Genomic DNA, 135,903 nt, shown 5'->3' on the forward strand with positions numbered 1-135,903 from the left:
ATAAGTAAAATAAATCTTTTTTAAAAAAGGAAAAGAAAGTGACAGAAACAAAATTTTTTAAAAAGACATTTTTTATATTATGTCCTCATATAAGAAAATTTTGTTAAACCAAATAAAATATGGTCATTCCCATACCTTTGCATATCTTTGTAGCACCTTTGCTAATAAATGATCTCTGACTTTGTCTCTGCTATTTTTTTTAAAGATTTTATTTATTTATTTAGAAAGTAGAGTTACCAGACAGTGAGAGGGAGAGAGAGAAAGCAAACTGTCTTCCATTCACTTGTTCACTCCCCAAATGGCCGCAACAGACAGCACTGGGCCAATCTGAAATCAGGAGCTGGGAACTTCTTCCGTGTCTCCCACTTGGGTGCAGGGACCCAAGCACTTAGGCCATCTTCTGCTGCTTTCCCAGGGCATAGCAGAGAGCTGCATTGGAAGAGAAGCAGTCGGGACTAGAACGGGCATCCACATGGGATGCCAGCACCGCACGCAGAGTATTAACCTACTACGCCGCAGTGCCAGTCCCAATCCTAGTTTTTTTATATGATGGGGAAAGTTACTGGAGATACAGCTTTGCCCTGAGAACCACAGCCTAATACATTTTCATTAAGATGTCCTTTCCAAAAAGTGAGCCAGAGTATTTGGTGTCTCTCATTTCAGCCAGGAAAGTGAAGCATTTGCAATTGTACTCTTGGCATGAACACAAAATCATGAATGTGAATGTTGTTACAAAAGAAGTGTGAAGAGAGATTGCCAGATTTGCACCTATCATCATTACTTGATTCGGCCAAGACACTGCTGAGAAAGACGAGATCATTTTTATCTTCACCCTGTTGATTTAGCAGAAATTTTTTCACATATTTTCCTAATTTCCTTTGGACTAAAACTTAATAATATGAGGAGTGAGAAAGGAGAAAAAATTTTCTTGGAAAAGCAAACCGAAATGGGGCAGATGAGGCTTGGACAGGTTGAGCTGGCAACTGATCTCCTCTCCTCTCCTCTCCTCTCCTCTCCTCTCCTCTCTTCTCCCCACCCCTCCCCTCCCCTCCCCTCTCCTCTCCGTCTCTCTTTTTTTTTTTTTTTTTTTTTTTGGACAGGCAGAGTGGACAGTGAGAGAGAGAGACAGAGAGAAAGGTCTTCCTTTGCCGTTGGTTCACCCTCCAATGACTGCCACGGCCGGCGCGCTGCGGCCGGCGCACCGCGCTGATCCGAAGGCAGGAGCCAGGTGCTTCTCCTGGTCTCCCATGGGGTGCAGGGCCCAAGTACTTGGGCCATCCTCCACTGCACTCCCTGGCCACAGCAGAGAGCTGGCCTGGAAGAGGGGCAACTGGGACAGAATCCGGCGCCCCGACCGGGACTAGAACCTGGTGTGCCGGCGCCTCAAGGCAGAGGATTAGCCTAGTGAGCCGAGGTGCCGGCCTCTCTCTCTTATATTGATACCAGGTGACTCCACTGGGAGATGCAGGCAGCTATACTAAATACCTACTCCCATGGTTTCTTTTAAGTTGGACTTTGAGAGGATCCGATGGATAGTACCAAATGACAGACTGAGTTGAACATTCTTCTCTGTCACTAGCCAGATATTTGGTCAAGGCCTTGCCTTCCCCCTTGCAGTTCCCACTGTTTAAATCTAGCATGACTCCAGAGCATTTGTTTTCAGACATAAAGGACAGCACTGAGAAGTGTGTTCTATTCTTAAAAAAAAAGGTAGAAGTGTTATGTCTGTATTTTAAATAGCCTGCTGATAGTTATATCTTTTTTGTTGCATTTAATTTAGAGCTGTAAAATAATTTGAAGCCCTGACACCCCTAGAAGAACACAGTAAGTCTGGACCTACTAGGTTTACATTGTAGAAGGAAGTAACAAGATCTATTATGTTCTATTTTTTTGGCCAGTGTCGGGAGCACTAAACTAATTTATCAATACCTTATGGTAAATGTGTCCTCAGAAGAAGCACAAAAATTTTCCTCTTTTACTAACCTTTTTAGATCACTGAGTCTTACCTAGCTAGAGATAGCCGGTAATGAAAAGTGCCACACTTCATCTCCAGAGAAGTCTCAACTATTATTGCTAATGGTTGCCAGTTAATTAACCCTCTGTGGCAAAGAGTTGCTATACAACAGTGGAGAGAGCAAGACTTCGTGAGGAATTTCCTATCTGCTGTCTAGAAGAGCTCAAAAATGTATTTACTGTAACGAAGTCAGTGAGCAGTCCTTTTTTTTTTTTTTTTTTTTTTAATTTGACAGGCAGAGTTAAGACAGTGAGACAGACAGAGAGAAAGGTCTTCCTTCCGATGGTTCACCCCCCAAATGGCCGCTACTGCCCGTGCGCTTTGCCAATCCAAAGTCAGGAGCCAGGTACTTTCTCCTGGTCTCCCATGCAGGTGCAGGGGCCCAAGCACTTGGGCCATCCTCCACTGCCTTCCTGGGCCACAGCTGGACTGGAAATGGGGCAACTGGGACTAGAACCCAGCGCCCATATGGGATGCCGGCGCCACAGGCAGAGGATTAACCAATTGAGCCAGGGCGCCAGCCCAAGTGAGCAGTCCTTTGAGCATTCCTGGCAAGTGAGTCCTTTTGCTCCTAGGAATTTTAAGAATTGTTGGAATAGAAATTACATGAAATTTTTTCCCTTTATATAAATTAAAAAATAAAATTATAAAAATGTTGGTGCTTTCTATTCAATAAAATATTGAATATCATATTTTCTAAAACAAAAGAAGGAAGAAAGGAAAATTTGAAGTTCCTTTTTACTTTAATAAATTACATAGGTTGAGATTACTAACAGAACCCTTTCATGTACTTTTATTTTTAAGATTTATTTATTTATTTGAAAGTCAGTATTACACACAGAGAGGAGAGGCAGAGAGAGGTCTTCCATCCAGTGGTTCATTCCCCAATTGGCCGCAACAGCCAGAGCTGCGCCATTCCAAAGCCAGTAGCCAGGAACTTCCAGGTCTCTTACGTGGGTGCAGGAGCCCAAGGACTTGGGTCATCTTCTACTGCTTTCCCAGGCCATAGCATAGAGTTAGATTGGAAGAGAAGCATCCGGACTAGAACTGGTGCCCATATGGGATACCGGTGCTTCAGGCCAGGGCGTTAACCCACTGCACCACAGCACTGGCCCCTTTCATATACATTTTTAACACAAATTTGCCACTTAACATTAATGCCTCCTAAAGTTTAACATTTTGCTTAGCACCAATTTTACCACTAAAACAGTAAAAGCAGTAGCATTTGCTAGTCTTAGTGTTGAATATTTTTATTTTAAAGAGAAAACTATGGGCCAGCATCATGATGTAGCAGGTGAAGCCATTACCTGCATGCATGTCCCCGCTGTTCCTCTTTCAATCCAGTTCTTTGCTAATGGCCTGGGAAGGGCAGCAGAAGATAGCCCAAGTGTTTGTGCCCCTGCCACATGGGAGACCCTAGCTTCGGCCTGGGTCAGCACTGGCTGTTGCAGCCATCTGGGGAGTGAACCAATTGGTAAAGGATCTCTTTATCTTTCTCTCTCTCTGTAAAGCTGACTTGATTGATAAGTAGATAGATAGATTTTCAAAAAGAAAGAGAAAACTAGCTAGGAAACCATTTCTGCTCAAAGGCTAGATACACCTTGCCCAGACTTGACAGATTTACCTTTAAATTGTTTTTAACCAGGCTGCAAATGGTTTTCTCAGAGTCTTTGAACACTAACCAGAGATTTCGTGTAAACTATTCCTACCATATGTATAACTAAATGGAAACGAATGTAGTGTATTGCCTGGTTCCATTTTTCTGCCAGCATTGAAATCACTTTTTATTTATATTTTGATCTTTATATATACTATCACCACTCTCAGGAGAAGCTGACAGGATCTTGAAGTTCTTTACCTATACCACCAGTCAGATTCCATCTTTTCCTTTTCTATCCCCTACCCCCAACCAGGCCCCACAATGCACATTTACATGTCTCTTGTTAGTCTCTTAGCTCTTTGAAGATATCTCCGTTTATGTTACAACTTTGGTTTTTTTGAATATTTATTTTGTTTATTTGAAAGGCCGAGTTACAGAGAGAGAGAGAGAGATCTTCCATCTGCTGGCTCACTCCCCAAATGGCTGCAACTGCCAGGACCGAGTCAGGCTGAAGCCAGGAGCCAGGAATTTCATCCAGGCTTCCCATATGGGTGCAGGGGCCCAAAGACTTGGGCCATCTTCTGTTGCTTTCCCAGGCACATTACCAGGGAGCTGGATTGGAAGTGGAGCAACCAGGACTTGAACTGGCGCCCATATAGGATGCTGGTGTAGCAGGCAGTGGCTTGACCTGCTACGCCACAATGCCAGCCCCTTTATTACTTTATTTGAGAAGCTGAGAGACAGAAAGACAGCTCCCATCCAGTAGTTCATTATCCAAATGCCTGCCTGGCCAGTGCTAGTCCAGGCCAAAGCAGGTATCCCATGTGGTTGGTAGCTATCTAACCGCTTGAGCCTCACCTGCTGCCTCCCAGGGTGCACATTAGCAGGAAGCCAGAATCAGGAGTGGAGCTGAGACTTAAACCAAGGAACACCAGTGTAAGACGTGAGCATTCAACTGCTGCCTTTCTGCTAAGCCAAACCCACGCTTATCCCAACATCTTAAATGAGAAAAATCATTATTATCTCAATTTATGCAGAAAAAAACATTTGACATGGTTCAGTCCTTTTTAATGTCTTAACTTAATAAGGAAATTTTTACAAAAACTTATAGAAAAAAATTAATGGTTATTAATTTACTTTTAAATTTTGTATTCATTTTAATTTTCTGTTTGAAAGAGAAACAGGCAGATAAAAATCTTCCATCCACTGGTTTACTCCTCAAATGTCCACAACAGCCAGGGCTAGGCCAGGATGAAACCACGAGCCTAGTTTCAGTTGAAGTATCACATATGGGTGGCAAAGACCCAAGTATCTGAGCCACCCTTTATTACCTCCTAGGTTTTGCATCAGCAGGAAGCTGGATCAGAAGTACAGAGCCAGGACTTGAACACAGGCAATCTGATAAGAGATGTGGGCATCCCAAGCAACAACTTAACTGCTGCACCAAATACCTGCCCCTAAAGAAAATCTCTTGATGAATTCCGTTTAACTTCATGAACAGGCAGAAAGAGAGGTATAACATATTACTACTTACGTGAAATATAAATGGACGCCTGTAGAAGGAGCCGCTAACGTTTATTACAGAAGATTCCTAGTAATCTTCAGTGAAGCTGCTTGGACTAATTGGAGGTCTTCATGGGGCAAGCTCCATGTTACTGTATTTTTCCTCTCTTTTTCTTTTTTTAAATTACTTTATTTGAAAGAGAGAGTTCTGCATCCACTAATTTACTCCCCAAATGCAATGGCAACAAGGTCTGGGCCAGATTGAAGTCAGGAGTCAGGAATTCCATCTAGATCTGCCACATGGACAGGAACCCAAGCATAATAGTTGAAAGTTTGGTATATACTAGTCATTGTCCTAAATGCTTCTTCTATATTTCTCATTAAATCCCACAGCAACAATATAATATACCATTATTATTCCTTTTTACAAATGGGAGATTCATTACAAGGATTTTACAGAGGTTATATATAACATGTTTGAGGTCATAAACTAGATCTCAAAAATGAGTTTTTCTACTCCAAAAAACTGTTCTTTGCTAGTATACACTCCTGGCACCTAAATCTTTATAGCACATATCTTAAAATTTTCATTTGTATATATGCCAACAATGTTAGTACTTATGAAAGATTAACAGGACTTAAAGTGATCCTCACCACCCCCAAACCAAGTCTCTTTTGGATTGATTTGTGAATATCTTTCCAGACATATTTTTCTGTTGACTTATTTTACATATATTTGTACAAACAGATACATATGCTATTGTTAGGGACTTTTTTATTTTTATATTTTAAAGATTTATTTATTTATTTGAAAGGCAGAGTTTCAGAGTGGCAGAGGGAGAGAGAGAGGGAAAGGGAGAGAAAAAGAAAGAGTTGGGGACTTTTTAAAAACTACAAATATATTTATAGAAAGAGAACCTGACTATCTTAAAGCCACAGATTACTGCCTCAAATTAATCTCCTTCTGTGATAATATGTATACTTTCACATAGTATATTGGTCAAGACTTTTATATAAAACTGAATTCAAATTTGCTTAAGCAAAACAGGATACATACAGGCTCATATAACTGAAAAGTCTTGAGCTTCATCTGATTTGAGACCCTGTCAGAATTCATCTTGTCAGATAATGTTCCATACCAGGAATCACTCCTATCCTCTTCACTGTTTTCCTGTTATTGACTTAATTTTCAGACTTTTCCCCATTTGTTGCAAAAATGGAACCAGCAGGGGCATCCCATATGGCACTGGTTTGGTCCCAGTTGCTCCACTCTTAATCCAGCTACCTCTTGCTGGCCAGGAAAAAGCAGAAGATGGCCCAAATGTTTGAGTCCCTTTCACCCACATGGGAGATCCTGATAAAGCTCCTGGCTTCAGCCTAGCCCAGCACTGGCCATTGCAGCTATCTTGGGAGTGACCCAGCAAACAGAAGATATCTCTCTCTATGTCTCCCCGTCCTCTGTAACTCTGCCTTTCAAATAAATAAATAAATCTTAAAAAAAAAAAAAGAAAGAAAGAAAGAAAGAGATGAAACCAGCAGACCAGGACTACATTCTACTGTCTGAGCCATCCTTCTGAATAGAACTTCCTAATTAGCTCTAGAAGCCTTGAGGTAGTTTGGAACTGGTATAGCAGCAGCTTACTTGTATCAGGCGTCCACTTTTTTTTCTTACTTTCTGCTATACCATCTTTAAAATGTTGACTTCGTATTCTAGCTTATCATCTCATGGTCCCAGTGTAATGTAGCTTGTCTAGAAATCGTATCCTTCTTCAAAGCAAGAAAATGCGGACAAAAGGGAACACTGGCATTTTCTGCCCTGTTCATCAGGTAGGCAACAGTTTTTGTAGAAACCTGCCTAACAAATGTCTGCTTATATACCAGCATCCAGAGTTGTGTCATATGTGGCCTCTCAGTTGTAATATAGCTAAAAAGATGAGTATTTAGCTCATTTAGCTTTTCTGTCCTATACCCATTATGTCCCATCATCCTGTATATAGAACACCTGTACAGACTTAAACTGAGCAATAAATACAGCACTTATGGTAACTTTGGAATAAATATTATGTTGTTGAAATATTTGCCGAATTGAAAACTTGGGACGTAATAGGTTAAAAAGTCAATAAGAGAAAAAAGGGTTGGGAGTATTTGTTGGGCTAGCCATTCTGTGATGTGCCCCTTGCCTGTTTTAGACCATGTACCTATCCTGGAGCCAGTCGTGATACTCAGAGGAATAACATCACCTGATTGGGTAGGCTTGGATCTCGTGCCCCTCCTTGGAGTTAGGAGATTAAAGTCAAGCCTAACCAAACTATTTGGTTTGAGAACAAAAAAAAGAATGATCCCTAAGACTCAGGGAATTCTGGTCAGACAAAAACACTGTATGGTATTTTTTATTGTCTCTTTTTAAAGCTCAAAATCCTGGATGAAGGGAAGCTTAGATGCCAAGTATCTGTTAATAGCATTGAAAAGTCTATTATCAGCCCTTTAGTCCTTTTGTTCATCTCTTAAAAGGTTTAGGGCTCATTTTGTTCAGTTTGTTTTCAGCTAATTGTATCAGAAGTAGATAGAATATTTTCACTAACGTGGAAGTAGTCCTGTCTGTTGTCAGGGACCATTTCTTATATTTAATAGACTCAAAAAGATGCTGGAGATCATTCAGTTCAAACTTATTTTATAGGTAGGTGTTTCTTTACTGTCACCTCAGAGTGCTTCCTATAGGATACTGTGCATTGTACATACTCAGTGTTGCTGACTGTTCATTACAGTTTCTTTGCTGTCAGCTCTACAAGTCTAAAATTTATATATAGTTAGGTGAAGACTAACAGGAGTTTCTGCTCATGGTGCTTGCACAGCCTCGCCGACTGAACTGTGGCAATCATCACTCTGTAGTTAGACTGTGATGACTGTGGCATATCATTTAGGGCCTCTCACCCTAGTCCAGAGCTCATCCATGCTGCTTCATTGCACTGACAAGTAATCATAGTCATTAACAAAGCACACTCTTTATAACCTCTCCTGTCCTCATGACTCAGCACTAGCACCCACTCACTCCCACATTGCTAAGTGACTTACAAACATGCAGAGCAAACAGAAAGTGGACTGGTGTAATTAAAGAAGGAAAATTAACGTGTGTGAATGTTGAGAATTGGCAAAAATTTACTTCTAAATGAGACATTTAGGGTATATTTCTAATCATTTTTTTCATATTCAAACTGATCCATTTGCACTTCTAAGAAATAGAACCTTCTTGGCCGGCACCGTGGCTCACTAGGCTAATCCTCCGCCTGTGGTGCCGGCACACCGGGTTCTAGTGCCGGATGGGGCACCGGGTACTAGTCCCTGTTGCTCCTCTTCCAGTCCAGCTCTCTGCTGTGGCCCAGGAGGGCAGCAGAGGATGGCCCAAGTGCTTGGGTCCTTGCACCTGCATGGGAAACCGGGAGGAATGTACCCAGCTCCTGGCTTCGGATAGGTGCAGCGTAGGCCGTAGTAGCCATTAGGGGAGTGAACCAACGGAAGGAAGACCTTTCTGTCTCTCTCTCTCTCTCTTAAAAAAAAAAAAAAAAGAAAAGAAAAGAAAGAAATAGAACCTTCTTGTCTGTTGCTGATATCCTGGGCCCAACTCGTTTTAACCATAATGATTCAAGGGAAAAGGGGGAAACTAGAAATCCAGCAGCTCTAGCACGCTTCTTTCCTGTGGAGCCAGTTTTAGGAACTAAATAATTAGTGGTTGTCCTTTTTTTTTTTTTTTTTAAGATTTTATTTATTTATTTGAGGGGTAGAGTTACAGACAGTGAGAGGAAGAGACAGAGAGAAAGGTCTTCCATCTGCTGGTTCACTCCCCAGAAGGCTGCAATGGCCTGAGTTGCTCTGATCAGGAGGCAGGAGCTTCTTCCAGCTCTCACTCATGGGTGCTGGGACCCAAGCACTTGGACCATCTTCCACTGCTTTCCCAGGCCACAGCAGAGAGCTGGATTGGAAGAGGGGCAGCCAGGACTAGAACCAGCGCCCATATGGGATGCCGGCGTCGCAGGTGGAGGATTAACCTGTTGTGCCATGGATCCGGCCCCATGTGGTTGTCTTTCTGAAGAAGTAATGGCATGAATGAACTGACTCACTCTCTGTGCCTTTTTTTTTTTTTTTTTAAGATTTATTTATTTATTTATTTGAAAGTTAGAAGAAGAAGAAGAAGCAGAGAGAGAGGTCTTCCATCCACTGGTTCAATCTCTAAGTGGCCACAACAACTGGAGTTGCGCCTATCCAAACCCAGGAGCCTGGAGTTACTTCTGGGTCTCCCATGCAGGTACAGGGGCCCAAGGATTTGGGCCATCTGCTGCTGCTTTCCCAGGCCATAGCAGAGAGCTGGATCGGAAGTGGAGCAGCTGGGTCTTGAGCCGGTGCCCATATGGGATGCCAGCACTACAGGCAGCAGCTTCACCAGTTCCTCCACAGCACCAACCCCTGTGCCTCTTTTTAACACAGAGAAAAAGAAAGCATAGATTCTGGCTGAAATTACACTTAACCTTATCTTTAGTGTATTTTTTGGGATGTACTTCTGTAAACAAAGTTGAAATTTGGTGGGAGTGCAGCACATTTAAAATTTCAAGTAGCCAGGGCCAGCTCTGTGGCATAGCAGGTAAAGCCATCACCTGCAGTGCCGGCATCTCACATGGATACCAGTTCAAGTCCCAGCTGCTCCACTTCCGATCCAGCTCTCTGCTATGGCCTGGGAAATCAGTAGAAGATGGCCCAAGTCCTTGGGCCCCTGCACCTGTGTGGAAGACCCGGAATAAGCTCCTGGCTCCTGGCTTTGGATTGGCACAGCTCTGCCCATTGCGGCCAACTGGGGAGTCAACCAGCGGGTGGAAGACCTCTCTCTCTCTCTCTCTCTGTATAACTCTGACTTTCAAATAAGTAAATAAATCTTTAAAAAAAATTTCAAGTAGCCTTAACATCAACTCATTTGAATTTTCTCAAGTGCCCTTTCCCATGCCCAGTCATCCACAAGTGTTATAAATTTTGCTTTTTCATTTGTTCTCTATCCTCTAGTGGCATTACTCAACAAAGGGTCTGGCATATGGTGGATGTTAATAATTAGCAATGATTTTTAGTAGGTAAGGATATCTGTACTGGTACAGTCTAGTAGATGAGAAAGTCCACCCTCAAGTGATGTGTCCAAGTCTAATAATGGCAGAGTTAAGAATTTTAACACATATCTTACAGTACTCCAGTATTCACTTCTCCAAGCTATAACATACCTCTACCACAAATATGAAGGGTAGATTCACTTTGAGAATGGAAAAGAGAATTGCTTTTAGTGAGATATTTTGGCCAATTCACTAAGAACTGTCTAGAATTTGGCTGCCAATCTTCACAGGCCAGTAAAAAAAGAAGACTCCTATTCACAGTCAAATCAGAAATCTTTTCACGAGTATCATTATTCACTTTACAAAAAAAAAAAATCTTGGAGAAAACATATGTAAATTAAAACTGCTTGCCTTGGGCTGGCACAGTGGCGTAGCAGGGTAAATCCACCACCTGCAGTTTCGGCATCCCATATGGGCGCCAGTTCGAGTCCCGGCTGCCCCACTTCTAATCCAGCTCTCTGCTATGGCCTGGGAAAGCAGTAGAAGATGGCCCAAGTCCTTGGACCCCTGCACCTATGTGAGATACCCAGAAGAAGCTCCTGGCTCCTGGCTTTGGGTTGCACAACTTTGGCTGTTGTGGCCAATTGGGGAGTGAACCAGTGGATGGAAGACCGTTCTCTCTCTGCCTCTCCTTCTCTCTCTGTGTAACTCTGACTTTCAAATGAATAAATAAAAATCTTAATTAAAAAAAAAAAAAAAAACTGCTTGCCTGTCACTCTTCCCATTCCCCCTTTTCTTGCCACATTTAGTTTCAGAAGTACTATAGACTTAGTGTTACTAAACCAGAAACACTTCTCTATCCACCCAGGAGATAGTAAGTTGGTCTACAAATATGTGAATAGCAATTATATATGGATTCTGTGCACATTATGTTTTGTTACCTATAGTACTCTGTTAAGTCACATGCTATTTTAGATTAAAATAAACTTAACAGATCATCTAGTCCAACGTCTTCATTTTATTCTTAAAGATACTGAGTGAGGTTCAGACAAGTTGATTTATATAGTTAGTGACAAGACAGAACTAGAACCCCCATCTAATCTATTACTCTTTCATTTGAAAGAAAGCTTCTGTATGGTAAATACCTCCTAATGATTCTGAGGCACCTTCTTCTTGTTCTTGTTGGATTTGCCTTTGCTGCCTTTTGTTGGGAGGAGGCTTTGTCTGTAGAAGATTGTAAATTCTTTGGTATTAGTAGTTGTCATAGCAGGATTCTGAGGCTGTGATCAAGATACAAGGAGACTTTAGTGTTCTACTTCTCTTATTTTTGATGTAGAAAGCTTGGCCAGCATATTTATACTGCTGATCGTGTTGGTTTTGGGGGCTTCCAGTGCCCAAAATAGCAGGAGCTTTCTGTTAGGTTTTGAATTTTCATCTATCAACAACCCTGAAAATACAAGACAGGATTGCCACCAGAAATACAAGAGCACTAGAGAAAGTCTGTGGAAATATATAATTAAAAAATGGTTATTGGGGCCGGTGCTATGGCACAGCAGTTTAAAGCCATGGCCTGCAGCACCAGCATCCCATATAGGCACTGGTATGCTTCCTGGCTGCTCCATTTCCGATGCAGCTTCCTACTAACACGCCTGGGAAAAACAATGAAGAATGACCCTGGTGCTTGAGTCACTGCTCCCAAGTGGGAGACCTGGAAGAAGCTCCTGCCTTCCGCCTGACCTAGTCCCAGCCTTTTTGGCCATTTCAAGAGTGAACCAGTAGATGGAAAATCTCTCTGTCTCCTTCTTTCTCTATAACTCTGCCTTTCACATAAATACATCTTTTTTTAAAAAATAGTTATTTAGGGGCCAGGGTTGTTTTTTTTTTAAGATTTATTTTATTTATTTGAAAAACAAACTTATAGATAAAGGTAGAGCCAGAGAAAGAGAGGTCTTCCATTCTGCTGGTTCACTCCCTCAAATGACCGCAGCAGTCAGAGCTAAGCTGATCTGAAGTCAGGAGCTCCCTCTGGGTCTCCCACGTGGGTGCAGGGGCCCAAGGAGTTGGGCCGTCTTCTGCTTTCCCAGGCCACAGCAGAGAGCTGGACCAGAAGAGCAGCCAGGATTTGAACCAGTGCCCATATAGGATGCCAGCACTGCAGGCTGGGCCTTTAACCCACTGCTTGGAACACTGGCATCCAACATTGGAGTACCATTTGGAGTCTCGGCTACTCTGCTTCCTATGTAGCTTCTTTCTCATTAACCTGGGAAGCAGCAGATGATGGCTAAAGCACTTGAGTTCCTGCCACCTACCAGGAAGACCCAGATGGAATCCCTGCCTCCTGGCTTCAGCCTGGTCCAGTCCTGGCTGTTGTAGCTATTTGAAGTAAATGGGGGATTTAAAAAATATTTTGGTACAAAAAAAATGAAGGATCATCAAAACTGTGTATGATGGAAAAACTGCATAGGTTTTTCTCAAAAAGATTGATTTATTTGAAAGGCAGAGTGAAGAGGGAGAGGCAAAGAGTTATCTTCCAATAGCAGATTCAGTTCCCAAGTGCCTACAACAGCCAAGAGCCCAGAATTCTTTCTCAGTCTCCCACACGGGTAGCTGGGGCCCAAGGATTTGGACTTGCTGTCCCCTGCTGCCTTCTCAAGCACATTAAAAGGAAGCTAAATCAGAAGCAGAGCACCCAGGATCCAAACCAGGTACTCTGATAAGTGATTCAGGTGTCCCAAGCAGCAGCTGAACCTGTTGTGTCACAGCGCCCACTGCCTATGCATAGATTTCAAAATGTTTTTGCACCAAAATAAACATCTTATAAAAATGTACTTATTTGAAAGGCAGAGAGAGAGGGAGAGACAGAGAAAGGTGTCTTCCATCTACTCATTCACTCCCCAAATGTCCACATAACCAAGTCTGGGCTAGGCCCAAGCCAGGAGCTAGGAACTCCATCCAGGTCTCCCATATGGGTGGCAGGGGCCCAAGTTAAGGACCAGATATCAGGGCCAGATAAGGATGATACCACCATATTCACTAACATTTTGAAAACTCACTTGAGGTTTCTCCACAAACCTAGACTCATTATATAATCATAACATAGCAATTTGGGAATTAAACAAAATAGGAAGCCCCAGAGAACTATGAAGTTGGTTCTAGTCTGAGAATATTTATTTTATTTTTATTTTTTGAGTCTGCTCTCATTGGATCTTTTGTTTGTTTTTAAGATCTATTTATTTGAAGGGCAGTGTTTCAGAGAGGCAAATGCAGAGAGAGAGAGAGAAGTCTTTCATCTGCTGGTTTACTTCCTAGATGGACTTGGGCCATCTTCTACTGCTTTCCCAGGTCATAGCAGAGAGCTGGATCGGAAGTGAAATAGCTGGGACTCCAACTAGCACCTATGTGGGATGCCAGCGTTTTGTAACTTTTTTCTGAAAAAGAAGATACAAATAATATTTAACATTAACAGGAAGTGATCCAATTCAGATAAAATGTAGTTTATGCAGGGACCCACCTCACTTTCCAATGTGAAAGTCAATAACTCTAAAGTTAGGTGATGTTCTTTAAGCCCAAGTTTTAACTTTGTTGTTATTGGAACTGATTTTTCATAGATTTTAGCCTACCTAATGTATCTGTTTTAGGGGTAACAGGTGGAAGCCAGTTCTGAAAAGCTTTAGGAAAATATTTACCTTAAGATTAGTTTCTTTTTTTTTAAAGATTTATTTATTTATTTGAAAGTCAGATTTACACAGAGGAGAGGCAGAGAGGCAGAGAGAGAGAGAGAGAGAGAGAGGGAGGGAGAGAGGGAGAGGTAGGTCTTCCATTTGATGGTTCACTCCCAAGATGGCCACAACGGTCGGAGCTGTGCCAACCTGAAGCCAGGAGCCAGGACCTTATTCCAGGTCTCCCACACGGGTGCAGGGATCCAAGGACTTGGGCCATCTTTTACTGCTTTCCCAGGCCAAAGCAGAAAGCAGGATCGGAAGAGGAGCAGCCGGGACTAGAACCAATGCCCATGTGGGATGCCAGCACTTCAGGCCAGGGCGTTAACCCGCTGCACCACACACCACAGCGCCAACCCCAAGATTAGTTTCTCTTAAAAAATACAATCTAATGAATATTGTACCTAGAGTAATTTGGCCACACATTTAGAACTGTTGAGACTTGGAGGAAAACTCCACTGCCAAAGGTCGTCTTATTTTTATTTTTAATTGTGTATTTATTTAAAAGTGAGAGAGCTCCCATCTACTGGTTCACTCCCCAAATGCCTAAAGCAGCCAGGGCTGGGCCAAGCAAAAGCCAGGAACTAGAACCAGTCCAAGTCTGCCATGTGGATGAGAAGAAATCAACTACTTGAGCCATCATCTGCTGCCTTCCAGGATGGGCGCTAGAAAAAGCTAGAACTGGAGGCAGAGTTAAGACTCAAACCTCGGCACTCTTGGTATGAGTTGCAGGAGTCCCAACCCAGTTTAACTACGAGGCCAAACGCCCACCTCAAAGATTATAGTAAGCCATAAGAAGAAAGAGAATGTGTCACCTTCCTTTAATTCTTCCTTTCTTCTATTAAGAATTTACTTGAAGGAGAGACATAGCAATGATTCTATTCACCTTTCTTATCTCCTGACATTTCCTATAATGACATAGAAGCTTTATAAATTCTATGGCTTATTGGGTCATCCAAGCTATCTCCCTGCCTCAGAGCAAAGGGGTCACACATGGCCATGTGGATCTGCCTGCTACTTATGGAAGATAATTACTGAATGAAAAATCAGTGATAAAGGCAGTTCAGATAGAACCAACAGAAACAATAGCATATTTTCTTACATTTTTATACATTCTTGAGTGTCCCATAGCTCCTATAAACTAGTATTTTGATAATACTGCCAGTATTATAGTAATATCGGCAGTGGTGACATTGCCATAGAGTATATTTACGTGCCTACTTGGCACAGTTCACACACTTAATCTTGCATGTGGCCAAGGCTTTAAATCTTTTTTCCCCATGCCAGTGTTTTGGCACTGCAGGTTAAGCTGCCACCTATAATGCCACCTCCCATATGGGGGCTAATTCAAGTCCTGGCTGCTCTACTTTCGATCCAGCTCCCTACTAATGTGCCTGGACAAGCCATGGAGGATGGCACAAGAGCTTGGGCCCCTGCACCCACATGGGAGACTGGGATGAATTTCCTGGCTTTGACCTGGCCTAGCTGTTTCAGCCATGTGGGGAGTAAGTCAGTGGATGGAAGATCTCTCTCCCTGTCTCTGTAACTCCACCTTTCAAATAAATAAAATAAATCTTTAAAAAAAATCTTTTTTTCCCCAACCATAGACATGTTTGACCTTCCCTTATCAAGCAAAGTGTTTAAGATACAAGAGTAACAGGAGCACCATGTTTACAAGGGTTGGTTTCTATTTTTTATGGGCTCTTTTGTGCTCTGACCTACAGTGAGTGATTATGCAGTATAAAATATGCTACTGGAAGTCAATGACAGTGGTTACTTTTGAAGTCTGATTAAAGAGGGGAAAACTTGTTCCGTTTGTGTTTAGACTTATGTGTACACGTTGTCTTTTAAGCTGGGTGCTTACCTAGTTATATATCGGCTGCATTCCATGTGTACTTATGTAAAGACTCACTTAAATATTTGAATTTTTTTATTCTTTCACAGCCATCTCTTCCTGTACTCTATACCCTGTCTAGCCAGGCTACACATGAAGCTGTTCATCTCCTTTGCAGGATGTTGGTCTTTGATCCAGTAAGTAGTGTTTGTTTTTATATTTTGTTAATGAACTTAAAATACAAGTTTTTAAAAGAAACACCTGGTTTTGAATAGATTGGCAATGTAAATATCAACTTTTCAGAAGATAAACTTCAATCCCCAGATTCATGTTTATCAGGTTCACTCACCACATAAAAGTTTATTAACACAAGAAGAGAGATAAGAACTCTACCATTCTTATTTATTTCGGTATTTGTGAAAGGAGTTTGAAATGAAGTTAAAGCAGTAGAAAAAAAAATAAGATTATTTGAAAAAAATCTGCCATTTCTGTTGCATAAGGAAATGTTTGCTCTGGGTTGTTGAGATGGTGGCTTTTTGAAATGCCCTTTCTGGACTTGACTCTTCTGGGAAATACCACAAACTACGCAAGTTCTGCTCTTTATTTATTCATTGCTCCAAAGAATATTTTTTTAGTTACATCTGTGCCAATAACTGTAATCAAACAAGACTCAAAAATGGAAGCTTTTAGACTTGAATTGAGTTCCCAGCTCCTGGCTTTGGCCCAACCCTTTTTGTCATGGCCATTGTGGGTATTTGGGAGTGAACCAATAGGTAGAACTTCTCTTTCTCTCTATGTACGTCTCTGCTCTGCCTTTCAAATAGCAACAACAAAAAATGAAGCATTTGGAAAAGTTTTCTTGACAAGAATATAAGGAAGTCACCATTTGCAAACTACAAAAGGTATCCAAAGAATTCAAAAACCACAAAATTATCAAAGTTAAATTTACATTGTTCTATTTGTGATGAAAAAAAAAGGGGGCAACTTTCTTTGTTTTGTTAAGATTGATTTATTTATTTGAAAGAGTTCCAGATAAAGGAGGACAGAGAGATCTCCCATCCATGGTTGATTCCCCAAATGACTGTAACAGTCAGGGCTGTACCAGCCACAGCCAGGAGCCAAGCTTCTTCCAGGTCTCCCATGTGGGTCCATGGGCCTAAGTACCTGGACCATCTTCTGCTGCCTTCCCAGACCCACTATCAGGGAGCTCGATCAGAAGTGAAACGCTGGGACTTGAAATGGCGCCCATGTGGGATGCTGGCATCATTGGTGGCAGCCTAACCTGCTACACCACAATGCCAACCCCCAAAAAAGGCAAATTTCTTACGTGACTACCACATCCATAAGAGTCAGAACTGTTTAAAGATATCACCATAAAAAAGATTAGGAATAAAAAAAGTTCTTTTCTGGGGTTCAGGTTTGTAAGAAATAGTAAGTTTTACGCCGGCGCCGCGGCTCACTAGGCTAATCCTCCGCCTTGCGGCGCCGGCACACCGGGTTCTAGTCCCGGTTGGGGCGCCGGATTCTGTCCCGGTTGCCCCTCTTCCAGGCCAGCCCTCTGCTGTGGCCAGGGAGTGCAGTGGAGGATGGCCCAGGTGCTTGGGCCCTGCACCCCATGGGAGACCAGGAAAAGCACCCGGCTCCTGGCTCCTGCCATCGGATCAGCGCGGTGTGCCGGCCGCAGCGCGCCGGCCGCGGCGGCCATTGGAGGGTGAACCAACGGCAAAAAGGAAGACCTTTCTCTCTGTCTCTCTCTCTCTCACTGTCCACTCTGCCTATCAAAAAAAAAAAAAAAAAAGAAATAGTAAGTTTTATTACTTGGGTGCACAGAACCAGTCAGGGTTACCAAGTTATTTTTGTGACATCTCATTGTGCAGACTGGATTTTTAAAACTTTGACATTTATTTTTGTGTTTTTACTTGTGGTATATGAAGTGTTAAGCAACATTGGAAGCAAGACATGGTGGCAGTTCTTGCTTTCACAGTCTCTCCTTGTGATCAGGTTCCTGCCAATGAGCACAGCTGTAGTCACATAAAGTCACATAACTTCTGATTACGTATCATTGGTTTGATATTTTTTTTGCAAGTTTATGGACATAGCTCATAGAAGATGTTAATATCTAACATCTTGGGTCTGGCACTGTGGCATAGCAGGTAAAGTCACCACCTGTAGTGGCAGCATCCCATATGAGCACTGGTTTCAGTCCCAGCTGCTCCACTATGGCCTGGGAAAGCACTAGAAGATGGCCCAAGTCCTTGGGCCCCTGCACCCGAGTGGAAGACCCAGAATAATCTACTGGCTCCTGGCTTTAGATCAGCCCAGTTCGGCCATTGTGGCCAACTGGGGAGTGAACCAGCAGATGGAAGACTTCTCTCTCTCTCTGCCTCTCCTTCTCTCTTTGTGTAACTCTGGATTTTAAATAAATAAATAAATGTTTACAAAAAAATGTAACATCTTTTGTATGGTTAACAAAACTAGAGCCATAGGAAACTTAAGCTTCAGAGGTAATTTCTCTCTGCCTCTAGAGGACTTTATAAAGGTCCTAGGGTTAACATTTACTTTTTTTTTTTTTTTTAAAGATTAATTTATTGGGGTTGGTGTTGTGGTGTAGCGAGTAAATCTACTGCCTGTGATGCTGGCATCCCATATGGGTGCAGGCTCATGTCCCAACTACTCCACTTCTGATGCAGATCCCTGCTAATGGCCTGACAAAGCAGTGGAAGATGGCTCAGGTACTTGGGCCCCCGAACCCACCCTGTGGCCTAACCCCAGCCATTGTTCCCATCTGGGGAGTGTACCAAAGGATGGAAGATGTCTTTCTGTCTCTCTGTCTCTCCCTCTTCTCTCTGTAACTCTGCCTTTCAAGTAAGTAAATAAATCTTTGAAAAAATAGCAAGGCTAAATAGGTGCAGGCTGCGTAGCACAGGTTAAGCTGCTGTTTGAGATCCCATATCAGGAAAAAGGAGTTACAAGAGAGAGGGAGAGACAGAGAGAGAATGAGAGGCCCTCTATCTACTGGTTTATTCCCCAAGTAGCCGCATCTGCCAGGAGAGACTGGAACTCCAAGTGGGTGGCAGGGGCCCAAGCATTTGAGTCATCAGTCATCTACCACTGCTTTTCCCAGGCCATCAGCAGTACATTGGATCAGAAGTGGAGTAGCCAGACATGAACCACTGCCCATATGGGATGTCACAGGTGGCAGCTTTATTTGCAATGGCAGAATGCCAGCCCCTCAGGGAAAATTTTTTCTTTTTTAAAGTTTATGTATTTGGCCCTGCGCTGTGGCGTAGCAGATGAAGCCGCCACCTACAGTGCCAGCATCTCATATGGGCACCTGTTTGAGTCCTGGCTGCTCCACTTCCAACCCAGCCCTCTGCTATGGCCTAGGAAAGCAGTGGAAGATGGCCCAAGTCCTTGGGCTAGTGCACCCACGTGGAAGACCCTCAAGAAGCTCCTGGCTTCTGATGAGCACAGCTCTGGCCATTCCAGCAATTTAGGGAGTGAACCAGCAGATGGAAGACCTTTCTCTCTCTGCCTCTGCCTCTCTGTAAATCTGCCTTTCTTTTTTTTTTTTTTTTTTAAGATTTATTAATTTATTTGAAAGTCAGAGTTACACAGAGAGAGGAGAGGTAGGGAGAGAGATATTCCATCTTGATGGTTCACTCCCCAATTGGCCGCAATGGTCGGAACTTTGCCAATCCGAAGCCAGGAGCCAGGAATTTCTTCCGGGTCTCCCATGTGAAGGCAGGGTCCCAAGGACTAGGGCCATCTTCTACTGCCTTCCCAGGCCCTAGCAGAGAGCTGGATCAGAAATGGAGCAGCTGGGACTAGAACCAGCGCCCACTTGGGATTCTGCCACTTCAGGCCAGGGCGTTAACCCGCTGCTGCATAGCACGGGCCCCTTAAATCTGCTTTTCAAATAAATAAATAGATCTTTTAAAAAAAAAAGTTAATGTATTTATTTGAGAGGCAGAGCCACAGAGAGAGAGAGGGAGAGACAGAAAGGTCTACCATCAGCTGGTTCACTCCCCAAATGGCTGCAACAACCAGAGCTGAGCCAGTCCCAGGCCAAGAGCCAGGAGCTTCTTCCATGTCTCCCAGGTGGGTGCAGGGGACCAAGTACTTGGGCCATCCTCCACTACTTTCCCAGGCCATAGTAGAGAGCTGTATCAGAAGTGGAGCAGCCAGGACTCGAACCAGCACCCTTTTGGGATGTCAGCACTGCAGGCAGCAGCCTTACTCTCTACGCCACAGTGCCAGTCCCCAAGATTATTGTCTTAACTCACAGTCAAAGTTTTTTGAAATCTTTGGGTTTACCACTTCAGCAAGAAAAAATTTCTAAAATGCCAATATATTTAATCCTTGACAAAGAGTATTATTTTCAAGTCTTTGAAATTTTTTGTCTTCAATATACTGAAAGCAAATTGGAACAGATTTGATGTTAAGAAATCTCATAATATGGTATATTGACTCCCTACAGAAGTATACAAAGTACATCAGTTTGTTTACCTAGAAATATTTCATATTTGTAAAATGGAAAGTTTTATCAACTTTTATTCAAGACTAAGGGAGCCAATTCTGATAAAGCAACAGAGCACAGGATAGAAAAAGGTGTCCGTATCTATTACAAATGTTGAACAGTTAAAGAAACAAGATATTCACAATGTGTAATTAAGATATATAATATGCAATTAAGTGCCATTAGGTCTTTTAGAACACCATTATTAACCATCTGAGTAATTTTGTGATTTCTTTCTCAATTTAGCAAGAGAGTCCTTCCTGTCAGTGATATCACATTTTGTAAAATAACAGCCTCCTTTCTTTGGCCTTGTGAGGTCCTAAAGAGGTGTTAATTTGTTTAGAGACATGGAGGTTGATCATTGCCTGCCAGGAATCTGGTTTACTTTTTGTTCAAAGGTTTCTCTTTGGTAAAACACTTTGGTACACATAGAACACATAGAGCATAATATCCATAGTCAGGGAAAACACTAAAATCTTTTCAACCCTACATTCTCAAATTTCAGGAAATACCAATCTGCAGACAAAAGAAGCTAACACAGGAAGCAGACTCCAGCTGCTGGTGCCAGCTGACTGGGACCCAGTGTCTGACATCTGCCACCTGATAGAAATGACTTAATGGTCAGATGATAAAGCGCAGATTTAATCACCATTGCCAATAGTGTGAGCAGCTGGCAGCATGTTCAGTCACAGATTTGGCCAAGGACCAAATTTAATGTACAGAAAAGCTAGAGAACTGAGTCCCACAGGTGTGACCAAAGAAGCCAAGGAAAGGGGAGCTGACCACCAGAGGGGTTCAGGACCAGGTCTGCTGCTCTGTTAGTATACTTGTTTCTTTGGGTTTAAATGGGGGAACTTTATCCCAGTGATTTCCTATCTCTCCAGGAAGACTTGGACTTTTTAAAGGAAAAAAACTTTGCTTGCTGTTAGTGCAAGGGAGTCAGGCTTAGAAGGGCTGGGTCACCAAACATATTACCCACAACCTAACAAATAGGTAATGGCAGTAAAGGAAAAAAAACAAGGTCACCAAGCTTACCCTTGTAGGTTCATGGTGGATAACCAACAGCTTTGTTTTATCTTATCCTGAAAGGTCATGATATAAGCATGGTAGGAACTCAATTTTAGTAGAAATACACATGTAAGTGCTTTATGGTGGTATATGCTAACAGTAGTTTGTCATCCTAAGCTACATGCCCCCTCTATTTCTATGTTCACTTTTAAATTCAGTTATCCTTCTTTGCCTATGATATACTATAAATTAAGTGTAAACTATGTAAAGCAATTTCTGTGTCTTGTGAAATATCTTGTGTGGACAGTCATATTTATCTGTAGTGTTGATGTGCTGGTCTCTAAATTTGATTTCAGTCTAAAAGAATATCCGCTAAGGATGCCTTAGCCCACCCCTACTTAGATGAAGGGCGACTACGATACCACACGTGTATGTGTAAATGTTGCTTTTCCACCTCCACTGGAAGAGTTTATACCAGTGACTTTGAGCCCATCACCAATCCCAAATTTGATGACACTTTTGAGAAGAACCTCAGTTCTGTCAGACAGGTTAAAGGTGAGTGTCTTTTTTGGCCTTTGGCCAAGCAAGATGACTGGTAACATTTTCTGTTATGTGCCTGTGAAGAGCTGAGAGCTGGATGCTGACCAGAGTTCCTCTGTATGTTTATTTTATTACCTTACTAACAACTGTGTGTCCAGGCAGATCTGTCAGGAAAGCTATGTGTGTTGTGCAAATGTTGATTTAATGTTGCATGGAGGAGAGGGTCAGGCAGAAGAATGACTGTTTTGTTCTTATTTTCAAAGTGGTAGTGAGTGTAACTCAAAATATATTTAATATGTATTCATTCTGTCATTTCATTAACTGAAATACTTGCCTTCTTTTTTAAAAGGATTAAAACCCACTGAGGGAATTATTCTTTGAATGATGCCTAGAGAAAGGAAATTCTGATAGTTTATTCATAAAATTTCATGGCATGATAGATAATCTGTTGAGATGGATGGAGTAGGTATAATGACATCCAAAATTCTGAATGTTTAAAATGTGTCTCTTCCAGGGCATTTAGAAGAGAGGGTAGCTCCCAAAGTAAACAACCCAAAACTATATACCTAAATACCAACTGAAATTTTTAAGTGATCTTGAAAAAGGTGATAATTACCAGCAGTTTAGAAGAGTTCACCCATTACACCAATCCTATGGAGTCTGAAATTTCTAGACTATTTTACTCTTTACATTGATGGGGTTCCAGTCTGTGTAATGCCACCCTTTAGGGTTTTGTCTGTATTTAGCAACAGCTGTCATTTTTGTTTCAGAAAAGTTCAGTTGTGCTCTGCTTGATAGCTGACCTGTGTCTTTGATGTAACTAAACCAATAGGAAATGCCATTCAGATGCTAAAGTTAGCTGAGAATCCACTGCTCCCAGGCCTGCAAATTAGCATGGATTAAATGATGTTTGTTTTCTCCACAGAAATTATCCACCAGTTTATTTTGGAACAGCAGAAAGGAAACAGAGTGCCTCTCTGCATCAACCCTCAGTCTGCTGCTTTTAAGAGCTTTATTAGGTAACTATATGTATGTATTTCTGACATTCTTATTAGAAGTTAAAAGATGTTGTGATTTTGTTACTCAGCATATTCCCGTTTTTATGTAGATTGGATAACATAGATAAAAGCTCTGACAGAAGCCATTATGAGCTTTGGCTATAGTCAAAGGTATATTTAAAATAGAAGCGTCAGTTTGCACGTTGATGCCAGTCCACGGTGGTTGCTGTGGCAGTTTTTCCCCAGGTGCGCATTGTGCTGCCTGATGATGAGCATGTGCATGGGGTCTTGCTGCAGCCACAGTGTGGCCACCACCTGCCTGGGGATTAACATGGTCATCTTGGTTCCCACTGCTGTTCCCACCCTAGTAATAATAACTGCAAGCAAGAAAATGCCTTTTTTAAAGGTGAGCTCCTCACCTGGCTTATTTAGAGGAGAAGCCAACAGGCTTATAGCAGAGCTATGAACCTGTTTGCATCCTAGCAAGCTTCCTTCTGTTTGTCCCTTTGTCCTGCCTTCCCTTGGTCTCTATATTAATCAGGGTGCAGTCAAGACAGAAACTGCTCCAGTAATATGAATGGGGAAAATTAAGTTACAAGAATCATTAACAAGATGGCTAGCTACTGAAAGGCATAAAAAGAGGATTCTGAAGTAGCAGATGCAGAAAGGAGCTACTTCTGTAGACTGAGGGCAAGTGAATGAGGAGGAAAGAAGATGCCCTCCACCAGGGAGTTCTTTGGAGGGAGTCTGTCTGCTACAGGAATGCACAGCAGGAGGGCAAGGAAGGAATGTCCCAGAAGGTGTGGGCAGAGGCCTGCTAGGTCGCAAAGAAAGTTGCCAGACAGTTTGGTAGACCAAACCTGGCCTTGCACATCAAGACAAAAAGAGAACGCCAGAATCAGAGGGAAGCTGCCTCCTGCTGTGTGTTCAGCCTTGCAGTGCCCTTCCAGCGCCATCTGTTGCCAAAGGCTAACATTAAGCCCCGTGGTAAGAGGGAGCCGAGAACAGTTTCTGGCTCCAGTGTCACAAACAGGACAAAGGGTGGATTTGGATCTGAGAAGCCACATAGTCTCCTTTTTTCCCCACCTGCCTTTCTCCCTCTCCCTGTCTTCTCTTTCCTTTTCATACATGATATTGAAGTGGTCTGAATTTGTTGAACCAAAGTAAAGAATTTTTGTTTAAAAATTGTGAAATGAAGTGACTTTCATTTCCTCCATGTATTTTTTTCTGTAGAAGCAAGGAATTAACTTCTATTTTTAACTTCTCTGTGATTTTAAATTACTTTGTTTTACTATTTTACTCTAAAACCAGAGACCCAGTCAGCCAAGTACAAATCATTTGTTATCCTTGGCTCTGGGGAACTCAAGTGGTTACCACCACCCCTACCACCCCTTCTCAGGTTTATAATCTAATTAGCAACCTGAGAGAATCATATAAAGTAACTAAAACAGATCTATGGATAACAAATGTTAAAGGATTATACCTCCTAGTCCATTACTGTTTGGTAAAAGATTGTTTATGACACACCTACAAAATAGGACTCCCCTGAAAGTCACCATATTTTGAGAGGCCACTTTTAAGTGGATAATTTTTGCATCCTTTAAGGTTATTTTCCTGATTTATAATAGATATTATTTAGAATAGCTACTACTAACATTATGCAATAGGCACCATGGAAAAATGCTTTACATATATTATCACAGCTATTCATCACAATATCCTGTGAGGCAGATAGCATTATCCTTTTCCAAACATAAAAAGATCAAGGAACTTGCTCAGTGCTCAACTTTAAATTATATGTTGTCTTCAGGCCCACGTCTTAGCCACCGTGCCATATCACCTCACTATAGGTAATGGACTCAAATGGACAATTTGCAGCAAATTTAACATTAAAGAAGTTAAAGAGACAAAAATAAAAATCCAGGAATGGGCTTAAAGTTTTTTAAAGGAAGAGAGGAAAAGACAGGCAGCATGGGGTTGCCCTGTTGCCTGCTGGAGTGTTACAGCTGATTTCACCATCTGTCCCTTTTTTCCAGTTCCACTGTTGCTCAGCCGTCTGAGATGCCCCCATCTCCTCTGGTGTGGGAGTGACCGTGGACGATAGTGTACTACTGAAGATGTGATGTAGCTTTCCACTGGAGTCTGGGATTTGCAATTCTGGAGGTTAATCATGCTTGTACTGTAATTTTACTAATGAAGTTTTAAATTAACAACCACTACTTGTATGATATGAATAATATTTAGAAATGTTACTAGACTTTTAATCTTGTAAAGTGGTTGTGCTTTTAGAAGAGAAATATTTTACCCAGAGTTGCACATGTTTTATGAATTTAGTGCAGCTGTTATGGCTCACCTCAGAACAAAAGAGAATGAACCAAATTTGGGAGTTTGGGGTTTTGTGTTTTTGTTTTGTTTTGTTTTGTTTTTCTCTTTTTAAAATGAAGTGAGATTGTTCACACACACAAACACACACACACACACACAAACACACAAAGGACAGTCATACTTTTTGATATTTGAGCCATTCCTAAAGATTTGGGGTTTTCTAAAACTAAAGAATCTAGAAACCTTGCCTGCGACCAATCATGGAGCCACAGGAGCTGATTGTGGCTGCACCTGGGGGGGAGGGTTGGGAGGAGGGGCATGCCACCGAATGATCAAGCCCTATGATTAGCTTCTCGTTAGAGCCGTGATGGTGATGTGTGCTGTCTAAAATCCAATGTTGTGGGTAGAGAGAATGAGTTTGTGACTAGGAGAGACTAAACTTTTGTTTTCCTTACCCAGTATAAATATATATATATATATTTAATCTATTTTTATTAGAAGTTTTTCTGCTCTTTCTTACATAAAAAACCCCAAGCATGCATCTTTCATGTGTGTAAATAATTCATTTCTGGGCTAATTTCAAAAGAATCCCAACATTGCTGTATAGAGAGAGAACTAGCTTGCACATTTTAGGTCTGTGAAATTTTGTGAGACTTTTCCTGCACTGGACAGTGAAAAATAATAAATAAAAGACAAAAACAAATTTTAAAAAATTTTAAAGCCACAAAAAAGGCACATAGGGGATTATGTCAAATGTGTTTGTGTCCTTAAGCAAAGCTGTGGGAGTCTTGAAATGTCACAGTAGTAAATAACTTATTACTTTTTGACAAAGTCTTTTTCCTGTTGGAACACTGAATTCTTGTGTGCATATGTATATATGAATACAAATCGAAGGCCTCTACCTCCTGGAGCTATACAACTTGGCTTGTTTACCTCCACATGCTGATGATGACTATTTTTTTTTTTTAAGTTCAATGTGGAGACTTGAAACTTGAATGTCCCTTCCAACTTTTATATTAAAAATAAAAAGACAAGAAAATTGAAGATCGTTTTTCACCTGTACAAGGAGTACTAATGGATCGTCTTAAAATTGGTCTAGGAAAAAACCTTGGTGTGTGTTATGGACAATTAACTGTTAAAGTTATTGTAAGTTATCTGTATTTAGCAGAGTATTTTCATCTTGAGTGATCTGAGCTGAATTTGAAGACTATTAATAAGTTATGTTTGGAAGTTTTAACTTCAATGAAGTAATTATTTGCTGTGAAAGAAACAAACATTGAATTACTAAACAAAGATGGTGCAATATCTTTGTTTTTTTTTATGAGGCTCCTGAGAATCAACCCAACTGAAGCATTTCAATTCACTTGAATGAGAAACGTGTTTAGTATCAAAAGAGCCCGAGAAGACACTGGTGTGAAAGGTACAATCTCAGAGGTTGGTCAGTTCCCGTGGCACACTTTCTGGTCACTTTGTACAATGTAGATTTGAAGTACAGTGGTGAAAACATTAAATGTGACATTTGAAAAAATGTGTCTTCTGTTTTATTTCAGTTTCTTTGCTTTGTTTATGCTTCTGTAAAGTACTTTGCTAAGTCTTGAGACATTTCCTACTTATATTTCCACTTGGGTTTCTGAGGAAATTAGAAATTTTCTAAAATTTCCCTGGAAGCTGAAGTGCCAAAAACATGTTGAAAACTTAGTTAACCAATATCAGAAACACTGTGACTAAGTCTGGAATGGCATGAACTTCTCCCCCATCCTCTCTTTTTTTTTTTTTTTTTTTTTTTGACAGGCAGAGTGGACAGTGAGAGAGAGAGACAGAGAGAAAGGTCTTCCTTTCTTCCTTTTGCCGTTGGTTCACCCTCCAATGGCCGCCACAGCCGGCGTGCTGCGGCGCTGCGGCCGGCGCACCACGCTGATCCGATGGCAGGAGCCAGGTACTTATCCTGGTCTCCCATGGGGTGCAGGGCCCAAGCACTCGGGCCATCCTCCACTGCCCTCCCGGGCCACAGCAGAGAGCTGGCCTGGAAGAGGGGCAACCGGGACAGAATCCGGTGCCCCGACCGGGACTAGAACCCGGTGTGCCGGCGCCGCAAGGCAGAGGATTAGCCTAGTGAGCCACGGCGCCGGCCTCCCCCATCCTCTCTTAATTTAGCAAAATGAATAGATGTTATTTTTCCTGATCTGGGAAACTCGACTGTTAAATACAAATGTGTGTCTTAGTTTACTCATTTAACAAACTTTTTTTTTAAGTTTCATCTGCTTTGTTTTGTTTTTAGGATTTTTTTAGGATTTTTATGTATTTACTTGAAAGCCAGAGTTATAGAGAGGCAGAGGCAGAGAGAGAGAGAGAAGTCTTCTATTTGCCAGTTCATTCCCCAAATGGCCACAACAGGCAAAGCTGAGCCGATCCAAGGCCAGGAGCTTCTTCCGGGTCTTCCCACACAGGTGCATGGGTGATGGTCCTTGGGCCATCTTCCACTGCTTTCCCAGACCACAGCAGGGAGCTGGATCAGAAGTGGAGCAGCTGGGACTCGAACCAGTGCCCATATGGGATGCTGGTACTGCAGGCAGTACCAACAGGCTTTACCTGCTATACCACAGCACCGACCCTATAAACCTTTGAATACTTACTAAGTGCAGGAAGCTATGCTACTATCAATGAATGCTTAAGTAAGAAAACCAGTTTTCCTCATTTAGGAAAAAAACATTTTGAACTGCACATATAACACGTTCTTTTTTAAAAGATTTTATTTATTTATTTGAAAGGCAGAGTCACAGAGAAGCAGAGAGAAAGAGAGGTCTTCCATCCACTGGTTCACTCTCCAAGTGGCAGCAACAGCTGGAGCTGTGCCAATCCAGAGCCAGAAGCTTCCTCCAGGTCTCCCACATTGGTGGAGGGGCCCGAGGACTTGGGCCATCCTCTACTGCTTTCCCAGGCCATGGCAGGGAGCTGGATCAAAAATGGAGCAGCCAGGACTAGAACTGGCGCCCATATTTGATGCCAGCACGGCAGGCAGCAGCTTTACCTGCTACACCACAGTGCCAGCCTTGACATACAACACTTTGAAACTGAAGTTCCTCACACATCAATAGAAGAGAAAATATATTGACCTGTTCCCACTGGAATCTGTCTAGTAAACCAAGGAATTTATGTGTTATTTATTTAAAATAGTTGGGAATTGCAAATATGTAGAATTTCTAAAGGCAATAAAGTATGGACAGGTAAGTTAGGGCTGTCAGCTACAGTCTCTTTGCTGTTTAAATAGAAGCCCAGGGGTGGGTGTTTGGCCTAGTAGTTAAGACACTGGTAATAGCTGGCGCCGTGGCTCACTAGGCTAATCCCCCGCCTGCGGCGCTGGCACCCCAGGTTCTAGTCCCAGTTGGGGTGCCGGATTCTGTCCCAGTTGCCTCTCTTCCAGTCCAGCTCTCTGCTGTGGCCAGGGAGTGCAGTGGAGGATGGCCCAAGTCCTTGGGCCCTGCACCCACGTGGGAGACCAGGAGAAGCACCTGGCTCCTGGCTTCAGATCAGTGTGATGCGCTGGCCGCAGAGGCCATTGTGGGGTGAAATAACAGAAAAGGAAGACCTTTCTCTCTGTCTCTCTCTCTCTCACTGTCCACTCTGCCTGTCAAAAAAAAAAAAAAAAAAAAAGACACTGGTAATAGTTCAAGAGATTAGGTCCTGCCACCCGCATGGGACACTTGGATTGAGTTCCTGGCTTTCAGCTTTAGCCTGGCCCAGCTGTGGCCATTGAAGGCAATGAATGCAAAATTTGCATGAGTTTTGAAATTAAGACAACTTGAGAGATGTTTTCAGAAAACAAATTTAGTTTACTATCAACAGAGCTTCACCAGAGGAAGTTCTGAAATGGAATTTTCTAAAAGCAGGTATCTACTGCAAGTATGGTGACCAAAGAACGTGGTGGACATGGAGGGAGACTAGGCAGAGACTGCATGAAACAATAATGTCTGCGGGTGGGCGAGGTGATAGGTTACAGCAGCATCTGGTAAACTGAGGACAGCAGAAGACTCCAGCAGCTACTATGGGGCAAATAGTTGGGTTTGGGGGTTTTCTGTTTTCTGGTTTTTTGTTTTTTGGGTTTTTGTTTGTTTGTTTGTTTTCGTTTTGTTTTGTTTTGTTTTTTTGACAGGTAGAGTTAGAGAGAGAGACAGAAAGTTCTTCCTTGCATTGGTTCACTCCCCAAATGGCCGCTATGGTCAGCACTGCACTGATCTGAAGCCAGGAGCCAGGTGCCTCTTCCTGGTCTTCCATGCAGGTGCAGGGGCCCAAGCACTTGGGCCATCCTCCACTGCCCTCCCGGGCCACAGCAGAGAGCTGGACTGGAAGAGGGGCAACTGGGACAGAACCCGGAGCCCATATAGGATGCGGCACCGCAGGCAGAGGATTAACCAAGTGAGCCACAGCGCCTGCTCCCGGGTTTTTTTTGTTTGTTTGTTTGTTTTTTAAGGCTTATTTATTTTATTTATTTGAAAGGCAGAGTTATACAGAGAAAGAAAGAGATCTTCTATCTCTTGGTTCACTCCCCAAATGGCCACAAGGGCCAGGGCTATGCCAAGTTGAAGCCAGGAGCCTGGAACTCTATCCAGATCTCCCACGTAGGTTCAGGAGCCCGAGGACTTGAGCCATCTTCTGCTGCTTTCCCAGATGCATTAACAAGGAGCTGGATAGGAAATGGAGCAACCAGGACTCTAACCTATACCCATGCTGGATGCCAATATTTCAGGCAGCGGCATAACCTGCTGTGCCACAATGCCAACCTCAACAGATGGTTTTTTGTTTTTTTTTTTTTTTAAGAGAATCAATTTTACGATGTTTTCCTCCATCTCCATTCTAACCCTCAGAGTTTTCCTTTTCACCCTCCTCTTCATAGTTAACCATTCTCCTACTTGAAAAAGAAAGACCAACACATGCCCAGTGTTGTGGTGCAGCAGGGTTAAACTGCCACTTGCCACATGGGCATCCCATATTGGAGAGCCAGAGTCCCAGCTGCTCTGTTTACAATACAACTTCCTGCTAATGTGCCTGGGAAGGCAGCAGAAAATGGCCCAAATACTTGGGCCCCTGCCACCCATGTGAGAAACCAGGGTGGAGTTCTGGCATCTGGCTTCAGCCTGACCCAGATCTGGCTATTGGGTGCTTTTGGGAAGTGAACCAGTAGATGGAAGTCAGTCTCTCAGTCTCTCTGCCTTTCAAATAAATGTCTTTTTTTTTTTTTTAAATTGATAGTGTTAGGTAGTACAGTAGTTCCATGTTCCTGGGAATAAAAGGATAATGTGAAGCGGTTTTTGTCTATTAAAGACCTTACCTTGGGGCCAAGTCTTGTGGCATAGCAGATAAAGCCACTGCCTGCAATACCAGGATCCCATATGGATGCCTGTTCAGGTCTCTGCTGCTCTACTTCCTGTCCTGTTCCCTGCTAATGGCCTTGGAAAAGATGATCCAAGTGCTTGAGCCCCTGACATGTGGGAGACCTGGAAGAAGCTCCGGGCTCCTGGCTTCAGCCTGGCCCAGCCCTGGCCCTGGGAAGTGAACCAACAGATGGGCAATAACTCTCTCTGTGTGTGTCTCTTCTCTCTACCTTTCAAATAAAGAAGTCTCTTCTTAAAAAACAAACAAACAAAAAAACCTCTTTCATCTCACTACATCAATCCTGAGAGAGAACCCCTTGAAAGCAAAGTAGAAAGAGCATTAGAAAGAGATACTGAGACTGGCAGTATTTATTTCAAAGTCATAAAACATGCCTGACTTAAAATTGAGAAGTGTGATATTTTTCATAGAAACATGTATAAAATGAAGGCAGACTTTTCCAACAGAAGATAAATATGTTTTGGCGGCGTTTTTTTTTTTTTTTTTTTTTTTTTTTTTTGCCAACGAGGACTTTCTAGTTTAATCTGGTAGATATTTTTCATAATTTTAATTAGCCTGAATCTGCCCCTACCAGATTCTGGCAAATATAATTTGAAGCAAAAGATAAAAATATTCAAAAAATATTGTGCAAGTATTGGCAAGTATGTGGAAAATTGGAACCCTTGTACACTGCTGATGGGGATGTAAAATGGTGCAGCTGCCATGGAAAATAGGCTGCTAGTTCCTCAAAAGGATAAAGAATTTTTTCTAGCAGCTCCATTTCTAGGTATATACATAAAAGAACAATTGAAAGTAACTCTCAGATATTTTATACCATTGTTCATAGAATTATTCCCAAAGGCTAAAAGATGGAAACAACTGAAATGTCCATCAAGGGATAAATGAATAAATAAAATGTAGTGTAGGCATCCAGTGTAATATTCAGGCTTAAAAAGAAGGAAATTGTGATACAGTATGGATGGACTTTTTTAAAGTTTTTTTTTTTTTTTTAATTGAAAGAGTTAGAGATCTTCCATCCACTTATTATCTCCCCAAGATGGCTGCAACAGCCAGAACTGGATTGGGCCAAAGCCAGGAGCCTGGAGCTCTTTCTGGGTCTCCCATGTGGGTGGCAGAGGCCTAAGTGCCTGGGCCATCTTCCACTGTGTTTCTAGGCACATTAGCAAGGAGCTGGATTAGAAGTGGAGCAGCTGTGACTCAAAACTGGTGTTCCTGGGGGAGACCAGCATCCAGGTAGCAGCCTAACCTGCTATACCACAACACCAGCCCCCAGATGCCTTTGAAGACATTATGCTAACTGAAATAAGCCAGACACAAGAGAACAAGCGTTCTAGATTCTACTTACATGTGGTACCTAGAATAGATTCACAGAGACAGAAAGAATGATAGTTGCCTGGGGTTACAGCAGAGAGTGAGTTACTTAATGGGTTTAGAATGTCAGTGTTGGAGTTGATGAAAAGGTTCTGGAGATGGATAGTGGAGACTGTTGGACGACAGCATTGTACGTATTTAATGCCCCTGAACTGTACATTTAAAATGGTCCATTTTAGGTGATGTATATTTTATCATAATGTTGGAAGTAGAGTTGTGCTGCAGAAATGGAAAGATGTTTAACCATTAGGCAATCCATTTATTTATTTTCAGTCTGTCTTTTCTAAGTAATAAAAGCATTTCAAGGTCATAAAAATCCACTTGATAAATATAGGGTTTTACTTCTGGACTGTAAATTTTTTTAAATACCTGTTCATAACCTCATATCCTTTGCCCATTTCTCTTCTTTTTTTTTTTTTCTTTCTAGATTTATGTATTTATTTGAGAGGCAGAGTTGCAGACAGAGAGGGGGAGATAGAGGTCCTCCATCTACTTGTTCATTTTCCAAATGGCCATAATGGCTGGAGCTGGGTCGATCTGAAGCCAGAAGCCTCTTCTGTGTCTCCCACATGGATGCAGGAGCCCAGGTACTTGGGCCATCATCCTCCACTGCCCTCTCAGGCCATTAGCAGGGAGCTGGATCAGAAGTGGAGAAGCCAGGACTCCCAACTGGTGCCCATATGCGATGCCGGTGCCACAGGCAGGGGCTTAACTGCTATGCCACAGTGCCAAGCCCTGGAGTATAAACTCTGTTGTTCCACATGTCTGCTTTATGTCAGCACCAAACTCTCTTGATTACCATAGCTTTGTAGCAAGTTCCAAAACTGGGAAGTGTGAGTTCTCTGACTTTATTCTTTTTCAAGATTATTTTGCCTATTCTGGGTCCCTTGCATATTTCCATATGAACTTTAGGGAATATCTCTCCATTTATTCAGTCTTTCATTCAGCAGTGTTTTGTGCTTTTCAGTGTACAAGTTGTGTACTCCTTTGTTAAGTTTATTCCTAAGTATTATTTTTGATGGATGTTTCATATTCATTGGTAACATAAAATTGTTTGTTTTAGTATTGGATATTATAGCCTAAATGTTGGTGAACTTCTTTATCAGTTCGCATATTTTTAAATAATTCCTAAAGATTTTTCAAAGATGTATTTATTTACTTGAAAGGCAGAGTTAACAGAGAGGCAGAGACAGGCAGAGAGAGGTCTTCCATCCCCTGGTTCACTCCCCAGATGACCGAAGTGCTGGAGCTGCACTGATCCAAGCCAGAAGCCAGGAGCTTCTTCCAGGTCTCCCACGGGGATGCAGGGGCCCAAGGACTTGGGCCATCTTCTACTGCTTTCCCAGGCCGTAGCAGAGAGTGGGATTGGAAGTAGAGCAGCTGGGACTCGAACCAGCGTCCATATGGGATGCCAGCACTGCAGGCGGTGGCTTTACCCACTACGCCACGGAGCCAGCCCTCCTAAGATGTTACAATAAAGTTTGAAGTCCCCTGGAAGAAACATAATCTAAAAATTTTATATAGAGAGTTTTTGTTTTTCCTCAGGAGGATAAGAATAGTAATACTTGGGGCCCACGCTGTGGCATAGCAGGTAAAGCTGCTGCCCGTAGCGCCAGCATCCCATGTGGGTCGGTTTGGGTTCCGGCTGCTCCACTTCCAGTCCAGCCCTCTGCTATGACCTGAGAAGACAGTGGAGGATGGCTCAGGTCCTTGGGCCACTGGATCCAGGTGGGAGACCTGGAAGAAGCTCCTGGCTCCTGGCTCCAGATTGGCACAGCTCCAGCTGTTGCGGCAAATTGGGGAGTAGACCAGCAGATGGAAGATCTCTCTCTCTCTCTCTCGTCTCTCCCTCTCTATGTAATTCTGACTTTCAAATGAATAAATAAATCTCTTTAAGAAAAAAGAGAATAATAGTACTTAAAAGTTCCATTTCTGCCAGCGCTGTGGCTCAATAGGCTAATCCTCGGCCTTGCGGCGCCGGCACACCGGGTTCTAGTCCCGGTTGGGGTGCCGGATTCTGTCCCGGTTGCCCCTCATCAGGCCAGCTCTCTGCTGTGGCCAGGGAGTGCAGTGGAGGATGGCCCAGGTGCTAGGGCCCTGCACCCCATGGGAGACCAAGAGAAGCACCTGGCTCCTGCCATCGGATCAGCGCGGTGCGCCGGCCACAGCATGCCAGCCGCGGCGGCCATTGGAGGGTGAACCAATGGCAAAGGAAGACCTTTCTCTCTGTCTCTCTCACTGTCCACTCTGCCTGTCAAAATTTAAAAAAAAATATGTAAATTCCATTTCTGCTTAAAAAGCATCAGTAAAACCATTTAATAAGCAAAAATTTTTTGAGAGGCAGCCTTTGCTATCTCTGCCCTGCCTTTTGAAAAGTAGAGAGATGGTGGACCAGCACTGTGGCGCAGCAGGTTAATGCCCTGGCCTGAAGCACCAGCATCCCATATGGGCACCGGTTCTAGTCCCGGCTGCTCCACTTCTTATCCAGCTCTCTGCTATGGTCTGGGAAGGCAGTAGAAGATGGCCCAAGTGCTTAGGCCCCTGCACCCACGTGGAAGACGCTGGAGAAGCTCCTGGCTCCTGGCTTTGGATAAGTCAGTTCCAGCTGTTGCAGCCATCTGGGGAGTGAACCAGCAGATGGAAGACCTCTCTGTGTCTCCCTCTCACTGTCTGTAGCTCTACCTCTCAAATAAAGAAAATATTTTTAAAAAGCATTTACCTTACAAAACTAAATTCCATTATCTTACTAATTATCTAAGAAATCCAACCGTTAATATATTACTTCATATTGCCTACATTCTCACATTCCTAAAATTTCATTTATAGATTTTTTTTTTAACCCAGTTCAGGATCCAGTCAAGGATTGCATCTTGCATTTGGTGTGTCCTTTTAGCACCTATTAATATATGAGAGTACCTCTGCCTTTTTTCATTGACATTTATGCATGTACAAAGCCCTTTGTTACATACAAAGTTCCACAGAGATTGGTATTTGTCTGTTTTTCATGTTTAGGTTCGAGCTCAGTTTTTTGGAAAAACTGTTACAGAGGTGATGTCATACACTTCCCACGCCATCAAGTCAGGAGTCTCATTTTGGTGATAGTAAGATGCTCATTTGGTCCAGTCTGTGAGTGCCAGTGCTCACTGTTGGCAAGATCCCTTGTGCCCTTCTTAACAAGTAATCTGTGGAGAAATATTGTACGACAACAACGTAGTCCTCAAAAATGGCATCCAGTTGCCATCTGTTGAGCACCATATCTGTCAGTGGTTGGGAAATGGTGATTTCCTCATTCTGTCATTCCTTGTACAGTTTTTTCTTTTCCCAAATAGACTCAGCCATATGAGGATCTTCAAAACTACACATAGAAACTGTGTTATAAAATTATTCATGGATTTCAAAAATTTTTTTGCACCAGGATAAGCTTACCTTTTAATTCCATTTTCCACAGACTTTTTAAAATGTCCTAGTATAGGGAAGGTTGCTCACCAGAATTTCTCTGGGTGAAGCACACCTCGAATGGAAGTTCTAAAACTGCCCTGGCGTCTGCTCATGGACCTCTGTCATCTCTCTCTCTTCCCAGGCCTACAGATAGGCTCGTCTGCATTCCCAGACCCCCCACTGCTAAGATGTGGGTACGTGACCAGGTTCTCTAAATGAATGTGACTGAAAGGGTTTGTACCACTTCCAGATTGGGGTCTCTCCCCTTCTTAGTGACAATCCAGGACCAGGGGACCTGGCCCACCTTGACAATGCCTTAGAGCAGGTGTCAAATTATGACAGCCACAGGTCAAATTAGGGCTCCTCTTTGGTAAAGTTCATGGAACAAGGCCATCTTTAATGTACATATTTATTATAGCTGTTTCCACTCAACAAATGGCAGAGTTGAACAGCTGGGACAGACTGACACACAAACCTAAAATATCTGTTGGCTGTTTATAGAAAAACCTTACCAATCCTTGCTTCAGTATAATAGTGGACACCCTACAAATGATCAATGTTAATGCATCCATTAAATGAGTCGCTTCACTGCTACCACCTATACCTTATGTTACATTGATTTATTTGTAATAAGTGTAACCAAGCATATCTACCTTAAAAATATCTGGTCCTGATACCTCCATATCGTCACCCCCTTTTTTTTAAATTATAAACTCGCGGAAACACATGATCTGTTATCCAAATGTCAGTATTTTTCAGCCTTCTCTCTCCAGCCCACCTTACCCACCAGCCAGATGAATGCTCCTAAAACACTGCTGTGACCCCAGTGCTCAGGAACTTCCACTGTCTGCCTGTCACCCTGATGTCAAGTCTCTGGGCTTCTCAGTTTCCCACACCCCACAATCTGAGCCCTCTTCTCCAGGTCACACTGCCTAGCCAGCAGGACTGAGGCCAGCAGCCAAGGCAGCACTCACTGCAGGCACAAAAGGCACTGAAAACTCAATAATCAAGATCAATCTCTTCTTCATGTGTACTTTTAAATCTCAACTAATGCCATGCAAAGCATTAAGTCTTCAGAAGTAACCTCCCACTCTGCCCATCCACCCAGGTTTGCTGTTTTACATCTGTGACACCTGCCTCATTGAGACACTTGAACTCCAAGAAAGATCCTGCTGATCGCTCATAGCCCTCACTGTGCCTCGTGCACGCACTGAACCTTGGCTTGTGTTGGGTGTCCAGTGCTTTGGCTTTGAGGTGTGACGCCATCTGCTAAGGAGCCACAAGATGGTTTCAGGGTCTAATCATTTTCCATAGCAGCAGAACCTCTTGAAATTCAGTATATCAACAGTGTGCCTACACCTGGTATATTTTTCTTAAGATTTATTTATTTGAAAGAGTTGCACAGAGGAGAGATAGAGGTCTTCCATCTGTTGGTTCACTCCCCAATTGGCTGCAATGGCCGGAGCTGCGCCAATCCGAAGCCAAGAGCTTCCTCCAGGTCTCCAATGTGGGTGCAGGGGCCCAAGGACCTGGGCCATCTTCCACTGCTTTCCCAGGCCACAGCAGAGAGCTGGACTGGAAGTAGAGCAGCCGGGACTTGAACTGGTGCCCATATGGGATTCCAGCACTGCAGGCAGCGGCTTTACCTGCTACACCACAGCACCAGCCCCACACCTGGTATTTTTTCAGTTAAACCAGGTGACTGCGAGGAGCAGGGGAAACTGACTTATATATAGCTCACTCAGAAATGAGCCCAGCTTTGTGTTAAATGAAGATTTATGTGGTCTACTGGAAGACAGGTCCAGAGACAAGTACTAAGATCAGTGTTGCTCAGAGTGGAAAGGAATAGGGACCCTGAGTGCCACAGAGGTTTAGAGTGGTATGCAGTGCCACCAGAGGCCACTGGAAGGAGGCCTTGAACTGGGCCTTAAAATACTTAGGGGAGGATGTGGAGGAGGGTGTGAGAAAGGTGTGTGCAGAAAAGTGAAGCCAAAGCAGAGCTTTGTAGTTAACTGCCCAAGAGGAAACTGGCCATTGTGGGGCCACGTACCACATCCGGCCACCTCCACCCCCTTCCAGCTGGGGTTAAAATGCTCCCGCTCATTCCCTTTCCACCACCCTGGGGACTGCTACTGGTAGGTGGTGTTGTCATAGCACGAGTGATTTTCAGAAGGCACTAAACACTGTCTGTTTTTATCAGGACGGGGAAGATGTGCTTTGGCGACCACCTGTTTCACCATCCTTCTTCCTCAGCTGACCTCTGCCGGAGCCATTCTCTCAGACCTACTGACCCCAACACCTTAAGAGCTGTGATTCTGCCACCAAAGGAATTCCAAAGAGAAGACAGCTGCCGGGCAGAATTTTTGTTGGCTGGTGAGGCCTTCTGGTGACAGTGCTTGGCCTTCTTTATCTGGATGACAAACTTGGCTGGGTGAAATGGTTTTTGAGCAGTTACATGGACAACTGTGCTTAACCCAGTTGAGGAGCCACACTCCCTTTCCCCAGCAAGCAGAATCTACACTCCATGTATTTGAAAGGGTCCTCCCAGGTCCTTTAAGCCCTCCTGGGTTTGGGATGAGGGCACACGGTTGACAGGCCCTATCCTGAATACAGTGTTCCTGCTGCCCAGGCCTGGGAGCTGCTTCCTCGGGAGGTGTGAGGCCGTAGTTGCTGAGGGTCCTCCCCAGCTCTCCTTGCTCTTCAAGTGAGTGCTCTGCAGAGGGAGAGAAAGGTGAGCCAGAGGCCAGAGAGGAACAACTTACCTTCAGAGGTTTAGTTTGTCCACAAACCAGTCTCACCCACCATGTGACCTGTGGTTCCCCAGGCATCGGTCTTGTTTTTCTGGAAAAAGCAGCAGCTAATTCTGAATCAGGAAAACGCTCTCCTCTGAGCACAGCGCCTGGCCTGGAGCGGGGAGAGGGTGACACTGATGTCCTTCCTGCCCTCTGGGTGCCAGCCCTGGGGTCCTGACGGTCAGAGGACAGCAGCGTGTCCTCACAGTGCCCAGCTGCCCGCACTGCCCGCCTGCTCTACCCATCCTCTCCGGGTACACAACCCCTCCACCCCTCAGCCGTCACCTTCACAGAGAGACACCTGGCTCTCCCCGGGACTCGGCTTCCCTCTGGTTCAGGCTGTCACCTTCTCCCACGTCTCAAGTCAGGAGCACCAGCCTGGCTGCCCCCAAGGCCATGTCCCCACCATTGACCCTCCGCTCTCTGAGGTTTAAGGCATGTGTCATCACCTTCGTCCTGCTGACTCCTCTTTTCCAAATAAGGTTATCTGAAAGGCAGAGTGACTCAGAGATAGCTTCCACCTGCTCACAACAGCCAGGGTTGGGCCAGGTCGAAACCAGGAACTAAGAATTCCATCCGGTCTCCCAGGTGGGCGGCAGGGACCTGAGTACTTGAGCCATCACCTGCTGCCTCCAACGGTGCACAATACCAGGATGATGGATAGGAGACAGAGGCGTCTCAAACACTCTGAAATAGGATACGGCCATCGCAAGTGGCAGCTTAACCTGCCGTGCCCTTAGACCCAGCCCAGTCGGTCACTCCCCTTTTAAGTCAGCCTTCTGCCCACCCAGTAGCCACCACCATCCTAGATGGGTTTGGGCTTCCAAACTCCTCCATTTCAAGTTCCTCCATTTCAGCCACACTCCCCCCATGGGCAGAACCTCCTAGAGACACACCAGGAATTCAGACATGGCGCCCCCTGTCCTAATCTCCCAGCTACCCACTGCAAACATTGCCTCAGCACAGCCTCCAGTCCCTCCACTTGTCCACTTTCTCCCAGTCGCCAACCACACTGGCCTCACAGGTCTCGCCATCCAGCTTGAATCGCATGCTTCATCGCTCAACCCCTCTCAGTCACCTCTGTCCTGAATCCAACTCTGCAGACAGAAACCGCCGGGGAGAGCGTGGCCTCCAGACAGTGCCACCCAGCCACACCGCCCTAGACTCAGGGTGCCCACTGATGGGGGTGGGGGTCACAGACCACCTCCAGCCTGGCCTAATTCTACCTTCCCTCTACCTCCTTGGGGGGCCTTGAGTCAGTCTTCATGCTGTCTGCCCCAGCCCCCAAACTTCAAACAGCATCCAAACAAGTTCTTCTCTCATCGGAAGGGTCAGTACGGCTCCCTCCAGCCACGGCCCCATCTCAAGAGGGTCGCAGGTGGGCACCATTCCAGGTTGCCCCAAAGCGGCTGGCCCGCCTTCCTGTGACGTCAGTCCCGTCTACCGCCACCTCGGGCCCCTCCTCCCATGACCCCTGAGGTTGGCGCACCTCTAGGATCTCTTCCAAACCCTCTCCTCTCAAAACGTCATCTCCTACCAAACCGGACGTGTCACAATCTGTGTCTCCATCCAACTGCGGAGTAGCCGCCTCCACTCACGTGCTGCAAGAGAGTGCCCCAAACTCACTCTGCGTCCTCTCTCCTGGGCAAATGGCAGGGTCCAGGCCAGGCCCGGGCTCCGCATAAAGACCATTGCTTGCTGAATGCATAAATGAATACTTGAGTCTCCCTCAGCCTCCGCAACCATTCACCACATCCTATCGATCACAGTCCCTTCTGGGGCTTTAACAGCGGTTGGCTACCGCCCGATCCCTCCCAGGCAGCCCGCAGTGACCGTCTGCCCTGCTCCGTGACACCCCCACTGACGTGGGGGCCCCGCTTCCATGAGCTCCGGGGGCCAGTACACGGTAAGCGCTGGCAAGTGCTGCACAACCAGAGCGCGGAAACTGAGAAGCGGCCGCCACAAGGCGCCCACCCGTACTCCAGCATCCGGGCTCTGAACCACCTGTGCCCGCGCGCCGACCGACGTGGCGCGCCTAGAGCCCCGCCCCTGCTCGCGCGGCTTTCGCGGTGACCAATGGCAACCGTTCGTCGGGCACGCGCTCCACATGCTAGACTCACTCGAGCCAATGGACTTGTCCTGAGAGGAGTCCCGCCCCCAGCAGTGCACCGCCTCAGTTCTCTGCCCGCCAATGGGAGACGCCTGTGGCGCCCTCAAGGGGGCGGGGCGGCAGCTGAGGCGCTGGGTCCTGGGACGGTGCGCCGGCGCGGTCCTGCTTCCCGTCTCGACGTGGGCTGGAGAGCGCGGGGTCGGCGCCTACCCGCCCAACCGACGGACGATGCGGTCTCCGACGGTCAGACGCTTCCTCGAGTGCCTTATGGGCCTCTACTTCCTCACCCACATCCCCATCACCCTGTTCCTGGACCTGCAGATGGTGCTGCCGGAGGAACTGTACGCGGTCGAGGTGAGGGGCGCCCGGTGGGTCGCGGCGCGCGGGTTGCGGAGTTGGAGGCCGCCGGCGCCCCGCAGCTTCTCCCCGCTCTCCGTCCGCCTCGGCCCTCGCGCCGTCTCGGTTTCTGCCGGTACCCCGGGCCCCGCTTTGCCCAGCTTCAACTCACTGTGTTCCTTAGACGTTTAAGGCTCCCGCGAGTCCAACTCTGGTCAGCTGGCGGGGTTTGCGGCAAGGGCCTGGAGTCGCGTGCGGGGCGTGTTTGCAGTTGCGGTCTGTGGGAGGGCTTCCCGGTCCCCGAGTGCCCGCGGCGAGGCCCCCGGCTCCGTGCGCCAGGCGGGTCGGGGCCCCCGGCTCCACCGGGCCCGGAGGAGAAGCGAAGGCGGGAGGCCGCCTGTCCTGGGTCCTGGAGCGCTTTCTGACCGCGCACTGGGCTTGGGCGCGCGTGTGCCCCACGTCAGAGCTGCCGTTGCGTTTCTGTGTTTTCTGTCTCTGGAGCCTGTCTCCTTCGTGGACGCCCCGTCCTGTCGGGCGAGGCTGACCTGCCCACCTGGAGACTGGAGTTGGCCGCTGTTTTTCCTGTCAGGCGGAGGCCAGCGCGCTCCCGTGGTGTGTGCAGACTCGCGTGGGCCTTGCGTTTCCTGGGAGCGGACTGTGTGGCTTTCATGAGCTTCTCCAGGGCCCTCGCCCTCCAGAGGTTGAGAACCGTACCTCAACAGGATACCCTGTTCCCGTAGATCTCCATGTGGCTTGCTTCTAGAACCAAGCATGACTGGGAGGACCTTTGACCTTGCTCCCCATGGGAGAGGCTCAGACAGTGGCAAGAGCCTTGGACTGCAGCCTGGGCTTCTTGGTTCTCCCAGAACCGGCCGGGTGGGAAAGTCGGGGTTCTGGGGCCTCACCTGTCCCGAGACTCAGATCGGGTTATAAGTCACACATACACCAGTCTCCTAGTTTATTCCTATTGCTGCTGTAACAAATGATCGCATAGTGACTTAACCTGTTCCTTAAATTTTACTCAGAAGGCACAGAGAGAAAGAAATCTATTTGGTTCCCTTCCCCAGCGCCTTTAACAGCCAGGGCTAGCTGGACCATGCCCAAGCCAGGAGCTCAGAACTCCACCCAGGTTGCCGACGTGGGCTTGAGCCACTACCTGCCTCCCAGGTGTGCATTGGCAGGAGGCGGCCGGATCAGCAGCGCAGTCGCTGGGACACGAACCCCGCACTCACGTGGGATGCAGGTGTGCCACGTGGCAACTTTGACAGCTGCCTACCTGCACCAGCCCCTCCCATTTATTTTACAGTTCTGAAGTGTTCCGAGTTGGAAATGATTCTCCCGGGGTGTCGACAGAGTGGTCCCTTCCCAGGGCTCTCCAGAACCCGCTGGTCTCTCCCAGCTTCGCGTGGCCGCATCACTGCAGTGCTCACCAAGTGCCATGTTGTCTCCCTAGGCCCCACTTTCCCAGGGACACCAGGGTAACCGAGGAAAATCTCCCCATTTCAAGGTCCTTACTCTGATCTGCAAAGTCCCAGGTTCCAGGATTATATTGTGAACACCTTTGGGGGCAGTTATACATCCCTCCACACAGGATCAAGTAGGATGTAAAAAAGTTTATGGAAAATGGAATTAAAAGTAAGCTTATACTGGCACAAAAAAACTGAAGTCGATACATACAAAGGATCTCCAAAAAATTCATGAAAAACTTATGAAGAAAAAAAAGTGTGGATTTCTTTCTCCCCTCTGGTACATCCTTCCCAAAAGTCTCCCTTGCTCCCAATATGCGATAAAAATGTGTTCAGTACTGTGATGTCCCTATCTGTATATTTCGTGAAAATTTTCTCAGCTTTTTTACCACACTACAGCAGAAGGCTAAGGGCCATTGTAGGCAGCCTCTGGCAGAAACTGTGTGGTGATGTTGGAGTCATTAGCCCAGGGCACCCTGGGTTGGGAGGCCTGTGCATCTATTTGCTCTTATTGCTTTGGGATAGCAATCATTATTTTGTTGCTTCTTTGTGAGGAAAATAATACAAAATAATAAAAGCCTTAAGTTATCCTCAGATTCTCTTTGAAAAATGCCAGATTTTAACATCTGCTGTTTTTCTACCTAAATAAAAGGAATTTTCCTAGAGAACTTTTTAAAAAAAAAAAAAATTTGCTTATTTATTTGAAAGGCAGAGTTACCGAGAGGCAGAGGTAGAGCAATCTTCCTGGCTCATTCCCCAAATGGCTACAACTGCCGGAGCCGTATGGGATGCCGGCACCACAGGCGGAGGCTTAGCCCACCACACCACAGCACCGGCCCTGCTGATAAGTAATGACCAGTGCGAGTCAAGATTTTAATAAGACTAGACTTGAACATCTCCAGATGTGTGTCGGTCACATTCAGTTAAGTAATCTGCGCTCGCCACTTATCTGAAGAGCATAGGGTAACTCATGGCGGCTCACCTTCCGAGACGGAGCTGCTGTGATTGGTCACTGGCACAGCGAGATTGAAGGCCTTGCCCATTCTGCAGGTGGCCTTGGCCTTCACTTCCACCCAACGTCAGTCCAGAGCTCCTTCAGGTGGCTGGATCCTAATTAACTATGAGAGCTGGCAGATGAGAATCTTTTTAAGTTTTGCTACTTTCAACCTGCAGCCCTTGGACACTGACGTGCTGTACGGGCCTGTACAGGCTGTGAGCAGGGGATGTGCAAGACTGTAGATAAATGGAATAAAGTGGGTTCATCAGCTTCTTAAATGCTGTAAACCTACAATATTTTCTTACAGTGTTACTATTTTTTTAAAAAAGACTTACTTGAAAGGCAGAGTCAGATCTTCTGTTTGCTGGTTCACTCCCCAAATGGCCACAAGGGCTGGGCCAGGCCAAAGCCAGGAGTCAGGAACTCCATCCAGGTCTCCCATCTATGTGGCATGGGTCCATGCGCTTTCCCAGGCGCATTAGCAGGGAGCTGGATTGGAAGTGGAGCAGCCTGGAGTGAAACTGGTGCTCTGATATTGGATGTTGGTATTGTAGGCAGTGGCTTAACCTGCTATACCACAGCACCGGCCCCCAGCCTTATTTTTTTTTAGATTTAGAAAGTAAAAATCTGAATAAAACTTTTAGCCTGGGGGCCCGTGTTGTGGTGTAGTAGCTTAAGCTGCTACCTACAGCACTGGCATCCCACATGGGTTCCAGTTCATGTCCCAGCTGCTCCACTTCTGATCCAGCTCCCTGCTTAATGTGTCTGGGAAAACAGTGGAGGATGGCCCAAGTCCTTAGGCCCTTGCACCCATGTGGGGCCCCTGCACCCAGGAAGAAGTTTCTGGCTCCTGGCTTTGGTCTGGCCCAGCCCTGGCCATTTGAGGAGTGAACCAGCAAGTGGGAGATCTCTCTCTCTGCCTTTCAAATAAACCACGCCCCAAAAAAAGTCCAGCGCTGCAGTGTAGTAGATAAAGCCACCGCCTGCAAGTACCAGCATCCTACATGGGCACGGGTTCAAGTCCTGGCTGCTCCACTTCCGATCCAGCTCTCTGCTACAGCCTGGGAAAGCAGTAGGAGATGGCCCAAGTCCTTGGGCCCCTGCACCCCCATGGGAGACCTGGAAGAAGCTCGTGGCTCCTGGCTTTGGATTGGCCCAGCTTCGGCCGTTGCGGCCATTTGGGGAGTGAACCAGAAGGTGGAAGATCTGTGTGTCTGTCTCTCTGCCTCTGCCTCTCAAATAAATAAAAATCTTAAAAAAAAAAAAAATCTTTTACAAATGACCAGGAGGCACACGCTTAGCCTTTCAGTGCTTTCTTCTCCCTTACTGTCCTGAAAAGTACCAGGAACTCAAACTTAAAAAGCACAAACCAGAGATCATGTAGTCAGTACACTGGTTAGCCAGCCAGAGGCTTTCTGAAGTCAATATTAGGCTAACAGAATGTTTGTTTCTGGATATTTGCTTAAAACATACTTGTAGAATGAGGCCTCTGTTTCACAATAGCGAAATTTATCTTTTGATTAAAAATTAACAGGAAAAATATCCTTGGGTTTTCTTTTCCATTTTAAGATAAATTCTTACCTTGGAGTTGCCCTTTTTTTAGATTTTATTTACTTGAAAGGCAGAGCTACAGAGAGATCTTCCACCTGCTGCTTCATTCCCCAGATGGCTACAACGGCCAGGGCTGGGCCAGACTGAAGCCAGGAGCCAAAAGCTTCATCTGGGTCTCCCACTTGGGTGCAGGGGCCCAAACACTTGAGCTGTCTTCTGCTGCTTTCCCAGGCACATTAGCAGGGAGCTGGACTGGAAGTGGAGCAGCCAGGTCTCAAATCAGTGCCCATATGGGATGCCAGCTTTGCAGGTGATGGCTTTACCCACTACACTACACTTCCTTGGCTTTGAAAGCCTGTGTGTCATAGGGACCACACCACCTCTAGATAGTCCATGCAGAGCAAAGATCCTAGGCCTCGGGGTCCTGTAGAAGCCCAGGGTAGACAGCGTCAGAGTCTGGTCCATGCTGCCCATGGCAGTGTCAGTCTGGACCTGCGTCTCTGTGTCTGACACAGTGGTTATAAGTGCAGCACCCAAGCTAGACCCGAGACTGCTCATTCTGAAACCTCGCCGGAGCCCAGGAACCCCCTAGTCTGGGGCAGTTTGTTCCTCCACAAATCTGCTACTGGATTCCTGAGAAAAAAAGTTACACCGAGGGAGTTATAAATAACAAGGGACTTTTCTGTGGTATTAGAGTTTCCACGGGGCCAGCACTGTGGCATAGCGGGTAAAGCCACCGCCTGCAGTGCTGGCATTCCATATGGGCGCTAGTTCGAGGCCCGGCTGCTCCACTTCCGATCCAGCTCTCTGCTGTGGCCTGGAAAAGCAGTGGAGGATGGCCCAAGTCCTTGGGCCCCTGCACCCTCATGGGAGACCCGGAGGAAGCTCCTGGCTTTTGATCACCACAACTGCAGCCATTGCAGCCAATTGGGGAGTGAAGCAGCGGCTGGAAGACCTCTGCCTCTGTAACTCTGCCTTTCAAATGATAAATAAGTCTTGAAGTATCCAAAACTCCGTCTCCACAGAAGTTAGGTTTGCCTCCTCTTCTACCTCTGCCGGCCCCGAGAAACAAGGCAGTTCATTTCTGTGTTTTGTGGAAATCTTTGGAGTCTGGTGCTCAGTGACTGTTGAGAATGGGAAACTGCCAGGGTGGGTCTCACGTCGGTCCTGTCTCTGCAGAGAAGGATGTCGTTGGCAGAAAGGTCCGTGTGTGCACTTGGCGAAAACCCCAAGAGCTGTAGAGCTGCTGCTGGCTGCCAGCGGGCAGCGCACCTGGGAGAGCACACGGAAGGGGCAGGAGAGATGCGAAGGTGCCCTTAGAGCCAGCAAGTGTATTCAGTGACCGCCCGGGCTGCAGCACGGACGCCAGCAGGCCGCAGGGGGCAGAGTGGTCAACCGCCCGGAGGCTGGGCACCCCGGGCCTACCCAGGCCTGGTGGCTCTAACTCAACACGCTTTCTTTTTCAGTTCAGAAATCTGCTGCAGTGGTATGCTGGGGAGTTCAGGGACCCTCTGGTACAGGATCCCCCGGAGTGGTTTCAGTCCTTCGTGTTCTGCGAGCTTGTGTTTCAGCTGCCGTTCTTTCCCATTGCAGCGTACGCCTTCTTCAAAGGTTGGTGATGGTGGGGAAATCCCATTCTTGCTCAGAAATTGGGTCTTAGACATGTGGTAAAATGTCTCCAGAGTGGGGTGGTCCCTGTAGTTTGTGTGAAAGTCCCATCGGATCTTATGGCAACAGGATCGTCAGTTACCCAGAAATCTCCAATGAAACCAGAAGCCACTTGAAGCTTCTGTGCCTCAGCTCCCCTGCCATTGATGGATCATTGGCTTTTTTTTTTTTTTTTTAAGATTTATTTATTTATTTGAAAGAGTTGGGGGGGGGGGGGTCTTCCATCTGATGGTTCACTCCCCAGTTGGCCACAACAGCCAGAGCTGCGCCAATCCGAAGCCAGGAGCCAGGAGCTTCTTCCGGGTCTCCCACGTGGGTGCAGGGGCCCAAGGACTTGGGCCATTTTCTACTTCTGTCCCAGGCCATAGCAGAGAGCTGGATCGGAAGTGGAGCAGCCAGGTCTCGAATAGACACCCATATGGGATGCCGGCGCTTCAGGCCAGGGTGTTAATGCACTGTGCCACAGTGCCGCCCCCCCCCTTTTTTTTTTAAGATTTATTTCATTGGCTTTTATTTTCCTGTATTGGATGGCATCATGCCAACTTACAAGCAACAGCATCAAGCTAACCCCTGAAAGGCTCAACTTTTTATGTCACAGTGCTCCTTAGAGGGCTCTCAAAGGTAGGCGGTCACACCCTGTCCTTGGTACCTGGGCTTGCCCCGCTGACCTCTTTCCTGCTTCAGCCCCCCAGCCCTCCCGCCTGTGCAGAATCACTCAGCAGATGCCCTTGTGCAGGAACACCCTTCCCTTGCAGCTCTGACCAAGCAGCTTTAACTGGGATGCTGGCTTGCTGCCCTAGTTTTTCTGACTCCCAGCCCTGGTCCTAGACAGTCAGTGAGCAGGGCCCCGCTGTCACCAGACTTTACATGCTGGGCAGAACACCTGCCACGTGTTCTGTGTTGCCACTTGGAGAGGGAGGCGGGTGAGCACAGGGTGGGGTGGCGGATGTCGTGTGCACCCTTGCACGACCCACCCCTGACCTTTGTCCCCTCTGCCTCCTAGGAAGCTGCAGGTGGATCCGCACGCCTGCAATCATCTACTCGGTTCACACCATGACAACTGTGATCCCCATTCTCTCCACGCTCCTGTTTGAGGACTTCAGCGTCGGGGGTGGCTTCCGAGCACAGGGACCCGAGACTCTCCCTGAAAGACTGATCCTCGTCTCTGTCTACGCCCCCTACTTGCTCATCCCTCTCATACTGCTGCTTTTCATGTTGCGGAACCCCTACTACAGGTCTGAGGAGAAGAGAAAGAAGCGATGAGGGAGACCGTCACTGGCCCAGGGCGGGGCAGTGCCTTGCAGACTCAATGCAGGAGAAACAGCACCCACGTCTTCAGCGTGTGAAACCTACCAGACGACAAGGCACAAGCCCAAGATGGTGACGGCGCCGTCAAACCTCACCTTCCAAAGGCGCTGGGAGGGGCAGATGGGTGTGGGCTGGGTTATAGGGCAGTGGTGCTGAGAACCTCACCGTGTGCCTAGGTCCCACACACGGGAGACATCTGAGACATGGCTGCTGGGCGCGCCCCTGAGTCACGTGACCACAGCAGATCTGCTTGGCTGGCATGGTTCTCTAGTCTGTCGCCACTGCAGAATGAAGGCTGGGAGGTTTCGGGCAATTTTCAAATTTGAAATCTGGTAACCACCTCTAATAGTCATTGGAAGCTCTGTGTGGGTTCTTGCCTCTTCCCCTGGGGGTAGCACAAGAAAGTGTGCTAGAAGTTTAAGCTCCGTTTCCTGCAGGCTAGCCCTGGTGTCTTCTGGTCAGAAACGGGTTACACAGCAGGTGCTGCTGCTCACCTGCCGCATCCTGGGGGGAGTTTTCCAAAGGCACCTTCTTAGCCTTCTTGTTTCCAGAGACAACCTGAGCTGGCTCCCTTGATTCTCAAGTCTGATCCAAAGCATCTGGCTAGCGGACGGCATCAGCCCAGCCTGCTCTAGGTACGGCACGCTTTCCTGTGCGCTGCTCAGTGTCCTGTTCACTGTTCTCAAAGCCAGCCCTAAAAACTGGTGGTGGACACCAGGCCCCACCGCCCCTCTTTCCTGCCCAGTTGGTCCGCGAATCCCACTGGTGATGGAACTCATCTGATGGCGTGTGTGTCTGCTCCAAATAAAGGTGGTTGCTGCCCACTGCCTGGTCTGTTTGGGGGCTTGGGGCTGCTTCAGAGATGCCAGGTAAAGAGGTAGGTCAAACCATTTGAAAATAATTTATTGCTTTTCTTTCCAAAGCTGTATGAGTTTAGTTCAGACTGAGTGGCAGAGGTGAGAACCGGTGCTCGGCGGCAGGGGCCGGGCACGGACCTTTAGAAACCAGCTCCCCGCACACTGCCTTCTGGGACACTGTCTCCCAGGGCCTGGTACAGGTTTTTTGGGGGGTTGGGGGGCTTTTTTCTTGCCTTCCTCCTATAAAAATTAAGTTTTCAGTTCATTTCTGAAAAATAAATTGGTCAATAAACTCATTTTGCTCAGCTTCTACTTTACACAAAGCTTCGTATTCAACTCGATACCTGAAAAACAAAAGTGTTAGAAGCCCTGAGAAAGGACGCGGTAACCAGACTGACTCTACAGACCGACACAGAGCCTGCAGCAAGCTCAGAGTGAAGAAGCTCACGAGAGGGGAAGCCCCCAGGCCACCTGCAGCCCTGGGAGAGCCGGCACCGCCCCGAGCCGTGGCCGCCCGCGGGCCCCTGCTCCCTGAACTACAAGAGGCTGTTGTGTGCTAAGCTTCCTCTTGAGTGGAATTTTCAGGATGGCAAGTGAGCGGCGTGGAGGCGGAGCAGAGCGGGGCGGGGCGGGGGCCGCTCACCTTTCCAGCTGCATCTTCTTCTCCGCGATGAGCGCCTGCAGCTGCTGCTGCTGGGCCTCTCGCTGCTTCGCTATGGACTTGAGCAAGTTCCGAGCACCAATGGCCTAGGAGAAACGGCGGGGAGCGGGGCAGGCCCTGTGAGGGGAGCAGTGAAACCCCACAGCCTTGGGGTGAGGCCGAAGCGGTCTGGGAGTCTACTTCTCAAGCCTTCCTCTAGGATAAAACCACCTTCTCGGCACTAACGAGAGGACTGAAGGAAATAATGACAGAGCACACTGACGTGGAATTCCAGCGGGTTAGCTGGACCAGAAGACATCATTCAAGTCCTAGTTAATAGGAGCCATCCCCCTCAGCGGGAGGGGGGTGGGGGGCAGAGGCTGGGTGCGCAGGGTCCCAGGTGGAGACAGAAGACATGCTCGTCTTACCTTCATCTTCTCGCTTTCTGCTTCCTTTGCAAGTTGGTCAACGAGTTCAATTAAACCACCAACTATTTTCTGGAACTGGCCAATCTCTTGAAGAAAGAACAGAACATGAGCTGTTTTCTCAGCATGACCACTGCCCCTTGGCACTCCCTTGGAGCAGTGAGCGGCATGGCTAACTGTCCCTTCTAGTGTGTGTCACTACAGCCTGGTGCTTGCTGGCCTAGGACACACTCACCCCGAGTCCCCTCCCTGCTGTCGCAGCAGGCCTCTAGCCTGCCTGCCTGCAAGCAAGTACCAGCACAGGACTGCCTCCGGACGGGAGCAGCGCCTCTGGTCTAGCCATGGGTAGGTAGGGCACTGGATGTCAGAGACTTGAGAGGGAATTAAGAGCCCACCACGTTTAGGTGCCGACTCTCCAGTTAATTTCTCCATGACTCTGGTGTGATGGAATCCCGTTAAGGGAGGACCAAGGCCATGCGGAGTGGACAGCCTGCACACAGCAGTGACAGAAGACTGGCAATAGAACCCCAGCTACCTGATGCCAGTCAAGCCTAGGGCGTGCCCTGCTCTAGCTCAGTGCGACTCTAGCCACTGGCGGGCTGGGCTGCTTGGACAGATTCCTGGAGACCTCCAGTCAAACATCAGTCTGCTGAGCCGCATCTGAAGACTCCAGGAACAATCTCTAACTCCAAAAATGGAGAGCCTACCAATGAGAGCAATATTTCTTCCAGGAAATGAAACTCGAGGACAAAATTATATTTCCTTCCCTCAAGCCATGATTCTGCTCGATAAAAGTTCTAGGAGCACAAACTCAAGACAGTGTATCTAGAAACACCTCCTGGGCCAGTGTTGGGGCACAGTGGGGTAAGCCATCGCCTGCAATGCTGACATCCCACATCAGAGTGCCAGTGCAAACCCCAGCTGCTCCACCTCCCTGCAAATGTGCATGGGCTCCTCCCACCCACGTGCGAGACCCAGAAGGCTCCTAGCTTTAACCTGAGTCTTGTGACCATTTAGGGAGTGGTGGAATACCTCTTTCTCTAGCTCTGTCTCTTGCTGTTGCTCTGCCTTTCAAATACATTGTTTTTAAAAAATAAATGGGCTGGTGTGTGGCATAGTAGGTTAAGCCGCCACCTGTGACACCAGCATACCATGTGGGCATGGGTTCAAGACCAGGCTGCTACATTTCTGATCCAGCTCCCTGCTAATGTGCCTGGGAAAGCAACAGAAGATGGCCCAAGTGCTTGGGCCCCTACACTCACATGGGAGACCCAGAAGAGGCTCTGGGCTCCTGGCTTCAGGCTGGCCCAGCCTCAACTATTGTGGCCATCTGGGGAGTAAACCAGAAAATGAACTCTGTAACTATGCCTTTTTTTTTTTTTTTTTTAAACATTTGTTTATTTGAAAGAGTTACACAGAGAGAGAAGGAGAGGCAGAGAGAGAGAGAGAGTTCTTCCATCCACTGGTTTATTCCTCAGTTGGCCACAATGGCTAGAGCTGTGCCAATCCAAAGGCAGGAGCCAGGAACTTCTTCCAGGTCTCCCATGTGGGTGTAGGGGCAGGGAGCTGGATTGGAAGTGCAGCAGCCAGGACTCGAACTGCCGCCCATACAGGATGCTGGCACTGCAGGCAGTGGCTTTACCCACTATACCATAGCACTGGCCGCAATGCCTTTCAAATAAATAAGGGGGCCAACACTGTGGCACAGCAGATTAAGTAGCCACCTGCAATACCAGGATCCCTTGTGGGCACCAGTTCAAGCCCTGGCTGCTGCAAGTCATATCCAGCTCCCTGCTAATACCCAGGGGAAGCAGCAGAACTGCTGTGTGGGCCCCTGTACCCACAGAGGAAACCTGGATGGAGTTCCAAGCTCCTGGCTTTTTTTGGCCTGGCCATTTGGGGATTAAACCAGTTTCTCAACTTTCAGATATATAATAAAATCATTTAAGAGAAGAAAAAAAGCCCTCCACTCATCCCCATTTGCTTTGAGGGACACTCGGGACTAATGACTGCAAAATAGCAGGAAGACAAAGTGTGGTACATGGGAATTCAGAGGCCAGACCTAACCCCCAGCAGGGCCAGGCCGCAGCTGGGCTGGGATGGCACTGTGCCCTCCAGTGCTACTCACTGTCCACAAAGTCCTTGCACTCTTCCTTGAGCTCTATGGTCTGCTGGGTGACCTCTGGGTCCAACACTCGCAGCTTGTTCAGCTCATCAAAGTGCAGCCCTGCTTCCCCCAGGATGTCCTTGGCCATAGCTGCAAAGAAACCAGTCCCAGTCCCCAGTCAACGTTCCAGCCCCCCCTTGCCCCCAAATACCAGTGCCGTAAACCCCAATATTCCAAAGGCTCACCTTTCCCTCAGCCACCCATTGAGCCTCACCTGTTTCCCTTCCAGAGTCCCTAGAGAAGTTCTGCTTTGAAGGGGTGACAGTGACAGTCAGGAGGAGGTGTGTCACAGGAGCAAGGGTCAGGAAAGAATAAAGTCCAGGTGCTTGTCACAGGCATCGTTCACTCAACACATTTCTTGAGTGCCTACCACGTGCCCACACTGCTAGATGCTGGGGGTACAGAGCTGAATGCAACATGGCGCCTGCCCTGGAGGACACACGGTCTAGCTGGAGAAAGACACACACGGAAACTGAACAATCATACTGGGTTAAGTGCTTTACAAACACCACCGAAGAGCTGCAGGAGGCCAGGGCGGTCAAGAGCGGCTCTGCTATTAGGAGCCATGGCCATGTTGACATGTCCTCAGCTGTGTACCCAGAGATAAAGCATCCCACAGGGGCATCAGTTCAAGACCCGGCTGCTCCACTTCCGATCCAGCTCTCTGCTATAGCCTGGGAAAGCAGTGGAAGATGGCCCAAGTCTTTGGACCCCTGCACCCACATGGGAGACCCAGAAAGAGGTTCCTGGCTCCAGATGGGCGCAGCTCTGGCTGTTGCAGTCAATTAGAGAGTGAACCAGTGGATGGAAGACCTCTCTCTCTGCCTCTGAATTCAACTGTAGGTTAAGGTTGAGGTGGGCATTGTGGCAGAGTGAACTAAGCTGTTGCCCGCAATGCCACATCCCATATCAGAATACTGGTTCAGGTCCTGGCTGCTTCACTTCCAATTCAGCTCCCTGCTAATGAGCCTAGGAAGGCAGCAGCAGATGGCCCAAGTGCTTGGGCACCTGCCACCCAAGTGGGAGACCTGGATGGAGCTCTGGGCTCCTGGCTTTGGCTTGGACCAGCCCTAGGCATTATGGCCTTTGGGGGAGTGAACCAGTGAATAAAAGATAAATTTCAAATAAGTAAATCTCTTCCAAAAACATATTAGGGTCAAAAAGTTAAGAACCCAGGAGACAAATCTGACCAAAATGTATGCTAAAGGATACCATATACTTGCCTGAATTGGGAACCAAAGTCGGACTAATCTCTTTCTAGCAGGAAACACAAAAAGGAGTGAACGAAGTGTCAGCATAGAACATACCAAGGGAGGAGGCCACGGCGAGGTGCTCCGAGCGAAGAAAGCAGCACAGACTCACCGAAAGAGGCCTACGCTGCCTGGAGGGGCGGAAAGTGGAGGGAGCTGCAAGGGGGGCTAGAAGCAGGCCAGGAAGCTCCCTGGGCCAAGCCAGAGTTTGGATTATTTTATAGGCAACAGAGAATCAACAAGATGCACTCTCCCTTCCCCAGCCCCCCTGCATTCCTGGCCCAAGATGCCTCGATTCTGGGAAGGAAACTGCAAACTCACCTTCACTCTGGCTTTCAAAACACAAAACCAAAACAACATTTACAGTTGCAAAGGGGAGGCAATGCTGATCACATCTAGCTAATTCCAAAACCCGGGTCATCCAGAGGCTACCCACAACTGGCCCTGCGCCAGCCCCAGCCCTCTCTCCCTCAGCCTCCCGTTTCCCCTCCCACCTGCCTTAGCTCCCTCCTGAGTGGGGTGATTCTGGGAGTGAGCACCCCAAGGTGTGCCATGGGAGGAGCAATGGTCGGGAAAGAACAGGTCTCACTGGGGCCAGAACTTCTGAATTCCAGAAGGAACAGCAATCTGATACCTAAGCATCAAAAATTGTAAGGAGCAATGCAGTCCAATGCAGCGGGCCAGCCACGGCTGCCTGCACGACCCTGGCCTCGCGAATCCACTGAAACCTTGTATTTGTTTTTATTCAAAAGCCAAGAGATAAATGGAGAGAGAGCTTCCATCTGCTCTGGTACTCCCCAAATGCCTACAACCACCAGGGCTGGGCCAGACCCAAGCCAGAAGCCTGGATCCCAGTCCAAGTCTCCCACACGGGGTGGCAGGGACTCCGATACGTGAGCCGTCACCTCTGCCTCCCAGGGTGCACATCGGCAGAAACCTCGGTCGGAAGCAGAGTGGCTGAGTCCAGAACCAGGTGCTAGATGCGCGATGCAGGCGTCCCAAGTGGTGGCCTGGCCACCACACCGACGCCTGCCCGTTTTTAAACACTTCAGAGTTTCCTTAACAGCAGACTTCTGTAGACCATCTGTCATCCAGCCTGCTCTGTCGCACTTACACACAGAGTGTGACAGCCAGCAGGCGATTCATCAGACCAGCTGCTGCGAGAGCTTCAAGTGGCGGGAAGGAGCAAACACGCCTCAGCTCCTGTCCCCTGCGCCGACAGCAACTCTACAGCGCCTGCTCTGGGGCAGGGCAGTGAAGGAAACGTCTCTGGACTGCAAACCAAGGACCCCGCACCCTGGTAACGGGGTGAGCAGACGCTGGGCTGGGTGTGCAGCTGCAGCAGAGGAGGAGCGCGGAATTCAGAGGGCCCTGTAGGCGAAGGCCTTCGGAAAAAGTCACAGCGAGACCTACAGGACGCCCAAAACTCCGCTGAGAGCAGTGGGCAAGGAGGTAGCTCAAGCAGCGGAAAAGCTCAGGGGCCGGCGCTGTGGCGCAGCAGGTTAGAGACCCGGCCTCAGCGCCAGCATCCCACGTGGGTGCCCATGTGAGTCCCGGCTGCTCCACTTCCGATCCAGCTCTCTGCTATGGCCTGAGAGAGCAGCGGGAGATGGCCCAAGTCCTTGGGCCCCTGCACCCAAGTGGGGGACCCAGTGGAAGCTCCTGGCTTCAGCCTGGCCCAGCTCTGGCCATTGCAGACATTTGGGGAGTGACCAGAGGTGGAAGATCTGTCTCTACCCCTCTAGCTCTTTCAAATAAATAAATATTAAAAAGGAAAAGTTTATGTACGAGTCCTGAGACAAAAGAAATCTGATGCATTCCAAGGACTGAAGGCCAGTGTGGCTGACAGGTGAACAAGACGGAGAGTGGGACAGGGAGACCACTCGGGGAGCTGGCACTGAACTGCAATAATGTCTTTTTTTTTTTTTAACCTGTCAACATATGTTTTATTTATTTATTTGAAAGGCAGAGTTACAGAAAGACAAAGGCAGAGAGAGAGAGAGAGAGAGAGAGAGAGGTCTTCCATCTGCTGGTTCACTCTACAAATGGCCACAACGGCCGGAGCTGGGCCAATCCGAAGCCAAGAGCTTCTTCCGGGTCTCCCACATGGGTGCAGGAGCCCAAAGACTTGGGCCATCTTTTACTGCTTTCCCAGGCCACAGCAGGGAGCTAGATCAGAAGTGGAACAGCCAGGTCTTGAACTGGCGCCCTTATGGATGCCGGCTCTGCAGGCGGCGGCTTACCCGCTATGCCACAGCACCAGCCCCACAATAACGTCTTAACAGTAAGGAGCAGCCAGCAGATTCTCAGCAGAGTGACACAATCATTGGGAAAGACCACTCTGGGGGCCAGCATTGTGACACACTGGGTGATGTCAGCATCCCTTATCAGTGCCAGTTCAAGTCCCAGCTGCTCCTCTTCCGATCCAGCTCCCTGCTAATGGGCCTAGGAAAGCCCCTGCATCCACATGGGAGACCAGGATGGAGTCCCAGGCTCCTAGCTTTGGCCTGGCCCAGCCCCACTGTTGCAATCATTTGGGGGGTGATCCAGCATAGCAAAGATTCTCTAACTCTACCTTTCAAACAAACAAATCTTTTTTTTAAAATAATCACTCTGGGGGCTAGCACTGTGGCACAGTAGGCTAAGCCGCTGCCTGCAGTGCCAGCATCCCTTTTGGGCGCCGGTTTGAGTCCTGGCTGCTCCACTTCTGATCCAGCTCTCTGCTATGGCCTGGGAAAGCAGTGGAAGATGGCCCAAGTGCTTGGGCCCCTGCACCCGTGTGGGAGACCTGGAAGAAGCTCCTGGCTCCGGATCGGCGCAGCTCCGGCCGTTGCAGTCATCTGGGGAGTGAACCAGCAGATGGAAGACCCCTCTCTCTGTTTGTAACTCTACCTCTCAAATAAATCTTAAAAATAAATAAAAAACCACTCTGCCTCAGAAGACCAGGAAGGCGAGCACACCTACTGTGTTCATCACTGCAACCCTAGCACCCAGCACGGTGCCTGCACAGTCGGCACTCCGTGGACATCTGTGGGATGACCAGTGGCTGTGCAAGCAGCCGGAGGCCACTACAGCAGCCCAGCACCTGGAGGCCGGCGTTCTGGGTTGAGATGTTTCTGTAAGTCGATTTGCTAGGACTTAGAGGGGCTTGACTGGAGGAGGGGATGAGTGAAGCGGTCGGGCATGAATCCCTTGCACCTGGGAGGGGTAGCTGAATGAGTCACCTGAGACGGGAGAAGGGTTGAAGGAGAGGCTTCCCAGCTGCCCATCAGATTCCATCCCAATTCCCACTACACGCGGCGGAGCGCCGGGGTGAGGGCGGAAACGCCTCACCACGATCCATGCTTGGCATCAGGCACAGGCCCCGTTCCTGGGGTTGGAGGAAGCACGAGGCTGAGTCCGGAGGGCCTGACACTGTCTTTACTGCGCAAACCCGTTGGATTTACACGAGTCCCCGCTTCCTAAGACCACGCTCAAGCTCCAGGCCCAACCTGAGTGTGAAACGCTCGCGAAGGGACGGGCGGAATTCCTAAGTTTCTTTCAGCCTGGAACAGCCTTTCCTCAACAGCGGGTCTGTCCAGTTCCTCTAGACCCAGCTGCCCCCGACCCGAGGTCACGACCTACCTGCCCACCCGTAGCGGTGGTGCGCTGCGGCCCAGGCTGATGTTGACAGGCAGCTCCTCTCGGCGGTGGGCAGCAGTCAGTGCCTGGCCGGCTCGCCTCTCCTCAGCCGCTGCCACGGCTACAAAACCTGTTTATCCACAACGTCACTTCCGGACACCGGAAGCACTCACACCCGTTCATCCTACAGGGCCTGCTGGGAAACAGAGGCCCGAAGGGAAGGATGACTGCCTACAAGATCCAGAGGCCTTTGCGCCTGCAGGGCTACCGGAAGTGGCTATGCTCTTGCCCGGAAGATCCTCCGGGAATTTCCGCCTCCCCTCCCTGTTAGAGTGCTGTGCATGCCGGGCTTTGTAGTCTCAGGCTTATGGCCCGCTGCTCCGGGAGGAGTCGACCGGCGCAGGATGTGAGCTCACAGCTCGGGATTGCTGGCGGGCAGGCAGCCACAGGTCAGAGACGGCACGGAGTTCGCTCGCCCCCCAGCTGAGAGGAGAGGAGCCCCCGGCGACGGTGAGAGTCGGGCCTCGGCTGGAGCAAAGACTGCCCGCCGGGTCCTGGGAAGCAGGGGTGGGACGGCGCAGCGGAGATGCAGAGCTGGTCTCGGTTCCTTGGTAGTGAGGGGGGCGGGCTGGGCAAGAGCCTACGCTGGCCACGGGAGAGGCTGGCCGTGGCCGAATTTCTCCAGGACCTTGCAGCCTAAGCCTCACACCTAGGATTTCTGCTGGGTCCACCCTCTATAGCCAAGATCAGCTCACGGCTTCCCCAACACCCACCCGCCCCCGGCCCCCCGTGCGTGACGGGTTTCTAGATCCTTCTTCCTTTGGGATCCAACCGCGGTCCACCGCTTTGGTTGTCTGCCTTTTGTTCGCAGAGTGGGAAATGGATCCGCCCCTAGCCCCAGGCATCCCCAAATACCCACAAAGTCCGGAAGGAAGAGTATTGAGTGGAAACTTCATTGTCGCTGGAATTACTTTCTGGGGCGGCACCTGCCGCAGGATTCCTGGAACTCATTGGTCTGAATGGAATCTGAGCTGACGTCAGCCAGGAACAGTTGCTTTGCAGGAAAGGAATAGATTAGCTGTGGATTTGTCTTCCTCTCCTGGCAAACCGCAGGCTTTCAGTACCTTTGCTTTGGGAGAAAATGCATGTGTTTTCTTTGACCTTGTTAAAAACTTTTCCTGGGTGGACTGATTGGTTTGGAGTCGGTGGGAGGTTAGGTCATCCGCTGTCCCAGTGGAGGTCTCGGCAGACTCCTGTTGAGGGCTTTTCTCATCCACACCGCATGCCTGCACAGTTCATCACTTCACAGGACACCCACTCTGGCCCTTTTGGGACATTCTTCCCAGGGACCTGCCTAAATCTTTTCAGGGACAATTTCAATCTGACGAACTGCCATGGACTTCAAAAGGTTCGTGGGAAGTCAAATTAAGAAAAATTTATTTTGGTGGAGAAAACATCTTGAAATCCATGTATAAAAGTGCAGGCCAGTGTGCAGAAAGACCGCGTGCGGAGTGGAGCGGCACAACTGGGGACACCAGTGCCATTTGTGGGCTGCACTTGGCGAGGCACACCGTCAGCTCCCGCGTGTGAGCATGGAGGGAGAGGATTCTGCCTTTTCTCTGCCTCTGTTCCCCCTGTGCTCCAAGTCTTCACCACTTTATGCCTGCACTACTGCTTCCTCTGGTCCTCCCACGGCCTCTGCACCCTTACAATCCATTCTCTACACCGCACCCAGAAGTATGGTTGCGATTATCTCACTCACCTGCTTAGAACCCTCCAGTGGATTCCTGCACTGCACTGCACTTGAAATAAAGCCCCAGCTCTTGGGCACCAGCTAGTACCCGCCTGCCTGCCTGCCACGGAACCAGAGTCAGTGCCAACTCCTATTTTCCTTTTTAAGTTCGTTAACATGAGGATGCTTAATTGAACTCCTTGAAAGCAAAGACTGTATTTTTCATTGTTCCCTACTGTTTCACAGGGTTGGCAGTCAGTAGTTTCACTGCTAAATGAATTAAATAATATACATTAAATGCCTAGAATAGTGCGTGGCACATGAAAACGCGCCTTAAGAGTCAGCTATGACATTCTCTTTAGATGAATTTTAGCGCTTCTCTAGGAAGCCAGAAGCATAATGTGGACTTGCAGTCGCGAGGGTGACTGGGTGGCTCCCTCCGCTCCTCCCGCCTGAGAGCTCCTGTTAGTGCTTTAATTTATACATCATGGCTGGCACCGCAGCTCACTAGGCTAATCCTCCACCTAGCGGCGCCGGCATACCGGGTTCTAGTCCCGGTCGGGGTGCCGGATTCTTTCCCGGTTGCCCCTCTTCCAGGCCAGCTCTCTGCTGTGGCCCGGGAGGGCAGTGGAGGATGGCCCAGGTGCTTGGGCCCTGCACCCCATGGGAGACCAGGAGAAGCACCTGGCTCCTGCCTTTGGATCAGCGCGGTGCACCGGCCGCAGCGCACCAGCCGTGGCGGCCATTGGAGGGTGAACCAACAGCAAAGGAAGACCTTTCTCTTTGTCTCTCTCACTATCCACTCTGTCAAAAAAAAAAAAAAAAAAAGAATTTATACATCATTTAATTGCTTTCAGATCTGTCATCTGATGTTCTGGTTCTGCCTCCTCATTCTTGGTGGAAAGCTTGAGAGGACGAGATAGGGCTGGGCTCCCACTTAGGAAAAAGAAGTGAAAATAGACGTCCTGTATTTGTTCTGCCCTGGCCAGTGGTGACAATTTCAGGAACTTGGAGCATTGCCAAGAAAAGGGACGGTCAGGAAATCCAAGTGGAACCTAGGTGACACTGCCGAAGACCCTGGCTAGGTCCCCCAGTCTGACTCACTCCATTGTCTCCTGAAGCTGCTTTTACTTTCCTTTCAAAACTCCAGGTGACGCTAAAGCAAGCACGGGCCCAGGACGCTCCTGCACCTGGTATCTCTAGAAAGGAAGTCCACCCTGTCCCTGTGGCTCCTGGGAAAGTCCTAGTTTGGCTGATGCCCAGCAGGTTTGGCTGGAAGTCTGGGTTCCTAGTTACCCTAAGAGAATAAATGGAATTCTGACTGGTAGATGCCCAGCAGGGGCTGTTCCTCAGGCCTAGGGCTGGCTTGTCTTCTTGCCACCTGAGGTGAGCTGATTCCAGGGAGCCTGGCAGGATGAGGCGGGCAGGGCTCTGGGAGCCTGTGCTTGTCTCTGGGGCGGTGAACAGCAGCAGGAAAGTCCAAATGTCGCCTCAGCAGCTGGGCTTGTTCCGGAGACGATGAGTGTGGCCAGGGCCCCTGCGGTTGCCCCTCCTGGTCCAAGGCCTCTATTCTGACTTCCATCTTCTCTCCCACTCACAGGGCTGAGCATGAGGTTCTGGCCTCCACGGGCCACTCACCTGTGACCACTTCCACCACGGCGGAGCCTTCCAAGCCTACCTCCTGCCGTGTGGTGATCTACCTGCAGCGGGAGATGTCGGGGGATACCTGTCTGTGCCCAGCCTCGGGGGCCAAGCCCAAGTTAAGCGGCTTCAAAGGAGGCGGGCTGGGCAACAAGTACGTGCAGCTCAATGTGGGTGGCTCCCTGTACTACACCACGGTGCGGGCTCTCACCCGGCACGACACCATGCTCAAGGCCATGTTCAGTGGGCGCATGGAGGTGCTGACGGACAAAGAAGGTGAGGCCCAAGGGCAGGGAGGGTGGGGAGGGGAGGACGGTTCTAGGGAAACAGCTCCGGGGTAGGGCTAGATCCCGAAGCCCGGCAGGTCCAGAACTACACTGCTTTCCTCTTCACCTGCAGTGCTCAGCAGAGCTTCCGAATTCTTTGAAATCATTACCTCTCATACTGGATAGTCACGGTTCCCACAGACAAGATCCGTACTTTTAAAATATTTAACTAGGACTAGATTTTCACGAGCCATCGCCAGTCTTGGGCTGTGGGCAGAAGGCAAGCAAGGAGCAATGGCTTCTGTGTTGCCAGTAGAGGCCCGAGGGCTCCCAAGAGCCTGCAGGCGTCTGTGCTGGCCCCCGTGCCAGTTCTTGGGTCCAGTGAGGGAGGGTGAAGAGCACTGTGGACCTGAGCACCCTGAGCTGCGGGCCGCTAGCTCGTCAGGCAGCCTTTGCCGGCTTCTGGGGTTCCGAGAGGTAGGAAGTAATCCTGTGGGGCCCATCTGAATCCCTAGGCTGGATCCTCATAGATCGATGTGGAAAGCACTTTGGCACCATTTTGAATTACCTCCGAGATGACACCATCACCCTCCCTCAAAACCGGCAAGAAATCAAGGAATTGATGGCTGAAGCAAAATATTACCTCATCCAGGGGCTGGTGAACATGTGCCAGACCGCCCTGCAGGTACGTGGCAGGGCTGGAGGCAGCTGCTGAGCCAGGCACTGCCCCTCCTTCAGGGATCTCAGGGTCCAGCTCCTGGGTGGAGGTAGCAGAGGAGGCACTGCCCAGGCCCAGCGACCTGGCGCCCAGCGCCTCACCTTAGCAGTACAGAGAGGCCTCGTTTGTTGATGTGCCCAGCCACCTGGGTTTTAGGCCTTCCAGAAAGGGGGTCTGCTTACTGCCCAGCAGTTCCTGTCTCCAGGGCCCTCATGATCTCAGTCAGATGCCTCCTCGCCCAGCCAAGGATGCCATGGCAGAGGGGCTCCAGGGTTACTTGGCTCAGACTGGCAAGCATAAATCCCAAGAGTTCTGTGCTCTGTATGCCACTCACGCAGGACAAGAAGGACTCCTACCAGCCTGTGTGTAACATTCCCATCATCACCTCCCTGAAGGAGGAGGAGCGGCTCATCGAGTCCTCCACCAAGGTACTGGGGCCCCCGGAGGGCTACGGGCAGGGACCCCAGGCCCCCGGCCAGGCCTGACTCCCTGCTCCCTCACAGCCCGTGGTGAAGCTGCTGTACAACAGAAGCAACAACAAATACTCCTACACCAGGTAGGCTGGCCGTCCCTGGGGCAGCGCTGCGGGAGCCGCTAAGAGGGCCAGGGGATGGCACTGACGGTGTGGCTCTGGGCCTCAGAACTGGTTCAAGTAAGGGGGGCAAGAATAGGGAGCGGAAGGGAAACTGGGACAGGGCCTGCTGGGCTGTGGGCAGTGGAACGTGAGCGCCACTGCAGCACGTCGTGCCCCACAGCGCGCCAGGCTGTCGGACGGAGCGGGAGGGGCCCCTAGGCCGCCCGCAGCCTCTCAGCCTCACACCAGGCTGCTCCGCCTTTTTCCCGTGTCCTTTTAGCAAGCAAGTGGCTGCAGGCTCAGAGTCCCACCGCTCCTAAGTACTCCCTGTGGACAGACACATGCCACTGCCGCCCCCACCAAGAAAAGCATGTCACTGACCCGGGCTTGAGGACAGGAGACGCCCTCCCTCATTCTCTGCTCAGCTCCTCCTCCTCCTCACAGGCCCCCAAACCCAGAGTGCACCTGTGCTCCCTTTCCTTCCTGCTCCCTGGGACCTAGCCTGGGCGTCATTTCAGCATGACAGGGAGGGAGGAGAGGGCCCATCTTGCCCAGCCCCCTCCCGTGGGCAGAACCTCACTCCCAGGCCTGCTGGCCCTCCCGGGTTCTTTCAGCAACTCTGACGACCACCTGCTGAAAAACATCGAGCTGTTTGACAAGCTCTCGCTGCGCTTCAACGGCCGCGTGCTCTTCCTCAAGGACGTCATCGGGGACGAGATCTGCTGCTGGTCCTTCTACGGCCAGGGCCGCAAGCTGGCGGAGGTGTGCTGCACCTCCATCGTCTACGCCACGGAGAAGAAGCAGACCAAGGTACGCGGCCTCCCTCTGCACGGGGTGGGGCAAGACACGGTCAGCTGTGGCCGGGGATGGAGGGCCGCTTGGACCTAACCAGTGCCACCAGCCTAGCCTGTCACTGCAAGGAACAAAAGGCTCATGCATTTGGCTCTTTCCCTGCGACACTGTGATGGTGCCAGGCAAGGACAGAGCGCGAACAAGGAGTCTGGGGGATGGAGTGGGAACCGTTGGTTCCTGACAGCGGAGAGGCAGAGGGCATTGATGAGCACACCGTGCAGCCTCAGTAAGTTCTAGGCCCGCCCTCCACGCACACTAGCCTTCAGCCGTGGATTAAGGTGGGCCAGGGAAGGGCGAACAGAGTCCATCTCCTCCACTTCCTGCAGAGGGAGCCCTGCCTTGCTCCTGAGACGCTACCTGTCTTGTAAGGGTTAGGAGGCCTTACGGAGCCAGCACGAAGCCAATGCCTCCGTCTTCTTATCCCCAGGTGGAATTCCCAGAGGCCCGGATCTACGAGGAGACACTCAACGTCCTACTCTATGAGAGCCCCCGCGTCCCTGACAACTCCTTGTTGGAGGCCACAAGCCGGAGCCGCAGCCAGGCTTCCCCGAGTGAAGATGAGGAGACCTTTGAACTGCGGGACCGCGTGCGCCGCATCCACGTCAAGCGCTATAGCACTTACGACGACCGGCAGCTTGGCCACCAGTCTGCCCACCGTGACTGACAAGGCCCATGGGGAGGCCCTGCCTTCCCTTCTGGGGAACCCCACCCCCTCTGCCACCCCACACTGCTGCTGGCTGGATCTCTGCTCTGGCGCCATGTCAGGCCTTGCCTGGGAGGTCAGAGAGCCTGGACCAGGAGTCGGGGAACCCCATTCCTTTGCCCCGCCTCCCTGTCCCTGCTCCTGCCCAATAGGGAGCCACTTCTGCTCGGGAGGACGCACTGGCTCCCCCCCTCCCAGGAACAGTCCCCTCAGCGCTTTGCTGAGCGCCCCTTTCCTCTGCTAGGACCCCTGGGGAGGGGGGTCGGGGGCGGGCAGCTTCTGGTGCTCTGGAGGCCTGGGTTTATTTTTTTAGCGAAGGTGGGATCTTCCTTTTTCCTAAGGCATTTAAGCAGGCTTGATGAGTTTGGTTTTTAAGACTTCGTTTAGGAAATGACGGTTTTAAACTAGCAACGAGGGACTGGACCTTTGCTCCCTTCCAGGGTGCCAAGACCCTGGGTAAGACAGAACCCATGGCCCTTCCTGATGCTGTCGGGATCGGTTTCTCTGAAGCACTTTGTACTGTTATTCAGGAGATTTATATTCTGCCCTGACCCACGTCTTCTTCTGACCCTAACCCCCTCTTCCCTGCAGAATCAACCTGGGGGAGGGGAGACAAAGCAATAAAGCCAACTGACAAGCTCTGGCTTGGCCAGCCTGGCCCAAAGAGCACGCTGGAGGGAAGGATGCGTAACTGGGACCACTGGTCCTCACAGCAGCCCTGAGAGGAAAGACATTTTTACCTCCCACTGACTCGTAGGCTCAGAAGTGATTGCTTTTTGTGAGGTGCCTTCAGCTCCACGGCATGCTGTCCTCACACAGTAGAGCCAAGCGCTGTGACAGGCTAGGACCAACTCAGGGCCAGAAGCACAAGCCACAGCAATCCCATGGGCCCAGCAACCCCTGTGTAGAGGTATCAGGTGCTTGGTGATCCACCTGCTCCTCCATGACCCATGCTATTGGTTTGTGTCCCAGCTGAGGGTGGTAGTTCTGCTCAGGGGTGAGTCCCAGGACACAAGATGAGGGAAGCAACCCAAGCTCCCTGAATGCCTTCATTCCTCCTTTGGTAATTTAACCAGAGATGCCAAGCACTGGCCAGAGCGTGAGCTCTTCAAGACTTTGGTTCCCACCCCCTTCTGTTTGGCTTGGCCCTTGGGAAACAGCTTATCTAAATTCCTCTACAAAGGAATGCTGTCGGGAGGGAGCTGCCAGCCTAACAGCAGCACAGCCGTGTACAGTACCCGCTCTCCTGGGCACCAGCACAGGCTCTCAAGGTCGTCCCTCTTGACTACTCTGACACAGTGAGGTGGCTGCTCACGGCTGACTCCATGGAACCTACGGGCAAGTGCCGGGCCCAAGTTGGACACTCCCAAGGACCTGAAATGACACGATGGGACGGGGAAATGTGACTGATGAGGCATTTCATATGTTAGACACAGTCTTGAATGTAAAATAGCTCTAAGAGTCCTCAGGTCATGCACCGTGAGGATCAGTGACTAGTGCTTCTAGCCCTCACTGGAGTAGTAAGACACATCCATTTCTTTGTCCCAATTCAGGCTCTGGCTCTGTGGCTTTCCCACAGGCACAGGAATGCTGCTGCAGGAGGCCTCTGGCCTGTTTTCTCAGCTGCCCTTTAATACTGAAGTTCCCAGCTCCCCACAGAGGTGTTCTCATGCTTATCCTGTGACCTCCCCAACCCCCACAGCCTCTACTTCCGCTGCCGCTCATCCTCAGCCCTCTCGCTGGTGACCAGGAAAACACTAGTCGGGAAGGGCACTTGTCTTCTCCCTCTGGAAACGTTTGGTCTTAAGGAAAACAGCTAGCACTGGGCTCAGTGGAGTGAGCTTAGCTTCTTTAATCAGGATTTACGGTTTGAGGATCTTGGGGAATTTTCTTCAAGTTTCCCAACCCCGTTCAGGAAGCAGCCCTTGGTTGTGTGCATTTCCAACCGCAAGCAGCCCAGGGGGAAGCTGACAACAGCATGGATGTAGGTCTAACCCTGTCAGTTTCTGAGAAACTGGAAGTCTGCTATGAACACAGACAGTACCAGGTTTTACTGCATGTGCCGTGTGACCCAGGTCTGCCTGAAGGATGGTGCAGTGCCGGCAGGAGAGAATTTCCTCTTTGCCACATAGCTGTGATACCTTCTTGCTCAGCGTAAAGTGATGGAAGCAAACACTAATTTCTAATAAAACTGTTGCACTGGAGTGGTACTGAGTGTTGTTTTTACAGTGCGGAGAGTCTGACCAGCTTGCTGTGGGCTTAGTGCTTGTATGTCTGCTCAGGATGGGACCAAGTGTTATTCCAGCTGGTCCAGAGCGCCCCCCCTTACTCTTGCCCTGCAACCCAGGCTCCCCCTGGTGGAGGATTGAGGACAACACTAGCAAGGGCTAGAACCGATTTAATATAATTCAAGATTAAAAGTATCTTTAACAATCATTGCAGAGGACTTCTAAGAATCAGGGCAAAATGCAGCACAACTCCCTGGGGAAGCTTGGGAAGTAGCTTGGCTTAGTTACCGTCCATGCCTACAGCTGCTCCTTGGCTGAATCCCCACATTTATGGCCTGGAGGCTGGACAGACACTGCTGGCTTTCCTCACTATCTCAGGCCCAGCGAGGCTGAGATGCCAGCGGGTAGTCAGTGTTAAGAGCCGACCATTCCAGCCCTGATGCTGGCCAGCCTCTCTGTACTTGCCAGAAGGTGAAGAACAGAGTCCAGGTCCGTGCTCAGCGCCCTCGCACCAGCTGAGGGGTACAGTGCCCCTGGAGATGACCAGCCAGCCTCTGAAGGAGACATAACCTAGCAGAGGGCACAGCTCCCTGGAAGGGCAGCATGGAAAGTACTCAAGGGCCCCCACTGCGAGAGGGAGCCTGAGGCCCCTGGGGACAGAAACGGCGAGGGTGGCCAAGCGTGCACTGGTTTATTGACCAAACCTCACGTTCCAGACAACTTGTTGACCGGCCAGGAGACTCCTCCAGGCCTCTGGCAGCTGAACACAGTTCCTTGGTGGACAAGTTTACTGGAACACAGTGTAGGCAGGGTTTATAAATAGAAGGCCAGCCTTGGAGGGGTCCTACACGGGTCTTCCGAAGAAAACGATTGCATCCCCCAAAAGAACCTCACGATCAAATGGTGCAAAAGATGAAGAGACTCAGTGTGGCCTACAACAGGGAGAGAGTTCTGCAGCAACTGTGGGATGAGGGCTGTTCCTCTTTGGGGCCGAGCTGGGCTCTCAGGGCCTCAGCTGGCCTACCAGTGAAGGCCTGAGGGTGGTGTCTTCTCGTCTTTATTGCTTTCCAGGGAGAAGGGTGGGATCCGGACATCAAAGTGGGAGCCATCAGGTCTCTCAAAGCGGAACGTGCCCCTGTGGTCAGAGAAGCAGGTTGAGGGGAATCAGAGTTGAGGCCCTCCTGAGCCCCACACACTGAGCTCCACAGCCACAGCATGAGGTGGGCTGTGCTCTCCTGTCTAACTCACGGGAGGCTGGCTGATCCAGAGATCCAGGAGCCTTCCTTGGCCCCACACAAAAAGCACAGCTGTCCAGATTCTGGCCCTTCCAGGCACACTGCTCAAAGCCACCCAACTGCATCTTCAGGTTCAGTAGTGAAACACCGGGCTTCAGCAACTTAGTGTAGCATCAAACCACTGGACTTCAGCCCACACATCTTAAAAAACTGGCACATAGGCAGTCCACACAATAGTGAACGGCAGACAGGGCTCCATCTCGGGACTGAACCTGGCCAGCATTAACTGCAAACTGAGGTCGCTCCTCAGACCTGAAGCTGTGACTGGACTGCAAGAGCCCCTGCCCCAGCACAGGCTCACTCACCACATGTGCCCACTAGAAGCTTGCAGGGAGACGTGGCTGCTGTACTGGAATGCGGGCTGCTCCTTGGATAACACTGGTTCCTGTGAGGGTGCAGGCAAATGGGTTAGGCCACACCCAGGGACATGCTCCTGACTGCCAGTTCATCAGGATTGCATGCTCCCCCCACACTGATAACCTGCCAGGACCCCCTCCCACAGCACAGCCACCGACCTGGGCCTTTTATTCTGATTCTTTGGAAGAGAATCTCAGGCTGAATGTCTGAGGACACTGGACCAAGGACCTACTCTGGAACTACCCCTTCCAGTGTCCACTTTTGAGTGCTAAGCGCTAAGCACTCTGGCAGGTAGTCTGCAAACCTTTACGGATTTAGTTCTTCCAGAGATCATAGGCTAATAGGCGTGGTCCCCACTTCAGCAGTAAGAAGCTGAGACTTTGGTAAAACAACATGCCCAAAATTACGCAGTAAGTAACACAGCTGAAATTTCAGGCTAGACTAATTCCACAGCCCTGCTCTGATTCACTTTACTACCCTGCTTCCCCAAGTGCCTGCTGACTTAATAAATGAGTACGGCATGTGTGGCCTCTGGCACCAATGCCACTTCTGACTTTCTCAGGAGACAAGGTAGGGTAGGCAGGGTTTGCAAAACCAAATCTCTCCAGGGATTAGGAGATACACATGGATAAATAGGCAAGAGACAAGACAACCTAGAGTGATGGGAGGTGCTTGCTCCACCTAAGAGAATTCAGTTTCAGGTATCTTTTGTTATGTTTTTATTTGTTTTATTCATTCAAAAGGGAGAGAAGAAGGGACACATCTCCCACCTGCTGGTTTACTACCCAAGTGCCTGCAGCAGCTGGGGCTGACCCAAGCTGAAGCTAGAATCTGGAAACTCAGTCCAGAAAAGTACCCCAATTAGGATCCTAACTGCCAGGTCAAATGCCCACTCCAAAATTTGGGGTCTTCTTGGAAAAAAAAAAAAAAAAGTTTACTTCTTGTTCATTGTATTTGAAAGGCAGAGAGACAAAGACAGATGATGCTCTAATTCATTCCCCAAACTGCTAGGGCAGGCTGAAGCTAGGAGCCTGGAACCCAATCCAGATCTCCCACGTGGGTGTCAGGGACCCAAGTACTGAGACCACTGCCTGCTGCCTCCCACGGTGTGCGACAGCAGGAAGCTGGAATCAGAAGTGAAGGTGGGACTCAAGCCCAGGCTCTACAACACGGGATGTGGGCATTCCCAAGCAGTGTCTTAACCACTGCACCAGTGCCCTTCCCAAATGTCAGGTTTTTGAAAGACATTATGCAAATCAACAAAAGCCATACAAACTTTGACTTCAGACTCACTTGGATCTAAATCCAGGTCTTGGGATGGGCGTTATGGAGCAGGAGTTAAGTTGTCGCTTGGAACACCCCCATCCCACAAAAGAGTGCTGGTACGGGCCGGCGCCACGGCTCACTAGGCTAATCCTCCGCCTGTAGCACCAGCACACCAGGTTCTAGTCCCAGTCAGGGTGCCGGATTATGTCCCAGTCACTCCTCTTCCTGTCCAGCTCTCTGCTGTGGCCTGGGAGTGCAGTGGAGGATGGCCCAAGTGCTTGGGCCCTGCACCCGCATGGGAGACCAGGAGAAGCACCTGGCTCCGGGCTTCAGATCAGTGCGGTGCACTGGCCACAGTGGCCATTGCGGGGGTGAACCAATGGAAAAAGGAAGACCTTTCTCTCTGTCTCTCTCTCACTGTCCACTCTGCCTGTCAAAAAAAAAAAAAAAAAGAGTGCTGGTACAAGTTCCAGCTACTTTGCTTCTGATCCAGCTTCCTAATACATCCTAAGAGGCAGCAGACAACAGTGAGAGTGCTTGGGTCCCTGCCACCCACACAGGAGATCTAGATGGATTTCCAAGTTCCTGCCTTCAACCTGATCCACCCCTAGCTGTTGTGTGCATTTGGGGAGTAAACCAGCAGATCTCTGTGTGTCTCTGTCCTTCTCTTCCTTCCAAGTAAATGAAAATAAATACTTTAAAAATAAATAAATCCAGGCCTTACCACCATTAGTTACAGGCTAGTTATTTGACTTTTCAATCTCACTCTCTTTATCTATGAAATAGGTCATAAGAACCCTATCGAAAGAGGTAATTATAAAATTTCTAACCCAAAACAATCCAACAAGTCCAAAGTGAGCTTCTGTCTGTAACTAGAGAAGAGAAATCACACGCTAAGTCCCAGGCCTGCTAGCAAGAACCAGGACTGGTCCGGTGACGCTCACCCTGCCCACCACTCCTCGGCCTCGCACTGTTTCCAAGGTGCCAGAGAGGCTGAATATCCTCCAGTGCCGCTCCCGGAGCTGCACGACGTCACTGTCGAGGTTCTCCAAGCGGATGCAGTAGCGCCACTGCAAGGCACGGGCGACAGAGTGCATTTTGAGAAAGAACAGATCTTGGGCTAGCCACCCCACCCAGAATTCTGTGGAAAGCCAAAGTCAGCGAAAGCTGACTGCTGCACTGCACAGGCTCCACCCTGCCAGGAGAACACCCCTACCTCCCCACCTGACCCCGGGCCCATGCCGAGCTCCCCTGTTCCCAAGGGGCACACTCACCCAGTAGACATGAGAATTCTGGGCTTCCTGGGGGAAAAACATACAAAGTCAAGTCCCAAAGGGCAAAACAATCCCATCCCAATGAACATGAACCTCTCTCCCACGGAGAAGCATTCCAGGAACGCGGCAGTGGCAGAGCAGCTGCGAGTGTCTGTGGGCTGAGTCTGATGAGGCTGACTGAACTGCGCTCCACAGCCCACAGGAAGTTCTGGCAGCCTCCGCTGTCATCACTTCTGGCCTTGCTCCACTCCTCCCGTCCAGACTGCCACAGGGCTGGATGCCAGGGCAGATCAGCTGCAGGGCTGACTTTCCTCACCACCATCCTGGCCAGCGCTGCCTTCACCACTGCTGCCTGGGCCACTGTCCTCCCGCAGGCCTCCCTACTGCGATTCACTGCAGCTTCTAGGTTGGACTCCCCCACAACCATGAGCTTCTGGAAGGGCCTAGCTTACAGCCAGGCAAGAAACAGCTCAGAGCCACTGCCTGCACCACTGGCATCCCATATGTCCTGGCTGTTCCACTTCCGAGTCAGCTCTAGGAAAGCAGAAGATGGTCCAAGTGCTTGGGCCCCTGCACTCACATGGGAGACCCAAAAGAAGTGCCTGGCTCCTGGCTTCAGATTGGCCCAGCTCTGGTTGTTGTGGCACTTGGGGAGTGAACCAGCAGATGGAAGTTTGATCAATCTCTCTCTTTCTCTAACTCTGCCTTTCAAATAATCTTAAAAAAAAAAAAAAAAAAAAACTCAACAGATGTTTGGCTACTGTATGAAAAGTGTAAGGATCAGCCTGTACTGATATTTTTTTTAAAGATTTATGGAGCTTGGCTGACGCCGCAGCTCACTAGGCTAATCCTCCACCTGCGGTGCCGGCACACCAGGTTCTAGTCCCGGTCGGGGCGCCGGATTCTGTCCCAGTTGCCCCTCTTCCAGGACAGCTCTCTGCTGTGGCCCGGGAAGGCAGTGGAGGATGGCCCAAGTGCTTGGGCCCTGCACCCCATGGGTGACCAGGAGAAGCACCTGGCTCCTGCCTTCGGATCAGCGCGGTGCACCAGCCACAGCGCGCCGGCCGTGGTGGCCATTGGAGAGTGAACCAACGGCAAAGGAAGACCTTTCTCTCTGTCTCTCTCACTGTCCACTCTGCCTGTCAAAAAAATTAAAAAAAAAAAAAAAAAGATTTACTGAGCCGGCACTGTGGCGCTTGAAGTGCCAGCATCCTATATGGCCACCGGTTCAAGTCCCGGCTGCTCCACTTCCAATCCAGCTCTCTGCTATGGCCTGGGAAAGCAACAGAAGATGGCCCAAGTTCTTAGGCCCCTGCACCTGCATGGGAGACCCGGAAGAAACTCCTGGCTCCTGGCTTTGGATTGGCGCAGCTCCAGCCATTGCGGCCAACTGGGGAGTGAACCATCGGACAGAAGACCTCTCTCTCTCTGCCTCTCCTCTCTCTGTGTAACTCTGACTTTTTTTAAAGATGTATTTATTTATTTGAAAGGCAGAGTTACAGAGAGGCAGATCTCTGTAACTTAACAAGCACGTGTACATTCTTCACAGCCATGCTCCTTCTATGCCAGGCAGCACCAGGACGCCTACCCAGGACCTGCAGGTTTCCTCTCTAGGTCTTGGTGTCAGCGCTGCCCGGAGGCTACTCAAGCCCTCCCTCCCCACCCTGCCAGCAGAAGCCTAGGAGCAAGGCCCACGTTTAGAATGACGCCACCAGTGGCCACACTGGGAACAGCACATGGAATCTGGGGCCCAGCCCTGCAGGGGAGAGCACAGGCTCGACTCATACCCTCATGCCCATGTAGAAGGGGATGACAGTGACACGGATGTTCTCAGTGGTTTCCCGGTGGACATCGGAAAGCTCCAGCCACGGGTGATTCTTCTCTTGCCAGGCCCGCAGTGTCTCCCGAGCCACAAAAGGAGGCGCTGGGACAAGAGATGACTGGTGAAGACAGGGCACTGCACCCACTCTCCAACTGCCCCTTCTAGAGACCCCTTCTGAGGGTGCAGAGGTGAACAGGACACACGCCCGTGAAGCAAGAACACTGCTGGAGGAAGGCACAGACCTGGTGCCAAGACTAAGTCCAGAGACGGCAGCACATCACGGAAGGTAACTGGTACGGGAGCTACGAGCCCTGGTTTGAGACCTCATGCTGCTGCTAACTAGCGCCCTTCAGTCACTTCTCACCAGCCCCGAGCTTCAGCTCCCTAACAGGAAAACATGCTAGCCATCTGTCTCAGCTTCCCTGTGGGCAAGGAGGTAACCGCCATTTTCCCGACAGGTCTCATGCGAGGCTGAAAGGGCCATGGAAATAAAGCTCTGGAAACATTTCTACACCTCGCTCCCTGAAGAAGGGGCCCTCCCATTTCAGCCTCCCCTCCTGAGATAGTACCTTTCGTCTGGTCATACAGAAGAAACCTCTCAAAGAGCTCGTGCTGGATGGGAACCTGATCGGTGGAGGTGTAGGGGAGGATGTCCTCATGGCTGACATAGTCCAGGCCTGGCACAGAGAGGCAGAGAGAGTGAAATGCACACAGGAGAAGAGAGGAGAAAGCTGAGAGACAACCCTGCAGCCCATCTGTCAGCATCACGAGCCCTCCCAGCACACAGCAGGACAGCAAAATCCCCTCCCTGACTCACCAGACCCCTCCTCACAGGCACCATTCGGAAGCTATCTTCTCACCTGGGATGGCATACAGGGCCCGGCTGTCATCATGGTTAGCCAAGAAGGTCACAGCTTCTGTCTGAGATCTCTGAGACTAAGGCAAGGGGTGAGTCAGCAGCTTTCATGGCTACTGACCCATCCTGATGCCTTGGGGCGGGGCTGATCTGGGCCTCATTTGACCACTCTCTCCCTTTGTCCCCACTGGGGTGCAGGCTTTTCCCAGAGAGGACCCTCAGGCCAGCCCCCTTGCTTACTTACTATATGTGGACAGTCGCGGGCATCAATCAGCACCTGGTAGTAAGTGTGAGTTTTGCCTTTCACCTCCTTAGAGCCGTGGCTGGCAGGGTTCTCTGCTCTGTGGGGTAGGAGAAGATGATCAAGTTCACCTGAAGAGAAATAGAAACTGTACCTACCTCAGCTCCCTACCACCTCCTTGCCTAAACAGGCTCTCTGATCAGCTGGAACTGCAGCACCTGTCCCGCCACTCCCCAGTCAGTGGCAAACAATGGGATCTGGAGGACCCACAACATGGTGTCATCTTCTGTCTTCCCAGATGGAGTAGGAGACCACACTGGGAAAATCCAGCTACCCTGCCCTTCCCACACCCCAGGCACTGTCACACGAGGTACTCTACCCTTCCCACACCCCAGGCACTGTCACACGAGGTACCCTGCCCTTCCCACACCCCAGGCACTGTCACACGAGGTACCCTGCCCTTCCCACACCCCAGGCACTGTCACACGAGGTACTCTACCCTTCCCACACCCCAGGCACTGTCACACGAGGTACTCTACCCTTCCCACACCCCAGGCACTGTCACACGAGGTACTCTACCCTTCCCACACCCCAGGCACTGTCACACGAGGTACTCTACCCTTCCCACACCCCAGGCACTGTCACACGAGGTACTCTACCCTTCCCACACCCCAGGCACTGTCACACGAGGTACCCTACCCTTCCCACACCCCAGGCACTGTCGCACGAGGTACTCTACCCTTCCCACACCCCAGGCACTGTGGCACGAGGTACCCTGCCCTTCCCACACCCCAGGCACTGTCACACGAGGTACCCTGCCCTTCCCACACCCCAGGCACTGTCACACGAGGTACCCTACCCTTCCCACACCATAGGCACTGGACTTTTCTTCTTTTTTTTTAAAGATTTGTTATGTATTTGAAAGTCAGAGTTATAGAGAGAGAGAAACAGACAGAAAGAGTGCTTCCACCTGCTGGTTCCTTCCTGAATGGCCACAATGGCTCCAGCTGGGTCAGGCTGAAGCCAGGAGTTTCTTCCAAGTCTCCCATATGGGTGGCAGGGGCTCAAGTACTTGGACCACCTTCTGCTGCCTTGCCAGGCAATTAGCAGGGAGAGCTGGCTTTGAAGTGGAGCAGCCAGGACTTGAACCAGTGTCCATATGGGATGCCAGCATCTCAGGCAGTGGATGGCTTTACCCACTTCACCACAACGCTGGCCCTGGACCTTTTCTTTTTTTAGAATATCCTAGTAACTATGTGAAATTGGGGGAAAGATTCCACTGAACACCAAGAAATAAAGACTGGTCCCAAAGTGCCCTACGAGTTACTGACGATGAAACTGGCAGTAGTCAAGAGTGCTCTGGGGAGGCCTGAGGGACCCTTCTGCCTTAAGACTGTCCCTGACACTCAGAACGTTTTTCTCTAAGGGTATTAGTGCCAGAGAAGTACTCTGGGACTGTTTCTACGGCCCAGGAGGATACTGCCTTCACTCCCGAGACCCCAATCATGTACACGTGCTGTGAATCAGGCCTCCTGAGAATACAGTGAGGCACAGTAACAAGGCAACTTACTTTTCTGGAGCTGCAGAAGCCACATCCCGGTCATAGAGCCGGGCCTGCCAGGGAAACAGGACGACGCCTCGGTAGCCAAAAACACTGTGAAGGAAAAGCTGGGAGGAGAGAGAGGCCTCCGTCAGTCTGTGGTGCAGCCCTACTGCGTGGGGTTGCAACACAGGTGCAAGCAACTCCAGCACGAGGCCGCGCCAGCCAGTGAGCCACCCAGACGCAGACGCGCTCTGGAACACTCAGGCCCTTCACCCGGCTGACTGCACGCATCCTTCTGGTCACAGCCGTAGGCCAGCAGGAAGCCTTCCCCGGCTCCCCTAAGCACAATGGAAAGCCCCTGACCACTTGCATATCGTTAACGCCTTTCTCAACTGCAAACCACAGGAAGGCAGGAACCATGTGTGCTTTGCTTTCTGATTTAATCCTAATGCGCAATGCCTGGCCCATTTTAGTCACATTCAAAACAAACTGCTGAACTAACAGAAAGTCGTCTTTACTTGCAAGGAGTCTACATCCATCTCAGTGGACCTGAAACAAAACTGATACAGCAGAGCCCCTCACCCAGAGTTTACAGTAATCAGGGTGAAAAAGCATTACAGGCTTGCTTTTTTTTTTTTTTTTTAACAGGCAGAGTGGAGAGTGAGAGAGAGAGACAGAAAGGTCTTCCTTTTGCCATTGGTTCACCCTCCAATGGCCGCCACGGCTGGCGCGCTGCAGCCGGCGTACCGCGCTGATCCGAAGGCAGGAGCCAGGTGCTTCTCCTGGTCTCCCATGGGGTGCAGGGCCCAAGCACCTGGGCCATCCTCCACTGCACTCCCTGGCCACAGCAGAGGGCTGGCCTGGAAGAGGGGCAACCGGGACAGAATCTGGCGCCCCGACCAGGACTAGAACCCGGTGTGCCGGCGCCGCAAGGCGGAGGATTAGACAGGCTTGCTTTTTTCAAAGTTCCCTCTGCGGGCTTCCCACCAGCCACCAGCTAGAGGAATCTTCAGCAGCTTCGTTTCTCCTCACTAGAGACACACATCCCAGTCCACACTAAGAGAACCCATGGACATATTAAATACATTCCAAGCCAGGAAAACTCCCCCAGCAGTTGTAATATAACCACATCCTACACTGGAGTACCTGGATTCAATTCCCAGCTCTGCGCATTTTTTTAAAGATATTTATTATTTATTTGAGAGAAATAGTTACAGAGAGACAGAAAAGGTCTTCCATCTGCTGGTTCTCTACCCAGATGGCCGCAACAGCCAGAGCTGGGCCGGTCCAAAGCCAGGAGCCAGGAGCTTTCTCTGGGTCTCTCACGCAGGTGCAGGGGCCCAAGGACTTGAGCCATCTTCCACTGCTTTCCCAGGCCATAGCAGAGAGCTGGGTTGGCAGAGGAGCAGCCAGGACATGAACTGGTGCCCGTATGGGATTCCAGTGCTGCAGGTGGAGGCTTAGCCCACTATGGCACAGCGCCGGTCCTCCTGGCTCTGCTCTTAATGCTAGTCTCCTGCTAATGCAAACCCTGGGAGGCAGCAGTGATAAGTCAGCTGGGTCCTGTCACTCATGTGGGAAACCCGGATTGAGTTCCTGACTCCTGGCTTCATCCCCAGCCCAGTACCTCAGCACCAGCCACTGTGGGAATATGGGGAGTTGAACTAGTTGTAGCTCTCTCACACAAATAAATTTTTTTAAATGCAAGTTGTGATTCAGGTCTGGCAACAAATACCAAGATGGAATTATAGAAAACCATATCATTCAGGCCTGCGGCCAAATCTGCCTCTGTTCAGAAGCAGCACACTCCACGACCAAGGAAGACGACCCAGCCAGCTGCACACTCACCTGCCCAGTCTCATACTTTCCATTCTGCTTTGGCACCTCAAACACACCGACTGTTTCCAGCACTTTGCCCTCTGCTCGGTTTCTGAAAAGGAAAGAACAAGTAACTTAAAAAGCTGAAAAGGAAATGATATTTATTCATCAGAAAAAGCCACCAGGATACTGAGAAATCAGGGCCATCCCAGCAGAGAAAGGCTGTGACCATGGGACCAGCTGAAGCCCCGGGCAGCCCTCTCAAGCCACCACACCGAAGTGCTACTGCCTTTCCTCTTGAAGTCCAGCCCCTGGCCCCTCTTTCGGGGAAAGCCTGACCAATCTCCAGAGTTAGCAGTGACTGCCCGAGGTCACTTCCTTCTGTCTTCACTCAGCACTCCTCTCACGCCCTCAGATGTTGCTTAAATGGACCCTATGCCTACCCTCCCAGGCCCCTAAGCATGTTAACTGTCCTTCCCACCTTGCATTCCAGTTGTGTGTGTCCATCAGACGCTAAGGTCCCTGGGATTTTTCGGATTAGCTTGTACTGCCCCTCAGGGGTTAGTGTATTGAACAGGTACTCAAAAACCACTTGTTCTGTATTTTAATTCCAAGTTCCCCACCCTAAGTAAATGGCAGTTCTTACCTTGCCCTTGAAGGGCTAAATGATCCTTAAAATTTGTACCATATTCCCCATATTATACCCAGTACTATGGTCTCTCAAGACCATTTTTGTTCAGGGGCCAGTGTTGCGGTGTGGTGGGTAAAGCCACACTGCCTGCAAGGCTGGCATCCCCTATGGGCACTGGTTTGTGTGCCGGCTGTTCCACTTATGATCCTGCTAGTGGCCTGGGAAAGCAGTGGAAGATAGCTCAAGTGTTTGGGCCCCTGCCACCCATTTGGGAGATGCAGAAGAAGCTCCTGGCTTCGGCCTGGCTTAGCTCTGGCCACTGCGGCCATCTGGGGAGTAAGCCAGTGGATGGAAGATCTGTCTCTTTCTGTGTCTCTAACTTTCAAATAAATAAATAAATATTTAAAAATAAAAAAAATATGGGACCAGCGTGGCTTAGTAAGGCTGCCGCCTGTGACACCAGCATCCCATATGGCTGCTGGGTTCAAGTCCCAGCTGCTCCACTTCCAATCTAGCTCCCAGCTAATGTACCTGGGAAGGCAGCAGAGGATGCCCCAGGTCCTTGGACCTCTGCATCCATGTGGGAGACCCAGGAGAAGCTCCTGGCATCGGACCCACCCAGCTTCGGCCACATGGCCATCTGCGAAGTGGACCAGCAGATGGAAGACCCCTCCGTATCTCTCCATCTCTCTCTGTGACTCTGCCCCTCAAACAAATAAATCTTTATATATAGAGAGAGAGTGGTTGTTCAGGTTCACATCAGTTTTCACAGGGATCTTACCCTGCAGCAAGCTGTTCCCTCTCACCAGCATCAGCGCCTGATCTCAGCCCCGGGAAGGTCAGCTTTGGCAGCCACCTCTCCAGCAGGGCTGCTCTTTCTAGGAGTCCTTCAAAGCACTGTCAGGCCTACTATCTTGGAGATGTGAACTTGGCGCTCCGTCCCAGATGATCCAGGGTCTGCCTGTCCCATCCCCGGAGGTATGGCCCACCCCAACCTCGGAGCCTCAAGCCCTCTTTCCCCGAGTCACCAAGAGAAAACCGGTCTCATCAAGGTCATCCTAAAACTTGGGACCCAGGAGGGCCCACGCGGAGTCCTGTTTCCCACCCCCAAGCTCCGGTCTCAGGGAAACGTGCCTCATCCGCGGGCTGGGGATTCAAGCTCACAGCCCCAGGGATGGACCTAGAAGGCTGCCCGCGGCCGGGAGGCAGGTTTCGCCGCTGGGGAGAGTGACTAGTTCCCCCCAGAGCCAGCCCGCACGGCCAGCGCTCCCGGGCCGCACTCCCGTCTCCGCTGCTGGCACGGTCCCAGGCAACGCAGGTCGGCTCCCCGCTCAGAACCCTCTCCCACGTCAAACTCCCGTCGCCGTCAGCAGGCCCGGCCTCCGAGCCTCCTCACTGGCCGAGAACACGCTCCCTCGGCTCCGGGCCCGACCACCCGCGCCCCTTCCCTCAGTCCCTCACCGGGACGAGAGATGCCTCCGCGTCGTCGTGGTCGCCGCAGGAAGGAAAGCCCCTGCTCCCCACGCCGCGCAGAGCGGCCTCGGTCCGCGGGCCCCGGTCAGCGACCGGGACCACCAGCGGCTGCCCACGGCCAGGGCCCGCCGGGCTGCACAACCCGCCATCTCCCGCCCGAGCGCCCGCTCGGCAGCTGACACAGGGCCCGACCTGCGGCCGGGCGGCGTCCCGCCCCCGCCCCACACTGCCCCGCGCCCGGCCCCGCCCTCTTGGCCCTCCGCCCTGCCCCGTCGCACGAGCTCCCAGCTACTTCCGGCGCACGGCGGGAGGAAGTCCCGCGTGGGGTCACCTGACCGGACAGTCAACTAGATATGGCGTCTTCCTTGCTTGCGGGAGAGCGACTGATGCGCGCTTTGGGCCCCGGCGGGGAACTGGAGCCGGAGAAGCTGCCCCGGAAGCTGCGGGCCGAGGTTGAGGCCGTGCTGAACAACAAGTACCCGGGCGGTGATAGCCCCGGTAGCCCCCGACGCTTGGTTTCCTTCCGTCTGATCCGGGATCTGCATCAGCACCTGAGAGAAAGGGGTGAGCCACAGTCCGGGTTCGCACCCTGTTTCCAGGTGGACCCCCTTCAGACGTCTTTTTCCATCCCTCTTTTTCGCCTGCGGAACTCTCATCTAACCAACCCAAGAGTCTTGTGAAACCCTAGCGCCACCCACTTCCTACTCAACTCCCATGGGAATAACTTGTGAATGACAGATTTTGTTCGTTTTCTGCTCTCTTGAGAGTCTCCTTTTACAGGCATTCCGGTACCTTCCGAACTCTTGAGGAAGTCCAAGTTATAAGCCGGTACCGTTTTTTAGGCTCAGTCCACTCCCTCCCCTTTTCTCCACTTTAAAACCAAGCTTAGCCCGGTGAGCCTGTCCTATTTAGGAATCCGTATTTCTTCCCATCTCAAATACAAGATGGTAAATCTGACATCTGATTTTTTTTTTTTTTAAGATAGAATGAGGAAAGTTGTGTTAAAAGATGCGAACTGGGAGAAGCATCTGAGTTGTGTTTCCAGCTCATTTCTCCTCCCTCGACCTTAGTTTGGTTATCTGTAGAGAGACAAGACAAGCTGGCATGTAAAGTCTTTTGCTAGAATTAACATAGCCTAGCCAGAAGTACAAAGGGTAAGCTTTTCAACTATTCAAACTAAAAAGGACCTTAGGAAGAGATGAACTAACATGATGCCCTCTGAATGTTTAGCATCACTGTGAGCCAAACTGTGTAAGGTGTAGCCACAAAATAAGGTAACCCATGGGGAAATGTAAATGACTTATGTGTAAGTTGTAACAGGTGCAGGATAAGTGAGCGCTGACAGTTGAAGTGGGCATGGAATTCTAGGGTATATTTAGGTGGAATTTTGTAGATCCTGTTGGAAATGACCCTGGGGATGGCTCGATCCAGAGCTGATCGTGCTTTGTTTTGGTGGAAAAGCTACACTCTTCTCTGACCTTGATCCTTCCACCCAGCTCTGAGGATCACTGTGTGAAAACCTTTTCTTCCCAGGTGCCACACTGTACCTGCATGAGCTCCTGGAAGGCAGTGAGATCTACCTCCCAGAGGTTGTGAAGCCTCCCCGGGTATGTAAGGCATATGTTTGTGAGAGTGGGTATTGGCTCAGTTGAACTTTCTCTTGATACCTTGAATTTATGAATCAACTTTCGGGTTCCAAAATTTTCCTTTTAAGTTTTTGGGATCTGGAATGGAGGAACCAGATATTGCCCTCTCTCTGACAGCTGGGAAAACTGAGATCCCAAAAAACAGTTCCCAAAGCAGTGGAGATGTAGCTGGTGTATGGGTCTCCTGGCGCTCTCAGCAGTGCCTCGCTGCTGGAAACCAATGATAGTGGCATACTTTCTAGTAAGCTAGGAGTGTCATTCTTCTCATTTGGTCTCTCCGCTTCAGAACCCTGAACTGGTTGCCCGGCTAGAGAAGATCAAGATACAGCTGGCCAATGAGGAATATAAGCGGATCACTCGCAATGTTACCTGTCAGGTAACAGCCTTTTCAGTACAAGTATGTGGAAAGAGGGCCCTACCCTGGAAAGGGGTCCACAGGAAAGAAGCAGTGTGAAAACTTGGCTGGAATACTCGTCAGAGACCCCAGATGCTCTGCACTGCATGCAGACTACAACTCTCAACTCATTCACTTACTCAGGTGGAGAATCATTTTTTTGCCAAGAGCCATTTGGATATTTATAACATCATTCATGCTCTGTAAAAAAAATTGCCAGCTTAAAAGTTAGCCTACTATAGATTTATGGAATTTCAAGTCACACTTGTGGTTGCCTTGGCAGGACCAGGCCAAATGGTTTTGCAGGCCTTATGTGGCCTGTGGGCCAGAGGTCCTTCACCCCTGACTTAAGTGGTGTCCAATTCTTAAACGTCATAATGGTGCAAGTAAACCTTGGAGCTTTTCTTCTGACAGGGCTCCCTACTATTTTCTGGCTTTTTTGCCGTCCTGGAGCAGGAGAGGAGTCGATGGGTACTAGGGGTCTGTGTCCTCTCCCTGACATTCTTGCTCTGTGGTCCAGAGCAGACATTGGTCCTGGGCAAAAGAAGCCACGGAGAAGGCAGGGTTAATGTGTCAGAACAGGAAGGGTTGGGTCGAGACTGAAAAATGAGTGCCCCTGTATTTCCTCCGAGCTGCTGCCGCTCTGACATCCCCTGCCTTTCCCCCTAGGATTCGAGGCATGGTGGGACGCTCGGTGACCTGGGAAAACAAGGTGAGGTGCTAGGAAGCCAGGCATCCCTTCCCATCCCAGCACTCTGGGGTTAAGTCTGGGCCGTTCAGACTCACTGTTTGAGGGGAACCCAGTTGATGAGGGAGGCAGGCTCCTGGAGAATGCTTACCTGAAGGTTTCTTCTCTGGGCCTTTGTCCAAAGTGAGGTCAGTGAAGGCTCTGGTCATCACCATCTTCAACTTCATTGTCACCGTGGCAGCTGCCTTTGTCTGCACTTACCTTGGAAGCCAGTATATCTTCACAGAAATGGCCTCGGTGAGTAGGCATTGGGCAACGCAAGGTGCTCCCCATGAGGTCATTAGTGGGAAAGGGAGGACGTGTGTGAAACTGCATCATAGAGGGGGAGGTGTTGGACATATGTTTATGCAGTAAACACCGGGAGCATTTGAGCCGTCCAGCAGTCACGAGGTGGGGTGTTTTTTTGTTTGTTTGTTTTTTGTTTTTTTTTTATCTTTATTTTTTCTTTTTTTGAGGTGGGGTATTAATTCCAAGAGAAGCTAGATCCTTTTTCCTCCTCCTCTAACTTAGGAGCTAGGCTGGGGGCTCTCCGTTCTTGTTAGAGGTCCTAGGGGCTCCGAGCTCGGAGTTTGCCTGTGTCCCCTAAACCTAGTTCTCCTCTTCCCCAGCGGGTGTTGGCTGCCCTGATCGTCGCCTCGGTGGTGGGTCTGGCTGAGCTGTATGTCATGGTGCGCGCGATGGAAGGCGAGTTGGGAGAGCTGTAACTGGTGCTTCGCCGTCACAGTCCGGAAAGGCTTCGGGGCTCCTGACTGCCCATCATTGACTCTCAGCCAACCAGTCAGGCTCCTGTTCTCAGTTGCATTTAGTCAGGGGACCAAGTCAGGCTCCCTACGGGAAGCCGCATCTTTTGTGAATTTCCAGAGGGAGCCGTGGAAGAGATGCAGACACCACCACGTCTATCAGTACCTTCTCCTGAGCCCAGTGCTCAGCTGCCTTCTCCAGTCCATTCTGGGCACTAGCGTTTTTCCATCAGGAGTAAATGGAATCCAGGCCCTTCCAGTGTAAGCCATACTTGAATTTGTCCAAGTACACAAGTCAGTCACCTTCCTTCGCCCACACGTCTGTGATGCAGACTTGTAATTGAGATTAGAAACTTCCAAGGAAGCAAAAAGGATCCATTGTCTCCAGCTTGTGCCAGGAGAGGAACTGATAAGAAGACAGACATCAAGTCAGGAAGATGGGTTGGTATAGAATGTTGCAGCGAGGGCAAATGACCAGCTTGTGGCTCTTCCTCTGTTAAGTGGAGCCAAAGACCCCTGCTGTTTGTGTGTCAAGTTAAGCTTGTGCAAGCTTAGATTAGTGGTGTGAAGACAGAATCTGTATAAGGCACTTAAACGTGTCACAGGGGCAGGCATTTGCCCCTGCTGTTAGGACGCCAGATGAGATGCCCATGTTCCTTATTGGAGTGCCTGGGCTCAATTCCTAGCTCCAGCTTCCAACTAATGCAAACCCTGCGAGGCAGAAGGTGATGGCTGAAATGGTTCGGTCCCTGCCACCCATATGGGAGACACTTCTAAATTTGTTCTGACCCATCCCCTGCCATCACAGGCATTTAAGAATGGACCAGTAGATAAGTACTCTGTTTTTTGGCATCTCTCGTTCTGTCTGTTAAATAATAAAGAAAGCAAATATGTCAACCTTAGGTATTCATCAAATAGATATTTATCCAGCACGCCTTTATTTCCAATCTTGTGACAAACAACATAAAGCACAAAGAAATTTCCATAGTTGTGAGAATTGTTCACCGTCTGTACCTAATGGTAGCTCTTTCTGTTTGTTTATTGTATGTGTTCCTGTGGCCCCTTTTTTTCCAAAGCATTTTTCTGTTCTTGTAAATTATATCATTGACTCAATAGCTGTTTCCTTTACAGTGTTTGCCAGTTTTCTTAGTGGGGAGAAGTGTCAGCTGTAAGAAGAAATACAGCTGGCATTTTGCAGCGTTCGTGATCATCTGAACCGCTGACGATTGAGTTAGGAAGCTAAGTGAGGCTCTGGAGACTCTGTGGCTGTGCCTCCCTGTGAATTCATTCCTTGGGCAGGCTGCCCACATATCTGTGCTTATGCATCCCCCAGGCACCTGGATCTAGACTAGAAGACTTTTTTTTTTTTTTTTTTTAAGATTTATTTATTTATTTGAAAGGCAGAGTTTCAGAGAGGCAGAGAGAGAGGTCTTCCATTGCTGATTCTCTCCCCAGATGGCTGCAATGGCCAGAGCTGTGCCAGTCTGAAGCCAGGAGCCAGGAGTCTCTTCCAGGTCTCCCATTTGGATGCACGGCTCCAGGACTTGGGCCATCTTCTATTGCTTTCCCAGGCCTTAGCAGAGAGCTGGGTCAGAAGTAGAGCAGCCAGGACTCGAACCAACACCCATGTGGCTACACCACAAGCACCAGCCCCTAGAAGACTTTTGAATGGCAGATAAAGAGAGGCCACTTCGAATAGATTCTAACCCCAGGACATCTAACAGTTAAAGCGGGATCATCCCAACCCCCAGCCATCCATGAAGATGGAGTCTCCATTGCATCCCAACCGCTGACTCCCAGCCTGTTGGGAGTCACTGAGCGCTCACTGGGAGTCACTTTGTCGCCTGGGGCTAGTGAGGTAGAACACCTGGTCCCTATCCAGGGAGTAAGGAGGAGCAGATGGCCTCTGTGCAAGGAGGGCAGAGTTAGGGTTAGGAATCAGGCAGTCTGTGCTGTGCTGGGGGAGGGACCTTGCTGCTCAGCCTCTTCCTCTGTCTCACCACCGTGCACTTTCTCAGGTGCAGTCTGGTTCCAGGGAGTGCTTGACAGGAGGTCAGAGGCTTAAGAAGTTTGGGGCTGTCCCACTTTGTCATGACCCATAGTACAGAGAAGGAAGTAGCATTTGTTGGGTTTTTACACACACCCATCTCCGTGCCTTATTCCCAAGGAGAGGAAGTGAATGTTACCATTTCTGCACCTCAGAGTTTCAGAGGTCACCATGGTTCTGTAGCAGCGTCAGGATGTGAGTCCAGTGCGGTCCAATCGCAGATTCCGTGCTTTCCTCTCTGAGCAGCTCCCAGAGGGGAAGCAGTGAGAATGTCCCAGAAGCAGTGGGACTGCCTCTGCTAGTCCCCTGTCTCCCCAGGGTCTGTTGGGCAGAGACCTAAGCCCTCCAATTAACTATCCCTGTAACTAATCTGCAGAAGCCTGGGTAATACCTCCCACCCGAAATCTGTGGAACCTCGCCCCATTTAGGGATTAAGTGGTGGAGATAAAGTTCCAGAACGAACGGCCCTTGTCCCCATTCATTCCCGGCAGACAACAATCCAGATTAAGGTACGGAGTTGGGGTTTTATTTGGAGATTAGTTGGTATTACAGATGACGGTGATACCAGAACCCAGTGTTGCTGTACCCCCCTTCGCCTCTCCACAGCCCCACATCACAGCGCAGCCAATCTGATCTTTGTGAAAATGAAATCAGCATGAGCCCCAGGCTCCTCCTCCTACTTTATTTCTCTGATGTCACTGCCTCTTGAGATCCATAGATGTGATTAATTTGCTCAGGTGAGAGGAGGGGCCCAGCCGTCTCCTAGCTCACTTAGCAGTCAGATGATAGCATGATAGCCTGCAGGAGCCTCAGCAGACGCAAACGCTGCCCCTATTTCAGAGGCAGGTGGTCAGCAGTTGGGGTGAGAATTGGAAACCAGGTCTGATAGGAGTGCTGAGAAACATGCCCCCCCATCCTTCTGAAGGTACCTCCTGCCAAGACAAACGTATGTCCCAGGAGGGGCTAGGGTGCTGGGCAGCAGGAGCCATGCCCTCAGTCACTGTGCAGGACCTACAGCAGAACCTGGGGAATTCCTGAGCTAAACTCCCCATAAAAGCACTCCCCTGTGTAAAAGGAGGGGGCAAGGGTCCACTTCTCAGATGTTCAGTCTTAGGAAAGGCAAGGTGTGCCACAGGAGCCAAAGAAGGGGGCCTGCAAGTTCTGGACGTAGATTAAGAATGGTCCACGTTGGTGACAATGGCCGAGGCATAGATGAGGTCAGACAATCTGCCTAGTGAGGTCTGAGAAGTAACTCGCTCCAAAGAAGGGTGGACCACTGTAGCCCCAGCCAGTCCCCTTGGGGCTGTAGCCTTAGCCCCTGCCCAGCCCTGGCTGGAACCCAAAGGCGGAGCTAAACGGGAGGCATACAGACACTCAGAAGGGCACTCAGCTGTGCTGGTGGCAGGCGGAGGCTGGCCCAGCATTTGGGGCTCCGAGGGATGTAGGGGGGTATCTGGTAGAGAGTAGGAACTCTGGGGGGACTCAGGCCTGGGGCTCAAGTCTCCTGGCTTCCTGTTCTTGATTCGCTTAGCCCGGCGGTTCTGGAACCACACCTGGTAGGGAAGATGAAGGTGTCTATTGCGGCTCCAGCACCTCCTCCCCCAGCAATAAGAAAAGAACCTGAAGACAGGACTCCCAGAGAAAAGGGGCTATGGGTCAAGCCCGGAAGTTGGCCATCTCAGAGTAGCCCTAGCTTGAGGGAGGGGTGGGGTTCACAGCTCACCTGGATCTTGGCCTCAGGAAGGTGGGTGACCCGGGCCAGGTGTTCACGGGTGCTGATGTCAGGATAGGGCCAGGCCGCAAACACCCGCTCCAGCTCCAGCAGCTGCCCTCTACTGAAGGTGGTCCGCTTTCTCCGGGGCGGACCCAACCCACTGGCACGGCCTGGCAGGGACAAAGCCAGAAGTCCCAGCAAGAACCTCCACCGCCTGGGAATCCTGAACAGACCCTAAAGCCCCTGCTCCCCCGCCTTCCACCTTCCCCCGCCACGCCCTGCCCACCCTTTGCCCCACCGCATCACCTGTTAGGGGCATCTCCACGGGGCTGGCCATGGGGCTGGCAGAGGCGAGGAGCCTGAGGGCCACGCCAGGCTGTGCCCATACCAGACCCCTCCACTTGATGTTTTATCCAGCTTAGAGTGGCTGGCCCCGCCTCCAAGGGGAGTGGCTTGGAGCCCGGCACCAAGGAGGCAGAGAAGTCCCAGGGAAAGAGGGAAGCCAGGGGTGGCTGGGGTTTGTGGAGGAGGCATGGGTAGGGCAAGCTTTGCAGTCTTCACAAAGGAAGCTGGCCCCAGCCTCCCCCTCAAACCTCAAACCCTAGCAGTCTGTGCCTGAAACCTGCTCCTTCCACCAAGTCAGAGATCCATCTCTCCAGGGCTTTGCCCAAGCCCCCAGTGCCAGGGGCTGCCCTTAGCAGGGAGTGGGTAGAGTCCTGTCCCACAGCTGAGGACTGGGCTAGGGAAGCTGGACAGGCTGAGTGGGACGACAGGGTGACCAGAGATGAGCTGGTGTGCGTTGTCAGCCAGGCTGGGGAGCACCTGTCACCACCAGGTGGCCCTCAGTCTGTTTTAGAGCTTTGTATCTGAGAACTCATAGGGGCTTCGTGGAGCCCAGGAACCTGGAAGCAGAGAAGGTTTGCAGGTACAATTGAGGGGCTTTAGGAAAGATGTTTGCCTGTACAGTGTTCTCTTCCTTGGAAGTCTTCCGGACCACTTACCTAAGAGAAGGGAGTGCACTCAAATTTCCTTTCAGTTCCTACCGTTCCTCCTCTTCTGATTTCACTGTCCCCCACCGCAGACCCCAGAGACCTCAAAGAAAAACCCACCCCAGGGGAGGGGTTGAGGGAGCACAGTGATGGGTTCCCCTGGTGCTCAGCCTGGATTTCAGTCTTGGGGTGGGCAGAGAAGCTGAGCCAGAACACCACCAACCTCTAGCTCCTTCCCTCTTCCCAGACCCTAGGTGACCCTAAGGGGCAAAGCAAGCCTCACCCAGGCACAGGTGGCTTGGTGCCTCCTGTCATCATCAGTGGGGTTCAAGCCCCTGCCTAACTGCTGGCTCGGTGGGAGGGCGGCTCTCCGAGCTCTCCCCAGGCTCACAGAGAGGCTCTTCTCTGACTCCCTGGCAGCCATCGGTCCCCAGGCAGGACAGTAGTTTCACACTCAGGGCCACAGGACCTTTATTGGGGTGGGAGAGGGAGCAGCAGAAGCCACACTGGATGGGCCCTGACTCCTACTGGCCGCCAGGGGCTGGGCAGCCGAGCCAGTACTGGGCAATGGAGCGGGGATAGGGGGGGTTCACAGTGTCCACTCGCTGTGTGCGGAGGTTGACTCGGTAGTACTTGTCTGCAAGAGAAGACAGGAGAGGGTGTGTGAGACCGGTCATGTCCCAAGAATAATGACCCAGGTCTCCCCTGGAAGGGAAGGTGACATCCACAATGCATGAGGGACTCCTGGCCTGGCTTTCACGGGTCACTGCCTGTCAGGCTGTGTTCAGCCCTTTGGGACCGGAGGCAGCAGGGAAGGCCTAGGCTAAACCAATTTCTTCAAGGCCGACAGAGGCTCCCACCTCCTGAAAAGAAGTAGACGCTCTGGATGGGCTCGCAGGTGGCAGGCTTGAGCCAGCTCGTCTCGTAGTCCTCATAGTTGTAGGGCCCCAGCGAGACCTCCTCGCTGGAGAACCATAACCGTGAGATTGAACGGGACAGCCGGCGGGAGTTTTGGCTACGGCCACGGCCATAGCGGGAGCGGTAGCGTTTGCGGCTGCGACGCCTAGATTTTTGCTTCTTTGCAGAGGGGCTGGGCGTCAAGCCCGAGATGTAGATGCGGCCAGCCATGGCTGCATCCACTTTCCCGGGCACCCCGTGCCAGTCCCGGCTGATGAACTGGGGCTGTCTGGCACCACCTGTGGCAGAAAAGGAGTTAATGGGGGGCTTTTAGAGTTCATCTACCACGCCCTGTCCAAGGAAAAGGTGTAGCCAGCTGGTGGCAGAGCCCAGCACCCAGGCCGGTGCCTTGCTGCTCTTTCCCTCGCCCTCCCTCTGCCTGATGCCTGGTGTCTCTACCCCACTCCCCAGGCCTCCCTATACCCCCCAGCCACAGCCTTTCCCTCTGCTGGTCGTGCCCTTGACTGTGCTAGGCAAAGTCCAAGGTGTGGGGTCCAAGTGGAGCGACGCTCCCCTGCCAAGGTCAACAGAAGCAAAGTCTGGCCTGAGCAAACAGCTCCTGATCAATGACTGCAGTCCCAGTCCCCTCCAGCCAGCCTGCCTGCCCTGGCCCCTCCCCAGGTGTACCAGAGGGTCTGCCCCAGAAGAGAAGCTTGAAGATGTCCTCCCAGCTGTCCCGATGCAGCAGGGCGAAGTGCTCAAACACGGCCGACAGGGAGCTGCCCTCACACTCCTCCTGGCTGGGCTGCTGCTGGAACTGGTACTCCCAGTACTTATTCCCTGGGGGCAGGGCGACTGGCGTCAGGAAGGTGCCCCTGGTGTGGGGGTGGGCACCCGCTGTATCCTGTGCCCAGTGAGGTGCCCCGTGGCCATTCTCCCCCACCCCCACCCCACCCCCTGAGTACCCTTGAAGAAGTAGACCCGCTCCCGGCCACTGTAGCTGTGAGCAGGGAGGGCAAAGGCCGCATCCACGTTGTCTGGGATGCCACTGAAGCCTTCAGAGATGTTGCGAGGGTAGTCAGGGTCCAGGATACCGTCCTCGAAGCGCCAGTACTGGCTGCCCTGAGAGGTGGGTGAGGTGACAGGGGGTGAGGAGGGGGCTCTCTGGTCACACAGGCACAGTCCCCAGCCCCAGAGTGGCCATCCCCTGCTGCAGGCAGAACCTAGGTCCTCCGACTGCCCTGTCCTCTCAGAGTCCCAGTCGGGTATGGCAGGACCCCAGAGCCCACCTTCCAGCCCAGTCTCGCCCTGGACACACCACCTGTCAACCCTCCCTGGAGGCCCCCTACTCAAGACCCACAGGACCCACAGCCCCCTGCCAGGCACCTTGAAGAGGTAGGTCTTGCCCTGGCAGTTGATGCGGGTGAAGGCAGCGTCAATGGGGCCCTCAATACCCCAGACGTCCTGGATGAGCTTGGGGTACCCGGGCCTCACTGCCGTTTCGTCTAGCTCGTAGCAGTACTGTCCTAGAGTGGAGGAGCCAGTGTGAGGGAGGAGATACCCTGGGGCAGACCCCCTCCCCCCAAGACCTGCCCCTCGAGTCACCTCGGAAAGCAAAGAGGGAACCATTCTTGAGGTCGGTGAAGGCGTCAAAAGGCTTCCCACTGCACAGCTCCTCCTCTGCTGGGGACGCCGATGTCCCTAGCTCCGTGGTCCCGGCCTGCAGGTCCTCCCCTTCAGGCCTTAAGGTCTCCATCTCAGGCTCCAGGGGGACCTCGTGTGTAGGCTCAGCGCCCCCCTCAGTCTGCAGGTCAGGGCTCAGGGTTGGCTCTTGGCCCACGGTGGGGCTCTCGGGCTGTGCATGGACGCTGGCATTGTCTTTGGTCTGCTCGATGTAGTCATAGGGCCCATATTCATCTTCCGGCATAGTGAACACGTCCCCGCGGGTCACTGCAAGCAGAGGGGGAGGTGGTGCCTCCAGTCGCAGAGAGGACCCCAGGCCCACTCCCCGGGTCTGGACGCACCTTGGGGCTTGCACTCGGCCGCGTAGTCAGCGCAGCAGCTCTGGTAGTAGGAGCAGAGCTCATCACACTGACACTTCCTGTTGGCGTTGAAGCCCTCCGTGCAGCGGTCCTTGCAGGACTCTGTGGGGAGTGGGAGTCAGCTGCCACAGCCGCACCCAAGCCCCCCCAAGCCCACCCAACATTGGCCCCGATGGCCGCCAACACCCTCCCACACCTTGGTCAGCCAGAACAACCCACAGCAGCAGAGCCAGCGTGAAGATGGGTCTCAGAGGTGCCATGACAGAGCCTCTAGCTGAGGGCCTGGCCAGCTGGCCTCTGAGCTCCCTGAGGTCTCAGCTCCAATGCCTGAGGAAGGGAGGGAGAGGCGGGAATAGGGAGGGAACCAGAGAAGCAGAGCTGTCCTTTCTGCTGCTCTGTTTGCTCAACTCCCAGCCCAGTCCCCACTTCCTGGATGCCAGAGGCCACCTCAGCAAAGGGTCAGATTCCCAGAACCCTGGGCCTGGGAGAGCTGGGAAACAGAACCCTTGCCAAGCTCGGGCCATTAGGTCATCAGGTGGGGGAGGAGGCAGACAGTAGGTCCGGCAGGCAGAACGAAGACCCATGGTGTCACTTGCTGGGTGACTGCTTCACCTCGCTGAGCCTTAGGCCCTGCAGTAAAATGCAACTGACAATCCCGTGCCTCATGAGATGCTGAGGATTACATGAACTAGAATAGACGGAATGGCGCCTGGGGTAGCTTCCAGTTCAACTCCATGGAGGGCTATTGATCTGTGATCTGTTTGATCAGGCACCTCTCTGGCTGGGTGCTCACTTACCCGTTGTGTATTTCAGGCAGTGAAATGGGGGGTGGTGGTGGGAAGAGATATGGTAAGCAATCTGGGGAGATTTTCTCTTTTAAAAATTTTAGTATTTCTGGCCCTGCACCGTGGCTCACTAGGCTAATCCTCCACCTCCAGCGCCGGCACCCCGGGTTCTAGTCCCGGTCGGGGCGCCAGATTCTGTCCCAGTTGCCCCTCTTCCAGGCCAGCTCTCTGCTGTGGCCCAGGAGGGCAGTGGAGGATGGCCCAAGTCCTTGGGCCCTGCACCCGCTTGGGAGACCAGGAGAAGCACCTGGCTCCTGACTTCGGATCGGCGCAGTGTGTCGGCCGTAGTGGCCATTTGGGGGGTGAACCAACGGAAGGAAGACCTTTCTCTCTGTCTCTCTCTCTCACTGTCTAACTCTGCCTGTCAGAAAAAAAAATTTTTTTAGTATTTCAGTTTACTGTTTTGAAAGAGAGACAGAGAAGAGAGGCAGGCAGGCAGACAGATCTTCCATCTGCTAGCTCAGTCCCCAATGCCTGCAACAGTCAGGGGTGAAGCTGGGAGCCCAGAACACATTCTGGGTCTCCCATAAGTGTGACAAATACCCAACTTCTTGAGTCGTCACCTGCTGCCTCCCAAGACATGCATTAGCAGGCTGCTGGAATGGGAAGCGGAGCCAGACTCGAATCCAGGCGCTCCTAAAAGGACTGTAGGTGTCCAAGGCAGCATCTTTTTTTTTTTTTTTTTTTTTTTTTTTTACAGGCAGAGTTAGACAGTGAGAGACAGAGAAAGGTCTTCCTTTTGCTGTTGGTTCACCCCCCAAGTGGCCGCTACGGCTGGTGAGTTGCGGCCGGCGCGCTGCGCCGATCCGAAGCCAGGAGCCAGGCGCTTCCTCCTGGTCTCCCATGCAGGTACCGGGCCCAAGCACTTGGGCCATCCTCCACTGCACTCCCGGGCCACAGCAGAGAGCTGGACTGGAAGAGGAGCAACTGGGACAGAACCGGTGCCCCAACCGGGACTAGAACCCAGGGTGCTGGCGCTGCAGGCGTAAGATTAGCCTAGTGAGCCATGGTGCCAGCTTAAGAGCAGCGTCTTAACCTCTGCATCAAACACCTACCCTAAAATTATCTCTTTTATAAAAAAGATTTATTTATTTATTTGAAAGGCAAGTTACAGAGTCAGAGGCAGAGAGAGAGGTCTTTCATTCACTGGTTCACTCCCCAAATGGCTGCAACAGCTGAGGCTGGGCCAATCCGAAGCCAGGAGCCTCTTCCGGGTCTCCCATGTGGATGACCATCTTCTGCTTTCCCAGGCCATAGCAGAGAGCTGGATCGGAAGTGGAGCAGCTCAGACTCGAACCAGCGCCCATATGCGATGTAGGTAGCTGCTTTACTCACTATGCCACAGTGCTGTCCCCTAAAATTATCTTTTTTATCATGAAAGAACAAGGTTTTATGTCTGGGTTCTTCTCGTACATGGACTGGTCTCCCCATCTGGTCTTCATACCACAGGAAACAATGAATGGTAGCCCATTGGACCAACGTGACCCCTGAGTATTCCACTAATCCACCCATCCTGGGCAGGATGCTCCTTGTCCCCACTCTCAGTCTCACCATCTGTATGGAGTGGTCCCATGCTGCACAATTCTGACTGCCATAAATCTGATTCCCCTACCCAGAGAACATCCGCTGACTCAGCAGACCTTCTGAAATCCTCCACCACCTGGTGGGGACGGAATCTGCCTTCTCGGTGACTTTGTCCCGTGCTGGAATCAGAGGGGAGTGTGACTTTGGCCCATCTCTTCTCTGTGGGTCTCAGTCATCTCAGCTGTGAAACGGGAACACTGACCCTACCACATAGGTATGCCTTGAGGCTTGAAACCGGTGTAAAAGGGCTTTCAGAGTAGCACAGAATTGTTCTGCGATTGCTCTAACCACGAGCAGGAGAGGGGGCACACTCAGCGGTGTTGCTGCCACACTGCCGCGAGGGGGGTTTCCCTGCACAGGCAGAGACCCCGGCAGGAGGGCGGGCCGGGCGTGGGCGTGGCTGGAGAAGGCTTGAGGGTGGGGCTGCGCAGGCGGCGGCGGCGGAGCCCCGCCCCGGGTCGCGGGTGCTCAGGGGCGTGGCTGTTGCAGAGCATCTCAAAGCCCGCTGGACCGCGCTTTGTTCTGACTCTGAGATCCCCAACCCCCGACCCGATCCAGCCCTTGGCTTCCCGCTCACTCCTTCCGCCCACTCCCCGCATCTGGACTCAGATCCTCTTCCCCAACCGCTGTGCCCCGGATCCTGGATCCTAACCTCCCCCTCCCCCAAACTTCCCGCAGGCGCCCTTGCCTGGTACCCTTCTCTCCATTCCTCCCTCTTGCATCCTCTTCCCCCTTCCTCTCTCGGGTCCCCTCCTTCCCAAGGCCGGGGATGTCCCCCGCGGCCCCGCGCCCATGGTCCTGACGCTGCTCCTCTCCGCCTACAAGCTGTGCCGTTTCTTCGCCATGTCAGGCCCGCGGCCGGGAGCCGAGCGGCTGGCGGTGCCAGGGCCGGAGGGGGGCGGCGGCGCGGGCCTGTGGTGGGCGGCGGGAGGCCGCGGGCCCCGCGAGGTGTCGCCCGGAGTGGGCACCGAAGTACAGGGCGCCCTGGAGCGCGCGCTGCCGGAGCTGCAGCAGGCGCTGTCTGCGCTGAAGCAGGCGGGTGGCGCGCGGGCTGTGGGCGCCGGCCTGGCCGAAGTCTTCCAGCTAGTGGAGGAGGCCTGGCTGCTGCCGGCCGTGGGCCGCGAGGTGGCCCAGGGTCTGTGCGATGCTATCCGCCTGGACGGTGGCCTCGACCTGCTGCTGCGGCTGCTGCAAGTGCCGGAGCTGGAGACGCGCGTTCAGGCCGCGCGCCTGCTGGAGCAGATCCTGGTGGCTGAGAACCGGTGAGGGCACGGGGCTGGGGGGAGAGCGCCGCGTGGTGTGGGCGTCCCGAGTGCCTGGGGCTGTGCCTTTGCCTCACTACACCATACCAGCACCGTGCCTCTAACAGAGACCGGTGCGTCTGTTTTACAAACGAGGAAAGTTTAGTGACTTTCCACCCAGTGAACTAATGGTGCAGCCAGCACTCGCTCCCAGGGCCAAGGGGTGAGGAATGGAGTAGTAGGGCAGAAATCTGTGCCCATAGCTCTCTGCCCCTGGGTCTGGGTGCCCTCCTATGCGACCTTCCCTCCCCTGCATTCCATCCGCCTGTGCAGGAAAGGACACAATGCTCAGAAAAAGGCAAGAGAGACCCCTTCCGTTCCCCTGTGCCCTGGCTGAAATGAGTGCTGGCTTAGGGTTACTAACCCTTCCTGCTGCTCCAAGGCACCCCCTGCTCCATCCTCCTTTCTTGTTCAGACAGGAGCTCCTTCTGCCATTGCTGCTGGAGAACAGAACATTCTGTTTGTTTGTTTGTTTGCTTGCTTTATAAGATTGATTTATTTGAAAGGCAGAATTACAGAGAGACAGAGGCAGAAAGAGAGAGAGAGAGAGAGAGAGAGAGAGAGAGGTCTTCCATCCACTGGTTCACTCACCAGATGGCTGCAATGGACAGAGCTGGGCCGACCAGAAGCCAGGAGCCAGGAGCTTATTCCAGGTCTCCCATGTGGGTGTGGGGGCCCAAGGACTTGGGCCATCTTGTACTGCTTTCCCAGGCCATAGCAGAGAGCTGGATTGGAAGTGGAGCTGCCAGGACTCGAACCAGAGTCCATATGGGATGCCAGCACTGCAGGCGGTGGCTTTCCCTGCTACGCCACAGCACTGGCCCCAGGAGCAGAACATTTTTCTGCTGGGATGAATAAGGAAACTTAGAGGCAGGCAGGGGCCAGATACAGCCTGTGTTCTCTCCCCCTTCCTTACATAGCCCTGAGCCAAAGTCAGTGGTACCAAAATGAGCTGGGTTGCCCCCCTTTTCCCCTGCTTTTGGGGTCTCCCCTGGAGTATAAAGACCGTCAAAGTCTCACTTTCCATCCCCTCTGATAACAGAGCAGACCAGGCTGCACATCCCTGTAGCAGGCTGATTTCTTAGGCTCTTCAGGCTTGGAAAAGTTTGCAAGGATGTTCAGCTCATGCGGCTCTCATAGGTGTAAGGGGATGAGTTGGGGCATTTCCCTTACCATTTTCAAAAAAGGAAGAATTACTGTGATTGATGGAAATTATATACTGACAAAAGTGCATGGATGAAGTAGTTCAGATGGGGAGACTGAGATAGAGTTCTGTTTATTCAGCAGGTCACTAATCTCGTGTCTAACATCATGTGCCCTGATGAGGATGAGCCCTGAATTTGGGAGGGTGTTCACTGGGTGTGGTGAGGCTCAGATAGTGAGTGTGCCCTGTTGGCTTCATATTTGGCTGGGATGGGCAGCTTTAACTTGAACCCTTGGAGAGGAGGTATAGTCAGCATCCTAGAAGAAGACGACTGCAAGATGCAGATGGTGTTGATATTTTTCAAGGTTGGAAACATCAATCTTCACGTGGCTCAGAGTTCCTGAGAGCCACTAACCAGTATCCACAGCTCCAAGAAATGTACAGAGTGATGGCATTTCACTTCAGGACCAAGGACAGAGCTCAGCACACCTGTTTGCTGTGAAAACCTTTTCCAAGAAAGGCAGTCTCTGTACCCCTCTGGACTATCAGGTGTCAGAGCTGGAAGACAGAGAAGGGCCAATATATGGAAGATTTAAATTTATGAAACTGTCTCCTCCTCCATCAGCCGCCCACCACTGCCTCCTCTTATAGGTCTTTCAGTGCACCCACCCCCTTTTTGCCATTTCCCTTCTTGCAGCTCCCTTCTCCCCCAAGAGGCTGCTACAGCCACTGCCCAGGAGCCCAGTTCACAGTTCTCTCTCCTGGTAGTTCAACTACCAGGATAAGCCAACAGGGTAGGGCTCTCTGGATATGAATCCACAACACCCAGGGAACCCCCATCTGACCAGTAGCCCTCTAAGCTCACATCCCAAACCCATCAGAGGACAACAAGGAATGTGGCCTGAGATGTTAAATGGTTTTCCCAAGAATATTCAATGAATAGAGGGAAAAAGATTTTAAAAACCAGAAAATAATTGCATATAAATTCAAACGTGCAAAGGTACACCAAAGGTGTGCAACTAAAAGTTCTTCCCCCTCTGAAGGCAAACCACTAGCACAAGTTTCTTGAATCTCCTTCTAGAGTATCCATATAGAAGCTCTGCATTTATGTTTGTTAGATATGAAGGGTCTTCAAAAATTTCACATGTGTATTATGAAAAATCATGCATATATTTAAAAAGGTTTTGCACCAAAATAACTTCACTTTTTAATTCCACTCATCTACAAATTTTTAAAGTACTTTCATATATATGCTTATAATACTCCCACCTTTAGAGCTGGGATTTGATCCCAGACCTGTATGGCTCCAAAGTCTATGCCCATTTCATCAGGCCCACACTCTATCAGCCCACAGAAGAATTGAGGGCTGAGTGAAAAGTTCTCATACCCAATGTACTGTCCAACTCCCTAAAGGTGCCAAGTGCATTAGGGACAGGTGAGGGCTTGGGGTCAAGAGTAAACTCCCAGCTCCAAATTAATGTCCTGAACAAGCACTTCCCTTCACTGGACCTTAGGCAAGTCCCCAAGAAGGAGGGTGTTGAGTTAGATGATTCCTTACACACATCCCATCTCTGACATTCTAGAACTCTGCCTTGAAGTACAAAGTGAGGATGATAGATCTTGAATTCTGGAGATAGACAGATCTGGGTACAGATCCCAGCTGTGCCTCTTAGAAGCTGTGAGACTTTGTGCATGTCTTGTGACCTCTCTGAGCTTTGGTTTTCACACTAGTAGAAGGAACAGCTGCAGTTCTGGCTGCCCAGGGATGTTCCTCTGGGGATGGTCTGCAGACAAGCAGAGAGGCTGGCTCAGCAAAGCTGCATTGGCTTTATGGCATGTCTGGACTCCTCTGGGCACTGTAGTGGGCACACAGTCACAGGTGCTGTGGTCATTCTGGTGGCCACTAGGCCAGGGTCCCATGGATGCCTGGGCCGCCAAGTCTTTGCAGGTGACATCACATGGAGAGCACATCATTTGTGGAGGTCTGTAAGACAGGAAGCCGTCACCTCTGCCAGGAGGGTGGCTACTCTTTGGCCTGCTCTGCTGGGCCTAGGGCTCATCCCTTGACCTGTCCCCTCTTTAGCAACCACAGTGAGTTTCTTAAAACCCACACATGACCAGGTCACTCCCCATTCTGGAACTTCTCAGTGGTTTCCCATTTACCATCAAGATAAAATAAAAGTGGCTTGAGATGGCTCAAGAGCCTCCCAGGACTGACCTCTCTCCCCACTCTCTCTCTGCCTCAGCCGCAGGGAGGTGTGGACAGCTCCCCGAGCGCACCAGCTCTCTGACATCTCCGTGGCTTTGCAGGAAATGCCTGGAATGTAGCCTCCCTGTCTCCTCTTGACTAATACGACCATCATTCTTCTGTCTGAACCCCATAAGCACCAATTCAGTATATTTCATGGGGATTTTCCGTGACCTGGTAACATCTTTACTGTTTTGTGTCCATGGATTTTTAGTTGATGCAAATGGTGTCATATAGCACATTCTGTTTCTTACTTTTTCCCACTCAATGTCCCATTTTGAAGATCCTTCCCGTTGCTCTTTTCTTCTTCTCAGTTATTTGCAACTGCTCCCAAATCCTCGACAGTGCCCAAGCTACCTGTTATTCCAGGCTTCATACCCCGCGCCCCCAACTTCCTCTCACCACAAGTAATACTGGAGTGAACATCCTTGTCCACATGCCCTTGTTGATCTGTGTGACAGTCTCTTTGAGCAGAGATTGTCTGCTTTCCAGATTCACCGCCCCAGCCTGTGCCTCCACCCACTCCAGGGTACTTGTCACCCCACACCCCACTAACCCTCTGTTTAAATCCAGCTTCTGACTGTGCTTGTCTGATAGGTGTAGAATGATGACGCTTGCTTTAATTTTTTATTTCTCTGGTTACTGATGAGCTAGAGCACCTCTTTTTCTGCTTGTTCACACACTGAATTTCCTCTTTGGTAAATTTCCTGTTTGCATCCTTTGCCTATTTTCTATTGAATATCTTGTTGATTTGAATATTTACTTGCACATTTCCTGTGTGAATCCCTTGCTGATCTTCTATTTTTCCTGACTGGCTTTAGACATTGCCATGTCTCTGGCCACCTTTTCTTCTTCAAACACACCAGCTCACCAGCCCTGGGGCTTTTGTCCTGGGCCCTCTGTCTCCCTATTATGCTGTTCTCTCAGACATCTGCAGGCTGGGATTTCTCAGCATTTAGCTCTGGGACGTCAGTGCCTCAGACACTCCCTCCACCAGGCATATTCCATTACATCATCCATTTTGCTGGCAACATGGCCATATGACTCCTGTCTTGTTCATTCACTGTTTACTTGCTTTCTATAGCTTCTGCTCTTGCATTAGCTAAAGATAAGCTCCAGTCAACCTTAGTCATTGTTTAGTCTCAGCCCGTAGCACAGGGCCTGGCCCAGAGTAAACCCTCAACATGCAACTGTTGAATGCATGAGTAAATGTGACCCAGTTGTGGAGTAAGGAGCGAGGGAAAATTTGAAGGCAAGGCTAAGAGTGGTGTACTTCAAGTGACACCTCAGAAATGACAAGTTCACATCTGTGGAGTTTTTGCTGTGTGCCATGCACTGTGCTAAACTCTCTGTAGGGATTATCTCAGTAGTCTTGATGATAATCTTATGAGTTTAATATTCTTAATCTCCCAGTTATGGGGTGAGGAAACTGAGGGAGAGAAATAAAAGAAGGTGCCCAAGGTGCCACAGTTAGAAAATGGCAAAGAAGAAACCAGGACCCAGGTCTGCTCCAGAGCTGGGGTCCTCTGTCAATCCTTCTTTCTTTCAACTTTTAAAAATTTGAGAGACACAGAGGCAAACAATAAGAAAGAGAGCTCCCATCTGCTGGCCCACTCTTTAAATGCCCACAATGGAGCCAAAACTCCAGGTCTGCTACGCAGATGGCAGGAACCCAATTAGTTGAACATCACTGCTGCCTCACAGGGTCTGCATTAGCAAGAAGCTGCAGTCAGGGCCCAGAGCAGGGCACCAAACCCAGCACTGGAATGTGGGATGCGGGTGTTTTAACCGCTAGGCCGGATGCCTGCGCCCAGAGCCGAGACTGTCAATCACTACACATACTGCTTGTCAATGGTGGGAAGTAGGGAAGAAAATGGGTGTGGCCAGAGTGGTCCTCCCAGAGCAGGAGGTGATGGAAGGATCGTGCTCCCTCGTGTCTCATACAACCCTAATGAGGCTTTAAGTGACTAGGCCTCCCGACCCCAGGCAAGCCACGCCTCCCATTCTCTTCCACTTGGTTCCTGCAGGGATCGCGTGGCTCGCATCGGGATGGGCGTGATCCTGAACCTGGCGAAGGAACGCGAGCCCGTGGAGCTGGCCAGGAGTGTGGCGGGCATCCTGGAGCACATGTTCAAGCACTCGGAGGAGACGTGCCAGCGGCTGGTGGCGGCTGGCGGCCTGGACGCCGTGCTGTTCTGGTGCCGCCGCACCGACGCGGCGCTGCTGCGCCACTGCGCGCTGGCGCTGGCCAACTGCGCGCTGCACGGGGGCCAGGCGGTGCAGCGGCGCATGGTGGAGAAGCGCGCGGCCGAGTGGCTCTTCCCGCTCGCCTTCTCCAAGGAGGATGAGCTACTGCGGCTGCACGCCTGCCTGGCCGTGGCGGTGCTGGCAACCAACAAGGAGGTGGAGCGCGAGGTGGAGCGCTCGGGCACGCTGGCGCTCGTGGAGCCGCTTGTGGCCTCGCTGGACCCCGGCCGCTTTGCCCGCTGCCTGGTGGACGCCAGCGACACAAGTCAGGGCCGCGGGCCCGACGACTTGCAGCGCCTCGTGCCTCTGCTCGACTCCTCGCGCTTGGAGGCGCAGTGCATCGGGGCTTTCTACCTCTGTGCAGAGGCTGCCATCAAGAGCCTGCAGGGCAAGACCAAGGTGGGTGCAGGTGTGGCGATAGAGAGCATCTGGGAAGGCTTCCCAGAGGAAGGGACGTTGAAGTGGGACTCGAAGGACACACTGGAATCAGGTGAAGCAAGACCAGGGCTGAGAGGCCAATTGCTTTAGCCTTGAATGCAAGGCCTGGACTTGGTCCTTGGGGGCAAGAGGAAGACACAGAGGTTTTCAAGCAATGGACACTTGTGTTTTACCCAGGTCACCCTGGCCACTGTGTGGAAAGGGGGAGGTCAAAGGTGGGACTGGAGACCTGGGACCCCGTAGGAGGCTGTGGTTAGGGGGAGATGCAGAGGGGATGGTGGAGGCAGTAGTGGCAGAGAGAGCAGACAGATTCAAGAGGTGTTGAAGAGATGGAACAAGGGGAAAGGAGAGAGAGGAGCTGAGGGTGACTCTGGGCAGGGGCAACCCAGGGGAAAAGGAGGACTGGGTGAGACAGGCTGGAGTGGGTCCAGAAAGTGAGTTCAGAGGGACATACTGAGTTCCGGTGCCCAGGGGCAGACCGGCGAGGGAGCGGCAAGTGGAGACCTCAGCTGTTGGGGAAGGTGGTGGCTGGAGACTGGCAGCCAGACACCCCCCACCTGAGTCCCCAGCACCTAAGCCGCAGCCTCTGCATGCTGCTTTAACTTGCTGCATGGCCTTGGGCACCTGGCATTCCCTCTCTGGGCCTTATTTTTATCCTTTTGACACCTGAAGGAGTTGGACCACAGCAGCAGTTCTTATCCTGGATGTAGGATTAATTGCAGTTTCATTACTAGAAGTTAGTGGGGTTTGTTTTTAAAATCTTACAGATTCAACATTATCCCTATAATGTTTGCATTTCTTTGTTTGGTCCCATGGTCCAACTTGTCTGCAGCTGGCTCTCATCTGGGAGTCCTCAATGGGGTATGTCTCACAGAGGACTGTCGCCATCATGTGTGTCCCCATAGGTCAAGAAGAGACTGCTATGTGAGGGGTCTCTGAGGCCTCCTCCAGTGCCTAGTGTCCTCTGCACCCCAGAGTTTGGCGTGGGAGCACATCAGTCCACTTTGGGAGAAGGGAAATAGGGAGGGAGGACCCCAAGGATTGAACCTGGGCAGCAGCCACGATCACCAGGCCTGTCTCCCCGTCCCAATCAAGGCCAAGTAAGTGCAGTCCCTCAGACACATTGAGGCCCCACCCCCACCCGTCGTGCCAGGTACAGGACTCCAGTAGTGTTCCTTCAAGCAGCCTGGAAAAAGTAAGGGTTTGGAAACATCTTGGCGAAGACCCAAAGGTGTGAGAGCCTTGGGAGGTATGTGCCCAGCGTGGTTTTTAGACAAGTGTGGGTTGGTGGAAGACAGGGTGAGCCAGAAGTGGGTGGAGGCTGCACTGCACAGGGCCTGGTGTCCGTACTAACAGCTCGGACTATCCCAGGGCGATTGGAGCTATGGAAGGGACACGTGAGGGGAACCTGGTTAGAAGTCTAAAGAATTTCTGTCTAAAGAAGTCTAAAGAGGAATCCCCAGCACTGGGTGACTTAGCGGATGAAGGCAGGACTGGGGCAGCTGGTGAGACTGTCAGCGGTGGGGGGAGCAGGTGGACCTAAGCCACCTTCTCCCCATCCCCTCCCTAGGTGTTCAGCGACATCGGCGCCATCCAGAGCCTGAAGCGCCTCGTTTCCTACTCCACCAACGGCACCACATCGGCCCTGGCCAAGCGTGCGCTACGCCTGCTGGGTGAGGAGGTGCCACGGCCCATCCTGCCCTGCGTGGCCAGCTGGAAGGAGGCCGAGGTCCAGACGTGGCTGCAGCAGATCGGCTTCTCCCAGTACTGCCAGAGCTTCCGGGTAGGGCCATGGCCGCTGTGGGCGTCCCCTGGGGCGCAGACCACGGTGTCCCCTCCCAATCCAAAAGCGCATGGCGCCAGGGCGGGTTCCTGGGGCTGGGGAGCGAGTACTCAGCCCCTCTTGGGCCCCTTGGCACCCATCTGGGTCCCTTCTGCCTCCTCCACCGCCGCCGACAGGCCCCTCACCTTGCATCTTGAGCTCGTGATCCCATGGCTGAGGCTGAGGAGGGGGCCCTTTCTTACACGTGACCCTTCCACCCCCAGGAACAGCAGGTAGACGGTGATCTGCTGCTGCGGCTCACCGAGGAGGAACTCCAGAACGACCTGGGAATGAAATCGGGCATCACTCGCAAGAGGTACGCTGCCTCGTGCCAGCCAGGGCCAACTGCCCCTCCACCCCTAGACAGTCGCGCGTTAGGACCTACGTGTCTTCTCCTCCCTGGGGTGCAGGTTCTTCCGGGAGCTCACGGAGCTCAAGACCTTCGCCAACTACGCCACATGTGACCGCAGCAACCTGGCCGACTGGCTGGGCAGCCTGGACCCGCGCTTCCGCCAGTACACCTACGGCCTGGTCAGCTGCGGCCTGGACCGCTCGCTGCTGCACCGCGTGTCCGAGCAGCAGCTGCTGGACGACTGTGGCATCCGCCTGGGAGTGCACCGCACGCGCATTCTCACCGCCGCCAGAGGTCAGGCTGCGCGCCCCGGGGCTCCCCGGGACCTCTCTAAAGCCCCAGCCCCAGAGGGGTGGAGATGGATGGAGCACATTCCAGGGTACTTCCAGAGGTTCATGGAAAAAATGGAGTTAGTTTACTTTGATGAAAAATCACTTTCAAATCCATGCATCGGTTTTTCATACCACTTATTTTCCACTAACATTTGGAAGACTGGATTCTGACCTTGTGAAGATGAGTATGTTGAGCTCTGCCCTCAGGAAGCTCCCAGTCTGGTGGAGGGGGGAGGCGGGAGGTGGCCCTAGCAGGAAGCTCGCCCAGGACTCCAGGGGGCCCAGTAGGAGCACTGCCTACCCTGTGCACCCAGGTCTAGACTGCCTGCCCAGGCCTTGAAGATGTGGGAGAGTGGCAGGAGGTAGCACATGCAACTGTGGAGGTAGCAGGGGTGCACACCTGGAGTGTGGGTGGGAACCCAGGGGCCTATCCAGAGTGAGTCTGGAAGGGCTGCAGCAGCCTCCAACTTTACTGACGTGGTATCCTTTCCTAGTTTAGAATTTAGCTGATATTTATTGTTGTCAACATATACCAGGTATTGTATTGTTTAAGACAGCATCTTATTAATCTTACATCCATCCTATGCAGTGTTAATTTTCTTTATATTTGTATTTATTGATTTATTTTGAAAGGCAGAGAGACAGTAACAGACACAGACAGACAGAAAGAGACCTCCCATCCACTGGTTCCATCCCCACATGCCCCCAACAGCTGGGGCTGGACCAGGCTGAAAGCAGGAGCCAGAAACTCAATCCAGGTCTCCCACGTGAGTAGCAGGGGCCTAACTACTTGAGCCAACCCCTGCTGCCAGGGTGTGCATTAGCAGGAAGCTGTAATCGGGAGTGAAACTGAGACTTGAATCCAGGAACTCTGATATGGGATTGGCTATCTCAAGCAAAATCTTAACTGCTTTGCAAAATAGCTGTCCCTTAATTTTTGAAAAGTTAACTTTAGAAGGGCCAGGGCTGTGGTACAGTGGATTAAACCACAGCCTACAGTGCCAGCATTCCACGTGGGTGCCAGTTCGAGTTCTGGCTGCTCCTCTTCCAATCCAGCTCCCTGCTAATGGCCTGGGAAAGCAGTAGAAGATGGCCCAAGTGCTTGGGCCTCTGCCCCCACACGGGAGACCCAGAGGAAGCTCCTGGCTCCTGGCTTTGGCCTGACCCAGCCCTGGTCATTGCAGCCATCTGGGGAGTGAACCAGCAGATGTAAACTTTCTCTCTGTATCTCCTCTCTCTTTCCCTCTCTTTCTCTCTCTCTCTAACTTTGCCTTTCAAATAAATACTCTTTAAAAAAAACACACACACACTTTAGAAACATTTTAAAGATAAAAAACAAGCACTTAAAAATGTCCAGTTTGAGGAGATTTGGGAAATGGATACCCTGTATAAACTCCATTATGATCAAAGCTTAAAACATGTCCGAATTGGGTGTTAATCTTTTTAAGACTTATTTATTTGAAAGGCAGAGTTACAGACACACATACACACACACACACACACACACACACGATATCTTTCATCCACTGGCTCGCTCCCCAAACAGCCTCACTAGCCACTGCTGGGCAGGCCGAAGCCGGGAGTTTGGGACTCCATCTGGGTCTCCCACATGGCTGGCAGGGGTCCAAGTGCTGCTTTCCTAGGCACATTAGCAGGGAGCTGGATCAGAAGCAGAGCAGCCAGGACTCCAACCAGTACTCCGATATGGGATGCTGGCATCGCAGGCACCAGCTTAACCCACTGCGCCAGAACCCTGGTCCCTTGGGTGTTAATTTTAAAGATAGTGAAACTAAGGTTTAAAGAATTTAAATACATTTCCCAAGGTTTTAAAAGCCATTAGACGACAGAACTGGGATTTGAGCCCCAGCCTTTCTGCTTCATAAACAGACAAATATTGTCTATGGGTGTTAAGTGTGAATGTTATAAGGAAATCATTCTTTTCATTTTATCCATTCACTCAGCAAACACATGCTAAGCACTCCCACAGCACAGGGACTGGGCTGTGGTCCTGTTCCTTTGTTTCAACCACAACAAGTCAGTTTTTACCACTTTTCCGTTGCAGCTCCTGAAAACACTCATTTTCATAAAACAGGAGGGTCATAGGACAGAAATAACACATACAAAACAGCTCCTGTAGGGAGCAGTAAGCCACAAGGCGGGCAGTGCCATCATTGGACTTGGATTTCAGAAAGATGCCCGGGCAGCTGCAGCATGTGGATTAGATTGGGCAGTGGCACCCGGATGTGGGGAGAAGGCTTGCCGGGGGCTGGGACATGGGGAGGACCCCCAGGGCTGGAGAGCTGAGAAGGGGGAGCCCACAGAGGGTGCTGTGTGGCTCAGAGCCAGCTCCACAAGGGCAGTGCCCGGCACACAGTTAGTGCTTACTACATGCAGACAGTCCCCGACTTCTAACGGTTTGACTGTCAGTTTTTTGACTTCACAATGGTGTGGAAACACACCCGTGTTAACCATTTTCTTCTTCACTTTTGGTGCTGTTTTCAGTAAGTTACATGAGACATTTACTCAACACTTCTATAAAATAGGCTTTGCACAACTGTAGGCTGACGTAAGCGTCCGAGCATGGTTAAGATAGGTAAGACTAAGCTACACTGTTGAGTAGCTGAGGTGTGTAACGCACACTTTCAGCTTACGATGCTTCCCAGCGACAATGGGTCCCCCAGGACGCGACCCCAGCCCAAGTCAAGGAGCATCTTTTTTTCTGAATAAATGAATGAGAGAGGCTAGCACCACGGCTCACTAGGCTAATCCTCTGCCTGCGGCACCGGTACCCCGGGTTCTAGTCCTGGTCGGGGCACCGGATTCTGTCCCGGTTGCCCCTCTTCCAGGCCAGCTCTCTGCTGTGGCCAGGGAGTGCAGTGGAGGATGGCCCAAGTGCTTGGGCCCTGCACCCCATGGGAGACCAGGAGAAGCACCTGGCTCCTGGCTTCGGATCGGCCATTTTGGGGGGGTGAACCAATGGAAGGAAGACCTTTCTCTCTGTCTCTCTGTCTCACTGTCTAACTCTGCCTGTCAAAATAAATAAATAAATAAATAAATGAGAGGCAGGGGTTGCAGCTGACACTAGGTTTCTGGTGGAAGCTGGGAGGAAGGGGTCAGGGGAGCACTGGGGAGCTGATGAGTCTGGCACGCCTCTGGGTGGCTGGCAGTGCCAACTGGAGTTCCCGAGGTGCAGGAGGCTGCCCACCAGTGCCCATGAAACACAGTGCCTGCCTCTGGGATGGCCTCGCTTGCTGTGGGCCCCATCCCTCTGCCTCGGTGACCCTTTATGGAGCAGGAGGGCTGGATGGACAGGAGACAGGGGACTAAGACCCCAGGGGCTCATGGACCTCGTGGTGGGTGATGGGAAGGGGCTCCCCTCACCATGCTGCCTCTCACCTGCCTTAGAAATGCTGCACTCCCCGCTGCCCTGTACCGGCTGCAAGCCCAGCGGGGACACACCCGATGTCTTCATCAGCTACCGCAGGAGCTCAGGTTCCCAGCTGGCCAGGTAAAGAGGGGTGGGCAGGCGGCCCGGGGCTGTGTGGGCGAGGCCGCGGCAGTGATGCAGGACCTCTCGACAGCCTCCTGAAGGTGCACCTGCAGTTGCACGGCTTCAGCGTGTTCATCGACGTGGAGAAGCTGGAAGCAGGCAAGTTTGAGGACAAACTCATCCAGAGCGTCATGGGAGCCCGCAACTTCGTGCTGGTGCTGTCGGCCGGGGCCCTGGACAAGTGCATGCAGGACCATGACTGCAAGGACTGGGTGCACAAGGTGGGTACCAGCCTGGGCCTCTGCAGCCCCAGCACTGGCCCGTGGCCCAAGGATGGGGTCCTCCTCCGGTTCCTTCCTGTCTGCGTACCCCAGCACACTCAGCCCCCAGAGTACCTCTCTGGCCCCCTGAAACTCAGGTGCCATAGCTCTGACTTTAATATGATTTTAGCCAGCAACCTGGGCTCTCATTTGAGTCTCAGCTCCTGTGTCTATAAAATGGAGATAACTCACCTGCCCTGTTCACCTGGTAAGATTGTTGCTAGGGCCAGAGAGGGATGAAAAATAACCCCTGTGAGGTACAGGAGAGCTCTGTGAAGGGCAGAATGGAGCCACTGTTAAGAGCACAGAACTAGGCACGGGAGGGAGAGTGGCCTTGGGGGAGAGTTGTGTGTGCTGTGCATAGGTGTCGCATGGGAGGCGTGGGTGGGCCGAGGCGTGAGTGGATGCCCGAATGTGTGTGAGTGTATGTTCACGCACATGCATCTTACATACAAGAGGAGTGAGTACGCCCACCCCTACCCCACCATGCCCACACCCCCGCCCCTCCACACACCTTGATCTTATTTGATGGGGTCGTGACCCCACCTCACCAGGTCCCTTCTGTTAAGCCCTGTCTTTGGGGGCTGTGCAGCAAGGCCCTTGGGCAGCAGCAACGCCGGGGTCCCAGAGTCCCAGAGCTAGACCAACAGGGCCTCGCCCTCAGAAGTGATAAACTGATCAGGTAGACGGGGCTGCACTTGTCCCGGGCCGTTGATTACTGAGGCGATTCTGATCTGAAAACACAGAACTGTGAGTTTGAATCCTGGCTCTGGCCTTGGGTAACTTGCTTAATTCCCAGAAAGCAGGGCTTATGTTAATGGTACCCTCTCAGGACAGTGTAACAGGGATTAGAGGAGCTACACTTTGTGAAATGTTTTGCTAAATGCCGGTGCAATAATGGTAGTGATTGTTATTAGCATAATTATTATGACTACAGGAGTCCCCTGCTAGCCACAGCTCTGCTTTCCACAGTTTGTTACCTGTGGTCATTTAAGGTTCAAAAACATTAAATGGAAAATTCTGGAAATAAACAATTCATAAGTTTTAAATAGCTTTTATCACAGTATGTTGTTATAATTGTTCCATTCTGTCATTAGCTGTTGTTACCTTATTTTACCTCATTTGTAAAGCGAGCTTCACATTAAGTGGGTGTTTTAGGAAAAAGCATAATACATACAGAATTCAGTATGGTCTGCAGTTTCAGACATCCACTGGGGTTTTTAAGATTTATTTATTTGACAGGCAGAGAGAGAGAGAGAGAGAGGGAATGAGAGCCCAAGCTCTTCCATCCCCTGGTTCACTCTCCAAAGGGCCGCAACAGCTAGGGCTGGGCCAGGCCAAAGTTAGGAGCCCAGAGCTTCTTCCAGATCTCCCACGTGCATGGCAGGGGCCCAAGCACTTGGGCTATCTCCTGCTGCTTTCACAGGTCATTAGCAGGGAGCTGGATTAGAAGTGGATCAGCCAGGACTCAAACTGGTGCTGCGTTACGTAATGCTGGCATCACAGGTGGTAGGTAGCTTAACCGCTGTGCCACAATGCCAGGGACCTACTGAATCTTTCCAGAATAGATGGACGGCTGGATCCTATCACAGCCTAAGGATACTAATTATTCATCAGCAGGATTTGGGGTTGGAGTAGAGATGCAGCAGTCATCTGAGGTGGGCTCTTGTCCTCAAGCAGCTGAGGAGACAAAACTATGCCCACCATGGTGGGTTATGGCCCACTTGGGCCATCTTCGGCTCCTTTCCGAGCACATTAGTAGGAAACTGGATCAGAAAGAGAGCAGCTATGACTCAAACCAGTGCTCCAATATGGGATTCTGGGGTTGCAGGTGGCGGCTTCCCATGGCCCCAGTAATTTTTTTTAATGTATGTCTTTATTTAAATTGACACATCGTGACATTTCAATACTTGTAAACAGTACATAAACATCAGATCATGGCAATTGCCATATCTGTGATTTCAGATTTTTCTCGTTTTTGTGTTGGGAACATTCAAAATCCTATCTACCGGCTGCTTTGAAAGGTACAATTCATTGTTGTTGTCACCCAGCTCAGTGCCCAGCTGAGAGGTCTTGAGTGAGCCATCATCCCTTCCTTGGCCAGCCTCTGGATCTGTGCAATGGGCAGTCTGTATTGCCATTGTTCTGTGTTATTCTAGACGAAACAAATGTCTAAATGTTCCCAAGTAAATTGCTTCAGGGTCAGAATTCATCCACACGCTCAGCACAGAGCCAAAAGGGTTTGGACTTGAACTCCGAAGCCTTGAGTTGGAGGTTCGGCCACGTCCGTGCTGGGCAGATGTGTGACGTGGGAGGAAGTCTCTTCCTCTCTGGGCCTCTTTATCGGTAAAGGCTCCTGACAAAGCCAGGCAGGGTCAAAGTCAGGCAGGAAGGCTGCGCTCCACGAGGGGGCTTGGCACCCACTGCTGTCCCAGCAGACGGCAGGGAGAGGACGCAGAAGGGGTGGTGGCAGAGCCCTCGCCTTGGACCCGTCCCAGAAGCCCCATCATCCCTCCTGGTCGATTTCAGTGCTTGATTGCCTCGAGAGTTAATCCTCCCTTTCCCAGAAGCCACATTTAGTGGGTGATCAATATGGAAAACCACAAGTGAGCCGCACTCCAAAAACTCCAGTCCCTGCAGCCCCCTTTGAAAGGAAAAGCTAAAAACATCAATAAGCACTTACCAGGCACCATTAACCATTCACGGCAGCCTCCAAACCACCTCACGCACAGAGGAGCAGCAAACAGCACCCATTCTTTTTTTTTTTTTTTTTTTTTTTTTACAGGCAGAGTGGACAGAGAGAGAGAGAGAGACAGAGAGAAAGGTCTTCCTTTGCCGTTGGTTCACCCTCCAATGGCCGCTGCAGCCTGCGCGCTGCAGCCGGCGCACCGCGCTGATCCGAAGGCAGGAGCCAGGTACTTATCCTGGTCTCCCATGGGGTGCAGGGCCCAAGGACTTGGGCCATCCTCCACTGCACTCCCTGGCCACAGCAGAGAGCTGGCCTGGAAGAGGGGCAACCGGGACAGAATCCGGCACCCCGACCGGGACTAGAACCCGGTGTGCCGGCGCCACAAGGCGGAGGATTAGCCTAGTGAGCCGCAGTGCCGGCCTGAACAGCACCCATTCTTAGTGAGCAGACACCGAAGGGGTTTCAGAAATGTTCACGGAAAAGATGTGTTCACTGCATCTCCCATGAGCCATCAGGAGCCCTGCAGACAAGCCGGTGCTGGCCTAGTCATCTGCCCTGGGGTGTCAGTTACCCCACACAGCATTCTTACAAGATGGGCCTTGTCATTAACCCTGGAGTTCTTTTTTCTTTTTTTTTAATTTATTTATTGAAAGGCAGAGTTAGAGAGAGAATGTCTATCCGCTAGTTCACTCCCCAGATAGCTGCAGTGGCCAGGGCTGGGCCAGGCCAAAGCCAGGAATGAGGAGGTTCTCTTAGTTCTCCCACGTGGGTGCAGGGGCCCAAGCCCTTGAGCATCTTCCACTGCTTTCCCAGGCCATTAGCAGGGAGCTGGAATGGGAAGTGGGGCAGCCGGGACTCAAACAGGCACCCATATGGGATGCTCACACTGCAGGCCACAGCCTAACCTGTTCCGCCACCATGCCAGCCCCAACCCTGTTTTGTGTATCAGGAAACCAATTTTCAGAGCCACTGCTGTTGCCTCAGGTCAGAGTCTGTGTCAGCGACAGCATTTTAGGATGCAGCCCCTACCTGCTGCTCCAAGCCGCTTCCTTCAGGTGAGGAGCAGACTTGTGCCTGGCAGGATTAAGAAAATTCAGATCTTTAACTTCATCATGTTCTACAGAGCCCATAAGAGCCTGGAGTGGGGAAACCTGGGAGGGGGGAGGGGACAATTTCCCCAGCAAAGAGCAGGGCTCAGATCAGAAAAATGAATGGGTGTACGTGAAGAGGCACAGGAATGATTTCTAGGCAGAGGAAAGAGCATGTGCAAAGGCCCAGTGCAGACAGGAGGATGGCAGAGGCAGGCTGGCTGGGAGGGCAGCGCAGGGGTGGAGCTTGAGAAGCGAGCTGTGGCCCACCACATAGGGGCTTGGAGCCCACTTTCAGGAGTTTGGACTTTGTTCCGAGAGCCACACAACGTCTTGAGTTTTGAGTAGGAGGTGACATGATCAGACTTGCATTTTGCAAAGGTAAGTTAGGTGGAGGGCAAGTGGGAGGGGGCAAGAGTCAGTGAGGAGAGGCCTGGGAGGTGGTAACGTGAAGTGAGGAGTGCAGTTGGCAAGGCTCCCGGGGAGCAGTCGGGAGGCAGGGATGCGGGTTTTTCCCACACCAGCAACTAATGCTCCCCAGCACCGCCTGGGTGTCCTACAATCCCACTCAGTGCTGCAGTGCAGGACTCTTGGCTTCAGCCCGGCTCCGCCCTAGCTGTCGCAGCCATTTGGTGGCACACTCTGCCTTTCAAATAATTCTTTTAAAAAATAAATAAATCTTAGAAAGAAATAGGGCCGGCGCCACGGCTCAATAGGCTAATCCTCCACCTGTGGCACTGGCACACCGGGTTCTAGTCCAGGTTTCTGTCCCGGTTGCCCCTCTTCCAGGCCAGCTCTCTGCTGTGGCCCGGGAATGCAGTGGAGGATGGCCCAAGTCATTGGGCCCTGCACCCCATGGGAGACCAGGAGAAGCACCTGGTTCCTGGCTTTGGATCGGCGCGGTGCACTGGCCACAGCGGCCATTGTGGGGTGAACCAATGGAAGAGGAAGACCTTTCTCTCTCTCTCTCTCTCTCTCTCTCTCTCTCTCTCTCTCACACTATCCACTCTGTCCAAAAAAAAAGGAACTGTCATCCTAAATCGAGTGACAGACCTACTCTCCAAAACCAAGTTTACTCAGAAATAAATACTCGGGATCCGTGTGCTGTTTTTGACCAGAGGCACATCCAAAGCACCTGGTGTGAGAGGAAGCTTACACAACAAACAGGGCAAAGTCCACACAAGCTGTTTTAGCACAAAGACCACTGGTTATGGGGACTTGTTGCAGGAGCTGGCGCTAGCTCATTGGTGGAAACAGTCACTTTGAACGTCCTTGGGCAAACGGCTTCTCTGGAATGCTCCAGCTTGCACAGTCCCTGGGATGGTTACTGCCTTTGGCACACATGCCTGTGGGCACCACCTTCCTGACCATTTTCTTGGGGTTTGATATTAGTGATTCCGTTTTGCTACTGCTTCTGTTTCACACAACTCAGGAAAGCACTTTACTATGAGTGACGTAATATAGAGCCACACGGAAGAGATGCGAAGGCCACGTGGAAAGGAGGGACGTGGAGCTGCCGCACTTCATCCCAAGGCGCCACCTTTCTGGCACCCGAATGTGTGCACCAGCCTGGAAGCTCTTCGGACTCCATCGTCCAGGGGTTTTTACGCCAGCTTCATGACACACACACAGTGGATCAAACCACCGCCATTGCTGCTCCAACTTAACCTCCAGCCCCTCTCCAGAGGCCATGGAGTGGGGCTCAAAACCCCAACCCTGCCATGAGGCTTTGGCCACCAGAAAGCCCACCAACCCCATCCACCCAGCCACCCCAGCGAGGAGTCACTTTAGCAGGACACTCATCACTCGAGATTCCAGGGACTTGGGGAGCTCTGTGCCAGGAATCTGGGACAAAGGCCCAATATTTATGTATGTTTTATTAAGCTAGAATAAATGGGGGAAAAGTCAGCGTGGACTTCAGGACCCGTGGGCTTCCCAGCAGCTGCCTGGCCCCGGTGTCCCTGGGTAGGGACAAGGGTCTCCTCCTTCTTTCCCCTCTCGCTCCAGGAGATTGTGACTGCTCTGAGCTGCGGGAAGAACATCGTGCCGGTCATCGATGGCTTCGAGTGGCCTGAGCCCCAGGCCCTGCCGGAGGACATGCAGGCTGTGCTCACCTTCAACGGCATCAAGTGAGCCCCAGGCGGGTCGCGAGCGAGGGGGTGGGGACAAGTTGCCCTGAAGGGCAGCAAACCAGAAAGGCCTCTGGCCAGCAACTGCCCCTGCCTAGGCCTCTGACCCAGGTGGCCTCTGTGCTCACAGGTGGTCCCACGAGTACCAGGAGGCCACCATCGAGAAGATCATCCGCTTCCTGCAGGGCCGCTCCTCCAGAGACTCATCCGCAGGCTCCGACACCAGTCTCGACGGTGCTGCACCGATGGGCCCGGCCTAACCCGGCCCCAGGTCCCCAGCCCCGCTGTGACTGGCACTGCCATTGTCCCCACCTCAAACGGGCCACCTGGGCTCGGACAGCCTGAGCTCTGCTCAGGTAATGGCTGTCCCTGTCCCTGTCCACATGGCCCAGCTCAATCCCACCTGGCTCAATGTTGGGGGGAGGGAGCCAGGCACTGGTGTGGGGCCTCCCACCTCCCCCAGGCCTGGCCATGAGGTCCTCTGTCTTGGCATGGGGATGGTCCCAGCCCAGTTCTGGAGATACAGGAGGTGGGGCGGGGGCTACCGCAGTCTCCCTCCTCCTGCCCTGACAGCAGGCAGCTTGAGTAGGGGGAAGGGTTTATAGGGACCCCAAGTCCAGGTGCTTGTCTTCCTGTGTGTGTGACACAGGAAAGCAGGACTTACTGAAAGGCAAAGGGACACAGACGTGAGGGCGGCCAACCCCAGGAGGGAGAACTGCCCCCATTCGGGCTGGGGTCGTCCTTTTTATAGGTGGGGTGGTGCTGGAGCAGGGCCTGATGGAGTGCTCCAAGGAGGCAGGGTTTGGGGCGGGACTGCAGCACACGTGGCGCGTGGCACCTGCTGTGTGATGGAACTGAGGCTTGGCTGCATGAGTGGGTAGGCCGAGCCTTCAGCCATGTTGAGTCAGTACCGAGAGACGGGCCTTGGCCTGGGAGTGTAGGCAGTCCTCGGCTCCTGTGGCTACCTGCCTATCCGTGTCAAAGGTGCACATCTCGCAAGGTCCTGGGCAAGGAGACAGAGATGGGAGGCCAGCAGTGGTTCTCCACCCAGACTGTGCCTGGCCCCTGGGCTCCCTGCTTCCTACCAGTCTGTGGCCTTGCATCCTAACCACTCGAGGCCCCTCTCAGCCTGGCGAGGTCCCAGACCTCCTCCCAGTCTTCCACTGGGTCAGCTTCCTCTGCCACATGACTCAAGGTTGGTCCTCACTCTGGCTGACCTGCAGCTGCACCTGGCTTTGCTGCACTCGCTGGTGCCCAGGAGCCTCCTGCTTGGGCCTGTGTCTGGGCAGGGGAAGCCATATCTCAAAGCCCACCTATCCCATGTTTTGGTGCTGTGCCTCTGGTTCCTGCCTGGCTTGGCCCAGCTGGCTTCCCCAGACCCTCACCCACCTAGGGCTGCCCACCACTTGCTCAGTGGGGAAGGGGACCAGGCAGTCCCAGTATGGCAATCCCTGTAGCCTGATAGAACCTAGGATTGTCACCTAGGGCCATTTCTCCACCTTGAACGTGCATTCCAACAGCCTGGGAATCTTTATTAAAATTCACTCAGGAGACTCAGATGGGGCCTGAGATTCTGCATTTCTCACAGATTCCCAGGTGGACTGACACTGGTGGTCGCAGCAAGCCTCTAAAACATGAACAGCCCCCACACCTGGCTATTTCCCAAACACCCCACTCGATCGTCTCTATTTTCATCCCACCAACCCCATCTGCTATTAGACCCCCACTCCACGGGTAAGGAAATCGGGGTTCAGAAAGGTTGAGTGTTCTGTCATTAGTAGGCAGCCCCAGGTTCCAGAACCAAGTCTCTTGGTACCCAGGCCACTGGCAGAGGGTCTGCCCTCCTGAGAATCATCCCAGAGGCTGCGTCCCATGCAGAGCCGCTGCTTCCCCCTGGCCCAGAAAGTCGAGCGATGGGGGCTGCCTTTAGACACACAGGGCTGGCGCAGGGGCCTCGGGTCTCCCCTCCACTGAGACGGAAGGACGAGAGAGCAGCCCCTGCAGTCACCCCTGCTGGTGCACCGTGCAGCTGGCCGGAGCCTGCCCCGCCTCTCCCCTCCTGGGCCAGCTCAGCTGCCCAGGTCATGCCTGGCTCTCGGGCCACAGCATCAAAAAGTCAAAGGTCCAGGCTCAAGGCTCCTTCCTTCCACTCCCTGCCCGTCAGGTACAGCTGAGCCGGTCCCAGCCCTGACTCTGGCTGGGACTACACTTGACCTCCTTCCTTGCGCAGCACGAGCGTCCTCGTGCCAGCTTGGGGCTCAGCCCTGGACGTTGCCCTCACTGGGCAGTCAATAGTACAGCGAGTGAGCCAGGGGAAGCTGTCTTTTTGTCCCAGTCTCTTCCTCCTGAGGCCTTCCCCGGCAGGATTCAGGTTTCCTGGTTTCTCTGTAGGGTACACTGCTGTGCTGCCTCTGTCTCTGGCAATTAGCACTCAGCCCCCACCCAGAGCAGCCCAAGTACTGGGCCTCCCGCAGCCACGCCAATACTGTTCAGGATGACTGCCCCGCCACCCCCACCCCTGCTGTGACAAACACTGCTCAGGTCACAGGCAGGGCATGCACCTGACCCCCCGCGGCTGACCCTGAGACTCAGGGCTCAGCAGCAGCCTGTCCCCCAAGGCCCGCTGACACAGGTCTACAAAGCCAGGATTTTCTGCTTGGCTGGGCTATAGCTGCTGGCCCTGGGCTGGGGCTGAGTCAGCTAGGTCCCTTCCCCACCTCTCCGCAGGGGCCAAGAACTGCCCAGGAACACTCAAAGTCCAAAAGTCCAGTCGCAGTTCATTCTCCCTCCAGGACATGTCTCGGAGCATCACTAATCGGGTTTCTTGTGCAGGAGTGGTCGCCATGGTCCCGCTGATCTGGCCCTTCCTACAGGGGCCTGCCCAAGGTCTCCCAGCCAGAGCACGAGGCCAGCTCACACCGCCCCCCTCTTCACAGAATCCCAGTGGTCACTTAGGTCTCCCATTTATGGTTGGGAGGGGGCAGGAGGCTGGAAATGGGCCTGGGCTACAGAGACCCAGCTGGCCCTGGCTGGCTCTGGGCTGCATGATTTCCAGCTGGAAAGCTGGCTGGTGGGGCAGGTGAGAGAGAGAGGGTAGAAGTGGCCGCGGGCTCACGTTCAGTTAAGTACTGCCTTTCAGCTTCAGGTGGAGACCTTCCGAACTGCCTAGAAATGGGCGCTCCATCCTCCAGGAAGCTGGGCCCCTGCATCATGAGGAGAATCAGGGCCAGCTCCCAGGCTCTGCTGAACGGAGGCCCGAGGGATGGCCTCAGCACAGCTCTGCTGAAATGCCAGGAGTGGGAGGCGCTGCAGGTGCTCCTGCCTGGGCTGGGGTGGGGGGAAGCCTGGCACAGGTGAGTCAAGGAAGGCTCTCACTGGCTCTCGGCAGCAGGCAGCGGGGCCTTCCCCTCCTGCAGACGAGGCCCAGGCTGTCCATACCCAGTAGCAATCCCAAGGGCAGCTCAGGGGCTCCTGCCCAGCCCAGCAGCTTCTGTTGTCTGACCTACGCCAGGCAGATCAGGAGCAAGAAAACAAGCCCACTGCCCTGGGGGCTGGAACGTCTGAGCCAAATGATTTATTGTGACAAATGGCGCTGTTAAGCCAGGGTTGGGCAGGCATAGCCTAGGGTTGGTTCCCAGCCAAGCGACAGCAGCGCTCTCCTCCAAGGGGCACCAGATCCCTCCCACAGCCGTCCTCTCCCCAGGGCTGCCACTGGCCAGGCTCTGCACCCTTCACTAAGGAGTGACAGGTGGCTGCTGGGCACACGAGGGACCTGGGACTGAGGGCTGTACGGTCTGCTAGGAGGAGAGATGGCAACCTCAAGCTTCACCAGGTCCCTGAAGTGTCACCTCCAGCAGGAGCTCTCTGCTCCCCGGAGGGGTCACCTTATGCTGTCCCCTGTGGGAGTGGCCGGTCCAGATGCTAATCAGAGGCTGGCTTAGCCGTGGACAGGTGGTACTTGAGCACCTCGTCCAGGGGCAGCACCGTCCTTTGAAGGGAGCGCCAGCGCTGCTGGGCTCCTGGAGGCAGACTTCCACTGCTTCAGGTTCACTCTGGCCCCCTTGCCCTCTTGTCTTCTGGTCCGGGTAGTTCGGGGCTCTGGGGAAACTGCTGGAATTCAAGGCGAGAACTAGCCTTTTCCAGTATCCTATAAGAGACCAGAGAGGGGTTGAGATTTGACAAGGGGGCCCCTCAACTCTTGTCTGGAGAAGAGACAGGGGCCTTACTTGGGTGGGCTGGTTCAGGCGGCTCCCCCCACCCCCCAAGCGGTGAGGTGGAGGACAGTCCCAGACCCCAGACACAGGGAACTCCGAGAAGGAACTCTTAAGATGACAGGGGAACAAGTCAGCGGGCCAGCCCAGCCACAACCAGCAGAGGGAGCTTTCTGGCTTCCCTTTAGCCCGGTTCTACCACCACAGGCCCTGCTGTAAAATGGGAACAGAGAGGGATGACGCAGACAGGAGGAGGGAACACGGCCTTGTGGTCAGCATGATCCATCCTGCCCTCTGCCTCGGCCTTGGGCCTTGGCCCCCGAGGCATTACACAGCTATGTGCAAGGGACGCATCAGCCTGGGATGAGATACCACCAGGGCACGGGTTCTGGGAGTGAAGCTGCCTCTTCAAGGATGCAGGGGGTCTCTGAGGATAAGGGGTTCCCCAGGAGCGCTCACTGGTCAGGGCCCTGCCGTACCCAATCAGAGTGGCCGGGATGAGGAGGAGGCCAGCTCCCAGGAGGAAGGGGAAGCCCTTCATGAAGTTCAGCGTGGCGGGGTAGAGAGAGTTGAAGATGCCGGAGGCCGTGAGCATGGCCAGGTTGTTCACACAGGCCACAGCAGAGAAGAGAGCACCTGTGAAGAAACGAACACCGCACTCCGGGGTCTGAAAGGCCCAGCTGTCCACCCCAGTACCACGGCCTCGGGGCTGTGTGACCGGGGCAGTCACTTCTCCTTCCTCCCCTGTAAATACTACCACATCATGTGTTGGGATTCCATAAGGCCACTCATGGGAGGCACCTGGCCCAGAAGGGCTGCCAAATACTTGGTTGTTATTAAATACACATTAAAAGCATGTGTGATCTCGTCTAACACAAGCCTGATGAACTCCCTTGCTTTGGTTTATCCTGTTCGGCGCCCTCTCCTGCCTGGGATTAACCACTGGTTTGAGTCCCAGGTCCAACACTTAACAGCTGTGCGATCACTGAACACTTGGCCTTCTGGGCTGTGTTCCTGCTCTGACAAATAAGGACAGAATCCATCTCACAGACTGGCAGCGACACGAGGTTCACACGCAGTGCACCCACCGGGGCCTGGCCCCAGAGGCAGCTGTTGGTGAGAGCGGTTCTTTCCTCCCGTTTGCCTGGCAGCTCTGGACACAGCACAGGTGCTGCAAAAGGGTTAACTGAGTGAGTGGATGAAGGCACATGGGTTCTGGGGGCACCAGAGCCCAGGGTGGGCTGTGCCTGGCACCAGCAGGTCCTCCTTCCAGGGCAGATGGGGAAAACTGAATGAGCCGGCTGTTTCCAGACGGGCTATACAGGCCCCGAAGCCTGAGCAGCTGTTCCTTGTAGACATGCCAGCAGAACCCACAGATGGCAAAGTGAGCGCTGACCCAAAAGAAGCTGGGCCGGAACTCTGTGAGAAGGACCTGCAGGTGTCTTCGTGAGCAAACCACTCGCGTCACAACGAGGAAACCGAAGTCGGCGACAGAGCCAGGACTGAACCCCAGAGCTGAGACCCCTGGCCTTAACAACCGCCCTTGGAGTGCACCCTGGCTCCACCATTCACCTTGGGCGAATCACTTCACCCTCCAGGCCTGTTTCTGCATCTGTCACTTGGAAACAATGAAGCCTCTGTCACAAGGTCCTTTGCTTCCTCTGGGCTTACATACTCTGACCCCATGAAGCAGGAAACGTGGCATCATTGTGCCCATTTTACATATGGGAGAGCTGAGGTCTGGACAGAGTAAGTGCCCTAGTTATCCTGTGCTCTGCTGAATGCAAGTTCCAACTCTGATGTGAAAACCCAAGGTGGCGTAGACCTCCACCAGCCCCGGGCAACTGGACACAAGTCCGTCTGTCTCGGCCATTTACTTCTCCAGGGGAGGAGGGAGGAGGGCGAGCTGCCCACCAGCCACAGGGGCCTGTCTGCCTGGTCCAGGCTACCCTGGACCTGAGGAACCTGACACTCACCCTGCTCCGACTCGCTCACCAGCCTGGACAGCTTGGCCCGGATGATGGGTGTGATGACCAGTGACAGGAAGAGCAGCCCGTACCCTGGGGAGAAATAAGAGCTCGTCAGGAAAACGGGGTTGGAGAAAGGGATGCCCATATCTTGATTTGGACTTCTGGCTTCTGGCACCATGAGAGTGAATTTCTGTTGCTCACACCAGTGTGTGTGGCCTCATACAGCCCCTGCAGGAGACAAGTGCCAGCGAGGAGGGGTGCGGCTCGGCGAGGACCCAAGAGTTCCTTCCACAGCCGGTCATGTCCAGGCTGACACCCACCATGTACCCCAGGACCGTTTCTCGCCCTCGTGCGACTGCTATCTCCTCAGCACTGCAGAGTCCGTGAGCTCAGTGCCCCCTCTGAACGCACACCGAGAGCGCCCAGAACAATGACAGCGCCTGCACACTCCAAGCAGCCGGGTTGAAAGCTGTGGTACTGAATGGCTGACTTGGTACACAAATTTGAGGGCTCAAACTGTCCCTTCTAAAAAGTTAACTTCCTCATTGTCTGGCCAGCTACCCTTTGCCCATTCCAAAAAGAAAAAGAAAAGGAGGAAGCAGAGAGGGGAAGGAGAAGGCAGATGAGAAGAGGAACTCAATAAGCAGGAATCTCCTGTGCGTGGTCTAAGAAGACTGTCTTGGGCTGGCGCTGTGGCGTAGTGCGTAAAGCTGCTGCCTGCAGTGCCAGCATCCCATATGGGTGCCAGTTCCAGTCCCAGCTGCTCCACTTCTGATCCAGCTCTCTGCTGTGGCCTGGGAAAGCAGTAGAAGGTGGCCCAAGTCCTTGGGCCCCTGCACCCACATGGGAGACCGGGAGGAAGCTCCAGGCTAAGTGAACCAGCAGATGGAAGACCTTTCTTTCTCTCTCTGCCTCTCCTTCTCTCTGTGTGTAACTCTGACTTTCAAATAGATTGTTGGAAAAAAAAAAAAAAAAAGAGGAAGACGACTGCTTTTTTAAAAAAATCCCAGAGATGGAGCCAGCATCATGGCACAGCAGGTAAAGCCGCAGCCTGTGACACCACAGCCCGGCTGCTCTGCTTCAGATCCAGCTCCCTGCTAATGTGCCTGGGAAAAAGCAGCGGAAGATGGCCCAAGCATCTGGGCCCCTGCACCCATGTGGGAGACTCAGATGAAGAAACCCCTGGTTCCTGGCTCCTGGCTTCAGCCTGGCTCAGCCCTGGACATTGTGGCTTCTAGGGGTGAACCAGCAGATGGGAGATCTCTTTCAAAATAATAAATAAATAAATAAATCTTAAAAAAAAAAATCCTGGGGCCGGCGCTGTGGCATAGGCTAAGCCTCCACCTGTGGCGCCAGCATCCCATATGGGTGCTGGTTCAAGTCTTGCTGCTCTAATTCCAACCCAGCTCCCTACTAATAGCCTGGGAAAGCAGTGGGAGATGACCCAAGTGCTTGGGCCCCTGCACCCACACGGGAGACCCAGAAGAAGCTCCTGGCTTCACATTGGTCCAGCTCTGGCCATTGCAGCCATTTGGGAAGTGAATCAGCAGACAGAAGACCTGTCTCTCTGTCTTTCCCTCTCTCTGTAACCCTGCCTCTCAAATAAATTAATAAATCTTTAAAAAAAAAATCCCAAAGGTGGCCAAGGGTACCTGAGGGAGGTCCTGTGGTTCTTATCAGAGCAGTAACAGGCATTTAATGACGTGGACTTTGTTTAAGAACACCGTGAATCGGGTGTAGAAGGCCAAGGGGTGAAGCAATTAGTGTGTGAGCCATGCTTTTGTCTTCTGCTCTGTATTACTAATAGTTACGGTTGATAATGTGGGTTAATCACTTTGGCTACTGAAGGCCTATTCTGGCCATATATCACAGATGACATTAATCCAGTGCAGGTTGCGGCCATGACACCGGCATGAGCCACATTTGGGGGCAGAGAGGGGCTGGCCCCCAATTTTCACCCAGTGCCTTTGGATCAAGCTGTGGGCCCACACACGTTACCTGTGAACATGAGGGGCGTGACGGTGGCGAACGCAAAGACCACCATCCCCACGATGTTGAAGGCCAGGCCGATCTCAGCCACCCAGCTGTCGGTCAGGCAGCACTGCAGGAGGCGCAGGCCCAGCAGGCTGGTGAGGTAGGGGAGCTGCTGGGCTGCAGACCCGTAGCCGATGAGCCTGGAGTCCCAGCAGAGGGGTGAGCTCAGCTCATAGAGGGTCAGGATGTCCTGAGCCCCAAAGTGCACAGCGAGCACCACGAAGATGGACAGCGAGTACAGGGCTAACTGCTTCCTGGACTTCTGCGGGGAGGGCACCGCGTACAGCTGGATAATGGATCGGTGGTGACGGAGCGTGAAGAGCCGGGCGGGCTCCGGCTCCTTCAGGGTCTCACCGAAGCAGAACGCTGCGTAGAGAGCCATGGCTATCAGCAAGGCCAAGGCCAGCCAGAAGGGGTTGGTATAACCCTGGGCCCGCAGCCAGTGGCCCCCAAGGAGGCTCGCCAGCATCCCCGCCACACCGATGCAGGCTTCCAGCACGGCCATCCGGAAGGTGCGGCTGCGCCTGGAGCTGACATCTGCCACGGAGGCAAAGCTGGCAGCCAGGAGGCCCCCGAAGTCCCCCAGGAAGGCACACAGGATGCGGCCCAGCACGAAGAAGCCGACGTGGAGCTCCAGCTGCACCACAAAGATGGACACCACGACCTGGGCCAGCAGGCCGAGCGAGGACAACACCAGCAGGGGCCGGCGGCCCACGCGGTCACTCCAGGCTCCCAGCAGGGTGGACGAGAAGAGCCCCACCAGGAAGCCTCCCAGGTTCATGTAGAGGGTCCAGTGGGAGGTAAGGGTCTCCACTCTCTGTGGGGACAAAATTGGGAGGCTGTGGTCACTCCCTGACTGCCCACCCTTGGGCACACGGCCAAGAAGAGGGCTCGAGGGATGAGGCCGCTCTCTGGAGCCCTACAACTCAGGGCCTCTCAGGACCACGGCACTGGAGGGGGTGTGCGAACTGGACCCAGGGCCCAAGCCCCTACCCCTTCGGTTAACCCTCCAGCCAGGCTCTACCCCTCTCAAGCCCACTTCGCCCCGGCCCTGCTCCCCACCTTCTTAGCACAGTCCCAGACGCCCCCCACCTTCCCGCGGGCCCCGCCCCTCGGCTGCCCCCGCAGGCTCGCGCGCGCGCGCGCTCCGGGCCCGCCCCCTGCCCGCCTCTCGCTCCTCCCGGCCATCGCGTACCTGCATCGTCGGGTTCGCGCTGTGGTTGCCGCAGCCCCCCCTGTCGCGGGTGCCATTGTAGCCAAGGTCGGCGCTGAAGCGGTGCCATAGGTACTGCGTGGTGAGCGGGCCCTGCAGGACCAAGGCAAAGTTAGCCAGGAACACTAGCGGCTCCACGGGGCCGCGGCAGAGCGCGGCCGTCACGGAGCGGGTGCGCGGCGCGCTCGGGGGGCTCGCGCGCCCCTCCATGCGCGTGCGCGGCGGGGACGGCGCGTGGCTCGCTCGCTGCCCGGGACCGGCGTCTGGAGCGCGCGTCTGCTCTGTCTGCGCGTGCGCCCGGTGCTCCTTCTTAAAGTCTGGCGGGGCGGGGCCTGGGACCTCCGGCCCCCAGACTCGTCCAGCCCGCTCTGGGCCGGGTGTGGACCGGCCGGGGGCCCTGCGGCCCCGGCCCGCTGAGTGACCTCATCTGTATCGTGCGCAGAGCTGTTGCCCTGAAGCCCTGGACCCTGAAACACGCTGAACACTAACGAGAACATCAATAATTAACATTTATTGAGCACTTACTATGTGCTGGACACGGTATTGAGCTCTCTGCGCACATTAATCTCCCGATAGCCTTGTAGGCTAGATGCTGTTAACGACCCGATGTACAGATTTGGAAGTTAGGTCAACGGGCGCTCGAGGCGCACACCCGCCTCCGGATGCCCACACTGGTGTTCTGGGCCATGACGCCGAGGGCATGCGGGGGTGCGAGCGCCGCCAAGCCGCGCCGTCCTCTCAGGTGTGCCCCTGCCTCTCTGTGCCTCTGTTTCTTCGTCTGCAGAGGGGGTGCAGACAGAACCGGCCCGAGAGAGCCGCGAGGGAACAGAGCCATGAGCGTTACTGACAAGCTGTCACTTGCTCCCTCGCGTCCTCTGATCCTTTTCTGCGACGCTCGTCGTGTTTCAGGGCCGAGGGTCCGAGTCTGCAAGAGGAGAGCCTGGGGCGGCCCTGCGTGCGGCCGGTGCCGGGTGCTCCCACTGTAGGAATTAGGCCAGGAGGCAGTGCCTGCTGTGCTGCTGAGCAGCTCAGACCTGTTTGGGCTTCTGTTTTATTGCCTGTGAAAGGCAAGGCGACAGCAGTGCCTGCCTTGCTCCCCACTCACTCATTCATTCATTCATTCATTCATTTGTGGGACGCCCATCTATGCCAGGAGGGAGCACTGTGAACATGGCAGGGAAGGAAATAGCAAAGCCCTCACCAAGTGCAGCCGTTTGTAGAGCAGTGGGTGAGACCCAATCAGGATCCTACTAATCCATGTGACGTTCCACGACGTTCCATGGGATGGGGGCCCCAAGGGCACTAATGCCGGCCCTGGTGGAGCAGGAGCTGCGAAGGCCTCCCCTGGGATGGAACCGGGCAGCTGAGTGCATCTCCGGGGGCAGGCACTGGCCTGTCTCCTGGGGTGGAGGGAGGGTGCCTCCATCCTGGCCCTGTGACTGCCCCGGGCTTGCTGCAGCATCTGGACTGTTCCCGCCTGCTGGCTGGCTGGGGTGGAGCGAATGAGATCTTCCTAGATAAGATGGCAGATTCCACCAGGAACACTCAAACCTCTGGGCTGGCCCCTCCCCTCCCCGAACCTACACAAAAGCTTGGCCCAGCTGGGTCAGTGGCAGTGAGGGAGCTGTACCTGGCTAAAACCTTGGAATGATTTCCTAGATAAAGGAGTAAGGCTAGGAGAGGCCAAGGCCCCTCAGTTGGGAGTGGGGCAGGGTGTGGCTCATGGCAGGGGCAGAGCCTGCAGCGCCCACCAGACCAGAGGCCACTTCTCACTCCTTGAAGACAGCTACACCTGCTCACCGCTCTCCTCCAAGCCACCCGGTGACGGAAAATCATCACTGTGAGGGCTCTACAAGCCACCTTCTCACCTGCTCCGCCCACTCCCCTGCCCTGCCCCCTCCCCGGTGGGGGTCTCCCTTTGCTCTGGCCACGCTGGGCTTCCTGGTCCCTTTCCAGTCTGTCCAGCATGTTCGTGCCTCTGTCCTTGCACATCTTCTCCCAGATGTCTACCTTCAGGTCTCTGCTAAATGTCCCCTGGCTGGGGTGGGCGCTTGGCTGCCACTTGTGATGTTCACAACCTGTGCCGCCCGCCTCCTGTCTCCGAGTGCCTGGGTTCGCGTCCTGCCTCTGCGCTCCATCCCAGCTCCCGGCTGATGCACAAGCTAGCAGGCAGCAGGGCATGGCTCAAGTACCCAGGTCTCTGCCACCCCCGTGGGAGACCTGCATGGAGTTCTGGGCTCCTGGCTTCGGCCTGGCTGGTGTGACCTCTGGGAAGTGAACCAGCACACGGGAGGTCTCTGTCTCTATCTCTGACTCTGCCTTAAATTAATTAATCAACAAATAATTGTGAATGTCACCTGACCCTCCCATATTTGATAGCAGTTCTGCTGGCACTCCCTAACCTCTTGCCCTATTTTTTTTTTCCCCCGCGGTCCTTATCACCGTCTAAATTATTGTAACGTTCTTGCTTGTTGAGAGGTCACAATGGCAGGAGCTTTGTTTTCTTCACTGCTGTGTCCCCAGCACCTAGACTGGTTGGCGCTTGGTGAGTGCCCAGGTGTTAGTTGGATGCACACATTACCCGCTCTCAGTCTGGGGAGAATGAGTGCCCCCGCTGGAGCCCTGGAGCCCCGGTTGCACTGTTGAGCTGCACTGAGGAGTTCAAGTGTCTACAGCTGCAAAGAGGCTGAGGCATCACATCTTCACAGAGGCCCAGAGAGAATGGTGATTCTCTAGGCAGGGCGGGCTGAAAGGTCCTGCTTTGCAAATCCCTAGAGCGAAGGAGAAGCAATCACAAAAGAAAAGATCTGTAGATTTAATTCCATCAGAACTTAAAACCATAATCAAAGGCAAACAAGGGGCCGGTGCCGTGGCGCAGTAGGTTAATCCTCCGTTTGCGGCGCCAGCATCCCAAGTGGGCGCCGGTTCTAGTCCGATGCTCCTCTTCCGATCCAGCTCTCTGCAGCGGCCTGGGAAAGCAGTAGGAGATGGCCCAAGTCCTTGGGCTCCCGCACCTGCGGGGAGACTCAGAAGCAGCTCCTGGCTCCTGGCTTTGGATCGGTGCAGCTCTGGCCATTGTGGCCAACTGGAGAGTGAACCAGCAGATGGAAGACCTCTTTCTCTCTGCCTTTCCTTCTCTCTCTCTCTCTAACTCTTTCAAATAAATAAATAAATATTTTTTAATAAAGGAGGCAAACAAACAAAATACTCCTTTTAAAGTGTGAAAAGGGCCAATATGTTCAACTACATTTGATACCAACCCTTAGATCACTCTCCTGTCCAAGAGTTGGATAAAAACCAAGTCCTGAGAGGTGGGAGCACAGAACCCAGTGTGGGACACACAGTGGGCTCTCCTCCTGCTCTGGAATGCTGAAGACAACCCTGTGCCTTTGCTTTGTGCTCTGTGGCCACCACACTTGTGAAGTTTCATTTTAAATGAGGATGAGAATGCTCACAGCAGGTAAGGCTACAGCAAAACAAACATTGCCCGAGGAGCGTAAATGTACCCTTCCAGGTGGTAACCTTGTGACAAGACCCTGTGGTGTAGCGGGTAAAGCTGCCACCTGCAGTGCCAGCATCCCATATGGGCGCTGGTTCAAGACCCAGCTGCTCCACTTCCGATCCAGCTCTCTGCTATGGCCTGGGAAAGCAGTAGAAGATGGCCCAAGTCCTTGGGTCCCTGCACCCACGTGGGAGACCCGGAAGAAGCTCCTGGCTCTAGCTTCAGATCAGCGCAGCTCCGGCCATTGCAGCCAACTGGGGAGTGAACCAAAGGATGAGAAACCTCTCTCTCTCTCTCTGCCTCTCCTTCTCTCTGTGTGTAACTCTGACTTTCAAAGAAATAAATAAATCTTTTTGTTTTAAAAAAAGATCCTAGCATCCTCTAATTCCTCATTTGGGTCTCTATCTGCTGTGGGTCAAATATGATGTGTTCCCCCCTAACTCATTCACTTTAACCCCCACAGCAGAGAGCTGGACAGGAAGAGGAGCAGCCGGGACTACAACCCGGTGCCCATATGGGATGCCGGTGCCGCAGGCGGAGGATTAACCGAGTGAGCCACGGCGCCGGCCCCCTAAATATATTTATAGTTAGCAAAGGAAATATAAAAGTTGTCCAAATCTGACGTTCCTCGCCTTCAAACCTGCTCAGGCTCAGTTGCCAAAGAGCAGCCCGTGCCCCTGGGACCCTGCAGACATCACCAGCAGCTGGTTTTTGGCCCCGGGCAGCACGGCGGGCATTGCATGCTTCATGGAGTCCTTTCCACCACCTTAGGAGGCGGGTACTAGATTACTCATTGATGACGTCACCAGGGCTCCGGGCAGTCAAGGGAAATGGTGCCTCCCACTCCCAGTACAGATTTCCTTCTTCCTGCGCCTGTGTTGGTGCTTCATGTTCCCACACTTCAGCATGTGTTAGTCCCTTTGCCTGGAGCATGCTGCTCACCTTCCCAGGCCTCTTCATCCTTCAAGATCACCCCAGGCACAGTTGGTCGTTGCCTCCCATGTACTTCCACAATATTCCGTGTACCTCTAAGCCTGGATTTACACTCCCAGGTTTGCCTCCAGGCTTGGCGGCAGACACAACATTGCTTCCATCTCTGTAGCCTGTAGCGCTGGGCTTTCCCTGCAATGAGAGGAGATGCTAAGTAGGTGTGATAGCATTTGCCAACTCCGGTGCCTTGACTGAAATGGGCCACTTCTCTGGCTTGCTGGGAAGGAATGCTGACATCTGTTAGCCAAGTGTGCCATGGGCTACGGGATGGTAGGTACTGGCACTCTTAAGCGTGCTGTCCAACCAGGGATATGTGCTCAGCACGTTTGGAGAGGCCCTGGGCAAGTGCCTGGAAGCTGTAAGGGCTTCTTCGCCTCCGGCTGGGCGATGCCTGTGGGAGTCTCTCTGCACGACCCCATGAGCGGACGGCTGTAACAGGGATTCCTCACCCTGGTGGCCGTCCTGTCACAGCCTGTGCCTTTTTCCAAAGTGGCCGATCTCAGCTGTGGAGATTAAAAGGCAGGGTGACAGAGAGAGAGACAGAGATCTTCCTTCTGCTAGCTAGTTCACTCCCCAAATGGACACACAGCCAGGGCTGGGCACGACTGAAGCCAGGAACCAGGAATTCCATTCGGGTCTCCCACAGGCGTGGTGGGAGCTCAATGACTTGAGCCATCAGCTGCTGCTTTTAGCCAGGAGCTGGACTGGAAGCAGAGCAGATGGGACTCGAACCATCACGCAATAGGGAACACATTCATCCCAAGCAGCAGCTTAACCCATGGTGCCACAACGCCCAGCCCCCTGTGTGTTTTCTGAAGTTAAGAGAGAGGGAGGAGGGAGCATGAAGGAAAAGCCATTTCCTGTTCTGAGTTGTTGCTCCTCACACACCAACCCCCAAAGTCAAAGCAGCGTCCACCTTACACCGAGGGTGTTCAAGGCACTCAGGCTGCAGCTGAGTCTCCCACACTGTGAGGTTCAGGCCGACTCCCTTCCTGGCCTCAGTTTTCCAGCCTGTGAAATAACTTCTGGGCGCTTCTTCCTTGTCTGTGAAAACAGAAGTAACACCGTCTACCCCCGGGGTGGATGCTGGGATTGCATGAGAAAACGTGTGTGGCCATGAGCTCTCTGTGCCAGTGTCCAGCTTTCACCAACAGTGAGGCTGACCCGAGAGGGCCAGCCGGGCTTGGGAGAGGATGCAACCCAGGGGCCAGAGAAGGGCAGGGCTGGAGGGGCATGCCCCAACTGCAGGGGGATTAATTTTTTTTCCAGGTCCTTGCCTTCTACCTAGGGAAGCATTCTAAGCACAGGCACAGATATAATGCACAAAGTGATAAAGTTTATGCAAAAGGCGAGAAAGCAGAGGCTGCACTGTGGCAAGGCCAATAAAGCTGCCCCCTGCAATGCTGGCATCCCACATGGGTGCAGGTTCCTGTCCTGACTGTGCCACTTTTTTTTTTTTTTTTTTTTTGACAGGCAGAGTGGACAGTGAGAGAAAGAGACAGAGAGAAAGGTTTTCCTTTTGCCATTGGTTCACCCTCCAGTGGCCGCCGCGGCCGGCATGCTGTGGCCGGCGCACCGCGCTGATCCGAAGCCAGGAGCCAGGTGCTTCTCCTGGTCTCCCATGCGGGTGCAGGGCCCAAGCACTTGGGCCATCCTCCACTGCCCTCCCTGGCCACAGCAGAGAGCTGGCCTGGAAGAGGGGCAACTGAGACAGAATCCGGCACCCCAACCAGGACTAGAACCCGGTGTGCCAGTGCCACAGGTGGAGGATTAACCTACTGAGCCGCGGTGCCGGCCCTGACTGTGACACTTCTGATCCAGCTCCCTGCTAATGTGCCTGGGAAAGCAGTGGAAGATGGCTCAGGCACTTGGGCCCCTGCATCCACAATGCTCCTGGCTTCAGCCTGGCCCAGTCCCAGCCAATGCGGCCGTTTGAGGAGTAAACCAGCAGGTGGAAGAGCTCTCTCTGTTTCCCCCTCCCCCCAAAACCCTGCCTTTCAAGCAAATTAAAATCTTAAAAAAAAAAAAAAAAAAGGCGAGAAAGCAAACGCTTCACACACTTGTGCATAGGTGGGGAGTGGACCAGAAGAAGCCTTCGGTGGGGGAGGGAAGGTAGATGGCACCCAGCACCCCCTCCTGTCTTGGTCAGGAGAGAGAGAAGAGCCTTTCCCACTTTGGACCTCTGGATGAGGCTGGAAGGGGAGTGGCTATTCACATGGCACCTCCCCCCAGGTCGCAGGTGAAGGAGATATGTCCCAGGAAGGGGTGGTTTTTGGACAAGGAGGAGGATAGAATTACATGGGGGCTCCCAACTCTGTGGTCATAACCGGTCTTACTCTGTATCACAACCACTTACCCCACAAGGCAGATTCCCTAAACCTCTTCTTGTCTTGCGGCTCCTGCCCTTGGTCTCATTTTAAAGTTTCCTCTTGATGGAATCTTCCCATCTACCATCCCTCCTTCCAGCCATTTCTTTAGTACCGACTGCCTGCTAGGCCTCCGCCAGGAGCTGAAGTTACAGCACAGCCAGGACTTCGCAAAATCCCTTCCCTGGAGGAGCCCCCTGGCCAGTGGGAAGCAGTGCCACACATCCCAAATAATAAATCTGTGAAGTGGTGTAGCTGTAATGAAAACATCTTCCCTTCCCTCTTCATATTTTAACCAACAAAAACACACTTCTGATAGTGTGAGTTACCTGTGACTAGTCCTGTGAATGATGCTTGCATAACAATGTCAGGGGGCCTGTGCTACAGCTTATTGGGTAAAGCTGCCGGCTGCAATGCTGGCATCCCATATGGGCACTTGTTCAAGTCCTGGCTGCTCCACTTCCAATCCAGCTCTCTGCTACGGCCTGGGAAAGCAGTAGAAGATGATCCAAGTCCTTGGGCCCCTGCACCCATGTGGGAGACCTGGAAGAAGCTCCTGGCTCCTGGCTTTGGATCAGTGCAGCTCTAGCCATTGCGGCCATCTGGGGAGTGAACCTGTGGATAGAAGACTTCTCTGTCTGTCTCTGCCTCTCTGTAACTCTGCCTTTCAAATTAGGAAATAAATCTTTTAAAAAAGTTTTTAAATAGATAAAAGCAATTACACAGAAAAATGGGCAAAAAACATGAACAATTCATAAAGAAGCAATCAAAATAAAAACATATGCAACAATGTTGCTTCATTTGTAACTGTAGACATGCAAACTAATAAAAAGAATTTCAGGAGTCCGCTGAAAGATGGCTTGAGGTGGCAGACCTCACACTCAACAAAGGAAAAGTAGGCAGCAATCAACTGCAAACAGTTGGGCTTCCTTATCAAGAAACCTCCACCGCTGACACCCTGGATTTCCTGGAAGGACCACCATCAGAACAAAGCCTGAAAATCTGCTTAGTTATCAATTAACTGGATTCATTATGTTTTCCAGCCTCCACTTGACCACTTTCCTTTAAAAAACCCTTTTGGCCGGCTGCTTGGGTGGAAAGAGCACATTTTGGATCTGGAGATAACCCTTGTCCCAGGACTTCCAGCTTCTTGAAATAAACCCTTTTCTCTTACCGGCTCTTGTCTCTGGTGAACTGGTTGTCTAACGGCGAGCAGCAAGGCCTGATCGCTTTGCCCCGTGTCACAGTGGCATGAGAAAGTGCATGTGTCATCAAGAGGAAGTCAAGAAGAGCTCACATAAGTGCTGAGAAGCCACAGGACGGAGGAGAGGAAGTGGAGGGTGACTTTCTGTCCAGTGGGGAAGGCGGCCCCTGAGACAGGGCAGGGCACCGCGGGGTTGAGGGAATCAGGTGACATTCTGGGGGCTGCTGACCTATGCCTCATGTTCACAATGGGTTTTCATTTTAGACATAACAGTTCTAGGGGATCGCTTCCAGGACTGGCCTCTGTCTTTCAGTTGGGGCGTTTAGTTCAGTTATATTTAATGTAGTATTGATATAGTTGGAGTTAAGTCTACCATCTTGGCAACTCTTTTCTACTTTTCCCATGTGTATTTGCTTCTTGTCTTTCCTTGGCTTCGGGATAACTATTTTATATTATTCCATTTCTATCCATTGTCAGATTTTCACATTATTTTTCAGCAGTCACCCTTGATAGTATGCTTGTTAACAAATTTTCCAGTCGACCTCATCTTAGTACTTTTTACTGTATTTTAAACAATGGAGAGCCTTAAAATCATTTAACTTCACCAGTCTCCTGCTGCCTTTTGTGCTGTTATCATATTTTACATCCACATAGGTTTTAGCCCCGGTGAGGTATATAATTATTGCTATTTTAAACTGCTGATGGTTAATCCACAACTTTGCTTTTGAAAGTGCTATGGACTCCTCTTGTTCTTCTGTGCTATCACCTCTCATTTGAACTCCTTTTCATTTGTCTTGCAGGGCAGGTCTGCTGGCTTCTGTGCGAGAATACTTCTAGTTGAGGGGATTCCCGTTGGAAGCTGTGCCGAGAGCTGAGGAGGAAGGGTGGGTGGGTGGTCATCCACCTGCGTGGGATCAAGTCATCCCCGAGGACATGCAGCTGGGGCAGGGGCCAGTAAAGAGTCCACTGTTTCAGAAGGAGCAGGTGGAGAAGGAGCAGGAGGAGAAGCAGAGGGAGTGTGGAGGAAGCCAGGAGCAGAGAACCTGCCGGGGCTGCCGAGAGGCAGAGGGACACGCTGGCCCTTCGAGGTCCACAGTAGGCTCCACAAGGTCCAGGAACCGAAGGAAGGGAAGAGGACAGAAATCAGATGGCAAGGGTGAAGTAGGGGCCAACTACATTAACACTGAGGGATGCAGCAAAGGGGCCCTTAAAGAAGCCAACAAGAGGTGACATGGGCTGGGGTGAGATCGCTCCTCTCTTTAAGGTGGGACTGAGCTGTGTCAGGGACAGGCAGGCCTCATCCAGGCCAGGGCAATCTCAGGGAAGCGTGTCTGAGGCTGAAACCTAGCCAGGGCAAGGCGAGGAATGCAACCTCTCCCAGCACAAACTGCTCAGCTGGATAATAGCAACCAACGCATTCTCCACGACACGGACCTGTCCAGGCAGCCCTGACCCTCCACCACTTGCCAGTCCACTCTTTCCTAATCATATCCCAGCGCTCCTAAGTCACCTGTCAGAGGCTATCACCTGTCAGAGGCTAAGCTGGGACACGTTCACTGCCCTGCAGAATCAACCCCCGGGCTGTCCCATGGGGCCTTCTCACTTTTTCACTTACTACCCGTTGTTTGGTAGGTGGCTGGCTTTTGTGAATATTTTCTAAGACAAGGGTGGATACTGGAGCTGACTCTTGTGCAAAATTTTTTTTTGAAAAAAAAAAAGATTTATTTTATTTGAAAGGCAGAGTTGCAGAGAGGGGTTGGGGAGTGAGATCATCCAGCTACTGGTCCACTCCCCAAATGGTTGCAACAGCCAGGACTAGGCCAGGCCAAAGCCAGAAGCTTCTTCCCAGGTCTTCCACATGGCTACAGGGGCCCAAGCACTTGGGCCATCCTCTGCTGCTTTCCCAGTCACATTAACAGGGAGCTGGATCAGAAGTGGATCAGCCAGGACTTGAACTGGTGCCGATGTGGGATGCTGGCACTGCAGGCCAAGGCTTTAACCCACCGAGCCACATTGTACGAATATTCTTGAAATAAAGATGGAAAATCATCAGGCACCAAGAACTTGGGCCACCTGTGAGTGCTTACTGCAGTGGTGGGAGGCAGGGTATTCAGCAAAGACAAGGGCGGACTTCAGAGCACAGGGAACGATGGGCCTGCGCATCCAGAAGTGAGTCTAAAACAGGAAGGGGGCAGGTGTGTGGTGCAGTGAGTGAAGTTGCTGCTTGGGATGCTGGCATCCCGTTTCAGAGCACTGGTTCAAGTCCTGGCTACTCTGCTTCCAATCCAACTCCCTGCCAATGCACAGGGGATGGCAGTGCTTGTTGGCTCCTGGCTTCAGCCTGACCCAGCCCAGGCTGTTGTGGCCATTTGGGGATTTGGGGAGTGAACTAGCACATGGAAGATCCATCTCTCTCCCTCTCTCTCTCTCTGGCTCTCCACACCTCAGAAGCTGGGTGATTGTTCATATTTGGTTCACGAGGATCATCTAAGCCCTCTCTGCACCACCTGTATCTTTCCAGGTTTGCTTCAGTTCCCCAGAACAGAGCTCCTGGCACTCACAACAATCATACTTAGATTAATACTTGGGGGTAATTGAATTCTATACTGTGAAAACAGAGGTAGTAAAGAAAGTATACATTGAAAGAGATTCAGATGTAGGTATAGGGCCTAGGGTTAGAATGCCAGCCAGGACGCCCACATCCCACATAGAGTACCTGGGTTTGACTCCTGGGTCTGGTCCCTGCTTCCTGCGAACACAGGCCTCTGGTTCACTCCCCCAATACCTGTGACAGCCAAGGCTGGTCCAGGCCAAAGCCAGGAGTTAAGAACTCTATCTGGGTCTCTCATGTGGATGCAGGGGCCCGAGTGCTTGGGCAGCCTTCTGCTGCTCTCCCAGGTCATTAGCACAGAGTGGATTGGAAGTGGACTCAAAACAGCCGTGTCCATATGGGTTGCTTTTGTCACAGGCTAAGCCACTGTAGCACAATAACTGCCCTGCCAAAGTAACATTAAGAGCACACCCGGCCGGCGCTGCAGCTCACTAGGCTAATCCTCCGCCTTGCGGCGCCGGCACACCAGGTTCTAGTCCCGGTCGGGGCGCTGGATTCTGTCCCGGTTGCCCCTCTTCCAGGCCAGCTCTCTGCTGTGGCCTGGGAGTGCAGTGGAGGATGGCCCAAGTGCTTGGGTCCTGCACCCCATGGGAGACCAGGAGAAGCACCTGGCTCCTGCCTTTGCCAGCCGTGGCGGCCATTGGAGGGTGAACCAACGGCAAAGGAAGACCTTTCTCTTTCTCTCGCTGTCCACTCTGCCTGTCAAAAAAAAAAAAAAAAAAAAAAAAAAAAAGCACACCCTCTGCGCTCTGGGCCACAGGATGCTGCACCTTCGGCCACCCCTCCACTGAGGGGACTTCCCCTCGCCTCCCCATCAGGGCGTCCCTCGCAGGACGCAGGGTGCACACAGCCTGGCCTGCCCAGGTTCTACGGCTGCACTCAGGGAGCCACAGTGGGGGTGGGGGTGGGGGCACTGTCATGGCCTTGCTGGTTCCTGCTGCCCCGCTCCTGGGAATCTCCCCACGCTTGGTGACGCTCTGCTCCTGGGCCCACTGCACCATCCAGCGCACACATGCGTGGTTTTCCACCATTTTCAGGCCCAGACTTGCGATGTCCAGAGAGCACCTCTCTACCACGTGGTGCTCTCTAGGGGCGAGGATCAGAAACAACTTCTCTCTGTGGAAGGCTCTGGAAGGGTGAGGCTCAGAAGACAGAGAATGCCGAGCAGTGGGACAGTTCGGGGAAGCCGGGTGGCAGAACCGTCGGACGTGCTCTAACGAACACTGCTAGCAGGAGAGGTCAACTGTGACCCTGTGTGTCACTCTGCTCAAGGCTCCTGACCCCAGGAGACAGAGGCTGGCCAGCCTGGCAGAGCTGCACCCCACCCCCACGTCCCCAGGGCTGCTTCCAGTGGGACAGGCAGAGCAGGAAACTGTCATCAGACGCAAGGTGATGTCAGCTGGGGGGAAACACTGACATCGCTCACCACTGAGCGAAGTCTGGAGATCACTGAAGCCAGGATGGGGAAGATCGGGTGCTCCATGCAAAGGGTAACCTTGGGTCAGACTCCAGCGGGCTGCACACAGCCCTCCTCTGGGCAGCCGAGCCCTGGAGCAGGCGGCGCTGAGGGCAGCTGTGCAGCCAGAGTGAAGCTCAAAGGCTCCCGTCCGTTCAGGGCAGATCCCGCCTGGGAAAGGCTAGGACTCGCGGAGTGTGCGTGGGCTCGGGGTGACCGCCACTCCAGATAACGCGGGACTGGTTTCCGTTTTAATCTCAATCCTAGTAGACTTCCCCACCAGACCTGGTTCAGGCTACACTTGCTTGCCTCCTGGTGGCCATAGCTGGTATCACAGTGCTCTCAACTTGAGAAAGTCTCTAACCTGCAGGTGAGACCCAACCGTAAGAGGGAACTTCCAAAACTGGTGGAAAATGGGACTAAAAGATGTTTATTTTGGTGCAAAAAATGTGAAGTCCAGTGCATACAAAAGATCTCCAGAAAGCTCCTGGAAAATGTCTTGTCGCTGGCAGAGTCTTGAGGTGGAGCAGGGCTTCGTAGGATTCAGTTTCCACCGTCTTAATACCCTCAATGGGGATGTGATTCCAGGACATGAACCCTAGTGGGCACAGACTGTGGCAGGCAGGCGGGTGGGCTTCCGTGAATGTGCTGCTGCTCCCAGACCCCACCCCGGGGTGCTGCTTCCTCATGTGCCTCCGCTCCGTGAAGCTTCACTCTGAGGTGGGTGCCCTTCCCAGTATGCAGATTCTACCTCCGGAAAAACAGTGTGGAATCCCATTGTCCCATCAGTCCTGTGCCTCCCAGCTGCCCGGACTGTGTCCATCTCCTGCCTCCCAAGCCCACCCCTCCCTGAGACTGGTCCCCCTCCAGGGTCTTCTCTTCCCCACCACCCCAGCCTTAACCTCTTTTCTCCCTCTCTCGCCCGATCTCACGTCTCCCCCGGCAAACACCCTCCCTGTCTCCTCTTTGGCTCCCTCCTTGCTGGTTCCTCCAGCTCCCACCGCAAGGCCAGAAGATGGAGAGCAGGGAGACTCTGCTCAGGAGGCAGTGGGGGCGATGGCAGATGGGGAAGGGCTGCGACTGGTTTTACCGTTTTGATCATTTTTGATCAAATGGGTCATGTTCGACTCTTTCACAATCTTATCCCATCGCCTGTGTCGCTTCATCACACAGCAAAGGAGAGGTGCTGTGCTTCAGGCCTGGCCTGACCCAGGGGCTCAAAGACACCGCAGGCCCGAGGGCCTCTCCATGCTCATCCGCTTTCCTCTGTGGGGGTCTCACTCACGCATGCTGTTCATGGCCTTTAGCAGCCACTCAGAGCTAGGAGGGTGGGCTGCCCTCCCAGCCTCACCGCCAGCAGAAGTAGGGTCCTCTTTCCAATGGTTCCCACATAGCCACTATCTCATTAGATGTACATCTTGTATTTGCAAGTTCTTCTACTTGCTAAAATTTATTTGTAACCCCAAAACCAAGACTCCTGGTACTTTATCAGCATTTGGGGTCCATTTTGGGGCATACAAAGAGCAGTGTGAAACCTGAGTCATCCAGTACACACCTTCCCAGCTGAGGCCCAACAGCGCAGCACTCTGCCTTCCAGTCTCAGCGCACAATGTAGGGAAGACTCCTTTCCATGGCCTATTGAGTGCCACGTTTTCCACTTTTTTTTGTGTGTGTTTTTTTTTTAAGTTTTCAAATTTTATTTTCATTTTATTTAAAAGGAAGAGAGATCTTCCCTTTGATTCATTTCCCAAATACTCGCAACTGCCAGGGCTGGGACAGCTGAAGCCAAGAGCCGGGAACTCAGTCTGGGTCTCCTATGTGGGTAACAGGAACCCAAGTACTAGAGCCCTCACCTGCTGTAACCAGGGTGGTACCCACCAGCAGGAAACTGAACTCGGAAGCAGAGTGAGACCCAAACCCAGGCACCCTGATGCACGCTGTGGGTGTCCCGAGCAGCATCCCTGTGTTTTGTCGGTGTCTCGTTGCTTTAAATGGCCCCCAAGCACAGTGCAGAAAGGCTATCCAGGTTCCTAAAGAGGACAGGATGTGTCTTATGAAGGAAATGTGCATTAGAGAAGCTTCATTCAGGCACGAGGACAGTGGTGTTGGCTATGAAGCCAATGTTGATGAATCAACAGTATATTAGGGGCCGGCGCTGTGGCGCAGTGGGTTAACGCCCTGGCCTGAAGCACCGGCATCCCATATGGGCGCCGGTTCTAGTCCTGGCTGCTCTTCTTCTGATCCAGCTCATAGCCTGGGAAAGCAGTAGAAGACAGTCCAAGTCCTTGGGCCCCTGTACCCACGTGGGAGACCCGGAAGAAGCTCCTGACTCCTGGCTTCAGATCAGCACAGCTTTGGCCATTGGGGCCAATTGGGAAGTGAACCAGCAGATGGAAGACCTCTCTCTCTCTCTCTCTCTCTGCCTCTCCTCTCTCTGTGTAACTCTTTCAAATAAATAAATCTTAAAAAAAAAAAAAAACAGTATATTAGTAAGATGTTAAGCAGAAAGACAAATAGAACAACGTCATATATTGATCAGTTGGTGAAAACTGTTTGATAAGCTTGAAGGGATTGTTTTGAAAAGATTTATTTATTTGAAAGGCACAGCAATAGAGAGAAGGAGAGACAGGACTCTTCCATTGACTGGTTCACTTCCCAAATGGCCACAACAGCCAGGGCTGGGCCAGACTGAAGCCAGGAGGCAAGAATTCCATCCTGGTCACTCATTTGGGCAGCAGGAGCCCAAGTGCTCGGGCCATCATCCACTGCCTTCCCAGGAAGTTGGATCAGAAACAGAGCAGTCAGGACTTGAACTGGCACTCTGGTATGGGATGACAGCCTTGCAAGTGGAGGCTTGACCCACTGCACCACAACACTGGCCCAGCTTGGAGGAAGTTAACCCACTATTTGTCCCAGGAGCAGTGTATCAGTATTCACTACAGCAGTGTTTGTAGGGACTTCATGGAACTTAACTACGGTGAATAACAAGAACTGCTCTACTGGAGTTAAGTCTCATAAGCTTGGCTTTTGTGCTGTGCCATGAACCAATGGCTGCGGCTAGGAGGAGAATATGTTCTGATTGGCCAGGCCTGTGTCAGCTCCACTCTTGGATCTGTGGAGTGGTGATGACTCCATCCCAATGGCATGGACTGAATGAAGGAAGAGAGGTTCCTCAAAAGAAATTGAAAGACGGGCTATGCCGGTATTGTGGCATAGCTGGTAGAGCCACTACCTGCAAAGCCAGCATCCCACGTGGGCACTGGGCAGAGTCCTGGCTGCTC

At 51.6% G+C, this 135,903-nt stretch overlaps 10 protein-coding genes and 1 non-coding gene across 26 annotated transcripts in view; 6 read left to right on the plus strand and 5 right to left on the minus strand.

Annotated features, from left to right (window-relative positions):
* The window catches only part of NLK (nemo like kinase), a 183,357-nt gene extending 156,673 nt beyond the window's left edge, over positions 1 to 26,684 (plus strand). For 2 of the 5 annotated variants that reach the window (XM_002718934.5, XM_051824611.2), the window contains 4 exons: positions 15,865 to 15,951; positions 21,638 to 21,836; positions 22,747 to 22,840; positions 24,856 to 25,847. In XM_002718934.5, the coding sequence (XP_002718980.1) occupies positions 15,865 to 15,951; positions 21,638 to 21,836; positions 22,747 to 22,840; positions 24,856 to 24,910 (435 nt within the window). In that variant the 3' untranslated portion in view covers positions 24,911 to 25,847. Of the gene's footprint in view, positions 1 to 4,952; positions 5,128 to 6,831; positions 6,945 to 15,864; positions 15,952 to 21,637; positions 21,837 to 22,746; positions 22,841 to 24,855; positions 25,848 to 26,114 lie in introns of those variants that run through there. The other 3 variants (XR_519262.4, XR_001795249.3, XM_051824612.2) reach the window with 3 other exon arrangements.
* A 13,054-nt stretch (positions 26,685 to 39,738) lies between these two features.
* Positions 39,739 to 48,393, plus strand: TMEM97 (transmembrane protein 97). Its single transcript, XM_002718933.5, has 3 exons — positions 39,739 to 40,597; positions 46,060 to 46,204; positions 47,265 to 48,393. Exons 1-3 carry the CDS (start codon positions 40,325 to 40,327, stop codon positions 47,522 to 47,524), a joined length of 678 nt encoding a protein of 225 aa, XP_002718979.2. The 5' UTR covers positions 39,739 to 40,324; the 3' UTR covers positions 47,525 to 48,393.
* A 54-nt stretch (positions 48,394 to 48,447) lies between these two features.
* Positions 48,448 to 56,701, minus strand: IFT20 (intraflagellar transport 20). 9 transcript variants are annotated; one of them, XM_070061115.1, is made up of 7 exons: positions 56,533 to 56,671; positions 52,966 to 53,039; positions 51,873 to 52,107; positions 51,620 to 51,748; positions 49,495 to 49,580; positions 49,070 to 49,173; positions 48,448 to 48,770 (listed from the first exon to the last, which is right to left on the minus strand). In XM_070061115.1, the coding sequence occupies exons 4-7, from the start codon at positions 51,744 to 51,746 to the stop codon at positions 48,689 to 48,691; spliced, it is 399 nt and encodes a 132-aa protein (XP_069917216.1). In that variant the 5' UTR covers positions 51,747 to 51,748; positions 51,873 to 52,107; positions 52,966 to 53,039; positions 56,533 to 56,671; the 3' UTR covers positions 48,448 to 48,688. The 9 variants fall into 9 exon arrangements, with proteins under 9 accessions (XP_069917216.1, XP_069917217.1, XP_051680582.1 ...); XM_070061116.1 differs by having other exon boundaries at positions 51,873 to 51,903; positions 56,533 to 56,669; XM_051824622.2 differs by lacking the exon at positions 52,966 to 53,039 and having other exon boundaries at positions 51,873 to 51,903; positions 56,533 to 56,701.
* A 136-nt stretch (positions 56,702 to 56,837) lies between these two features.
* TNFAIP1 (TNF alpha induced protein 1) lies at positions 56,838 to 65,219 on the plus strand. The gene is made up of 7 exons (XM_002718932.5): positions 56,838 to 57,039; positions 59,862 to 60,178; positions 60,684 to 60,853; positions 61,225 to 61,314; positions 61,390 to 61,442; positions 62,075 to 62,270; positions 62,740 to 65,219. The coding sequence occupies exons 2-7, from the start codon at positions 59,974 to 59,976 to the stop codon at positions 62,974 to 62,976; spliced, it is 951 nt and encodes a 316-aa protein (XP_002718978.1). The 5' UTR covers positions 56,838 to 57,039; positions 59,862 to 59,973; the 3' UTR covers positions 62,977 to 65,219.
* A 178-nt stretch (positions 65,220 to 65,397) lies between these two features.
* Positions 65,398 to 78,051, minus strand: POLDIP2 (DNA polymerase delta interacting protein 2). Of its 2 annotated transcripts, none has more exons than XM_002718931.5 (11): positions 77,808 to 78,051; positions 75,746 to 75,827; positions 73,925 to 74,022; positions 72,358 to 72,454; positions 72,118 to 72,193; positions 71,827 to 71,934; positions 71,223 to 71,359; positions 69,436 to 69,462; positions 69,106 to 69,231; positions 66,844 to 66,923; positions 65,398 to 66,378 (listed from the first exon to the last, which is right to left on the minus strand). In XM_002718931.5, exons 1-11 carry the CDS (start codon positions 77,966 to 77,968, stop codon positions 66,264 to 66,266), a joined length of 1,107 nt encoding a protein of 368 aa, XP_002718977.1. In that variant the 5' UTR covers positions 77,969 to 78,051; the 3' UTR covers positions 65,398 to 66,263. The 2 variants fall into 2 exon arrangements, with proteins under 2 accessions (XP_002718977.1, XP_051680573.1); XM_051824613.2 differs by lacking the exon at positions 77,808 to 78,051 and adding an exon at positions 77,481 to 77,643.
* A 47-nt stretch (positions 78,052 to 78,098) lies between these two features.
* Positions 78,099 to 82,460, plus strand: TMEM199 (transmembrane protein 199). Its single transcript, XM_002718930.5, has 6 exons — positions 78,099 to 78,383; positions 79,353 to 79,426; positions 79,752 to 79,841; positions 80,529 to 80,571; positions 80,732 to 80,844; positions 81,216 to 82,460. The coding sequence occupies exons 1-6, from the start codon at positions 78,173 to 78,175 to the stop codon at positions 81,309 to 81,311; spliced, it is 627 nt and encodes a 208-aa protein (XP_002718976.1). The 5' UTR covers positions 78,099 to 78,172; the 3' UTR covers positions 81,312 to 82,460.
* Positions 82,461 to 83,898: 1,438 nt separating this feature from the next.
* Positions 83,899 to 86,521, minus strand: SEBOX (SEBOX homeobox). Its single transcript, XM_070059979.1, has 3 exons — positions 86,381 to 86,521; positions 85,118 to 85,342; positions 83,899 to 84,947 (listed from the first exon to the last, which is right to left on the minus strand). The coding sequence occupies exons 1-3, from the start codon at positions 86,519 to 86,521 to the stop codon at positions 84,567 to 84,569; spliced, it is 747 nt and encodes a 248-aa protein (XP_069916080.1). The 3' UTR covers positions 83,899 to 84,566.
* Positions 86,522 to 86,546: 25 nt separating this feature from the next.
* Positions 86,547 to 89,323, minus strand: VTN (vitronectin). Its single transcript, NM_001082292.1, is given in 8 exon segments — positions 86,547 to 86,734; positions 86,958 to 87,293; positions 87,682 to 87,834; positions 87,960 to 88,116; positions 88,381 to 88,520; positions 88,600 to 88,944; positions 89,019 to 89,138; positions 89,233 to 89,323. Coding segments are annotated over 8 exon segments (1,428 nt in total). The 5' UTR covers positions 89,297 to 89,323; the 3' UTR covers positions 86,547 to 86,621.
* Positions 89,324 to 91,865: 2,542 nt separating this feature from the next.
* SARM1 (sterile alpha and TIR motif containing 1) lies at positions 91,866 to 116,154 on the plus strand. The gene is made up of 9 exons (XM_051824610.2): positions 91,866 to 92,727; positions 98,186 to 98,804; positions 100,414 to 100,626; positions 100,890 to 100,981; positions 101,076 to 101,311; positions 104,755 to 104,857; positions 104,931 to 105,120; positions 110,944 to 111,065; positions 111,196 to 116,154. The coding sequence occupies exons 1-9, from the start codon at positions 92,258 to 92,260 to the stop codon at positions 111,323 to 111,325; spliced, it is 2,175 nt and encodes a 724-aa protein (XP_051680570.1). The 5' UTR covers positions 91,866 to 92,257; the 3' UTR covers positions 111,326 to 116,154.
* Positions 105,472 to 105,897, plus strand: LOC127484549 (small Cajal body-specific RNA 2). The gene has a single exon (XR_007911611.1). It is a non-coding gene; the product is annotated as a small Cajal body-specific RNA 2 (non-coding RNA).
* SLC46A1 (solute carrier family 46 member 1) lies at positions 114,625 to 120,928 on the minus strand. 3 transcript variants are annotated; one of them, XM_008270662.4, is made up of 5 exons: positions 120,476 to 120,915; positions 119,245 to 120,097; positions 117,253 to 117,336; positions 115,756 to 115,912; positions 114,625 to 115,212 (listed from the first exon to the last, which is right to left on the minus strand). In XM_008270662.4, the coding sequence occupies exons 1-5, from the start codon at positions 120,701 to 120,703 to the stop codon at positions 115,113 to 115,115; spliced, it is 1,422 nt and encodes a 473-aa protein (XP_008268884.1). In that variant the 5' UTR covers positions 120,704 to 120,915; the 3' UTR covers positions 114,625 to 115,112.
* Positions 120,929 to 135,903: the final 14,975 nt, after the last annotated feature.

The sequence above is a fragment of the Oryctolagus cuniculus genome, chromosome 17 (genome assembly GCF_964237555.1).
Source record: "Oryctolagus cuniculus chromosome 17, mOryCun1.1, whole genome shotgun sequence".
In the NCBI taxonomy this organism is placed as follows: domain Eukaryota; kingdom Metazoa; phylum Chordata; class Mammalia; order Lagomorpha; family Leporidae; genus Oryctolagus; species Oryctolagus cuniculus.

What these genes read in the sequence shown, in the direction of transcription:
- POLDIP2 (XM_002718931.5), bottom strand. Translation starts at nt 77,968, where the DNA reads ATGGCGGGTTGTGCAGCCCGGCGGGCCCTGGCCGTGGGCAGCCGCTGG. An exon ending in GCTTCTGCAGCTCCAGAAAA is followed by an intron (nt 72,455 to 73,924) that starts GTAAGTTGCCTT and finishes CCTACCCCACAG; the next exon opens with AGCAGAGAACCCTGCCAGCC. An exon ending in CCTTCTACATGGGCATGAGG is followed by an intron (nt 69,463 to 71,222) that starts GTATGAGTCGAG and finishes TTTTTCCCCCAG; the next exon opens with GAAGCCCAGAATTCTCATGT.
- TNFAIP1 (XM_002718932.5), top strand. Translation starts at nt 59,974, where the DNA reads ATGTCGGGGGATACCTGTCTGTGCCCAGCCTCGGGGGCCAAGCCCAAG. An exon ending in GGTGCTGACGGACAAAGAAG is followed by an intron (nt 60,179 to 60,683) that starts GTGAGGCCCAAG and finishes CTGAATCCCTAG; the next exon opens with GCTGGATCCTCATAGATCGA. An exon ending in CGGAGAAGAAGCAGACCAAG is followed by an intron (nt 62,271 to 62,739) that starts GTACGCGGCCTC and finishes TCTTATCCCCAG; the next exon opens with GTGGAATTCCCAGAGGCCCG.
- SEBOX (XM_070059979.1), bottom strand. Translation starts at nt 86,521, where the DNA reads ATGGCTGCCAGGGAGTCAGAGAAGAGCCTCTCTGTGAGCCTGGGGAGA. An exon ending in ACCAAGCCACCTGTGCCTGG is followed by an intron (nt 85,343 to 86,380) that starts GTGAGGCTTGCT and finishes CAGGGGCTTTAG; the next exon opens with GGTCTGTTCAGGATTCCCAG. An exon ending in TTCCTGAGGCCAAGATCCAG is followed by an intron (nt 84,948 to 85,117) that starts GTGAGCTGTGAA and finishes CTTCCCTACCAG; the next exon opens with GTGTGGTTCCAGAACCGCCG.
- TMEM199 (XM_002718930.5), top strand. Translation starts at nt 78,173, where the DNA reads ATGGCGTCTTCCTTGCTTGCGGGAGAGCGACTGATGCGCGCTTTGGGC. An exon ending in AGGTTGTGAAGCCTCCCCGG is followed by an intron (nt 79,427 to 79,751) that starts GTATGTAAGGCA and finishes TCTCCGCTTCAG; the next exon opens with AACCCTGAACTGGTTGCCCG. An exon ending in CTCGCAATGTTACCTGTCAG is followed by an intron (nt 79,842 to 80,528) that starts GTAACAGCCTTT and finishes CTTTCCCCCTAG; the next exon opens with GATTCGAGGCATGGTGGGAC.
- TMEM97 (XM_002718933.5), top strand. Translation starts at nt 40,325, where the DNA reads ATGGGAGACGCCTGTGGCGCCCTCAAGGGGGCGGGGCGGCAGCTGAGG. An exon ending in AGGAACTGTACGCGGTCGAG is followed by an intron (nt 40,598 to 46,059) that starts GTGAGGGGCGCC and finishes TTTCTTTTTCAG; the next exon opens with TTCAGAAATCTGCTGCAGTG. An exon ending in AGCGTACGCCTTCTTCAAAG is followed by an intron (nt 46,205 to 47,264) that starts GTTGGTGATGGT and finishes TCTGCCTCCTAG; the next exon opens with GAAGCTGCAGGTGGATCCGC.
- SLC46A1 (XM_051824396.2), bottom strand. Translation starts at nt 120,703, where the DNA reads ATGGAGGGGCGCGCGAGCCCCCCGAGCGCGCCGCGCACCCGCTCCGTG. An exon ending in GCGCGAACCCGACGATGCAG is followed by an intron (nt 120,098 to 120,475) that starts GTACGCGATGGC and finishes TTGTCCCCACAG; the next exon opens with AGAGTGGAGACCCTTACCTC. An exon ending in GGTGAGCGAGTCGGAGCAGG is followed by an intron (nt 115,913 to 117,252) that starts GTGAGTGTCAGG and finishes GTTTCTTCACAG; the next exon opens with GTGCTCTCTTCTCTGCTGTG.
- SARM1 (XM_051824610.2), top strand. Translation starts at nt 92,258, where the DNA reads ATGGTCCTGACGCTGCTCCTCTCCGCCTACAAGCTGTGCCGTTTCTTC. An exon ending in CATTCTCACCGCCGCCAGAG is followed by an intron (nt 101,312 to 104,754) that starts GTCAGGCTGCGC and finishes CACCTGCCTTAG; the next exon opens with AAATGCTGCACTCCCCGCTG. An exon ending in TCAGGTTCCCAGCTGGCCAG is followed by an intron (nt 104,858 to 104,930) that starts GTAAAGAGGGGT and finishes ACCTCTCGACAG; the next exon opens with CCTCCTGAAGGTGCACCTGC.
- IFT20 (XM_051824622.2), bottom strand. Translation starts at nt 51,746, where the DNA reads ATGGCCAAGGACATCCTGGGGGAAGCAGGGCTGCACTTTGATGAGCTG. An exon ending in GTGCAAGGACTTTGTGGACA is followed by an intron (nt 49,581 to 51,619) that starts GTGAGTAGCACT and finishes TCTTTCTTCAAG; the next exon opens with AGATTGGCCAGTTCCAGAAA. An exon ending in AAGAAGATGCAGCTGGAAAG is followed by an intron (nt 48,771 to 49,069) that starts GTGAGCGGCCCC and finishes TTTGTTTTTCAG; the next exon opens with GTATCGAGTTGAATACGAAG.